The 121,886-nt window shown below is 50.1% G+C and overlaps 13 protein-coding genes and 1 long non-coding RNA gene across 21 annotated transcripts in view; 9 read left to right on the forward strand and 5 right to left on the reverse strand.

Annotated features, from left to right (window-relative positions):
- Positions 1-6: 6 nt before the first annotated feature.
- On the forward strand, positions 7-1,929 carry AOC3 (amine oxidase copper containing 3). Its single transcript, XM_027896004.1, has 4 exons — positions 7-54; positions 146-431; positions 1,178-1,307; positions 1,457-1,929. Exons 1-4 carry the CDS (start codon positions 9-11, stop codon positions 1,757-1,759), a joined length of 765 nt encoding a protein of 254 aa, XP_027751805.1. The 5' UTR covers positions 7-8; the 3' UTR covers positions 1,760-1,929.
- Positions 1,930-4,805: 2,876 nt separating this feature from the next.
- Positions 4,806-7,687, forward strand: G6PC (glucose-6-phosphatase catalytic subunit). The gene is made up of 5 exons (XM_027896071.1): positions 4,806-5,094; positions 5,571-5,680; positions 5,992-6,100; positions 6,347-6,462; positions 6,550-7,687. The coding sequence occupies exons 1-5, from the start codon at positions 4,865-4,867 to the stop codon at positions 7,059-7,061; spliced, it is 1,077 nt and encodes a 358-aa protein (XP_027751872.1). The 5' UTR covers positions 4,806-4,864; the 3' UTR covers positions 7,062-7,687.
- LOC114063654 (alanyl-tRNA editing protein Aarsd1-like) lies at positions 7,641-13,068 on the reverse strand. 2 transcript variants are annotated; one of them, XM_027896066.1, is made up of 14 exons: positions 12,979-13,068; positions 12,783-12,905; positions 12,549-12,708; positions 12,309-12,366; positions 11,802-11,958; positions 11,595-11,711; positions 11,102-11,232; positions 10,866-10,932; positions 10,582-10,673; positions 10,248-10,302; positions 9,592-9,686; positions 9,325-9,456; positions 8,667-8,745; positions 7,641-7,818 (listed from the first exon to the last, which is right to left on the reverse strand). In XM_027896066.1, exons 1-13 carry the CDS (start codon positions 13,015-13,017, stop codon positions 8,730-8,732), a joined length of 1,242 nt encoding a protein of 413 aa, XP_027751867.1. In that variant the 5' UTR covers positions 13,018-13,068; the 3' UTR covers positions 7,641-7,818; positions 8,667-8,729. The 2 variants fall into 2 exon arrangements, with proteins under 2 accessions (XP_027751867.1, XP_027751868.1); XM_027896067.1 differs by lacking the exons at positions 7,641-7,818; positions 8,667-8,745 and having other exon boundaries at positions 9,233-9,456; positions 12,979-13,067.
- Positions 13,069-13,259: 191 nt separating this feature from the next.
- On the reverse strand, positions 13,260-15,347 carry PTGES3L (prostaglandin E synthase 3 like). 2 transcript variants are annotated; one of them, XM_027896073.1, is made up of 7 exons: positions 15,270-15,347; positions 14,838-14,951; positions 14,633-14,699; positions 14,215-14,313; positions 13,754-13,843; positions 13,612-13,665; positions 13,260-13,494 (listed from the first exon to the last, which is right to left on the reverse strand). In XM_027896073.1, the coding sequence occupies exons 1-7, from the start codon at positions 15,275-15,277 to the stop codon at positions 13,486-13,488; spliced, it is 441 nt and encodes a 146-aa protein (XP_027751874.1). In that variant the 5' UTR covers positions 15,278-15,347; the 3' UTR covers positions 13,260-13,485. The 2 variants fall into 2 exon arrangements, with proteins under 2 accessions (XP_027751874.1, XP_027751873.1); XM_027896072.1 differs by having other exon boundaries at positions 13,612-13,684; positions 15,270-15,310.
- Positions 15,348-15,501: 154 nt separating this feature from the next.
- On the forward strand, positions 15,502-18,952 carry RUNDC1 (RUN domain containing 1). Its single transcript, XM_027896065.1, has 5 exons — positions 15,502-15,858; positions 16,475-16,633; positions 16,893-17,091; positions 17,347-17,436; positions 17,970-18,952. Exons 1-5 carry the CDS (start codon positions 15,529-15,531, stop codon positions 18,833-18,835), a joined length of 1,644 nt encoding a protein of 547 aa, XP_027751866.1. The 5' UTR covers positions 15,502-15,528; the 3' UTR covers positions 18,836-18,952.
- Positions 18,953-19,316: 364 nt separating this feature from the next.
- RPL27 (ribosomal protein L27) lies at positions 19,317-21,314 on the forward strand. The gene is made up of 5 exons (XM_027896074.1): positions 19,317-19,374; positions 19,475-19,557; positions 19,681-19,850; positions 20,407-20,517; positions 21,224-21,314. Exons 2-5 carry the CDS (start codon positions 19,477-19,479, stop codon positions 21,270-21,272), a joined length of 411 nt encoding a protein of 136 aa, XP_027751875.1. The 5' UTR covers positions 19,317-19,374; positions 19,475-19,476; the 3' UTR covers positions 21,273-21,314.
- Positions 21,315-21,957: 643 nt separating this feature from the next.
- Positions 21,958-25,203, forward strand: IFI35 (interferon induced protein 35). 3 transcript variants are annotated; one of them, XM_027896069.1, is made up of 10 exons: positions 21,958-22,076; positions 22,162-22,178; positions 22,245-22,299; positions 22,566-22,724; positions 23,060-23,170; positions 23,456-23,600; positions 23,939-24,072; positions 24,245-24,434; positions 24,717-24,823; positions 24,947-25,203. In XM_027896069.1, exons 1-10 carry the CDS (start codon positions 22,062-22,064, stop codon positions 25,139-25,141), a joined length of 1,128 nt encoding a protein of 375 aa, XP_027751870.1. In that variant the 5' UTR covers positions 21,958-22,061; the 3' UTR covers positions 25,142-25,203. The 3 variants fall into 3 exon arrangements, with proteins under 3 accessions (XP_027751870.1, XP_027751869.1, XP_027751871.1); XM_027896070.1 differs by having other exon boundaries at positions 21,969-22,076; positions 22,162-22,181; positions 22,248-22,299; XM_027896068.1 differs by having other exon boundaries at positions 21,968-22,076; positions 22,162-22,299.
- A 4,267-nt stretch (positions 25,204-29,470) lies between these two features.
- On the forward strand, positions 29,471-30,779 carry LOC114063611. The gene is made up of 3 exons (XR_003572586.1): positions 29,471-29,758; positions 30,125-30,333; positions 30,538-30,779. It is a non-coding gene; the product is annotated as an uncharacterized LOC114063611 (long non-coding RNA).
- Positions 30,780-31,313: 534 nt separating this feature from the next.
- On the reverse strand, positions 31,314-39,054 carry VAT1 (vesicle amine transport 1). Its single transcript, XM_027895995.1, has 6 exons — positions 38,719-39,054; positions 37,680-37,887; positions 37,177-37,347; positions 37,000-37,089; positions 35,813-36,054; positions 31,314-35,208 (listed from the first exon to the last, which is right to left on the reverse strand). Exons 1-6 carry the CDS (start codon positions 39,052-39,054, stop codon positions 35,107-35,109), a joined length of 1,149 nt encoding a protein of 382 aa, XP_027751796.1. The 3' UTR covers positions 31,314-35,106.
- A 5,881-nt stretch (positions 39,055-44,935) lies between these two features.
- On the forward strand, positions 44,936-59,656 carry RND2 (Rho family GTPase 2). Its single transcript, XM_027895994.1, has 5 exons — positions 44,936-45,097; positions 45,187-45,274; positions 54,567-54,676; positions 57,683-57,817; positions 58,247-59,656. Exons 1-5 carry the CDS (start codon positions 44,996-44,998, stop codon positions 58,493-58,495), a joined length of 684 nt encoding a protein of 227 aa, XP_027751795.1. The 5' UTR covers positions 44,936-44,995; the 3' UTR covers positions 58,496-59,656.
- An 8,277-nt stretch (positions 59,657-67,933) lies between these two features.
- On the reverse strand, positions 67,934-83,675 carry BRCA1 (BRCA1 DNA repair associated). Of its 2 annotated transcripts, none has more exons than XM_027895993.1 (21): positions 83,580-83,675; positions 83,098-83,151; positions 82,894-82,974; positions 82,339-82,427; positions 81,751-81,896; positions 81,153-81,258; positions 80,801-80,846; positions 80,203-80,345; positions 76,460-79,741; positions 75,707-75,792; positions 74,654-74,832; positions 74,309-74,475; positions 73,498-73,823; positions 72,968-73,055; positions 72,279-72,356; positions 71,739-71,779; positions 71,051-71,134; positions 70,874-70,928; positions 69,881-69,954; positions 69,428-69,488; positions 67,934-68,503 (listed from the first exon to the last, which is right to left on the reverse strand). In XM_027895993.1, the coding sequence occupies exons 1-21, from the start codon at positions 83,657-83,659 to the stop codon at positions 68,400-68,402; spliced, it is 5,370 nt and encodes a 1,789-aa protein (XP_027751794.1). In that variant the 5' UTR covers positions 83,660-83,675; the 3' UTR covers positions 67,934-68,399. The 2 variants fall into 2 exon arrangements, with proteins under 2 accessions (XP_027751794.1, XP_027751793.1); XM_027895992.1 differs by having other exon boundaries at positions 81,153-81,261.
- Positions 83,676-84,182: 507 nt separating this feature from the next.
- On the forward strand, positions 84,183-98,525 carry NBR1 (NBR1 autophagy cargo receptor). 3 transcript variants are annotated; one of them, XM_027896059.1, is made up of 21 exons: positions 84,183-84,380; positions 86,349-86,411; positions 87,491-87,509; positions 87,887-87,909; positions 88,412-88,609; positions 89,141-89,215; positions 90,226-90,443; positions 91,427-91,591; positions 92,073-92,279; positions 92,893-93,052; positions 93,219-93,506; positions 93,783-93,926; positions 94,124-94,199; positions 94,505-94,615; positions 95,379-95,573; positions 95,692-95,826; positions 96,426-96,792; positions 97,104-97,201; positions 97,542-97,620; positions 97,865-97,970; positions 98,221-98,525. In XM_027896059.1, the coding sequence occupies exons 1-21, from the start codon at positions 84,198-84,200 to the stop codon at positions 98,395-98,397; spliced, it is 3,087 nt and encodes a 1,028-aa protein (XP_027751860.1). In that variant the 5' UTR covers positions 84,183-84,197; the 3' UTR covers positions 98,398-98,525. The 3 variants fall into 3 exon arrangements, with proteins under 3 accessions (XP_027751860.1, XP_027751861.1, XP_027751862.1); XM_027896060.1 differs by having other exon boundaries at positions 89,144-89,215; XM_027896061.1 differs by lacking the exon at positions 84,183-84,380 and adding an exon at positions 86,153-86,204.
- Positions 98,526-100,819: 2,294 nt separating this feature from the next.
- On the forward strand, positions 100,820-112,564 carry DHX8 (DEAH-box helicase 8). The gene is made up of 23 exons (XM_027896058.1): positions 100,820-100,946; positions 101,263-101,348; positions 101,905-101,977; positions 102,347-102,432; positions 103,026-103,135; positions 103,234-103,545; positions 103,825-103,969; positions 104,429-104,632; positions 104,778-104,865; positions 105,181-105,278; positions 105,490-105,637; positions 105,745-105,926; positions 106,314-106,508; positions 106,711-106,896; positions 107,334-107,544; positions 107,858-108,039; positions 108,302-108,442; positions 108,701-108,856; positions 108,982-109,119; positions 109,535-109,663; positions 110,301-110,497; positions 110,588-110,767; positions 111,267-112,564. Exons 1-23 carry the CDS (start codon positions 100,835-100,837, stop codon positions 111,484-111,486), a joined length of 3,579 nt encoding a protein of 1,192 aa, XP_027751859.1. The 5' UTR covers positions 100,820-100,834; the 3' UTR covers positions 111,487-112,564.
- Positions 112,565-114,435: 1,871 nt separating this feature from the next.
- Positions 114,436-121,886, reverse strand: part of ETV4 (ETS variant 4) — an 8,488-nt gene continuing 1,037 nt past the window's right edge. Inside the window, exons 4-11 of the mRNA XM_027896063.1 lie at positions 120,032-120,085; positions 118,946-119,066; positions 118,527-118,685; positions 117,950-118,194; positions 116,807-116,875; positions 116,277-116,449; positions 115,388-115,489; positions 114,436-114,782 (exon numbers count right to left, since the gene is read on the reverse strand). Of these exons, the coding sequence (XP_027751864.1) occupies positions 114,561-114,782; positions 115,388-115,489; positions 116,277-116,449; positions 116,807-116,875; positions 117,950-118,194; positions 118,527-118,685; positions 118,946-119,066; positions 120,032-120,085 (1,145 nt within the window). The 3' untranslated portion in view covers positions 114,436-114,560. The remainder of the gene's footprint in view (positions 114,783-115,387; positions 115,490-116,276; positions 116,450-116,806; positions 116,876-117,949; positions 118,195-118,526; positions 118,686-118,945; positions 119,067-120,031; positions 120,086-121,886) is intronic.

Below are 121,886 nucleotides of genomic sequence, written 5' to 3' on the forward strand. Positions count from 1 at the left end.
TGGGAACGATGCACCTCCACCACATGCACTACAAGGTGGACCTCGATGTCGACGGTAGGTCTGGCCACCTTTGCTCGTGGCTGCAGTTCACAGCAGCTCTGCCTGGGGTGTGGAGGTCAAGAGTGTTTTCCCTTCTGCTTCGCAGGTCAGATGAACTTCCTGGAGACTCAGGACATGGAGTACGAGATTATCAAAGATCCCTGGAGCACGCAGAACACCATCGAGCGCCCGTACCTCCGCAGGAAAAGGCTGGAGAGGGAGGACGAGGCAGCATTCCCGCTCAACGCCCCCATGCCCCGCTACCTCTCCTTTGCCAGCCCCAAGCCCAACAAGTGGGGGCACCCACGCAGCTACAGGATCCAGATCATCAGCTTTGCTGGGAAGCACCTGCCCATCAACAGCTCCATGGAGCGGTCTGTCAGCTGGGGCAGGTGGGTGCCAGGGCTGGGGAGCACTTAGCTCCCACTCCCTATTCCCCCACTCACAGCCCTGGTTCCTCCTGCTCCCGGTGTGGGGGAGCTGCCACCTCAGGGTAGGCCTGTGCCAAGCTGCAGGGAAGGGTTAAAACAGAGAACACGCATGGGTTTTGGCTCTGGAATTGCCTTGAAAAGTTGCTCAATAGCATCTGCTCATGGTAGGTCACAGGCAGGAATCTGACCCCAGATCAGACTAATTTAGAGAAGCAACATATGGTTTTTTCTCTTTGAGGGGAACCAAGCTGCAGGACTAATTCCCAAGGGAAGCACTGGCTTCCCCAGGTTGCGATATCTTCCCTTGAGGACAGAATGTGTTTTGGAAAATACTTGGGATAAGCACAGACCAGTCTTGCTGCCAGGATGAACTAACAGAGCTCGTGCTGGGGGAGTCCTTATGGATGAGAAGTAGCTGTGGCTGAAGGGACTGTGTTGGGCACTGAGCAGCAGCATCTGTGCCAGGATCAATTTGTGTTTCTCAGCCATGCTGGGAAAGCCATGGGCAGTAAGGCATTCCCTGAAAGCCCAAAGGTGCTGGGGCTGCTGCCTGTTTCTGCCACATTTATCCCTGCCAGCCCTTTCCCTCCCTGCCCCAGGACAGACCAGGTCCCCTGGCATCCATCAGGGATGCATCCAGCCCCAGTTTGCCATTGCATCCAGCCAGCAATGCCATGGACAAGCCCCTTTGCTCCCTGTGCTGGCAGGTACCAGCTGGCTGTCACCCGGAGGAAGGAGGAGGAGCCCACCAGCACCAGCATCTACAACCAGAATGACCCCTGGACGCCCACTGTCGCCTTCGCCGACTTCATCAACAACGAGACCATCGCCAACAAGGTAAGGTGGGGGTCCTGGGAGGGGAGAGAGGGGCTGAGCCCTGTGGGTGCTATCCTGGCTCCTGCCCTGGACAGAGGCTTCACGTGTCCTGGAGCCAAACTGAGCAGTCCTGCTCAGCCTGATAAATGCCTCTCTGCTCTCCTGCCCAGGACCTGGTTGCCTGGATCTCTGTGGGGTTCCTGCACGTCCCCCACGCTGAAGACGTCCCCAACACGGTGGCAGTGGGGAACAGTGTTGGCTTTTTCCTGAGGCCCTACAACTACTTCAACGAGGACCCCTCGGTGGACTCACCTGACAGTGTCTATTTTAGCAGTGAGCAGGACACCAGGGCATGCGGGGCCAACCCCCTCGCCTGCCTGCCCACGGCTGCTGCCTGTGCCCCCCACCTTCCCCCCTTCCACTTTGGGGGCTTCCTCAACCTCAGCCTGGCACCGCCACCCGGCGGGCTCTGACAGGCCAGGGCCCTCTGCCCCCTCCCCACCCCTGTGGGCAGTGGGAAGGTGCTTGGAGGGGCTCTGTCACCACCCCAGGACCTGCCATCCCCCTGCCCGGCGTGCCATGTGCTCGGGGTCGGTTTTCGAAGGTGCTCAGCTGTCATTTCAGCACTGCAGAGCTGCTAAAGCTGGAACCAAAGCCCCTGAAAAAAAAAACAGCCCCTGGGAGTGATTTTTCTATCTCCGTCCGGTGCCACCCTGTGTTCTGTGCCCACAGCTGCCCCCCCTCCACTCGGACAGGGCTGGGCTGCCCGTGTCTGCCCTTCCCAACAGACAGGCACTGGGGTGGGTAACCAAACCTGAGTAGTTCACAGGTGCTGCTGTGGCTCTTAAGGATGGGGCCAGACCCCGGTATGGCTGATGCTGTGGAGACTGGCGCCCTGTAAGGGGTGGCCCTGGCTCAGCTCTGCAGGGGGCTGGCACAGCGCCCATCCCAGTGCCTGGCATGGCTGTGTGAGGGTGCCCCAGCCCTGCTCCTGGGCCCCAGGGCGCTGGTAGGAGGCTCCTGCTGGGACATATGGGACAAACAAGGAGTTAATGTGTAACAGCTGTTCTGAGCAGCATTAATCAGTGCTGGCCTTGGCTGCTGCCCGACGTGCTCAGCCCCTCGGTGCAAGGACTCTTGCTCCTGCACCCCAGTTGTGGGTGAAGTCCTGGCCTGTGGGATCCTGCAGGCTCCAGAGCCCATCCCCACTGTGCCAGGCTGGGATGGGACACCAAGGAGCTTGGGGAGGGTGATGCCAGTCCTGGCACGTGGCTGCAGGTGCTGAGGTGCCCTGGGGGGCATGGTGGGTGTCTGTCCTCTCTGACCCCTTGGTGTAGTGGCTGGGTCTGCCCAGAACCATGCTGCAAGGGGCTGGAGAAGCCCTAGTGGCAGCTGCTCTTCCCCGTGGGAACCACCTCAGCTCCCTGCAGCACCCAGGGGCATAGTGCAGAGTGAGCACCTGAGACCACGGCTCGGTGGGAGGCTGCAGTGGCCCCTGAGTGCCCTGGGGTGACAGAAGGGACTGTGCCCAGAGGGTCCTCTGAGGGCTTGTGTGTCTGACTGGCCCCCTGCCCGCTGCCTCGTGCCCACGTGTGTGTGTGGTGCTGCCTGGACTCTGCCTGCTGACGCAGTCCCGTGCTGGCAGTGACCCGCTGCTGCCCAGCCTGGACCTTGCAGCCCAGCTGGGAATGTTCTGGACCAAACATTGGCAGTGCATGCAGCACACTGTGTTACAGCACCCCAACCTGCCCCTGCTCCACACAGCGACTTTGGGACCAGGGATTTATCCACAGTGCTGGGCACAGAGCAGTACTGGGAAACCACTGGAAGGATCTTGGCAGCTCTGGCACAGACCTGGCCCGTGCCACGTGCACCTGGCCACTGCACAGAGGGGTGCTGGGCTGTGCCACTCCATCCTCCAGGCTGGGAGGGAGGAGGTAGTTGCTTCTCTCCTGCTTCCTGGTCTCTCCCTGCCGCAGCCCCAGGTTTCCTGCAGTGACTCTCCAAGGGGACTGGAGTGCTAGTCCCCATCCCCCCCAGCACGTTTTGCCCCATTTTCTGCTGTGAAATCTCCCGTGGAGGATTTATTGCTGATGGTTTCAAAATGTCTTTGACGCCGAAGCCAAGTCTGTTGCATTCCTTCACGCTGGCCAAAAAGCCACTCTCAGCTGAGGACCCTGGAACGAGCAGTTAGGGAATATGTTTTGCAAGAGTGACTCCAATGCTTTGCAAACTTCTGTTTTCTTGGGGTGTTGCGTAGGTCAGGAGCTCAGACTGTCCCCTTTGGATGCAGCGAGGCTGGGCTGGGAGGGATGGGGAGGACCAGCCCTGGGCAGGGATGTGCCTGTGGCGGGGCTGACCCCACAGCATTTGCACTGCTGCTCTCAGAGGCCACTCATGCCCCTATCCCAGGGAGGAAGGTTTGCTGTGGCTCCCTGGGCTCTGCGTGGGCAGGGGGGACAGGATGCTGCCTGTAGACCCCACTGTTTGTGGGCAGGACTCTGCTCAGGACATGACTCTCACAGCGGCAAACAGCATATGGCAGTGGTTCAAGGATCTTGACCTGACTGCTCAGGAGGGAGATAAGTGATGCATTTCACTGGCTGCTGATCATTAACACCTTGCTGCCTGCTCCCATCGTGGGCAGCTGCCTGTTCAGCTGTGGCAGGTGATGGTCGAGCACCCTGTGCTGCTGCCACAGGGCTGCATGTTTGTGGATGATAAAGTTGTGGTGCCCACAGTGCTCCCAGTGACAGCAGAGTGTGGCTGGGGTTGAGGGAACAGCCAAGGGCTGGTATCCAGTACCATGGGATGAGTGGCATGTTTGGCTCTGTCCCCTCAGCCGGGGTCTGATGGTGCAGGAGGGATTAACCCAGTGGAGCAGTGCTGGCAGAAGGAATGCCGTCCCTATTTGCAAAGGTTCTTTAGCCCCACAGCAGAGACCAGGAGAACATGGCTGGCAGCCAGGAGCACCCCCAGCCTGGCTGTCTGTGGCTGCAGGGATCTCTAGGAATGGCTTGGAAAGTTTCCCATCATGTGAAGTCCTGGTTAAATTAGCCTGGCAAATGAGGAGGGGGGTAGGCAGCCTGTCCTCTGCTCCACGCACCTACTCCACACTCCTGGGCACCCCTGCCATGCTCTGGTGGGGGTTCACGGGGAGATGGCAGAGAGGTGGGAGCGGTATCAGCCCTGGGCACGGCAGCTCTGCAGGGCTGTCACACAGATAATGGAGCAAAGGCTGCAGTTCAGCTGGAGCAGCTGAACTGTTGTGTTGGGTGGCTGGAGGAGCTGGGGCTGCAAGATTCCCCTGAGTGAGGGGACAGTGTGGGGCAGGGGACAGCGCTGTTGCCGGAGCACCCTGTGCTCCGTGTTCCCTCGGAGCCTGCTTTTCCCTGTGACGTAAGTTGTTCCAAACATGTTTGTGACACCCCCCCCCCCCCGGTGAAGCACCTTTGGCAAAAGTGGTTTTGAGTCCAAAGATCAGTGCTGGGACAGCGACCTGCCCGCAGCAAACAAGACCCTGCAGAGTATAAAACCCCGACGGAGCGCGGGGCAGCCGGAGCCGAGCCGAGGGCAGGATGGAGGCCAACATGAACCTCCTGCATGACCTGGGCATCCAAACGACACACTGGCTGCAGCAGCGCTTCCAGGGCTCCCAGGACTGGTTCCTCTTCATCTCCTACGCTGCTGACCTCAGGAATGCTTTTTTTGTCCTCTTCCCCATCTGGTTCCACTTCAGCGAGGCAGTGGGCATCAGACTCATCTGGGTGGCTGTGATCGGAGACTGGCTCAACCTTGTCTTCAAGTGGTGAGTGGCCCTGAGCCACAGCTCCCTCCGAAGGTGTTGGCACAGCTGGACTAACGTGGGCCACTTGGGTGCTCTCAGCCCCAGTGCTGGAGTAGAACACAGAACAGAGTTCAGCTCCTTCCCAAGCTATGCAGCAACAGCTCCCCCCTTCTCAGAGCCAGGCAGAGAGATGGAGCCTTCTACAAACAGACCCTGCTGATCAGCCAGGGCTGTGGTGCTGAGCAGGGGCTGCACAGAGCCCCCCAGCACAGGAGGTGGCATTGACTTGCACCCAGGAAGTTCTTGCTCTTCCCCTTCGGGGCCGGGGATGGGGACATGGACAAGCAGTGTCAGCTGTCAGAACCAAGTGACCAGCTGTATGCTGTGTCTGTCGGGATGCCCTGGACCACTCGTGGGTCCTTTGCTTCTCCCAGGACAGAGCTGAAGCTGCAGCTGTGCCCGAAACCTGCTCAGACCCCATTCTCCTTTCTTTTCAGGATCCTCTTTGGAGAGAGACCATACTGGTGGGTCCACGACACGGACTATTACAACAACAAGTCCGCCCCAGAGATCCAGCAGTTCCCGCTCACCTGCGAGACTGGCCCTGGTAGGGTCCCCCAGCACCAGCTGGGGCAGCAGGCACTTGCCCAGGGTGACCTGCACATGCAGGGAGGGGGGTGCTGGTCTGGACAGAGCCATGGCTGGCAGCCCACCACTGGCACATGCTCCTGGCCAGCTCTTGAGAGAGGGCCATTACTGCTGTGCTCCCAGGCACACCAGCTCTGCCTGCAGTGGGGGGAGGCAGGGAAGTCCCTGCACAGAGCAGACCTTGACCCTTGGTGCTGGTTCAGCACAAACCCTGCCTGTGCCCAGCTCTGGCCCGCACCAGCTCTGACCCGGGGCTCTCTTTTTGCCCAGGGAGCCCATCTGGCCACGCCATGGGAGCTGCAGGTGTGTACTACGTCATGGTGGTGGCCCTCCTCTCCGCTGCTGGTGGGAAGAAGCAGTCGAGGACATTCGGATACTGGTAAGCTGTGCAGCAGAACAACCTGTGCTGGGCAGAGGCAGCTCCAGCACTGACTGGCACAGCCAAGCCCACTGAGGCACAAGGCTGTGAACAAACAGCCAGGCTGTGGCACCCCAGGTGTGGCCTGCATGAGGATGGGCTTAGCAGAGAGCCAGGCACTGTTTAAGGCATTTAAGGTGTTTAAGGGAGGGCAGTTCCACAAGCAGAGCTGGCCCTGGCACTGACGTGGCCACCTGCCCCTCGCAGGGTGCTGTGGACGGTGCTCTGGACGGGGTTCTGGGCAGTTCAGGTCTGTGTCTGCCTGTCCCGAGTCTTCATTGCCGCTCACTTCCCCCACCAAGTCATCGCAGGGGTTTTCTCAGGTAAGTGCATCAGATCCTCCATACCCTTCCCTGCAGCTCTTCCGTGCTGGACTGCACTGACCAGTCCTCCTGCTTTGTCACTGGCAGGAATGGCTGTGGCCAAGACCTTTCAGCACATCCGCTGCATCTACCACGCCAGCCTGGGTCGGTACACGGGCATCACCCTATTCCTCTTCAGCTTCACCATCGGTTTCTACCTCCTGCTGCGGGTGCTGGGTGTGGACCTGCTCTGGACACTGGAGAAGGCACAGAGGTGGTGCAACCGCCCTGAGTGGGTCCACATCGACACCACCCCCTTTGCCAGCCTCCTCCGCAACCTGGGCATCCTCTTCGGGCTGGGGCTGGCTGTCAACTCCCACATGTACCAGAAGAGCTGCCGGGGCAAGCAGGGCCAGCAGCTGCCCTTCCGCCTGGGCTGCGTCGCCGCCTCCCTCCTCATCCTCCACATCTTTGATGCCTTCAAGCCACCCTCCCACATGCAGCTGCTCTTCTACGCCCTCTCCTTCTGCAAGAGCGCAGCTGTGCCGCTCACTACTGTCAGCCTCATCCCCTACTGCCTCTCCCAACTCCTGTCCACGCAGGACAAGAAGGCTGCCTAGGGCGTCCCTGCAGGTAATTGTGCCCAGGCAAGTGGCCCCGGTCTCAGGGGCACCCACCAGCCCTGCTGCACCCCAGCCACTGTGTGCTCCCTGCTGATTTTGAACCGGGAGTGGACTCTGGAGGCTGGGCTGGTGGTGCTGCCGGGTGGCTCCCACCGCACAGACCCACAATGACAGTCGTGCCCTGGCTGATGGCACAGCGAGCCTTGCACTCCCAGGACTCACCTGCTGCCCCTCCCGCACCCACGGGTGGAGGTTTATCTGCCTGGGACCGAGCAGCAGCGGTGGGGAGACCCTGCACTCCCTCTGCAGCTCATGGGGACACGTCAGCTCCGCACTGCAGGGCTGGGGACGGCACAACCAGGAGCAGGGTGCTCACCCCTGGGTGCCTGGGGTCTGCTGGAGAGGCAGCTCTGTGACAGGAACGGGCAGACACTGTGACATGGAGATAAAGTGCCAGCACGAGGGACCCTTCGGCCCTGGGGTGTTGGGTGTTTGCTGCTGTGATGCAGCGTGGGGTGAGCGTCCACCTGTGTGTGTACACACAGTACACGTATCTATACACACACGGCATGGGGGTGTGGCTGTGCACGGGAGGTGTTTTATTAAAGCTGTAGGTGTGTTTAGCTGGTGAGTTCCAGTGTCCCGCTGGCCTGTGCCGTGGGGATGCAGGATCACTCCTGGGCACAGGGCTGTGGCATGGACTGTGGGTGGTGGAGGAAGGACGTGTCTCCTGAGTGATGAGAAACACCAACACCTGTAAAACACATTTAGATCACCGCGAAGGGCACTGCCTTTTGCCCCGGGTTGCAGTTGGACACCAACAGCACAGTGGGTGGGAAGAAGGGATGAGCTGCTTTTCGTGCTGTTTATTCAAAGTTCCTGGGTGCACCTTGTGGCAGGAACAGGGACAAACTCTTGTCACCTTGCTGCTTACAGAAACAAGCTCAGCTTTTGGGACCGAGTGGCTTGGCTGGGGCTGTGCTGCGGGGTTGGCGTTGGGGTGGACCACGCGCCCCAACGCCTGCCCGGGTGCAGGAAGTGGCTGTGTGGGGTCACAGCTGCTTTGCTGCCGCAGCTCGGCTCTCCCAGCCTCAGCATCCCAGCCCCAGCCTCGGCATCCCAGCCCCAGCCTCAGCATCCCAGCCCCAGCCTCGGCATCCCGGCCCCCCGTGGCGGCCCCGCGCTCCCTCCAGCTCCCAGCCCTGCAGGCTGTACAGCCCAGCAACTCACTCCTTCAGTAAACATCCTCGCTCAGTCTGAGCCTAAAATAGATATGGAGGTGCAGATACTTTCTTCCTGCCAGACTCTGTGTGTGTGCGTGTGCAGAATCTCCCCTGAACAACACCAGTGCCTGCAGCACTGACCCTACACCCAGCTCCAGCTCCAGCGGTGTTCCCTGTGTGCTGACACTGTCCTGTGGCCCCACAGCAGCCACTTGTGGGAACATCATGTGCTGGGCTTCACCATCCCTTTGTTCATGACAGACAAACTTCGTTAGGACGGAGGTTTCTTCTGTTCTATTTCTCTGTTTATTACCAACACCTAAAGTGAACCTGTCACGTCGTTTCTAACAAGAAGGAGAAAAAAAAATTCCCAAACCGCCTGTTGTGCCTCACTGTGGCTCCACAGCGCCCTTTAGTTCCTCCAGCTGAGACTGCAGCAGCTTCAGGGCCTGTCCGGGGTAGAAAGGCGAGCTTAAGGAACACTGGGAGCAGGGCTGCCTGATCCCAAGGGAGTTTGCAGCTGCGCCCAAGAAACTCTCAGTGTTCAAAAAAGGACCAATAATAACTGCATCTCAACAAGGGAAAGGACTGGTACGTGGTGGGGAACAACCTCCTGCCCGTGGACCACCCACTGTCCCTTCTGGATGCTCTCTGTCCCTGCGCAGGCCAAGGCGTCAGGGAGGACCAGTGGCCTCTCGCTGAGTGTTACTGCCAAGCAACTGCTCCTCAGCAACTGGTGCAAAGCAAAAGGTCCCCATGTACTGCCAGCCAGAGGCCCCTCTTGGTTTTAGTAACCTTACAAAGTGGTAAACTAAGGACTACTTTAACCCCTGTAGCCTTTGGCCGGGGAAATGAAAGAGCCCTTGCAGCAAAGCACGGATTGTAGATCCCCTCCCCATTTCCGTGAGCACCAAACCAGCCTGCCCAGAGCATGTGCACACCAGCTTTTGGGTTCAGGTCTTTATTCTCCAGGAGAGAAGTTAGTGGGGTCTGTGCAAAACAGGGAAGGCAGCCCTGCTTTGAGAATTATTTCTTACACTTCAGGGCTTCGATGGCTGATGAATTCCTGGAGCAGAGCTTGCACTTCTCCTCGACGACTCATCTTGGTCGCCTTGCCCTGGAAGCGGTCACGCTTTCCAGCTCCTTTCCCTCCCAGCAGCTCTGCCACCCTGCAGCAACAACACCACAGGCTGCAGCCCAACCTGCTCCAGACAGCAAACGTGGATCCGTGCCCGGATTACGCTGCGAAGATGGTCAGTCTGCGACGTCATGATTAATTTTAAACAAACCACAAAACACCGTACCTGGGACCTAAATTCTCAACTGCTTCAACAGGTCCAGCTAGGAGGAAGAGTCCTGCTTCTTTTTCGTCTCCCACAGTCAGGAATAGCAGGGTTTCCTGTGGACAGAGATGGATGTTGCTGCAGATTAACCAGTGCCTTCCTTTTTCAGGGAAAGGACCGACACTGGCCACAGGACCCAAACAGCACACTGACAATTCAGAAGCTTATGTGTGTTACTGAGACAGAGACTTCTTGAAAAAAGTAAAAGGAAAATGGCTTCTGAACCTTTAGTTCTGTCATATGTTGCTGGGACAACATGGTACTGGGGTATCCCAAATTAAAAGGATACAGTTGACAGTTGGACTAGATGAGTGTTGTAGGTTCCTTCCAACTGAAAGTCTACTCTTTCTATTCTATTCCCATCCTATCTTATCCTATCCAATGAGACTTTGTGCAGCTTTGGGGGTCAGGCTCTTCCCCAGTCCTCTGAATTCTCACTGTTGAGGATTTCCCTGCAGACTGAGGCTGCTGGGGACAGGTAACCTCAGGTAACTGCCAAAAGGAACCAGACCTGCAGCTCATGAAGGCAGCAGGAACAGCAGCCTGGCCAGCCCCTGTCTGTGTACAGCTCAGGTGGAAAACAGGTGGTGTCAGGTCAGTCTTCATCACCAACTCACCTCTGTCCCAATCTCATTAGCGATGATGTTCATAAATTCAGAATCACCCTCTTTCCTGTGTGGATGGGTTAAAAAAAAAAAACAACAAACACTTCAAAAGGAAGAAATGAGATGGATGCACTAATTTCTCAGCTACAAAACCAGAAGTCAGCGACTGAATTACCAACAGATTTCTTTAATTACAGAACTTTCCAGCAGGCTGAGGCAGTTTAATATTTAGTTCACCTCGTTTATACTTTTCCTTGAGAAAACAAGCCTGAATAGGTGTGAGAGAAGCAACTGCCATAATACATGTGAGAGACTGCTGGCCCCTTTTCCCTGAGCTCCCCCATACCTGTGTAACACAAACAGCTGCCTCGGAGCAGGTTTGCTCTTGAAGTCCCGAGCTATCAAAACAGCAATGTCTCTAAGCAGGTTCAGGTTATTCTGAAAGAAAAGCAAAGGAACTCTACTGCAGCTGAAGAAGTCAGTGTGGACACAGTTGTGTTCCTAGAGGTCAGAGCACTTTCCATAATATCCACAAAAACTGAGGCCTACGATTTAATTCCCAATTACCACAACTGAAGCTCAGGTCTACAGGAAGCAGCCACAACCCACTTTTCCTGGGCATTCTCATACCTTCTGGAGCAGTTTCACAGAGCTCTGCAGTTTTCTCACGGCTTCTACATGCTCACCTGGTCCGTTCCTGAAAGAACGGGGAGAGTTTGGATCATTGCTCTGAAGGACAAAGCAAGGATTTCCTAAAGGAGCAAAAGTAGATCATAAACAGCCCCAGGAGCTGTACCCTGAGGTTTATGGGGTATCTGTCAGGAGGGAGAGTAAAGATGAAATAACAGAAGTGGAAAGGTTATTACTTGAGCAGGGAGGTTAGAGCCTTCTCGGTACTGTGACTTTGTTCAACTGATTTCAGCACTCTGTTTCCCACCAAGAAAATCAAGTTGGTTTTGTTCTTTTTCCCTTTTTCCACGCCGAGGAGTTTAATAACCTTAAAAAGAAAATCCCGCTGGTCAGAACAACATTTTGGTTATACACGCAGGTGGCCATTTCCTACCAGACTATGCGTTGTGGTGAATACTGACTCTCTGCCAGTGAAAATAAATTGATTAAAATCAAACATAAGGTCAACATACAAAAAACCCCGAGATGGTGGTACAGCGGAATTTACGCAATTCTCCAGTCACGGGCTGCACTCTGCAGGACATCTGGATGCCTCTGCTGGGAAACTGTGGCTGCCACCACAACCTCCCCCACTGGGACAGTCTGGAGCAGCCTCTGGATCTTTTGGGTCTCCTGCTGTGCTCTGTGTGGAGTGTGGCTCCCAGAGGCAGCTCTGCTGCAACCACCCACCTGCAGGTCACTCAGGTTGGAGACGTGAGTCCCACAGCACATGTTGGAGTCAATGCCTTCGATGTCCACAACGCGCACTGGCCCCACATGGTCGTCGGGCAGCCCCCGGCTCCTCACCTGGCAGAGGAGAACAGTGACAAACAAGGTGACGCCCATGCTCAGTTATTCTGGTCCTGTGAATGCCATCAGTTCTCTCCCACCACTTACTCTTTCAACTTCAGGGTCATCTGCAGCCAGTTCCCTCACTGTCACAGGGACCCTGTCCCGGATTTTCTCATTCACGCTCATCTCCAGGGCCTTGACCTGCTCTGCTGTCATTGAGGGGGTGTCCAGCTCAATGAGGCTTCGCTGACGGCCCAGCTCCCTGCACCCAGGAAGAACATCTGCTGCTGTGGCTCAGACCATCCAGGAGGTCCCTATGGGTAGCACCAGCATCCCACTGCTGGGAATGTGGTGATTGAAACAAAACACACTTCTCTCCTTGTTATGTTCAGAGCACCAGGTGCAAACCAAACACTTGAGGAGGACAAGACAGAGCAAACACTTTGTACAGCTTCTCTCCAGGTCAGTCACCTCTCCCAGGAGCTCTGAACTTGAGTGAAATGCCCAAACTCCTTTTGGTGTAATTGATGTTCAGGCTCTATGCAGCCCAGCGTGGCAGCACATCCCAAACGTAGTAATACTGGGGTCAAAAGGAACCTTTACCCTGCTCACCATGACGTTGTCTTGAATCCAAACATCTGTTCTGCAATGGCAGTGATGAGATGCTGTCCTGGAAGAGACACGCAAGCACCAGCTCTGAGTGTCACTGGTATTTTCAGTCCCACTGTGTATATCCCACTGACATGTCCCAAGTGGCTCCGGGGACAGACTGTGCACGCAGAGCTGCCGGGCATCCCCCTCCCAGGATAACCGGGGTGTTCCCGGGCACCCACCCCCGGTACCGGCACGGACCTGAATGCTGCTGCATGTGGTCGAAGCGGCGCTCCCAGTCCAGCGACAGCAGCACCTCGGCTCCGGGCTCCAGCGCGGCCGGCACGAAGTGCACGGCCTCGGGGCCCCGCCGGGTCACCCGCAGCACCGGCACGTCCCCGATGAGGCCGCGATCGTCCGGCTGCGGACACGAGGAGTCAGCGCCGCCGGTCCCGGCCCCGGCCCTCCCCCGGCCCGGCCCGGCCCAGCCCGTACCTGCCCGCCGCCCTCCGGGAAGAGGATGGTGTCCTCCAGCACCACCTGGAACCCGCGCACCGGCTCCCCGCCGCCCTCGGGCCGCAGCTCCGCCGCCCGGCACGACACCACCCTGGTGGCGAACTGCGACAGACACGGCGGCACCGTAAGGGCCGGGGTCAGGGCGAGGGGCCTGCCCCGCGCCCCGCGCCGGTACCTGCCGGGCCCAGCTGTCCCGCTGGCACCGGAACACCATCGCGACCGCCCGATGGGGACGGACACGGCACGAGTGGCGGCCGCCGCTGCGCCGGGAGCGGGCGGGGCCTGCGGGGTGACGCGCGGGAGCGCGCCCGGTGGCGGAGCGCGCCCGCTGCCGGCGGGGATGGACGGCTCCCGCTTGGGGATGGAAGACTCCCGTTTGGAGATGGAAGACTCCCGTTTGGGGATGGAAGACTCCCGTTTGGGGATGAGCGGCGGCCTGAGGGCACAGCAGACGACTGCGGCAGTACACGTTTATTGCCCAATGCCCCGAGCGGGTAACCGGGCACGGCAGACCGGACCGCTTCTGCCGCCCAGGGGGGTCAGGTGCGCTGCCCGCGGCGGGGCACGAGCAGAGGCAGCTCCGCTCCCTCGGAGAACCCTCCCCGCACTGCCTGTCCATCGGTGTGTGCTACCGGCGCGTCGGGAAGCTCCTGGAGCCGCGGAATCACCGGGGGCCCGGGCTTCAGTCGTCCTGTGGGAGAAGGGGGAAATGCCAGGGACCGGGCCAGGCCAGCCCTGCACTGGGAGAGGGCAGAGCCTGGGCTCTGCTCAGCGGGGTGGTGGGAAGTGGCTGGCAGGTGGTACTTACATCCAGGTCATCCATGGCTGGCGGGGGGCCTTTGTCTGTCACCTTTTCCAGCATCTGGATGGGAAACAAACAGCTGGTTCCCCCCAGTCCCAAGCACGCACCTGATGTGCCCCTGGACCCTGAGGCCAGCAGCCCAGCTCACCTCTGCGTACTGCTCCACCATGGCCCTCTCCACCTCCTCATCGCCTTCCCAGTCTCGCCAGTTGTCAAAGTCCACAGAGAGCCAGGCCGGCTGTGGGCACAGAAAGCATCCCCTGAGCGGGGGAGCAGCACCACAGGGACTCACAGCCCATGGGTTGCTCCTGCACAGGTGAGGGGCCTGGGAAGAGGCGGGAAGTGGGGGTGTCCCTTTGCCTGCAGGCACCGGTCCTGACCCTGCCTGAGCCAAGGAAAAGAGGTGCTGCATCCTTCCTGGATGGCAGAGATTTGTAGACTAACAGTGATTGTCACGTTGGGTTTTTTTGGGAGCTCTGTCTTAGGGTCCCCTGTGGGGCTCTCTGTGTCTGTCCTGGGGACAGATGGGTCCCTGGAAGCCACGAGGTGCTGCACAGGGACAGGACACGTGCTGAAGCTGGTCCTGGCTGCCAGGCACCACACACACACCTTGATGTTCTCCTTGGTGATTCGTGGCCAGGCCACTTTCTCCTTCCACTTCCTCATAAAACACGTGATGGACCGGTCAGAGCGCTTCTCCCGTGAGTCCTGTCAAGAGATCAGGGGTGCCTCACCTCAGTGTCTGTCAGACTCCTCTCTGCAGAGCTAGACAGGGTTTTATAGCTCAGTCCCCCACAGACTGAGTGGGACACAGAACCACGGAGATAAGTTGTTTCTTCAAGCCAGCATCCCAAGCACCAGCCCTGGGCAGCGTCAGGGCTCTCAGGCGTGTGCTCACCTCACTGAAACTCTCAGGAAACAGTCAAGACTCAATGCTAAGCAACACTGCTCAAAACTGCACAGGCTGGCTCTGACTCTGAGCCTTACAGAGGCCGGCAGGGAACAGTTTGTTGGGGGGAAACCTCACCTTGGAGTTGACCCTGGCGTACAGGTTGATCTCGTTGTAGAACTCCACACCGTCTGCATTTTTGCAACTGCCAAAACACCGTAACAGGCTGGCTTAGGAGACTGTTGAGGCCATGCATGCCCTGCTTTCACAGAGCCCTCCCTACCCTCCAAACAACCCCCAGTTCAGGCCATGTCACCAAGTCAGCAGGGCAGCGGCTGCTCACCTGAACACCAGCCGATGGTCCTCGATGACGACCTTCACATCTGTGCTGTCCTCGACACAGAACTCCAGGTACACGTACCGCGGGCGGTCGTACCACAGTGTCTTTGCAGGTTGCCTTGGGGAAGAGCGGACCAGAGGGTGTCACCAGCGGACATCCCGCCGGTGCCCAACAGCGCTCTGCAGGGCCCGCAGGGGGGACGGGGGGGCGAGGAAGGGGTCGCGGACGCGGGCCCTGCCTGGGTCCAGCCCCGGGGATGGCAGCGGGAACCGGGCGGGGTCCGGCGGGGAGGTGTGTGGTGGGCGCCCGGCCGACCCTGTCCCCGCCCCCCCCTGCCGGTCCCGGCGCGGTTCCCCGCTGCCCCGGATCGGAGGGTCCCCCCCGGGCGGACCGGGCGCCGTGCAGGCGCCGCCTGTCCCGTCCGACCGCGCTCACCTCGCCATGGCCGCGCCGACTCCGCCCCGAGCTATTTCGGGCAGGGGGCGCGGCTGCCGGCGGGGCCGGGAGCGGGGGCCGGGCGGGGCGGGAGCAGGGCGGACAATCCCCGGCCCGGTCGCCGCCCGCTGTGGGGGCCCCGCGGGGACCCCCCCCCGGGAACCCCCGGAACGCCGCCGGGCCGCGAGGGGGCGCGCTGGCCCCGCCCATTGCCCCGCCCCGCGCCGGCCGCGCTGTCACCGCGCCGGTACCGGCGGCCATGGAGGCGGAGGGCGGCTCGCTGGGCCCCGGCGAGCGCTGGGCGCCGGTGGGCGCCGTGTCAGCGGAGGAGGAGGAAGAGGAGGAGGAAGAGGAGGACGAGGACGCAGGGGGCGGGTCGCCGCAGTCGGTGCCGCGGCTGCGGGCCGAGCGGCGCCGGCTGCACGGGGCGCTGCTGGCGCTCGCCTCGCACTTCGCTCAGGTGCAGTTCCGCCTGCGGCAGGTGGCCCGGGCCGGCCCGGCCGAGCAGCAGCGCCTGCTCCGCGACCTGGAGGATTTCGCCTTCCGCGGCTGCCCCGCGCCGCTGCCCCACGGGCTGGGCGCCGCCCCGGTGAGTGCCCGCGGCCGGCCGGAGCGGGGCCTTGTTTGGGCACGGAGGGCACCGGCGTCCCGTGGCTCCTGGCCCCGCGCCGCCCGCCCCGGTGTCGGTAGGTGCGCGTGTCCCGGCTGGAGCCCGTTAGCGCTGCCGGGCGGGGGCTCAGCGGCGGCGCTGCCCGCGGTGCTGCGGTTGGCACGGAGATTGGTGCCAGGCTCGCTCGGGGCCCTGCCGACTCGGAGCCAGCTCGCAGGGACGTGCCCTGAAGCCCTGAGTGGTGTGTCACCGCTCCGCTCCCACCTGCGGCACAGGTGACTCAGAGGATCTGCGATATGTGCACGTTATTTACATACACGTTATTTGGCCACTTTCTTCCTGGATCCCGGCCTTGTGGGATGGGGTGTGGGTGCAGGAGGCCTGGAGAAGCACTTTCCTTTCCCTGTCAGACGAGGTGATGTGGCTGGCACCTCTCCTTGGTGCTTAGACACATTTCCTTCTCAGGCTGGTTTGCAGTGCTCGCTAGTGAAGTGCATGGAGCTGCAGGAAACATTCCTCATGTCACGATCCTGTTCTCTGGGACCTGACTATGACAGTAAGTCTTCAATTTGATTTACTGGTAACTTTTTTTCAGGGTGAGCAAGAGAAGCAGGAACAAATTGAGGTCCAGAAGGAGAAGCACAGAGAGCTGATCCTGCAGCTCAAGACACAGCTGGATGACTTGGAGACCTTTGCTTACCAAGAGGGCAGCTATGATTCTTTGCCACAGTCTGTGGTTATGGAAAGGCAACGGGTAAGGCTCACAAAACCTCCTGTATTTCCTAGCCCTGGCAAGCCTTTTACAGACTGTAGATGCTTATCAATCTGTATTTCTTGCTAGCAGCTGAATTAGAGTGTCAGGAGTTTGTTTACACACGTGAACCTGTCCTGTGTCTTTTGCAATTATTTCTGTGCAGCAAAGGCATCCTATTTCCAAGCAAACGTCTGGGAAAGGAGCACCCTGGGCAGCAGTGCCACCTGGTGAAATCATGCTGCTCGTTTGTATTTTGCAGATGATTATAAATGAGCTGATAAAGAAGCTGGACATGGACTTGAGCGAAGATATCGCAACGCTCTCTCCAGAGGAGCTGCGGCAGCGGGTGGATGCTGCCATAGCACAGATTGTAAACCCAGCCAGGGTGAAGGAGCAGCTGGTGGAACAGCTGAAGACCCAGATAAGGGACCTCGAAATGTTCATCAACTTCATTCAGGGTCAGTGATGAGTTTTTGGATGAGCAGACCGAATTGCTGTGTAATTCCCTGGCACAGTCATGAGCAGGGAGGTCACAGTTGTTGGAAACAGCTTCTGGGTCACAGAAAAGTACAAATCTCTCTAAACTGATGGTGAGGAAAAGGATAGAGTGGCAAAAGAGGTCCAGAGAGGTCTAAGGAATGTTGCCCTTAATACTTCGTATACACAGCTGAGATGCACAAATGTGAAATAATGGTGTGAAATCCTTGTTGTAGATGAAGTTGGAAGCTCTGGTAAGACGGAAGATGGACACTGTGACTGCGGGGGCTCCTACAAATCCAGCACCCAGCCTTCTGGGAACAGAGGTGGGCACCACTGGGCTTGGCACTGGCAGCACAATTCCAGCTATCCCTCCCTGGAGTTCTGACAGGCACAAACCAGCCATACTCTGCTTTTTCCTGGCAGCTGGTCTCTCTATTTCCCCAGCTGCACTGCTGAGGGCCTGTGTCCAGTTCTTTTACTCTCCCCCTATGTGATCCTCAGAGTAGTCACTGAACATGTGGCAGAGAGGGTGGGATTGGTACTCAGCAGGGGTCAGGAAGAGAAGGGACTGCTGATAGTGCAAAACGCAGACAGATCGAGCTGACACACTGTAATTCATGCTCTTCAAGCTCTGAACTCTGTAAGCTGGGGGTGGTTCCAGCGTTCTTCAGAGTTTGAGACTTCCCTACTTACCCCATGAACTTACTAGAACTAAGTAGTGTAGCATGAGGCATCTGCTGCTAGTCAGAATGTTGGCCTGATGGAATTTGCAGACATTTACACTCCCTCTGTATGAACAAGCAGCTCTGTTGACTCCCTAATGAGAGTATGTTTTTCTCTTTTCTAACCTGGATAGTGAACCCAGAAGATGCCAAAAGGATGCAAGAAACGGGCCTGCAGCTCATGCGCCGTGTGCTGGCTGTGCTGCAGATCTTTGCTGTCAGCCAGTTTGGCTGTACCACGGGTCAGATCCCCCGCACCTTCTGGCAGAAGGACCAAGACAACAAGGACTTCTCCCCCTTGGTTAAGAAACTGGAGTTGTCGGTGGAGCGGGTGAGGCAGCTCGCCCTGAAACACCAACAGGCAGAGCAGGTTGTCTGCCCCTCTGAGCTGCAGGACGTCCCCCTGGGAGGCAGAGACGAGCTGACTCTGGCTGTGCGCAGGGAGCTGACGGTCGCTCTGCGGGACTTGATGGCTCACGGGCTCTACGCCTCTTCCCCCGGCATGAGCCTGGTGTTGGCCCCCATCGCGTGCCTGATCCCCGCGTTCAGCCCCTCGCCGCGGACCATGCACCCCTGGGAGCTTTTTGTCAAGTATTACAATGCTAAGAACGGACAGGCCTTCGTGGAATCCCCGGCCCGCAAGCTCTCCCAGTCCTTCGCCTTGCCTGTGACAGGAGCGGTGGCCACCACCCCCAAGCAGAGCCTGCTGGCAGCCATCCACACGGTGCTCACGGAGCACGGCCCCTTCAAGCGCAGCGCGGACTCTGAGCTGAAGGCGCTGGTGTGCATGGCACTGAACGAGCAGCGCCTGGTCTCCTGGCTCAACCTCATCTGCAAGTCCGGAGCTCTGGTGCAGTCCCACTACCAGCCCTGGAGCTACATGGCCAACACGGGTTTCGAGAGCGCGCTCACCCTCCTCAGCCGCCTGAGCAACCTGAAGTTCAGTCTCCCGGTTGATCTGGCTGTTCGGCAGCTGAAAAACATCAAAGATGCTTTTTGATGTGTTTTTATTGTAGATCACCCATTTCCCACAAGTAGGCAGCTCTTGGGCTCAAGAAGCCTGGCTTTTGTAAAACCCAAGTTTGTCTCTTTGATACTTGCTTTTAGGGAAATCTTAGAGTGTTATGATGCTGGAACTGTGTGTTGTCCAGGGCTGCCCCCGCAGAGCTGCTGGAGGCTGCGAGCTGAGCAGCAGCAGCTCCTTACCCCAGCCCTGCTGCTCTCAGGGGCAAAACTGCCTTGCCCAGCTGCCAGTGAGCGTTGAGGGCGGGGGGGCAGAGGGCTGGCCACGGGGACCTGCAGCTGAACTCCTGTGTGGTTATTTCTCACCGTCTGTGCTCTCCGGGGTGTATTAAATACCGCTGTAGTGCGAGCGAGGCGAGCCCTCCACCGTGCCGTGTGCTGTGTCCCTTTTACCGTGCCGGGGGATGGGGAGGGCGGAGACACAGCGCGGAACTGACGCGGAATCTCGCCGTGAAAGGCCGGGGCGCGGCCAGCCCTTCCTTTTTCCGGCGCGGGCGCCATCGCGGCGGAGCCTCGGTGAGTTGCGGGGCGGGCGCGGGATCCGCCGCCATCCGCGGGCGCGGCGGGCGGGGCGCGGCGCGGGGCTCGGCCTGACTGCCGGCTGCTGTGTCCGCAGAGATGGGGAAGTTCATGAAGCCCGGGAAGGTGGTGCTGGTGCTGGCCGGCCGCTACTCGGGGCGCAAGGCCGTCATCGTCAAGGTGAGCGCGGGGCTGGCGCGGCGGGGCCGCTCCGGTTGCGGCTCCGCGGGGTCCGTGGGGTCGGCACGGGCGGGGGGGTCGCTCCCCGCGGTGCCACCGACGCCGCGGCCCCGTGTGTTTCAGAACATCGACGATGGCACCTCGGACCGCCCGTACAGCCACGCCTTGGTGGCCGGCATCGACCGCTACCCGCGCAAAGTGACGGCCGCCATGGGCAAGAAGAAGATCGCCAAGAGGTCCAAGATCAAGTCCTTTGTGAAGGTTTACAACTACAACCATCTGATGCCCACCCGGTGAGTGGGTGCCCCCGGCAAGCGCTGCTGCCGGCGGGGTTGGAGGAGTCTCGGCTGCTTCTGGGGATCGCTTTTCTTGTGTGCTCTGGTGAACGCTCGGAGTCACTGAGGCTGTTGGTGTCGTGGCTGTGTAAACGTGAGGCTCGGGCTCTGCAAAAACAGGGAGTTGGAGGTCTGAGGCTGAGGGGGTATACTTCTGGAATGGAGCAGCTGGCTCTTAATTTAACCACATGGACCTTCTCCTTGCTCAGGGAGTGTCAGCAGATGAGCATTTGAAAGAGCTCTGTTTGGGACTGGCAGAGCCATTTCTCCCAGTGCCCTGGAGCTCTCGGAGCAGCTCATTAGACCTGTGCATCTCTCAGGAAGCGGTTGGCTGTTTTCTTTATAGGCTGAACTGGGGATCCTTTAGTGGTTCAGTCATTCCTTAACTGAAGAAGCTTTAAGAGCTCTAGCCCCTTGACCTGGCACTAGTTAGACTGCTCTTGGCTCCCTGCTTGGTTTTCAGCCCTGTGCCAGGTACTGTGTCCCTTTCAAATCATGCTGTTCTTTTGCCCAGGTATTCTGTGGATATTCCCCTGGACAAAACAGTGGTCAATAAGGACGTGTTCAGGGACCCTGCTCTGAAACGCAAAGCGAGACGCGAAGCCAAGGTGAAATTTGAGGAGAGGTGAGTTGGGAGCTCGTCTCTTCAATGGTGTTGGTGCTCATCCCCAGGGCGAGGACTTTGGTGGCTGTGCCACAGCCTGGAGTCCCCAGGTTGGCACCTGTGCCCCAGCTTCCTTGCATGCACGTTTGGTGAGCATGTTCCTTCTCGCTTGTCTGTGTGTGCAGTGTTGTGCCAGTGCAAACAGGGCCTTTCAGGTGCCAATGGGTGCTCTGGCATCCCACTGCCAAGTTCATCTGTCACTGGGCTGAGTGGCCTGGGGTAGTGCTTATGGTTTTCCTAGGAGTGCTTGGGTTACTGATTCCTTTTGGTTTTCTGTTCAGAAGCTCCTTCAGAGGAAGGAGCTGTGTGGCCTCAGACCCAGCGTGTCTCGGGCAGCCCCTGCGCTGTTCTCTGAGGGCAGCTCCCGGTTACTGCCCTCCATGCAAGGTGTCCAGTGGGATGGCCATGTCCTGTGCTCGTGTCCGTGGGGGTGGAAACCACCACAGGATGTGTGTCCTTCATGAAGAATCTGGAAGCTGGCACTTGCTTCCCTTAGAGTTTCAATATTTAAAGCAAGTCTGGTTGCAGCCTAGGCTGGAGAGACCAAGTGATTTATCTCTGAGTAAGCTGGTTGCTGATTCTTGTCTATCTGGGACAGCTCAGGTGCAGGTTTGGTTGTGTTACCTGCTGGTACAGAGCCTTCTCTAACCTTTGTGTTCTCTTCCAGGTACAAAACCGGCAAGAACAAGTGGTTCTTCCAGAAGCTGCGATTCTAGGGGTGTAACAAGGTTGCATCAATAAATGTTTATTAAAAACCATATTGTTATGTTATTTAAAAGATAAAAAAAAAAAGCAGTGGTCTTTGTGGTATGGTTTTGCTTGCTCTGTGTCTCTAAGAGCTGGAAAGCTGTGGCTGTCCAGGTGAGTGTCAGCACCTGAGCCAAGGGTGCAGGTATCATCTCTGGGACTGCCTTGGGGTGCCTCCTGCACTGGGAGGGGGCCAGGGCTGCTCTCCCCTCCTGCGCCTGTAGGCTGATGTCATTCCTGCCACACTGGAAATCTCGTATTCCCAAAACTGTGATGATTCCTGTAAGAGAAAAGGGGTGGAAGAGGGAAGGTGGATGGATGATTCCAAATGTCCACTGAGTGCAGGGTGATTCATGTGGAGACCAACCTGAGGGTGGTGCTGGCTGAGGTCACCTGGGGAGAGCAGGGGGCTGGCTCGGGGTGTTAAACCCGAGAGTGGGGCAGGAAGAGGTGGTGTATGTATATTATCTAGGTATTTATTTCCTGCTCGGTTCTGCGCCGGGACAATCGGATGTTTGGGGGAGGCGAGTTCCGCGGGGCGGGCAGGAGGAAGTTGGGGTTGGTGGACGGGGTTTGGGGCCGTGGCGGGGCGGGGGGGGAGCCCGGGCGGTCCGTGCCTTCCTCCGGCCGGGGCGGGGCGGGGCGGTGCCGCGGAAGCGAAAGCGAAAGGGGAGCCGGTGTGGGGCCCACGGGCAGCGGACACCGGGCAGGGAGGGCTGCCCTGGGCTCCGGTCCGTGCTGCCACCAGCGCCGCGGGGATGGACTCGGAAACGGTGAGGAGGAGCTAAACCGAGGGGACCTGCGGGTTGGGGGTCGGGGGGGGAGGCGGCGCAGAGCGGCTGAGACCCCTCTCTTTAGGACTCCTTCGTCCGGCTGCACGACGGCCCGGAGAGTCCCGAGCGGTCCACGGTGCAACCGGGAGAGGGGATGGATCGGCTGGATCCCGACGGCCCGGAGAGCCCCGAGGAGCTCCGGCGGGAGATCGAGCGGTTCAAGGTGCGTCCGGGACAGAGCGTTGATCGGCTGGATCCCAACTGCCCGGGATCGCCCCAGGATCCGCCCAGCCGGCCCTGGCCATGAGCTCGAGTGTCTTTTCCTGGACTGTGAGCCAGAGGCGGTGGAGAGGGCTAATCCCATGGAGAAGAGAGCCGGTCCTGGGATCCGGGCTCATTCCCAAAGGAGCAGCCTGTGCTGGGACTGGGTGGCCAGTTGGGTGGCACAATGTCTGCAAGGGTCTTACTGTCTGATGGTGCTTCTCACAGGAGCTTTACAGTCTTCTGGAGCAAGAGTGTGTAAAGCTACGAACGGCCAAGGAAGCTGCAGAGCAAAGGACACAGGAGCTGAGGAAAGAGGGAGAAATACTGCATAAAATTATTGAGCATCAAATATCTTTAAACAGAGACGAAGAGAGAGCCCACCAGGTTGGTGTTCAGAGGATGTGTCTTTGGCTTGGAAAGGCGTGGGGGGTGGAGGGGCTGCATCACGCAGCTCACTGCTCTGAGGTCTCTTTGCTCTGGCTCTCGTGGAGGTTTCACAGGAAACAGGCCCATGCTGGGAAGTGAGGCAGGGCCATGGTGGTGAAGGGAGAGCTGTCCTCAAGGGCAAGGAGCCAGGGCAGGGCTGCAGGTGGTCACGAGCAGGAGAATGGTGTGGGTGAAGCTGTGTCCAGGAATAATGCTGTGCTGAGAATGAGAGGTGTGCTGCAGCCCCTCACGTCCTGGTGTTCCCTTGCTGCCCCCTCTTTCCTTCCTTCCAGATGGACATTTTTGTAGCACAGGAGAAGAACACCAGACTGAGGATGGAGAAGCAGGTCCTGGAAAACAAACTGGAAGAACTGAAGAGGCGCTCCCAGGGTGATCTTGTCATGGTAATAGATTGTGTGTGTGCACCCAGGTCTGCTGACAAAAGTGCAACCTGGCTGGAGAGGCTGCAGGCAAATGCAGCTGGGCACTGTGTGATGACTGGCACAGCTCCTGCTTGTGGCTCCTTTTCAGAGCCAGGAGCTCCAGTCATGGCTTTGGGACTCCAGGCACAGCCAGACCCTAGGAGAGGCTCTGCTGAGGCTCTCCAGCTGTTTATTTTGAGCCATGAGCTTGAGACATGCCTGCGCAGGGTCTGGTCTCCTCCAGGTGCTGTCTGTACTTCAACCTAGTTGCAGTCCGACTTGCCAGAGAAGAAAATGGTATTTAAGGGACTTGTAGCAAACAAGGACGACATGAACAAACTGATGCTCACCCCATGGATCCGCTACCCTCTTCCAGGGGGCTCGGCTCTCATCACCTTTGAGACGGCAGAGGGTAAGTGTGAGAAGAGCACTGCCCTGGCCTGGTGTCCTTCTCAATCACTTTGGGGCCTGCACTGTGTCCCCTCCAGGGCTTGGTGCTGCCCCTCCACCTGTGTTGTGTGGGGCTCCTCCCCAAAGCATTGCCTGCACCGTGTCCTGTCCCACAGACCACTGGGAGCAGGCAGTCCCTGCCCTGTGCTGGGGGCTCTCCCTGCTCTGTCCTGTCCCACAGACCACTGGGAGCAGGCAGTCACTGCCCTGTGCTGGGGGCTCTCCCTGCTCTGTCCTGTCCCACAGACCACTGGGAGCAGGCAGTCACTGCCCTGTGCTGGGGGCTCTCCCTGCTTGCAGTGGCCCAGAGGATCATAGAGATGAAAGAGCACATGGTGGAGCTGAGCTGCTGGGAGGAAGTAGAGGACCTTGACCAGTGCAGAATACGAGTGCAGGCAGCACCTGTGGAGATACTGCTGCCATCTGCCCTGGAGGTAGACCCTGAGAGCCTGCTGCATCCCAGCCACAGAGCTGCCCTGGGCACAATGCTACCCCCTGCTCGAGCCTGCCACTACCAGGGCACTGCCACCAGCCCTGCTCAGTGCTGCTCCCCTGAGCTCTGGGGCTGGTCTTGCTCTGGCGCTGAATGGCCTGTGCCACTCACAGATCAGGCTGACTCAGAGCAGCAGGAACATCCTTGTGTCTGACCTGCCCAGCCTGGACATCCCTGAGGAGGCACTGCTGGACAAGCTGGAGCTCTTCTTCAGCAAGAGAAAGAATGGGGGCAGCGAGGTGGAGAGAAGGGAGTTCCTGGACGACTCTGGCCAGGTGGTGCTGACCTTCGCACAGGATGGAGGTGCGTGGGGTGTGCTGGGCTTGGGTGGCTGGCAAGGGTGGAGCAGCCCAGCCTGTTCTGGAGGGAAATGGATAATCTCCTGAGGGCACATGTAGCTGTGTCAGAGGAACAGGGAAGGCACAGTGAGCCTAGGTTGTCCTGCCTCCCCTGAGACTATGCTGGTGTAGGTGAGCTTGACAATGAGTTGGGCAGTGTCAGCCTTGGTGCCTGTGCCAGGGACATAACGTCCCTTGGACCCCATAGGGGGCCTGGGCAGTTCAGGGCTCTCCTCTCTATCTTCAGTGGCAGAGCTGCTAGTTGAGAGAGGACGCATCCAGGTTCCTATTATGGGAGGAAAATATGAAGTCAAAATATCACCATACATGAATGGAGACATCACCGACTTGCAGGTAAAGGCACAAACCCTGAGCAAGCAGCACCTGCCAGCCTGTGCCGAGGCAGCACACGTGGGGGGGCTCCTGAAGCCCCTCTCCCTCTGCCACCACACAGCTCACACCCCTAGCTCTGTCCAGCTCCAGCCCTCCCGCTGCCCCAGGACTGTCCTGCTCTCTGGCATTCCCGATGTGCTGTCTGAGGAGTCCATGAAAGACACCCTGGAGATCCACTTCCAGAAGGCCAGCCGCGGCGGCGGGGAGGTGGATTCCCTCGCCTACGTCCCGGCAGGGCGGACGGGGATGGCCGTGTTAGTGGAGGACACCCAGGGCTAGTCCTGCTCAGCCCGAGACTGTGGAGCTCCGTGTGCCCCCGGGCACGGCGGGAATTAAAGCATCTGGCGAGAGCACCGTGTCTGTCGTGCTGGGATCGGGACGGGATGGGACGGGACGGGAGCTGCGTGCAAGAGCCATCGGGGAGGCTGTGCCCTTCCCGGGACAGGGTCGGCGGCGGGGCCGGGCTGTCCCGCGGGGCCCGGGGAGGTGCCGGCTTGGGCGGGGCGGCCCCGCTTTCGCTTTCGTTTCCCCGCGGCGGCGAGGCCGGAGCGGGGCCGGGGCGGGGGCCGGGTAGGGGCCGCAGAGCCGGGGTGTGACGGGGCGGGCGAGGGCCCGGGGCGGCGAAGCGGGGGAGCCGCCGTGGGGGCTCCCGGGGGGGGGGGTTTCCCGAGGGCGCGGGCGCTGCCCCGCGGGCATGGCGGGCCGCACGGTGCTGGTGCGGGGCCTCCCTGCCGAGCTGCCCCCGGACAGGCTGGCCGACAAGCTGACCATCCACTTCCTGCGCTCCCGCAACGGCGGCGGGGACATCACCGAGGTGCAGGTGCTGCCCGGACCCCCGCCCTGCGGCCTCATCACCTTCGAGGCGCCGGAAGGTAAGGGCCGCGGGACCCTCGGGGGCTCTGTCCTGCTGTCTCCTGTCCTGCCATCCCCAGCCCCTGTCCCCACAGCCCTGCTGCTGCCCCTCAGCTGGGCTGACGCAGGTTCGGGTGGCTTTTCCCACCAGTGGCCCAGAGGATCCTGAAGCTGAAGGACCACGTGCTGGCGATCGGAGGGATGCAGTACCCACTGGAGGTGACCCCGCACACTGAGTTGCTGAGCCCCGATGAGGTACTGAGAGGTCACGTCAGCTCCAGCTGCTTCCAGGCAGGCTCTGTTGCCTGGCAGGCAGCTCGGGAAGGGGGACCTCGCTCTCTCCTTTCAGCTTAATTACACTTAAATCCATTTTTATTCGTATTCAAAAGAGGATTAAAAAATTTAATAATTTCTATGCTAATAGCACGGGCAGGCTGTGCTCTTGGTCATCTGGCATTCGTGCCTGTCAAAGGAAGAATAGTCAGGCTGGAGGAACAGTGCACTTTTCCCCAGTCCATCTGGTGCCACATGGGGGATCTTGTTTGTGTCTTTGCCATGTCATCAGTGTATTGTTCCTCTCTCCTCCTCAGGAAAGCTTAGGGTACAGACATGCTGGTGTCTAGGAGTCAATGGAGTGTTCTCACCTCTTCCTCCATTTTCAAGAGACTATAGCAGTAGCCACATCTCACATTTTCATGTCTGAGTCCCAAAAACAAGGCCATGGGAATTAACCTGGCCTTGCAGACCTTTTTGCAAGCCTGTGGTGCCAGAACTGCTTCAAGGTCTCCAGATGAAGTTCTGCAAAGGGCAGGAGGGCAACTGCATTTCAGATGCAGAAACGACAGTGGATTTCTTGGGTTTGGGCTGTTTGGAGAGCTCCCAGTGGGTAAAAATGCAGCCACATCTCTGTGTGACTTCCCCCTCTCGTCCCTTGGTTGCAGAAAGCTTTTGGCAAGTGCACAAGGTTGAGGAGTTGCTTGGTCTGGGTCTTTCAGTCCCGACTGTGTCAGGCTCCATCTCTTGAAAGCTGGATGCTGAGGGAGAGAGATGGAGGACTGGTCATCTCTTCTGTCATAATAATACAGGGGCCAGGTGCACTTGCCTTCTCTTGTGCCTTGGAGGGAGGGTTATTTCTGGTCCTTGCTCTCTCACTCCCTTGCTATCCACTTGCAGGTCTTCATACGTGCGTGCATGACAATTGACTATGGCAAGCTTCCTACTGGCAAAACCCTCCTGAGGGACTTGCACAAGGGCTACAGCAACGTGCAGTTCAACTTCGATTCTAAAAGCACACACTGCGTAGTCCAGGGCCCGTTCACTGAGCTGCAGGCCTTCAGCAGGGACCTCCTGGGCAGCCTGAACCTCGGGAGCAAAGCCACTGGGGAGATCCTCCTGCCAGGGGCCAGCCACGGGGCCAAAGAGGTGGGGATGCATCAGCAAGTGCCTGACTCCACTGAGCCAGCAGAAGAGACAGCAAAGCTGCCAAATTGGGACCAGGTGCGTGAAACGACAGCTAAAGTCCCATCACCTCGGGGCCCAGTGGATGGGGAAGCTGCTGAACAGGCAGAGGACTTTTCTCTACTGATGGACTTGGACATCTACTTGTACATGCAGAGGTTCTGCGCTGCCCAGTACCAAGCTGTGCTGCGCCAGCATCACGTGGACGTGGTGGATGTCAGCAACGATGGCATCGCCATATTGTACCTCCAGCCATCTGGAGGTCTGCCTGGGGACATGGAGGCCTTGAGAGAGGCCCGCCTGGCCCTGCAGCAGCTCTACCAGCAGCTGGAGGTGAGCCTGCGCAAGGAGAAGATCGCCAAGAGAGGGCTGGGAGTGGACAGCCAGGCACTCAGGGCTCTGACACGCGACCTGCAGAAGCTGTATCCCCAGTTGCTCTGCCACGAGGACACGAAGCAGATTTATCTCATTGGAAACCTCGTGGATGTGTCCCAGGCCAAGCAATACCTTCAGGATTCCATCACCAGGAGAGGTGCTGCACGCACAGTTGACATGCTGAGCAGCCACCAGCCCTCACGCCCCACAGCCTCCAGCACCACAGAGGCTTCGCTACATCTCCCCAAAGTGACTGTGGACTCCTCAGTGACAAGGCTCAACTCAGGCAGGCCAGAGCTGAAAGGTGAGCTCAAGCTAGCTGCCAAGTTCAGTGCCCTGAAAGCTGACAGGTCTCAGGCTGGCCAGGGAATCCTGCTGAATCAGGACTCTCCCCCAGAGGGACAGGTGCAGCTTTCCAGGAAACACTCATCAGATGCTCCTGGTCTGAGTGACCCAACAGCACTGACCCAGAAGAATCAGCCTCCTGTCCCTACAACAGCTGAGGTTCTGGGCTCAGCAGCAGAACCTCAGAAGAACGACCCCACAGAACGGGACCGTGTCGAAGGAGGTGTCAGGCTCCCAGGGCACAAGGTGCTGTCGCCCCTTGGGGGCAAAGAAAACGGCACTTCACAGCATCCTGGGGACTCTAAAGGCTCAGGTCCCATTGGGCACCACTCCCTCGCTGGCATCTCCAGCACCTTTGAGGTGACAAGGACCTCTTCTGCTTTAGGCTCCAAACCCTCTGCATCCAGACCTCAGCTGCGCCGCTCCAACAGCTTCTCCCTGCCCAGGTTAGAGGGAAGCGACAAGTCCCGAGACAGTGGCGGCAGCAGCAGGGTGAGTGAGGAAATGAGCCTGGACTTCCTGCAGTGGTCTTACCTGAGAGACGCCTGCCGTGTCACTATTGACGAGCTGTGCAGGGCGGGAAAGGTGCAGATCTCGGAGCGCCGTGCTGGGGACTGCACGGTGCTGACGCTGCAGGCAGAGGACAGGAGCAGGCTCTTCCAGGCTAAATGGCAGGTGGAAGCTCTCGTGCAGAAGTGCCCTGACCTGGTGTGTCAGCGCCTGAGCTACTCGGACCTTGCTGTGGATGGACCAGATGACAGCGCCCTGAGTGAACTGTGCAGCCTCCTGCGAGGAAAATCCCTCCAGGTTGGACTCCGCAAAGACAAGTACAAGCTGTATCTTGCCTTCCCCAAGGAAATGCTGCCAGGAGTGACTGAGGCCTTCCACATGTTTTCCTCCAAGAGGCTACATGCCCTGAAGTCTTCATCCGTGTCTCCAGGACCAGAGAGTACAGGGCAATCAAGTGTCATCCAGCCAAGTAGAAGCCAGGACACGGTGCTGGATGCAGCCCTTTCCAGCAGCCTGGAGTCCCTCCAGATAGGCCTGCAGCAGCTGAACATCAGCAGTCAAGCAGCCCCCACTGATATACTCAGGGCTTCCCGGGTGCCAGAGACTGAGGAAAAGAGGCCCCCCAGTCCTTGGATGTTCCAGCAGGCAAGGGGGCAAGAGGAGGCCAATGGCCGTGTTGATTCTGGGGCTGGGCAAGGAGGAAGCAGCCTGCTGAACCCTGCTGCAGGGGATAAGCCAAGTCCCACTGGTCTGAGGGAGTCCCAGGAACAGCTGAAGACAAAATTGTCCCTGGGGGAGCCTGACATCACCCGGCTAAAACAGGTTTTGCCAGACAGATTCCAGTTTGCAAGAGACAAAGGCAAGAGCAGAGGAGGCCACCATGAAGTGATGGGACAGCTGCGCTCCCCGGTCCCTGCAGCTGAGGGGGCTCCTCACTCCCTGCCCACATGGCTGTACAGGGCCACGGCTGCTGAGCTGCCACCAGCTGGGGCCCAACAGGCACCTGCAGCAGAGCCCAGGGGCCAGGGAAGGGCACAGCAGGAGGAGCCTGACCTCCCATCCCAGCAGAGAAGAGATTCCAGCCTCGGACAGGAAAGCGGCACGATTCCCCCGGGCCAGTGTGATGCCTGCCAGGGCTCAGGGGTGACCTGCCAGGGCTCCTGCGGCCATGCCTTGTGCAGGACGTGTTTTGCAGCAGACAGTGTGCAGCCAGCATGCTGCAGCTTCTCCTCAGCCGCCCGGAGTCCCAAGATCCGGGGGACATTCAAGATCTCCTCTCTGTCTCAGAGCCTGCCCGGCTACTATCGAGACCTGACGCTTCAAGTTGCTTACAGTATCCCTGATGGCGTGCAGGGGGTAGGTACCCACCCTGGGGCTTCCCCAGCCCGCCACAGCACACTCAGGGGGTCTCTCAGGGTGGTTGAGGTGAGGGCAAGTGCGTGTGTGTGTAGCTGGGGGGAAAGGGCAGCCCCAGGTCCTTACCTCACGTGGAGAGCAGCAGAGGTGTTGACCTGTGCAAGGCAAAACGCTTCACACTAGGTTTGGGAGCAGCTTGTTGCTTTTGAAGAGGAGCAAGTGTGATCTGGTTTTAGTTGACAGTGCCTATCAGCCCCTGGGGACTGTGGCCAGTGGTGTATTTTTCAAGCTGGTGCAAACCTTAGAAGTCCCCTCCGAGGAACAGCACTCCAGCCATTGTTTAAAATGCCTTATTCCTGTTCTAAGGTTGGGGATCCTCGCCCAGGACAGTCTTACAAAGGGGGAGATTTCTGTGCCTTCCTGCCTGACAACAAGGAAGGGCAGAAGACAGCACTGCTGCTGAAGAAAGCATTTGAGCATGGACTGACATTCCAGATCAAGTCCTGCAACGGAGAGGAAAGAGTGACATGGGGCCTTATCCCACACAAAACCTCCTTGAGTGGAGGCAAAGCCAGGTATGGCCCATCTCATCCTAAGCTTCTGGGTATGGCTGTGGGGTTTTTTTAGCAATTAAGAGGAGAACTATGGGCTCCAGCTCAACAAATCCCGGCAGGGGTGGCTCTTCCGTGCTCCCACAGTGGCAGAGTTGGTGCCTCGCTTTGCTTCAGCTTGCAGGGCACATCAGCAGGATTTACAGCCCTTCCCTCTCTGCTCCACAGGAACGGCTACCCTGACGCCCAGTACCTCCGGGAGGTCCGTGCAGTTCTGAAGAAACTGGGCATTGCATGAGACTCCTGTGGCCACAGCCCATGGCTTTGCTTCGCCTTCCCTTCCTGCTGACAAAACTGCAGCTTAATAGAGACAGCTGTTAATCCATGGAGCTCCTGTGTCCCCCGTAGGTAGCCAGAAATCTGCGCATTAGCGGCAGCAGCACCTCCATCCCTGCCCCTAACAGGCCTCAGTGTAAGTGTCTTCCACCTCCTGCAGCCAGTTCAGCTGCTGCCAGAGCCAGGGCCGGAGAGAAGCTGTCATTCATGTCTTCATGCCTCAGCAGACAGCCCCATGCTTCAGCTCCTCTCCAGCCCCTGCTCTGGGACCAGCAGGTGACCTGGTACTCTCTTGGGGAAGAACATTAACAGCTTTCAGCACCTGCAACAGCTGCCTCCCAGGGACAGTCTCCAAAGTGGAGAAACGCAAATAAAAAGGATTTATTCTCACGTTTGGTAGTGGTTGTTCATGGCTTGTCTTGCCCTCAGCCCGGGCTGGCTACAGAGGTACCTCAGACACAAAGGGCAGAGCTCAGCTAAGGGCTTCACAAACAAAAAGCACCATAGCTGCCTTCCAGAACAGCGCCTTAGGAGCAACAATTAACAGTTGTGTTTCAGAGCAGAGGCATCTCGTGCTGGGAGAGTTACAGTTTATCAGCTGAACCTGTCCAGAGGCCAAGCTGAGGGCAGAGGGTTCACGCCAACAGAAACCTGAGCAGTGTCCCATGGACGGTTTTGTTATGCTTTTAATTACCATCTGAAACACATAAGGCATATGGTAACATTTGAGAGAGGAGCATTACACATAATCATGTAAACATCAGGGGCACACTTGCTTTCTGTCCAACTTGGTTACACGCACAAAGCAGAATAGATATTTTTAAACAAAGGTTTTCCACGTGTCTGTAGGATGAGCATCACTCATATCGCGTTATCTGCAAATCAACATGACTCAGACAGTACAGACCACACCGTATGTTGTAAGAGGCTCACTCAGAGTCTAATGTGTTTCACGTCATGCTCATGTACTACTTGCCAGTCACACACTTTGCCATCACGAGGGCTCAGCACACCAGAGACTTCAGGCAACCAGTGGTGTAACACCTATGACAGCAGCTGCCAGTGGGCCAGAATTCTGCACTAGCTGAAGCCCAAGACCCACAGTGCTTCTTACTTGTCCCTGGTCAATCGATTCTAATTTAAGACAGGTGTCTGAAACAAAATGTGCAGCCAAACTCCTTCCCACAGCACCTGGAACGGGCTGTGTCCCTCTTTGCGAGTGGAGGCCGCCTCTGCTCCCTTCCCCTCCTGCATCCAGCACCTTCAGAGAACCCAAACAGTCAAAAATGTGGCAACAGCTGCCTGCTGGAGCCAAGGAGTCGCCCTTTATGCAAGACCAGCAGCACCAGTCTGGGAGAGGCACTCGCACAGGCATCCCATGCTGAGCCCCCTGTGGCAGGCAGGGCTGGGGACCCCTCCTCTGCTCATCGGCTCCTTACTCACACTTCCCACTTGTACTCCTCAGGGCAGAACCTTGGAGTCGGACAATCAGTAAAATAAACATTAAATTGCACTTCTGATAGCTGGAATGGCACACGTGATTAAGCACAGGAATCTCCCAGTTCTTCAGTAGCACAACTTTGCCCTAAACAAGCAACGCTGAGTGGAATGGTTTTTATAGTGGGGTTTGTTTTTGCTTTTTGCTTTGGTCCTTAGTATACAAACCTGCTGGTTAACCTGATTAAGACCTCTGGAGTTGTTTTTACGTAGGTTCTACACTTACTGTCCCATAAAAAGTAAAAAAAAAAGAAAAACAAAAAACAACCAAGAGCACCCACCTAGGGCAGGACACTGAGCAAGGGCAGAGGAGAGCAAGGTTACATTTAATCTTGGTCTTTCTGTAGAAAACACTGTTGCTACCAAGGGACACAAAACAGCCAGTGCTGAACTCTAAGGAACAGTAACTGTTTGGCATTGTTCCTGCCCTGATAAGGGCTTCAGGAATTTGTATGCAGAAGACACGTGAGCAAGATACCCGGAGAGACTTGGGAACAGGGATTGTTCCCAGAGAGCCAAGGCTAGGGCAGCAGATAAAGCCTCACCCCAGGACTGCCAGGAGCCAAACAGCCACCCTGGGGGGGACAAGGGCTCTACAAACAGGTCTTCTGGACTGGGGAGCACAGAACCACCAGGACAGCCCTGGAGAGGCTGGAACACCTGGGAAGAGTACGGCTTATTCATAGAAAGTCCAATGACATCACCAGTGTTCACAAAAGAGAGCCAGCAAGAGTCAAAACAGGATTTTGGCAAATAGACCTGGCCAGAATGGGAAAAGGCCCCAGTGACTTCCTAGTCATGCAGCAGAAGGCACTGAGATGCTGTTTCCTGTGGGTCAGGGGGGTCCGATGGGAGCCTGTGAGGCTCCTGGGCCACACCACCCAACCAAGGCCACCCATGTAAGGCACTGAGCACGTGCTTGACCCAAGAGTAAAGCAGGGGAGAGGATGCTACTGTGAAACACACTGGGATAGTTTTCCTTTTCACCAGTGAGTAGAACCTGAAGATGTGCAGGGTTGTGTGTGCCATTTGAGCACGCTGCTCTGTCACCAAGGTGAGGTCCAGTTTCTCAGAGGAACAGGTCCAGACTTTCCGTTTCAGCAATTTGGACAGTCCTGATGTCAGACCTAGTAAAGCAGCATTAAACACTGTTGGATTTAATCTAAATTAGCATGACAGGGCAGACTGAAAGAAGCAGCAAGATTTTGGGTTCAGACAGATAAGAAGTTGTGCTTGAGAGTTCCATCAGCCCACATTTATGAAGTTCAAGAGATGAACTGACAAGGATCTGTGAGAGGGTTCCAGCACTCCTCTGAGGTGGTAGGGAAGAGGGTGGTTTCAATATTTAAAATAGCCAGGTAAGCTGTGCCTACGCATTTCTAAAGAACATCTGGACTGAGCCCAAGCTCCTGATGGACAGGAGCCCTGCTGGAGGACAGAGCATGCTGAGGAAGAAGCCACACTCCTCCCCTGCACAGGACCCCCAGCCCTGCATGGGCTCTCTCGTGGGCCAGGGGGGCAGCGTGCGGGGCCCTGCCCCCAGCAGGCACCTGCCCTCCTCCTTGGGCCCTGGGCCCTGCCCTGGGGGTTGGTTAAGCAGGACTTCTGGTTGCAAGGTTTTGCTCCTGGAGCCTGAGTTCTTCCATGATGAGCAGCCCTTCTTGGTGCCCTTGGGTTTACCTTTTCAAATCCAAAAGTAAGCCCAAAAGCCCACAGCACCTACAGTCTATGACAAAGCCTCGAAGCAAGTACCAGCAGCACCAGAGTTGACTGGGACTACAAGCAGGGTCCAGCAGGAAGCACCACCCAGGACTCAAGGTGCTCACAGAACTGGGCCTGGCTCTCTGCACAGCTCTATTTTCAAATGCCCAGAAGAAAAGCAGAAGAGAAACAAAGTTCTGCTATAGGAGGAACACCACAGGCAGCTCCTAAACCCTCAGTGCTGGAAGAGAGCCCAAGGGTCCCAAGAGTCAAAGATCCACGAGAAGAAGAGTCAAGCCCTACTGCAGCACCCCAAGCTGGTGCGAGCGTTCCCATCTCGATGAAGTCCAATTCAACACTGCAGCCCTTGGAAACCCAGAGAGGAGGGTGAAGTTTAGCCTTAGCAATACCAACTTGGAGCCCAAGATAACAAAGCGCAGAGCCAACATCAATTGTTCCAGTCGTTTGACACAGTTGAGTCCTTACGGTCTCCAAGAATCAGACACGGTTCAGATCTCTCTGTCCAGTTTGGAAATAGAAAATGGACAAGATCAAGTTACCTAATTGAAACTTTTTTTTCTGCATTCAGACACAGCCCAGCTCAGCCTGTCAGGGTATTTGCTGACTGTAAAGAGAAGTAATTAAGTGTGGAATGCCACAGACTCCAAATTGCCAGGATGGTCGAGGCAAAGATAACATGAGTTGTTACTATCTGACTGTGTTAGTGGCCTACAAAAGCAGAGGGGAAAGAGCAGGGCTAGTGTGAACAGAAGAGAAACCCCTGCTTGAATTAAACTAGGCCAGCTGTGCTTTGGCTGTGGAGGAAACACCCTACATTTGGCCAATTCTCTGCTGAACAGGCTTCACAGAGGTGACACTTCATCAGGGCTCGGTTTCTGCAGAGATACTTGGCAGTTGCTACAGTAGATTGCGCCATGACTTTACAGTGACAGGCTGTGCAGTTGTTAGTCACCAACTGCCTGGAAGCTTCAGCTGCACTGTGAGAAAAAGTAAGGTTAGTTTGGAAATTCAGTAGAGAAACAAGTGATTAGAAAACCGTACAAAATAAACAGCCTTCAAAAGAGAGAGCAAGAGGCATATCTGGCAAAGGGTCAGTCACAAGAGCATGCAAACCTCATCTGAATGATAACCATGATGTTCTTGTACTGGTGAAGATGGAAGCTACTGATCTGTCCATTTTCAGGTCCCAAAGAGATCAGGGAGTTAAACCGTGAATTCATAATCTGCATACATCTCTTTTCTTTAGTTCTCTGCCTTTTTGGATTCTTCCTTCGGTGCTTCAGGAACCAGGATGACTTTTCCAACATTCTTCTTTTCTTGCATCTGCCTCATGGCCTCTGCCACCTGGAAGCAAAAGCAATCTGGTGAGATCCCCACCCACCCTGCACGGTGCATCCATGCCCTTCCTGGGCCCCTCAGTCCACCCAGGCCAGTCTAAGGGATAATCCAGAGGCACCTTTCCCTGCAGTCCAAGCAAGTGCCAGGCAAGGAATCAAAGTTTTCCTTAAGCCTTTCCATAAGACTAGGTATCAGGTACAAATACTGACTGCTGCTCCCTTCCAACACCCTCGTTCTGCTTCACTGCCTGAGCTCTTTTTCACTCTTAGAAGGGCAGCAACGTCCTTCCCATCTGGTCTGCTTAATTACAGGGTGCAGATTCGTGGCAGACTCCAGTCTGATGCACAAAACAGCCCCTTCCTGGTTGCTGCTGCCCATGGAGCACAGCTGAGCACCTGCCCTACTCCACAGGGACACTGTCTGGCATTGCCCAGCTCTGTGCACTGGAGCAGAAGAGCGCAGCCACTTTACTCACCCATAGCATCTTAAAAGGAAAAAGGCACTGAATGTATGCAAATAGATGGGTATTAAACATTTCCAGCAGTTCAGCCCCCGTGAACAAGGTGCTCACTCTGAGTGGCTGCCAGCCTGTGTGTTAGCTCAGACTCACCTGATCAAAGGGCCATACAGAGTCGATTTTAGGCTTGATTTTTCCTTGGCTGTACAGGTTAATCAGCTTGGCTACGACGCTTCTGAGAAGCTCAACTTCTTCATGCATATATCCCAGGTGGTAGCCACACACTGCCTTGTTTTGTTGTAGGAGCTGCAAGGCATTGATGCTGAACTGGTTCCACCAGGTTTTAGCCATAGCCACGAGGTTCCTCTTTTGCCCAGTGAGCAGGTTTGCTACCCCTAAAAAGAAGGCAAGCCACAGATGAGCTGGAAGACAACATGAGAGGCAACAGGCATCCCATGGAACAGCTCAGACAGTGCACAGGGGAACACCAACTCACTGCCCAGTGATGGACAGAGCTGAGAACTGCATCACACGAGGCTCTGCCCAGCCGACCATCAGTGGAAACAGGCACCTGCCTCAGCCTCAAGGTAATCCAGAATCTGGATTATCAGCACTTGTATATACCACAAAAATGTAGAATTCCTTTCTTCATCCCTCCTAAGGCAGCAGCAGCTAGACTGGAGTACTGGCAGAGACAAGAAAGGGTTACAAGTGCCATCCAGGCAGGCTGGCAGGACAGCTCTCCCCTTCTCCTACAGCCCTGCTTCTTCAGGGGAGTCACACACTGCAACGGCTGCAACAACAGGAGCAGCACACTGGTGCAAGTGTCTGGAATACCACTGGGGATTGTGTGAAGGCTTTGTCTGTGGGACAAAATCACAGTGTTCCAGAGCTGGGGAATGGAGAGATAAGTATTCAGTAACCTCAAACCTCATCACCCACACATCCTCTAGAAGAAAAGCAAGGCTGTGCATTAACTCAGCCTAGACAAAGCAGCTGTGCCTGTGTTCCTCCCTGAGGACATTCCAGCTTCCCCTGCAGGCACTGGCTTGTACTCAAAGAGAGATCTTGTCCTGGGAGGGAAGAGCCTTGGAGCCCTGTAACCAGAGCTCTGGGGACAAGACACAAATCTCACTCCCCTCAGTGCCTCACCCAGGGGGAGCATCCTGCAGAACTCCGAAAAATAACAGGACTACAACACGCAGAGCGGTCAGGAACAGCGATGGTCCCTGACAGCACAGGCACGGAGCAACACAAAGCATTCCCGTGCAGATTCCACCCTGCCACCACCTGGTCCCCCCTGCACAAGCCCTGGCAGCGGGCACGGGGCTCACACGTACCGTAAGTGATGACTTTGCCCATCGGCTTCAACAGGTTAAAGGCTTTGGTTGTATCGGATCCTCCAAGCGGGTCCAGGACAATGTCAACACCTAGAGGGAGAACTGGTATCAACTACAAGTTTCTTTGCACTTGAAAGAAATGCAAGACAGTCACAGAAACCCTCCACCACGCAGTACCTTTGGGAGAGATTTTCCGCACCTCCTCTGCATAATCCATCGTTCGGTAGTCAATGGGGTGAGCAACTCCACTCTCCTTGAGTGTATCGTGTTTGGAGGCAGACGCCGTGCCAAAAATGGTGACATTTTCTACAGTCTTGCACAGCTGGATGGCAGCAGTTCCCACGCCACCTGAAAACCGGCAGCGAGAAAGACTCAAGAAGCAGAAAGCCCCAGCAGTCAGAAAAGCCTCTGAATAGGTAAATTATCCCTGTTTGAACTGATCGTGCACTGGCAACAGCCTGCAGAATAAAGGCTCTGCCTGGTGAGGTTGCTGCCTGGGATACACTGGGAGAGACCACCCTTAGCTGCTGGGAAATGGGGTCAGCATGAAGCCTGCATCTCTGCCAGGTGACATTCTCTCAATCCAGCCCCATTACAATCACTTCCTTACCCACTCCACCCGTTTGGAAACTGCATGGTGAGGCCAAGAGTCTCAACACGGGCTGTCAAGAGCCATTTACCTGCAGCCATGTGGATGAGGACACTCTGGTTGGGTCTCAGGTTTCCAAAGTCAAACAGGACCATGTAGGCAGTGATGTAGTTGACAAGAAGAGCAGCTGCTTCCTCAAAGCTCATCCCCTCAGGCATTGGAAAAGTCTGACTGGCCGGCACATTCACCACTTCTTGCCAGAGCCCTGACCGAGCCAGGACCATCACCTTATCGCCAACCTAAATTCAGAGGACAAGCGGGTCTAAAACAAGCTCAAGGCTAACAGAAGCCGTCACAGCCTTGCCCTTGGCATGCCACAGCCAGTGCATGCACGCTGTTCTCTGTGCAGAGGTTTGCAGGGACTGCAGGAGCCCACGGCATGCACTCTGCTCATCGGGAGACTGCAGCACAGCACCTCTCACCACAGCCTGAGGCACACACCACTTTAGGTGTGCAGGCACCTTGACTGCAGGCACCCCAGGCACCCTGACCTGTACCCAGGGTGCTGCCTGCCAGCTGCCCAAACAAACAGACCCCTAACGAGGCAAGAGGGATGAGGTTCATGTCCCGCCCTCCTTGCTCAGTTTGGGAGTCTGAACACTGCTGAACGTTTCTGCTGCCCCTTGTAAGATCATCCTGCCAACAGGCAGACGCCTTGGGGTGACGCTTAATAGCATCAACCCTGGAAAATGCATGTCCAACCCTAGGGAAACCTCCTGGGTCTAAAGAACACGGCCGCTCCCAGCTCCTCCCCGTGGCTCCAGGCCCTTAGCCCGGCCCGTCGGGGGGGCGGTGGCTCTTCCTCCGTCCCGGAGCGAGCGGGACGGGCAGGGCCGTCCGGGGGATTCCTCTCCTTTGTCCGGGGCCTTTTGTCCGCCGCCGGAGCCTCCGCGGGCGGCATCGGACGGGCCCCTGGACCGGGCTGAGCGCTGCTGCCGGAGCCGGCCAGCCCGGCACCGACGGGGAGCCCCGACCGCGGGGCGGCTCCCAGAGCGCCGGTGGAGCGGCCGGGGCTGGGGCAGGGCGGGATGGGAGCCCGGAGCGCGGCGGGGCCGCGGGACCGCCCTCACCTGTCGGTCGCGGACGCCTTCGCCGACGGCGCGGACGGTGCCGGCGCACTCCATGCCGGGGCAGACGGGCGGCGGCGGCAGCCGATCGTACAGGCCCTGCCGCGCCATCAGGTCGGCGAAGTTGAGGCCGCAGGCGCGGACGCTCACGGAGACCTCCCCGGGCCGCGGGCCGGCGCCGCGCCGAGCCTGCACCTTCAGCTTCTCGTAGCCGCCGTAGCCCGTCAGCACCAGCGCCCGGTGCTCGGCCGCCTCCCCGCCGCCCGCCGGCGGATCGGGGCTGGGGGCCTGCTCGGGCTCGGGGGCGGCGGCGGCGGCCGGGGCCGGCTCGGTGGACATGGCGGAGCGGCGGGAGCGGCGGGAGCGGCTCTGCGGGCGGCGGCGGCGGCGGCGGCGGGCGGGGAAGAGCCGGGGCGCGGCCGCGGGGCGGGGCGGGCAGCGCGGAGCGGCGGCGGCGGCGGCGGTGGCGGCGGCGGGCGGGGCTGTCCCGGTCCGCCCCCCCGAGCCTCGCCCCGACCCCCGGCCCGTCCTCCTCTCTGCCTTTTTTTTTTTTTTTTTTGTCCTTTTTGTTATTTCCACTTTTTTTGTTCCGCTAAATGATTCCTTCCGAGCGAACACAGTGCTCGCGTCCCCTTCCTGGGGACAACACCGGAACGGCAGTTTTACCGGAGCATCATCTCCCTGAGTTACTTCTACAATTTATAACTGCCCTGCGGGGCCGCGCTCCGGGCTGGGCTGGCCCCGGGAGTGCTGGCAGCTGGGGTTGCTCAGGAAGCAGAGCACAAAGGCAGGAAAGCAAGACAGGAGGGCAGAGCCTGGGGCAGGCTGCTCATCGTCTGGCTCTGCTGTGTGGCAGATTTATGCGTGTTTGGGTGGCTGCAGTGGGAACAAGGAGGAGACTCATGTCCAGTTGCACGACAGACCACAGTCCAGCTTTACCTTTCGCTGTTGCTCAGCGCTGAGAAATACAGATGCACCTTCCATATGTCTGGGCATCTCTCACATCCCAAATTAGGAGGAAGCGGTCAAAGCACAATTCTCTGTCTTCCACTGCTCTTCCTAGGAGCTTTTCTAGATTCTCTTCTTTTAGTGATTTATTTTCACCGTTGTCAGGGCTCTTGTGATGGATGAAACATGCTGGCCTGGAGGGAGCCCCTACAAACCTCAGAGACGAGGGGATGACCCCCAGAAGAGGTTGAGAGCAGTAGATGAAGGCAGTGGATTTGGGAAGTAAGATTCCTCTTCTGCAAGACTGCTCCTGCTGTGTGCAACTCTGGAGCAGACTGGACAGGGCAGGGACATTTCTGCACAGTGGCAAATCTCTGTTGTTGGGCAGGACGATCTTCCTGCCTTTGTCTCTTTTGTGTTTCTGAGTCAATCCTTCCTTATCAGCTCAGTAGTAACATTTTTCCTTGTAATCTTTGCCCGTTTTCCTCTGTGTCCTGCTGAGGTGGCTTTCTGACTTGAAGGGGCAGGTTTAAGGTCAGTTCTGGCTCGCTGCTGCTCTGGAGTTGTTGTGAGTGAAGCGCTGCTGTTTTGGGGAGCGGGCAGGGAGGTGCTGATATTCTGGAAAGTGGACAGGGAGGTGCTGGTGTGGGGACATGGGCCAGGCTGGCACACTCAGGGCTTGCAGAACTGTGACCCCCAGCACAGCATGGTGGCTGGCCATGGCCAAGGGAGCATTAACCAGAGAAAACTAATTTTCCCAGTGGAATTGATGCTCACTGCTCTAGCCCATTTTCCAGCAAGCTCTCCAAATATGAGCGTTCACTGCACAGGTACTGGGCCCTTCTGAATGGTGCTGACTTGTGATTTGCAGCCAGAGGTGAGCACAGGCCACCGAGGTAATTTTTCTCATTCTTTCTCTGCCAGACACTCAGCTTTCCAGCAGCCCTGCACCTCCCCCTGAGCTGCTGTCCTGCTCTTTCCAGCCTCCTGCTGCCCTCCCTGATCCCCTGAGAGGGGCTGAGGGGGATGTGCCACAACTGGAGCAGTGCCAGCTCCCCTGCCTGGCCCTTTGTTACACCTCCCTTTATTTCTACACAGGGCTCTAGCAGTTCTTCTCCTCTGCTCTCAAGGACATTGGAACAATGAACAGGCAGGAGATACAAAAGCCTGGCAGCGGTTTGCTGGTCAGAAGGCAGCTGCCTGTGTCTGCTCCCAGGGCTCTCTCAGGATAGAATCCCAGAGGCCCAGGCCCACAAAAGCCTCCCCTCGCATGGTAAGGCTGCCTGAGACCCCACTGGGGGCCAGGGTCTTGCTGCCAGACATGATGGGGCTCTGCACATCCCCAGAAAGTGTTGAACTCAATCTTATTTATATCTGGGTTTGTTGGCAACTCAAGAGAAAGATTCCTTCTGCCTCTGTTCTGTATTTTCACTGTGTTATCTGCAGTGTTGGGGAGCACAGAGAGGTAGACACAGACAAGATATCCCAGTTGCATCACACGTACCGGGAAAGCTGTGCCTCCTGGGTGACACTGTGCCTGTATCACGGTAAATTACATTTAGATTTGACAGGTAGAGCAGCAGGTGGAAGAGATCTGACACAACCCCTCAGACACACCAGCCACTCACAGCCACAGTTCCCTGCACTGCCGTTTTGATCACGGAGACAACGGGGATGGTTGTCAAGCGGTAACTGAAGCTCAGGGAATGGTGGCTCGTTCCTCACGCTGGCAGCAGGCTGAAGAAATCCTCCCAGCACAGAGCATTATCCTCACAGCGCACGGGGCTGCAGCTGCTCCAGCCTTTTCCTCTGCACAACGCCGGCAGCAGAGGCTGTGGGTGTGCAGCGTGAGCAAACGGCACAGCTGGCACGGGGCCGCTTTCCAGCTGTGCACGGAGCAGCATCCCACCCCGTCTGCCTCTGGAGGGCAGGCACCTTCTCCACTGTGGTCCTTGGGGAGAGCTTGTGAAATGAGAATGCTCCTCCTTAACTCCAGCCTTCCACCGCAGCATCAATAATTTACCGGCAGTTATAGTCCCCCAAAAATTACAGGCTTAGCACATCCGTGTGCTGTGCACCCGTGAGAAACCTGTTATCTGTCAGTGTGTTTTACCTTGCTGAAAATGCACAGGCTCGCCTCAGTGTGCTCGCTGTGGCTGTCAGGGGTACAGCACACAGGACATGGCCTTGCCTGGCATCAGGAGCCGGTTTTCTCTGCATCACTGACTGGGCCAGATGAGCCCTAAGGAGAGAGAGGGGGGGAAAAAAGGAGCTGCCCACCTCCACAGGGTCCAGATCACTGTCTCGATACAGAGCAATCTGCAGCAGTAATGAAGACATTGTGCCTCCTCAGCCTCTAACACACATGCTTTGACTGCAGTCTTTCCAGCAGAAGCCTTGGCAGCTGAATGGCTCCTTGCTTTAATCCCTGAGATTGCTGAAGGATGCTGCTTTCATCTGATAGCATTTATGGACTGTTATAATGAGCTTTGGTTTGCTGAGATAAATTAAATTGCTCACCCAGAGGTGCAAACTTCATTAATGCCAGCAGTGAGTCAGATCAGCACTATTCTAGCCCAGAATGTAAACAGGCTGGACACATGAAAAGGGATTTGGCTGGGATTTTTTTCCTCTTTCTTTATTTAACCGTCCTAATTGCTGCTGATTTGTATCTTTTTGCTGCATGTGTTCAAACTCTACTGCTCTTCCACCTCTTTATCTTTTAGGGGAAACCATCAAATAACACACCACTTAATGATTTAACTTCGAGTGTTCACAGTTAGTAATACTCTGCAGCCTGGCCGGGAAGGTTTCTGACTCTTTAACATATATGACAAGCCCAAAAGGATGGAATAATACACACATCATAAAAATCCAGGGAAAGGTCACTGCATGATGTGATGAACAGGAGCTTTTTTCTGTGCACCTCTCACCAGGTGTACGTGTGCACCTTGCAGGGACCACACCCGTGCAACAGAGTACAGGTACATGGTTTGCTCAGTTCATTTCACCTGCTCACCAGATCTGAAATTATATCCAGAGCCTTGTAAAGGACCAAGCTTTGGGGCTCTGTGCACGAGAACAAGACGTCACAGGCTCCAGGTGTCAGGCTGCAGGTCCTTTGGTGAGGGTTGGTTTCTCCCAGCACCTTTTCCCAACACAGGTCCTGAAGACGTCTTCCAGTTTCTTTGCAAAGGAAACGACACAAATATAACACAATAAAGTTGATTCATAATAGCAATTAAGACCCCTGAGAATGTGGATCAGCAAGGGGGAATCCAACCACTGGAGAAGTATTTTCAGGAGTAAATGTGTGAGAGCCATCTGTCGCCCCTCCATACGCAGTGACAGCCACAGCATGTCTCTGCAGCCTGCTCAGAAAATTCACACCGTGCTGATGGGTTTTTGAACATGTCCTGCAAGTGTCCTGCCAAAAGGTGCTCTGCACCCAAGGGGACGTGAGGCTCAGCGGTGATGCTGCCCCAGTGGCTCTGAGCAAGGGCAGCAAGTACTGCCCCTCCCTGGGGAAGGCAAACGTAGCTGTTGGGTTTTCAAATGTCTGAGTATTCCCTGCAGAGAGTTTCCTGCTTTCACTGAAGCAGGGGGACAACAATCTGTTGGGAGCAAAAACCTAATTCCTATTGAGAAAAACGGTGAAGTGCTGTCAGAAAGGACATTGGCCAGGGGAAGAGCTCACTCCAGGTGACACCAGTGGCCACCCAGCACTGCTTTATTGACCTGCAGTCACAAGACAATGAATTCTTCTTTCCATTCTTCCACGTAAAAATGGAGCAATATGTACATATATGAGAAGGCAAACCCCCCTCTTCCTCCTCAGGCCTTACAAAACCTGTCACAGCTCAGGCTCCTTTCCTCAGGGAGGGTGGAAGGAAACAAGACAGTCACTCATCATCTTTAAAGCTTTAGGCAAGACTGGGAGGCATGGAGATGCTGCAGCAAAACCCACTGCAAAGCTGCAGAATGAGGAACTGGCTGAGCAGTTTCCCAGACCACAAAATGCAGGAATGAGACCAGGTGAGGACAGGAGTTACTGGGATGCCAGGACTGCCTCATCCCCTCCAATCACCTCATCCACTGGGCTCTCAGGTCCTCTCTGGTATGTGAGGATGAGGAGGGACCTGAATTCCTGTTTGCCCAGCTGAGTGTGCCACAGACATACCTTCAGCCCTGCTTGTGCTTGGCCCCTGTCCTAGGGGTGCATCCTAAGGTGGCCCATGACCAGATGCAGGCAGCTGGCTCACCAAAGTGCTGACTGAGGCTGATGTGTGCGAGGGGGCTTGGCTGGCACAGCCAGCAGAGTCAGAAGGCCAAGCAGCACTTGAAATCACTGGGTACTTGCATGGCACCCCCGCTGCCTTGCACTCTCTCTCTGTTCCTTACTTGCCCCAGTATCACGCACAGCATCAATATTTATGTATGAAAAATGACTGTGATTTCAGCAAAAACAATCTGCCCCCTCAGCCCATTAATAAATCTGGTTTCACTGCCAAAACATTTTAATTTCCACTTCTCCAGACTTGCTTTGTCTTCATTGTCTCTATTTTTACTGCATTTTGTGGCAGGCAGCCTGTCAGTTCCATTCACCATTCCTGTGAACCTCTCTGCAGTGTGGCCAGCAGAACATTAGCAGTAGAGAAGCCTTTCCTTTTCCAATAATTCTAGTAATTAAAATCGCTGCTGTAATTTATAGATGTGCTGTCTGTGCTCAAGGAGGAACGGAAAGCAGAAATCCCTGCCGTTTCTGCAGAGGGCTGTGAGCCGGACCTGGGGTCCTGCAGTCGCTGCAGAGACCAGTCTCCTGCCCCTGCTGATGTCACTTGGTCACGGACAGCGGGGATATGGGATTCCTTAAACGCACGTGGGGCGGGTCAGAACGCCGGGTGACCCCGCTTCTGCCGAATTTCTCAGGGAACAGGTCCCATTCCCTCGGCAGCGCCGGGGCTGGAAGCCCCGGGGAAGACGCATCCCCCGGGCTGTGTCGGGGGTGCTGCGGCCGCCCCGGGTTTGCGGGGAGAGGGCTGGGCAGGCACCGCGGTGAAGCGGGCGGGGCCGTGCCCACTCGCGGCTCCGGACCCGCCACCCCCTCGCCGTCTCCCGTGACCAGCGACAAGCCCCGGCAGCGCCGAGGGGACGCCCCGAGGGGGCGGCGGGGCCGGCGGGGGGGGCGGCTCCCGGGGCCGCGGCCGTGTCGGCGCGGCCCTGCCCAGCGCCGGCTCCGCTCCGCGCCTGGTTGGTGCCGTCGGGTCCGGGGGCGCGGCCAGGCCGGGGCCGACCCGGTAAAGCGGCGGCGCGGGCGGCGCGGCCCCGCACCATGGAGGGGCACCTGGCGCGCTGCAAGATCGTGGTGGTGGGGGACACGCAGTGCGGCAAGACGGCGCTGCTGCACGTCTTCGCCAAGGACTGCTACCCCGAGGTGCGGCGGGCGGCGGGCGGGCGGGCCGGGCTCTCCACCGCGCATCACCTCACCTCACCTCACCTCTGCTCTCCCCTCCGTCCCCCCAGAGCTACGTGCCCACCGTCTTCGAGAACTACACGGCCAGCTTCGAGATCGACAAGCAGCGCACCGAACTCAACATGTGGGACACCTCAGGTGGGCCGGGGGATGCGCGGGTGGGGGAGGGGGAAGGGGGGCGGCAGGGCCGGCCTCGTCCCTCCGACAGGCGGTTTCTCCGTTCACGGTACCCTCCGTGCCGGGGCTGGGACAGGGGCAGCGGCCCCACGTCCTGTGAGCAGCCTACGAGCAGCCTGCGAGCCTCCCGGCCGGTCCCGAGCAGCCCCGGTGCCGCCGCGCCGGGCGAGCGGTCCCTTGTCCCGCAGCCGGCGGGGCTCTGCGGGGCTCTGCGGGGCTGCATCTGCGTGCAGGGAAACAGCGAGCACCGACAGAGCTGGCCCCGGGAGCGAGGGAGGCCGGAGGGGAACGAGGAGGAGGGAAGGTGCTGCTGGAGGAGGGAACCCTCAGCTTGGAGAGCCCTCCCTGGCCAGTCGTTGCTCCCTGCCTCAGAGCTCCTGGGGTTCTCTGGCCTCTCTGTGGCTTGGTCTCTGTGGTTTTGCCTCTTTGTGCCCTCGGTTGTGGATCTCTGTGAAGCTGTGGGCACAGCTGTCCTGGCCCGCCAGGACCTGTTCCAGACTTTGGGCTGTCTGTCTTTCTGTGGAGGCGCGAGCTGCAAGTGAAGTGCTTGATGCAGAGCTAATAAGTGTTGGCATCCTGCAAAGTTCACAAGCACTTTATAATTTACCTTTGGACTCCTTTGTACAGACAGTGCAGCTGAATGCTATGTTCTGCTGGTAAATGTACATCATGGGCTCGCTGATGCTCTTTCACCATATTCACGTGTTTTCTGGGGTATTCATGACAAATGAAGTCCTCTTGGTGTCCAAGAGCAGTAGTAAATTAAAACGTGACCAAGGCCTTTCTTTGCTGTTGTTTATTCAGATTCCTTGCTGTCATTTTGCATCCATCAAATGACAGCTACAGGATCAGCATAGCTCTACCTAGAGCAGTGACTTTACTAAGTCTAGCTCAGACATGTAAAATATGTTTGTTGAGTCTTTTCTGGAGCTTTGTGATCCAGGAGACCTTGCTTTTACAAATGTTAAAAGAATAGGATGTGATAAGAAGTCTTTAAAGCTGTGTATGTGTATCTGATATGTGCTGTGGCATCTGATGCTGTCATGCATTCATTTTTCCTTTTTGCAACAAAAGATGTGTTTGTCTAATGTTTATCTCTACAGCCAAAAGGAAAGGGACTTTGGTTCCTTCTCTCTTCTGCTATGAAAAATGTCAGACCTTTTTAGCAGCTTTGGTGTGGATAGAGTTCGTCAGGTAGTTTTCCAGATAAATTTCCTTCTGTTGCAGCTTTCATTTGAAATACAAATGAGCTAGTTCTTAATAAACAGTCCTGCAAAGCACTACACAGCAATTTTTCCCAGTAATCAAACTAGTACTTTTAGCTGTAGAATCCAAGCTGCTGTTGAGTTTCCACTACTCTTTGGAGCCCCTTGTAAACGGGAGTTTTGGTAAAAGATGTTTTGCACAATGGTGAGTTGAACCAGCAGAGCTGAAGGGGCTGGGAGTAGCTCATTGCCCTCCCCGTGGAGAGTGACAGGCACTAGGGAGTACTTTCCCTTGTCTCTATGCTACTTCCTCTCTCTTCTAAGCCACTTTGCATGCAGGGCCTTATTGTTCATGATAAATTCCATCCCAGCAAGACTGGGAAGGGAGGTGTTGAGAAACTGCTCCCCTCCTCGTGTCAGGATTGCCCTTTCTATTTTAAACACTTGCCATCTCTTAGATAAGTAATTGGAACTGAAACTCCCCCAGTAATCAGCAGAGACCTGGGCAGAGGAGCTGGTTATTGATTTTTACTTTTTTTTGTGAATTCCCCCCACCCTGTACTTCGTTGAGGAAGTGGTTGGAGGCTCTGGAAGCTGCACAGAGTGAGCTGAGCAGGTGGGGCAAGAGCAGTCTGCCTGGAAAAGTCCCTTTATGGTGGCTGAGAGTGGCTGCAGTCTACCTGACCACTCAGCCATCCCATTGGGATGATCTCTGTGCAGCCCAGGATGTTGTCTGCTCCCTGGGGCCTCTCCTCCTGGCTGATGGCAGTGCCTTGGAAAACGCAGCCTTTTGGGCTGAATCAGCCCCTCCTGTTAAATGGCAAACAGAGGCTGTGACGTTGGCTGCTGGCAGGCAGGAACTCTCCTTACAGGAATGTTGCCACGGGGTAGACAGAGGTGATGGAGGACTGAACGGCTCCCAGATTGCATTGAGACATCTGATTTCCTTTAAATGTCTTTTAAATGTTCACTGATTAGCTTTTCTGAGGCTGGAGGGTGACTCTGGAGAGTTCCCAGCACTAAAAATCCTTCATGAGGATGAAACCTGTGCTGCTCAAAGAGGGCAAATGCTGGGCCTCTGCACTGTCTCAAGTGCCTTAGATCTAGGAACACGCTAGGGAGAAAATCCCCTCATCCAGCATCTGTAGGTGCTGGTTGCATTTTACGTTTCTTTCCATTTGTGTCCCAGCTCGGGATAGACTGGGGGAGTAAAACTGCTTCAGGTGCCATTTCACAGAAGGGCAGGGATGTTCCCATCCCTCCTGTCCCCCTGAGAAGCCTGCACTGTTTGCTAAAGCCTCCGTTAACAAGCAGTTTGTGACATCCTTGTGTGATGAGCAGAGCCTGCCGGTGGGATGGGGCAGACACATCTCCGTGGAGTGGCCGTGCCCGGGCACCTCTACTCGTGAGCCTTCTGGGTGACAGGGTGCTTTGCTGCTCTTCAGTCTCCTGTTCTGGCAAGTTCTTTTTGCTCCCTGTTGGCTGAGCACGCTCGGCACAGGAACAACTCTCCTGCACCGCGACGGGATCTTGCGGTGGGGGAAACTCCTGTTCAGCAGGATGCCTGGTGGCTTGGGCGTGCTGTTCCCAGAGGGCTGGGGCGCCTCCCAGACCTGCAGCGCCGGTGCCCTGGACCCATCAGGAAGGGCTTTGTTCCTCGTGGCAGGTGGAGGAGGGCAGATGGGTTGTGATCATTAGCGATGCTCTGGCAGGGAGTGGGCGAGTTTCGTTTCCGTGCGTCGGGGTGTGAGAGAGGGAGCGCGGGTTACCCCTGGGCATGCACCGGGCAGGGAGGTTCTCCTCAGCAATGCGATCCTGTGGGATCAGGGAGGGTCCCTGGGTCTGCCCAGCTCTGGGAAGTCTCACGCCCAGAGCGGAGCCACTGCAGTGCTCAGCAGGTCTCTGGCAGCAAGAGCCTCGGGCAGCAGCTGACCTGCTTCCCAGGGAAGCTCCAGCGCTTGGAGCATTCCTACCGTGACTCTGGCACTGCCAGGGAACCTGCTGCCTACCTTGGACTGACTCAACGCCCTGCCTGTTCTGCAGAGCCCCTTCCCCAGCACTGAGACAAGGGCTCAGGCTCCCCTGACCAATGCCCCTCCAAAGCCACAGTGCTACGGCACCAGTGCTGGCAGGTCTGAGGCTTTGGCCTGTGCCCAGGTGGACTTTTTGTTCTGTTTCCAGCCTTGCAGCCTGGACTCAGCTCTTTGGTTTTGGTTCACCCAAAATGCTGGGTGGCTCTGCCTGCCTACTGTGTCTGTGGCCTCAAAGTGCAGGCAGGCAGAGCAGTGGGGGACCTGAGGTCACTGAGCCGCTCGGTGCATCTTTGGCTGATGCAGATCCCGCCGCAGAGCAGAGCTGCCTGCTGCTGGTAGGAGCATCTTTCCCAGTGCTCGGTGGGAGGCCCAGCCTGGCATTGTGCCTCACACAAGGTCACTGTTGCCATGGAAAGCTGCTGGAGAGGACTTCGTGGGCCATCGGGATGCAGCGCGGCCGAGAGCTCCGGTGTCTGCCACAACCTGCAGCGATTCAAAGATGGGTGCCCGCAGGTTCAGCGGTGCCCCGTGCCCTGCTCCGTGGAGCTGCAGCTCACAGCAGAGGAGCTGTGTGGCTGCCAGCCCTCCACAGCCGCTGTCTCTTCAGCAGATGCGCTTTCAAGACAAGAATAACGCTGTGAATTGCAAATCCCCCTCCGCCTCCCTCTTTGCCTTTGCTCGGCAAACAGTCTGCCTTGGAATGGCCTGTGTGGGAACCCACAGGCTGTGATAACAGATCCTTCTTTAGGGGAACTACTGAGGAATGCTGATGAGATTAGGGAGCTGAAAGGGACTGAGTTTAGCAATGGCATCTCCATGGATGCTGTGGCTGTCTGTGCCTGGATTCCCAGGGTGCAGCTCCAGGATTGCCATGGCTGCTTCTTCTAAAGACTGAGTTCTGTCTCAGAGAGAGTTCAATGCCACTTGCAGAGGGAAAACGTGGAGCTGCCCTTTCCATATCAAAGTAGCTCCTCCCATCCTTCCTGTTGAGACTGGGAGCCTGAAACCAGCATACTTGTCTTGTGCCTCAGCACAAATACATAGTTAAGCCTAAAAATACATGCAGCTGGGTCACATTCTCAGGCAGGTCAGTAACCAGTCAGACAGAAATTTAAAGTGTTGCAGCAGAAATGCTTATCTGGAGTGGGTGAGAAGCCATGGCAGGGCAGGCCAGCGCCCAGGAGGATCATCTTGCTGAGCTGTGCATCGTGTCGGGGTGCTGCAATGCCGTGGGACTCAGGGATGGAGGTTACTTCTGCAGCAAAGGCAGCATGCCCTGTGGCAGCATCTGCCCTTTGTCTACAGGCCCAGCCTTCCCAGTGGGGAGAAACCTTATCTGGCAGCCAAGCAGCCAGGGAGGGATCTAATGCTTGTGCACAGCAAACCTGGATTGTGCAGCATTGCATCGAGATATAATTGAATTCATTCCGCCCTCAGGCTGAGGGACGGTGCTCCCCAAAGGCAGAAAGTGTGCTGGCTGTGCTGCAAGGCAGCTGTTGCCACTCCTAGTCCTTGTTGTACCCCACAGAAAGGGTGACAGGCAGGTTGTGGCAATGCCAGCTGCCCTTGTGACACGGCGAGAGTGCCAGGAAGGGACTTCTGACTCCCATTTGTCTCCCTTGTCAGCTGCTGCAGGCATGACTGGGAAAAGTCTGGTGAGCTGCTTTGCTGCATCCACAGACCCAGCCCTTCCACGCCAGACACTCTGTGATGCTCCCTCTGGAGCCAGCAGGGACTTCTCCAGGGAGCTTTCAGAGCTTCCTCACAGTTGCTGGAGGGAGGTTTCACCTGAGCAAGCTCCTCTGGACCTCTGGGAGCTGCATTTGTGAGACAGGACACAGGACTGGGATGAGGCAGAAGCACCCCTGTGCCTGCCTGAGCTGGAGATTCCTTCACTGGTAAATCCAGCAGAACAGCCTCCTCCTGAGAGGCAGGTTCCCAGTAATAAGATCTGGAGAGAGGCCCAGAAATGCCACCTCAGCCCGTGTAAATATCATTCCCTTCATCCTGATTATGCCCATCCTGAAGGTATGCCAGCTGGGCTCTTTAGTAATTCTCTAATTTTTGTGTGTGCATCGTAAGAATCAGGAGCAGAGGTTAATTGTTCAAGCTGTTGATTCAATCCTACACTTTTTAGATGATTGCTTGTTGCATGTCATGGGGCAGTTTCCTACTTTCCTACACTTCACAGGGGTTTGCAGTGATGTTGCACGAGCAAGAGAAACATCTAAAGTGCAGCCAGGACAGAAGCTTGCAGAAGTTGTGGGATTTATGGCTTGGCCCTGCTTTGGCAGCTTTGTCCTCCTGCCCAGAGCTTGGCTGGACGGTCGGTGGGATCTGTGTGGCAGAGCAGACATCCCCTGTCCCTGCAGAAAGCAGCGTGTGCTGCAGCACTGCTGGCTCTATGGGGAGGGTTTACAGTGAGCCCTCCAAGACAAGTTGGGCTGCTGAGAAATTTAGGTTCTTGGCAGTCAGTGCTCGTCTCCGTTTCAAGCCAGAGCTGGCCGGGCCTGCGAGAGCCCCTTGCAGAGCAGATCGTGGCTCTGGATGATGCACTCTGGCTCTCCTGGTTTGTGATGTCCCACTGTTGGATGGAGGGTGCCCATGTGAGGAGGCACATTATCTCCAGAACAGCTGACAAGGAACAAATGAAGATTAGCACAATGTTGGTATAGATGAGGCAGCATTCAGTCCCCTGCCCAAGAGCAGCGTCTCTGAGCTGCAGTGCCAGGCATTCCAGGGGCTGCCAGCCAAGCAGAAAGAGGAGCTGCTCGTGGCTGTGTACACCTCTGAATTTCAGACAACGCTGTGGATTTTATTTTTAAGCTGTTTTTTTGGCTTGCTCCGATTTTCCCCTCTTTAGTCATGAGCAGATGCACACAGGTCCTGTTTCTTGCAGACCTGGGTGCCAAGTGGGAGAATGACTCAAGCAGTACAGGAAGGCTGAATCTGCAGACACACCAGAGCTGGGCGTGTGTGTTCAGAAGTGCCAGACTGTGGGTCCCTGGAGTATACAAAAGGTGCTCAGAAGAGCTAGAGTTGAGGCTTTTATGTTTCGTTGTTGGTTTTTGTGGTTTTTTTTTATTATTGTTTGTTTGTTTTAAATTGTCGAATGCGATGGAAAAAAGTAATAGAGGCAAAAACTAGAAGACTCATCACCCAAACAGAATTTCCTGATTCAGCAGAGTCATCTCCAGAGCAAGCTGGGGATTGCCTTGGCTGGGAGCAATGCAACTCTCCTGCCCCATAAGGGCAGCACTGGCCAGGGGTCCCTCGCTCTCCTGGGGTGGGCAGAAGCTGCTGCTGCCACAGCTGGGAGTGCTGCTCTGAGCTGAGTGGAGGTGCCAGGGGCGACTCCTGCTCTTTTTGGAGCTGGAGCAGAAAGTTAATGAACGTGAAGCGAATGTTTGATCTCGTTAAGAAGATAAGGTTATTTGCCTCGTGCTTCCCTTCCCTCGGCTCCTCCTGCCAGCATGGGGGTCTTTCCTTTTGTGATCAGAAGGGGTGAGAGTATGATTGCTGGCACCAGGACGGGACAGAGGTGGTCTTGTGGGATAAAGGGGGGCTGCACCGGCGACGTTGGCTGTCTGCCAAGGGGCTGGCTTGCTGCTGGGGAGCAGCAGGTTGCTATGATACAGTTTGCTGTGGCAATGTCTGTGCTGAGCGAGCCAAAACCACCTCTACAAAAGGAGCATTCCTTGGCTGGGAGGGGGGCTAGATTTATCTGAAGTGTTTATGTAAAACAGAGAAGCCCGAAAGGGAGAGGATGTGTGTGGGAACGCTTCCCTCCGGTGCCAGGGCCCCTGTCTGGAGGCAGATGCCCCTGTGTGCACGGGGGAGAGGGGATGGCTCAGATAAAGGACCTGACTCATTCAGGCATGCGGATGAGCGCTGCCTTTCCCATCTCATCCCCTCAGCCCACACCGAGCACATGACTGAGGGCTCCATTCAGAGGGGAGCTCAGCACTCCTGTGCTTGGTGAAAGCAGCACTATGCCCGGCGGGACCGGGTCATCCCGGGGCACGGGAGGGAGCAGCGCATGGCACCGGCTCTGCCAGCTGTGAGCTGCAGCAGCCTGAGCCTCAGGGCCAGGTCAGAGAGCCCTCCGTGCCACCCAGCGCGGCATCCCCGTCCCCAGAGCTGTCCGAGGTGCCGCAGGGATTGGCTTCTTTCCATCAGGGAGCATGACTTTCCCTCTAGGAAGAGGGCTGGGCTCTGCAGAGATCAGGGTCCGTTTCTTCTGTGCTGATCGCAGCCGCTTCCTTCCCGATAACTTTGCAGGGACAGAGACACATCTCTCCATGACCCGAGCAGGGGGTGCAGGTGCTTTTACTCCTGTGGGCTGGCTATAAGATATAGAGATACCTGTGGCCAATTTTGCTAGGAATTCTATTGCAAATTTAATCCAGGGCATCTGCCTCTGGGGGCTGTTCTGGTCAGAGTCCCCGAGCTCTGCTGTTGGTGGCTGCTGTTGGTGCTGTGCTCTGAGCTGGTGGGAAGAGGGGAGAGTGAGTGGCCAGTCTCTGGCACTGGGCAGGGTCTGGGAAGGTTCCACATAACCCTCAGCCTGCCCCGTGTGGGGCAGAGGCAGGAATGGTCATGGCTCTGCTCCCCAGGCTGAGTCTTGCAGAGGGGTCTGGGGTGTTTGCAGCGCTGTGCAAGGGGGGGCTGTTGTACCTCAGCTGGGAGCCCCCCCTGTGCAGGACCAAGGGGCAGAGCTCCTGGGGAGAATCAGCCCATTCTCCTCTCACACGGATTCCCATTGTCCCGGAAACATAAGCCACCATCATCCATAATTCATCAGGTGCTGGACTTCATCAAGGAGCCACCTAACACCCGGGCTGGGTGGGTGCTCCACCCTCCTCTCGGTGTGGGAAAATGCTGGGTCTGGGCATCCTGAGGGGCCGCGACAGGAAGCGCATCCGGCTGCCTCGGCCTCGGGTGGGCGATCCTGCTTTTGGAGGAAGCAGATTCAACAAGGACTCTGGTGTCTCTGCTGACCCTTTCCGTAAATAAACAACTGCTGCTCATTCCTCCCGGGAAGTTTAGGCCAATGTAAAGACAAATATAAAACCTAAACAGTGTTTTGAAGTGGCAAAGTGCAATCAGCCCCATTGAGCAGATTGCTGCAGGACTGTTTGCTGAGGCATCTGCCCTCACCAACAGAATGCACTGCAAATAACATCACTATGGCACAATGACTTCAGTGCCAGAAATTTGCATGGAGGGTGTGTGCATGCGCATGTGGGCGCAGGAGAAGGTGTGCAGGGTTCAGCCTGGGCTCTCTGCCTGCTCACAGAATTCCAGTAGAATGCAGAATCACCCCCTGCCATTTATGGACTGTTCACCAAATCCTGTCACTCCTTCTAGAGTGGAATCTGTCTGGCTTTTCCCAGTACATCCAGAGAAAAAGGCAATTCATTTTTACCTGTCTTAAATTCTCATAATCTGTGTGAGCAAGCTCTCCTGTATAAAGATAGCAGGAGAGGATAAAAAATAGCAGCAGCGTTTCCTGTTCTCTCTCAGCTGCACCTTTCCATTTAGTGGTGCAGCACCAGCATGACAAGTGATGGAATCCAGGAGCAAGTGGTGAGTAAGGTGTGTCCTGAGCAGCTTCCTCAGTGAGCAACATCCCCTGGCAGTGCAGCTCCACACAGACTTGCCAGGTGCTCACTGGGGTGGTGGAGAGGGATGCAAAACTTGCTTTTTCCCCTCTGTCAAGGGCTAAATATGAGAACACAAGGACAACCCGTCTTACTTCCATGCCTAAACGAAGGAACTAAATCCTCTGCAAATCCAACTCTGCTAAACCTTACGATGTCTGGTCACTGGTCAAAAAGTTGGGTTAACATCCTTGATCTTCAGCAGAGCAGTGTCTCTAGTTCTTACTGGAATCAAAGATCTCTGGCTGGCAGAGAGGGAGGGCTGAAGGTCCCAGCCTGGCCTTTGGGGCAAGAAGCAGTCGGTCAGTGGGATGGGACCTGCTCACCCCGCTCCTCCCGCTCCCCTCTGCAGGCTCAGCCTACTATGACAACGTCCGTCCCTTGGCCTACCCCGACTCGGACGCTGTGCTCATCTGCTTCGACATCAGCCGCCCGGAGACCCTGGACAGCGTGCTGAAGAAGGTGAGTGCCCCCTGCCCTCCAGGCCAGTGAGAGGGGATGCTCTGCAGCAGCTTGTGGAGCCACCCCGCTCCCTGAGGCTGTCATCAGGGCTCAAAGCTTTGTGGCCAAGCCTTGGCTGGAGTTTGTGTGCTCAGAGGAGGATGGGCAGCTGCTGCTGCTGCCAGCCACCATCTCCACATGATCTGTGCAGAATGCAAGGTATTTCCATTTGAAAGGAGGCCAGTGAATGGTGAAGCTCATGGTAGCTTACAGCATGTGTGTGGGGTCTGTATTCACACATACAAATGAGGAGACAGGGAGAAATGTAGGGCATTTGTTCTGTTTTTCGTGAAGACCTTGGAAGGTGTTTTGAATCTTGTCACCACCACTGACTGTGGCTTGCCTGCAGCAGCTGAGAAATGGCCCCTGGTGCCTGTTTCCAAGCTCAGCTTTTTGGTTCTCCCTTCAGTTCAGCATCTGCACAGCAAGAAAGACAGCAATCAGTTCTCTGTAGCTTGACAACAAAAATAATGAGCTGTGGCACCGAATTTCAAGCCCGTGAATGAATATGAGGTGGCACAATGCCACTGGCCTGGAGCGCAGGGCCCTGAGCACCACCTGCCCCGACAGAGCTGACCATCTGCGCTCTGCAGGAGCAGCTGAGGCTTTGGAACCTGCAGGTTAGTGACTTCCAGCAAAGCTGCTATTCCAGCTGGTCCCAGAGAGCCCCCCAGGGCTGGGGATCCTCCGTGGAGCACCACTGGCTGGTCTCCAGTGGGTCACTTTGGGGGAGAGGGTCACACATGAGGCTTTCCTCTGAGATGAAGTCAGAACGCTGCTCAGGGGAGAGAGGAGGAATGTTCTGGTGGCTCGCATCCCTTGGTCCTGGCTGTACCCTGCTCCCTTCCATGAAGTTTAGGGAGCTGTGGTTCTACTGTGCAGCAAAGCATCTGGCAGCTGCATCCTGTCCCGGGGGCGAGCCTTGGCTGGTGCCTCATTTGTGACACTCTGGTGCCTCATTTGTGACACTCTTTGGTGTCTCATTTGTGACACTCTTTGAGACGCTGAGGCGTGAAAAGCGCCACAGAGCAGTGGTTCCCGTGGCTGTTCTCTTCAGAGAGCCCCAGGCTGCCAGGGCTGGACTGGCCACGGCCTGAACATGTCACATTGTGCTGGGTGCCCTCTTGGCCCCTCCACATTTTGCCAAGTGCTGTGCTGAATTCAGCAAGTGGCTCTTACTCAGCGGCTGGGAGGCCTGAGAAGAGGGTCTTTGTCCCCTCACCAAGACACTCCTGAGACAAAGACCCTTCTGATAACTCGGTCAATGGCTCAGTGTTGGCTTCCAGAGCAGGTCCTGGGTATGGAGCAGGCTGGGTGGAGGGAGGGTGTTTGATGTGGACTGAAGGAATTCACTGCTCAGCTCGGGAGTCAGCAGAATAATAATAATGCAAGCGAATCACTTATACCTTAATGAGATGCAAACCCCTCAATAATTAGCTGGGGTTGGGAGTTATTTGTGTCTCTCTGCACACTCTTCTTGTTGAGTCCACCCTGCTTGGTGCACAGCCTTCCCTGTGCAGCCTCACAGACACTTTGAGTGCTGTTAGGAAACGTCTTTTTGGTATGGTAACTTAAAATAAACCCTAAATCCCAAGGGATTTCTTAAGTGCCTTGTTTCCTTTGGTGAAGGCTCACAGCCTTATGGAGGTGAGGAAAATTCCTAAGATACCATGAAGTTGAAATGGGTTTTAGCTTGTGATATCAGGCTGTTCAAGCCTCAGGCAAAAATACTAATTCAGCAGAGGAAATCTTTATTATTGCTGCCCTTTTGATGCCTGGGCTGCTGTACAGCATGCACAGCTGAAGGGACAGCCATCTGAGGGAATGCAAACAAGCAGCTCTTCCTTTCATACAGAGAAGGTTTTTGTGGGGTGGTGCCTTTGTTCTGACAAGTCTTGATGGCACAGCAGATCTTGGGCTCCCAGAGCTCTCAGTCACGTGGAAAAAGCGTCCCAGCTCTCTCCAGAGACCAAGGAGCTCTGTGTTACTATAGACAGCGAGGACCTCTGCCAGGTGTGAACAGACCCTCGTAGCTCAAACCCTTCGTGTAAGTTAGGATGCTTGAATTCCAGCTCCTAAAGAACTGCATTCTGCTCCTCCTTGGCCCTTGCTGCTCTCTGGCTGCAGCACCAGAGATCTGTGCAGCTCCTGCTGCCCAGGGGCTGGGGGTGCCTGAGTCCTGGGGAACAAATGTCCCCGTCAAGCAAATACCTGAAGATACCTGAAGCCCATGTCCTAGTAGAAAATAAGAATTTTCCATATTTTGCAGTTGCTCTGGTCTGATATGGGTTGAATGAAACCTGGGTTGTTCTTGGCACTTCCCCACCAGGTTGTGGACACTGGGTTGTGGCTTGGTTTTCTTTCTTCTTCTAATTGTCCAGGGTATATGCTTAACCATCAGTCAGCTCAGCAGGAAACTGCTAATTCCAAGTAACATCTTTAGCCAGGGTAATCTTCTGCTTCCTACTTCAGAACTGCTAGATAAGTAACCAGGGTGTTGACATGCTGATGGGTCTGTACAGGTCACCCCAGGGGGAAGTCACAGGTGATGGATTTATTTACTGCTGCAGACACAGCTGACATCAGGCATTCCTTTTGGGAGCTGTGAAATGAACCATTTGTGTGAAGGACATGGATTTTCGCCCTGGCCTTCTCCTTCCGTTGCTTCAGTTCTTTATTTCTTCAGTTCTGGCTATACCTGCACTCTGAATATCATAATGTCTTGAACATGTGGTTCCCAGTAGTAACCAAAGAGTGTGTGTGCTGTGCAAAGAGCTCCCCACTGGCTGTGTTGACCCTTGAGGTCCCAGATCTATGCATAGATGTGGGACCTCAAGGGTCAACACAGCCAGTTGTCCAAGAGGCACTCTGGCCATTCCCATGATGAGCTAATCAGTGTCTGAACAGCTGTGAACCCTCCCCCACGTGGAAAATCATACACACCAGAGCCTCTCGTTGCCTCTGCAGTGGCAGGGGGAAACGCAGGAGTTCTGTCCCAATGCCAAGATCGTGCTGGTGGGCTGCAAGCTGGACATGAGGACGGACCTCAACACGCTCCGGGAGCTTTCCAAGCAGCGCCTCATCCCCGTGACACACGAGCAGGTGGGTTTGGGCAGGACTGCACACACGGATCAGGGAGGAGAGATGAGGTCTTGGTTTGCAGCTGGTTGGGTCGTGGCTCAGCGCTCTTGTCCCCAGCACCGGCACACCCTGACTTACTCCTGATGCTCTGCCGAGCAGGCTCCTGCTTAGTGGCCGGAAAGTCATTCCTCAGAGAGGGTGGAGATGCCTGATTTGACAGGTTGGAGTGGCCAAAGGGGAGTGTGGGCTTCTGCATCTCCTGGTTCAGTGCAGCTCTTCACCCTGTGATCCTCCTGCTCAGGTTCTGTGCTGGAGCAAAACTTCTGGCGGGGAGGGGGGGGAGGAAGCTGGAGCTGGATGGGCTGAGGGGCCAGGAGAAAGGATGCTCCTTGCAGAGCCCCTGTGTCTTCACCTTGCTTCCCTCTCCCTCCTGCTCTCTCTGGACTGCAGGGCAGTGCACTGGCACGGCAGATTGGGGCAGTGGCCTACGCAGAGTGCTCCTCCAAGGTGTCGGAGAACAGCGTGCGGGACGTGTTCCATGTGACCACGCTGGCCTCGGTCAACAGGGTGCACAAGAACTTGAAGCGCAGCAACTCCAAACGGGGACTGAAGCGGGCGTCACAGATGCCTGGCAGGACAGACTTACTGAGTGACACAGAGATGAGGAAAGACCGAGCCAAGAGCTGCTCCATCATGTGAAAAACAGGCTGTAAATCATGTGTGTGTGTTGTCCATTTTGTACAGGAACTGGCTGAGATGAGGTGCTTGGCTGCAGGAGCCAGCCTGCCTTTCCAAAGCCTTTCTCTCGGTCTCTAGGGCTGAGAAAAGGTCCCAGCTGCAGATGGGGGTGCACGAGTTGCCCTGCACTGTGGAGACTTCTGGGTTGGCTGCTGCTGTGCAGATTGCTTGGGATGAAGGAAGCACTTGGCAGAGGAGTGTTGAGGTGCTGGAAGGTCTGTGACTCGTGAAACAAAGGGGAAGGGAGCGATGCTGTTTGTGTGGCATCTCCCTGTACCCACGGCCTGTAGCCACAGCCCAGGCCCTGTGCCTCTGTGCAGCACACTCAGTGTGGGGAGGGGGCTGCGTGGGTGGGACCTGGGTTGGAGGGAGGAGGGGGGGATTGCCATCCAGAGAAGGTATTCTTCCAGCCTTTTTTTAGAGGAGAAAAGGTGTTTGAGGTGGTGCTGCCCTCAGCAGGTGCCATGGGAGGGGCAGGTCTGGGCCAGAGCTGGGAGGGAAGGCACCCTGGGAAGGAACCTCAACCTGATGAGACACCATGGTACTTGACCTCCTGCAAAGAAAAAAAGATGTCTCTTTACATGGTATTTTAGATATTTGATCTCCATTTGAGATGCACTAGAGCGGATCTGGCTCCAAGGGAGGGGTCTGTCCCAGTAGATGCATCCTGAAAACCACGGTTCCCTTCAGCAAGCAAATGCCTCTTGGGGAGCCTGCGTGTGAGCTGCTGCCACCTGGTCGCTCCCCAGGCTGCTCCCTGCAAGCAGACTGCAATAACTACCCCTGTCCTGCTCTCCACCCGCTTCCAGCTGCAGGTTGTGTTGCATGGTGCTGTGTTTTGTCCGGTGTAGATGAGCAAAATGATTTTCTGTGTGTCTGCGCCCTGTCTCTGCTGCGGCAGTGGGAGGGAAGGTGTTTCCTGCCCTCGTGCCTTGCTGTCCAGCCTCCTCCCAGCACCTCCCATTGCTTCTGCCACTCCCTCCCCTAAATGCCTTTGACGACAGTGTTAGCCTGGGCTTAATGTCACGTGGACACTTTAAGGAAAAGAAGAATCTGCTCTGTTGCCAGATCCAACTGTGTCTGTGGGCTACAGGAAACAAATAAACATCACTGGAAAATGCATAATGCTCGACTCTGTTTATTTATAATAGGCAAACCACGCATCCTCTCAAAATCTCTTACTGCCTGACTTCTCTTTCTGTTCAAATGTCTCTCTCTAGGTCTTGATTTAACGCTTGCAATACCCTGCAGTGAAAAACCCAGAGGACTTAGCTGCATGTATTCATTTTGGAGCTGAAATACCTGCCTTAAATAGCCTCTCCCTCCATCCCCAATCCTTAAACACTGTGGAGCATTTGCAGGTTGTCTGTGCCTGATTGCAGCAGTCTGAGCTGACAGGAGCTGTCTCACTACATCAGCATCTTCTGACTCAATATTTTGGGTCTACTCTTGCACCCAGGCCTTAACACTGCACTGTGTGGTGAAGGCCTTTTGGGGAATTGGAGCTGCTCAGCTACCAGAACAAGAACAACTCCATCAATGACTGGACACTGCTGTGCTGTGTGCAGGTTGTAAGAGCATGAAAATGCCCATCTGCAGTCTCAGGGAAGAGGAACTGAGCAGGGCAGCTTGCCAAGAAGAACCCTCAGCATCACAATCCTTTTTTTTTTTTTTTTTTTCCACTCTGCAGGGTTCCCAGGTCCATTACAGTCAGGGGAATTTTCAATGCCCACTCCCACAAGATGCCCCCCAGCAAGGGAAGTAGGGCATGAAACTCAAAATCTCCTCTCTGAAGAGGCAGCTGCGTTCTCCAGGGTCTTCCTTCTGCTTTCTGTGCCCAGGTGACATCTGGGATTGAATTCTGGGCTAGTGAGTAACCCCATGCCCTTCTCTGCCCCTCCTCAGAGGGCTATAAGGCTGTTCTCTGTGGCCACAATTCAGCAAGCAGCTTAATATTCTGGCACTTGCTTCTCCACTAGATTGCTTGTCTAAAAAAAGAGTGTTTGGATTCCCACAGTAGTTCATTTAACCAGACTTTTCAAAGGAGTCCCTCTCCCTCACTATCCTTCTCTAGAGAGGAATAAACAAGACAAAACAGGAAGCAAAATCAAAAGAATAGAAAAGGCAAAGAAAAACAAAAAAATCTGAAGGGGTAGAGGAGAGCCACAGCCACAGAACAGATGAAATAAATCCATTGTTGGGTCCCTTCTCCTCAAAACCAAGCCAGAACCTGCAGGGAGCAGTGTGGGAGTCTTTTATACATATAAGGGAGTAGATAGAAAAGCAGTCAATGAAAGTGTTGGGATTTTCCCCTTTTATCATGAAAACTGCTCCAAAGAATCTGCTGAAGTTAATGAGAGATAATTTGGGATTAAAAAAAAAAAAAGAAGTCAGCTGCTGGTCTCAGATCCAGCTTAGAGACCCCCTTGGTGGGCTGGGAGTGCTGGACCTGGTGAGAGCTGGCTCTGGCTTAGATGATGTGAATTCCCTGCTCCCTCTCAGCTGCCCAATTGCCTCCTGGCACCCACGGGCTCTCCTCAGCAGATGAGTCAACACAGGAAAGAGAGGAACAAACACAAGCAGATGGAAGTTGGAAGTAGTGGGACTGACACATGAAAGACAAGCGAGGAGGACTCGAGGCCCCTCATTAGTGCCTGCAGAAAAACTGATGAGCAACGCTGCCAGTGCAGGTGTCCTACCAAAAAAAGCGTTCCCTACCCAGGGGGTGGGCTGAGCAGCTCATTGACAGGGACCAGCCAGCCCCTTCAGTCTGGGTCTCAGCAGAAATTGTGCTGCCAGGGCCTGGGGAAGGACTCAGGTGTCCGTACACCAGTGGGCAGTGCCCTGCTAGAGGAGGGAATGTCGTGGGAAAGGGAATTGCAGGGCAGGAGCTCCTGACCCACCACAAGGGTTGATGGATGGTCTGTGTGCCTGTGGCAGCAGCTCTGCAATAATCCTTCCACTAACAACGAGACATAACTAATCAGTGCATGGGAGATGGCAAGAACTATAATAAAACTCTGTTATGATTCCAAGTTGGGCTTTATGTATTTAATGATGGACACCTTCCAAATCAAGACGATGTTACAGTGACAATTACCTGTCAGCAAGCCCATCTGTACTAATTGTTCTGGTATTTAGTGTAATAGCATTGAATGCAATGAAGTTAAATTATTGAAAGGAAATATATAAAGCCTTTATTAATATTTAATAACATCTTTCTGGTGCATTATTTTAGTAAAGTTCCGTGACCTGTAAGATTAACAATCCGAGGACCCAAGGGAAAAGGAAGGAGAATGGGTGATCAAAAAGAAAGAAATCAAAAGCAGCTGAAGAGTTCATTTCTTCTGTTTTAATTTACTGTCAAGCTCCAGAACTGCAGTTGGGCATTAAGTCTTTCCAGGTTGGACCACTGAATCAGGGCCCTGTGGTGTTGGAAGGAGGGGTTACAGCTGCTCGGAGGCAGCACACCTGACATCTGCTTGAATATAAAATGCCTCTGCTTTCTGACAGTGAAGTGAAACTCCCATTATTAAGCACAGGACCAGTTTCACCTGTTAAATGCTCAGAGGAAGATGAGGGTTAGATCTGCTCCAATCCAACCCCCTACGTAAGAAATGACAAAGAACCACTAATTTCAGGTGAAACTGAGCTCCAAATGAACCACATGCCATTTCCATGTGTTTACTCTGACCCCAGATGATTCCTACAACTGTCCATTAATCATCTTATTTCATTGAATCAATCAACCCATTGTAATCAATTGAAATGTATATATATGCAAAATGGCAACTGCTTCTCTCAGCAAGGGCCTTGGGGGACCGTGCCTGTCAGCAGCCCTGCTCTGGAAAGCTTGTTCCATTTATATAAATGAATAAATACAAATGCTGAGGACTTCATGATCTGAATATTAATGCAGGTAATTAAACATGTTTATTCTGGCAGATGACTGCATGCCAGCCCCTGGGGAGGCTCCATGAACAGAAGAACCTCTTCCCTGAGTCTCTTGCTCCTGCCTGTACTGCATGAATATATTCATGGCCCTTGATTTATCCCCACAGAAAGGTGGGCAGGGGAGGCACAAAGGCCATCAGTTAGGGAAGACAGTTGTGTGCAAAGACACAGATGAAATTTCCTTCTTCTTTTTGGCTGGGTTTGTTAATATGGGAGGTGGTGGAACAAGCCCAGCGTGGTGCTTTGAAATTGTAACTGAGCCTGAAGGTTCACAACCTGCTGCCAGACAGTGACAGTGTGGCATGGCCAGGGTAGGGCTGTCAGCAGGAGGTAGAACATCTTCCAGTCCTGTGCAGGACACCTTGGAGAGCCTTTCCAAGTGAAGGATTGCCCAGTTGAAGTCAGCAGGACTACCCACAAGAGGCTTCCTGGGCTGGGCTGTGACGCTGCCACCACAGCCTCAGCCCTGCTCCCTGGGTAAAAGGAGCCACACAGACTTGATCTGCCTTTTTTATAATCCTCTAGAGCTGTGGAGAGTTCAAGAAGAGTCCGTGTTTACCTGTGTCTGCTCTCTCCACATCCAGCCAGGTTCCCAGCTCCTTGGCTCTCATTTCCAGCAGCAGCAAAAATTTTACTCCCTGCAGTCTGGGTGCCAGAGTCCTGTTGGGATTGAGAAGGGGGTCAGTGGTTTTGAGAGAGCTGCGTGATGATCAGCGAAAGAATGAGCCCAGTTTTCTGGGCAGGGCTCTGCCAGCAGGGCTCTGATTAGTATTGCCAGCACACACTCACACACAGGCACAGCTGGTTGCTTGGCTAAGGGTAGAGACAATTCAGTCTCCTTTCCCCCCTTCTCTGCAGCTCTCAAAGGAAAACATGAACTGCAGGGCTCACCACACAAAACCTGACCATATAAAAACTAAAATTTATTATTAATTTAAAAATTAAAAGTAATGTTTCTGTGCTTGACTGTTCTCAAGGAAAGGGCACAGAAGTCTGCAAGATACACTGAACAGTCTAAAGCCTGCACCCTTTATAGGGAACAGCACTGAATTTTCTCCCTGGGAAATAGGGAAAATAGACCAAGGACAGGCTCTAGTTCTATGCCATGACAAATAATCACAATGCCCAGGCAGGAAACAGGTTCCAGAAAAATTCTTTGACGTTTTCCCCCCGCTCACACTCTGTTCCAGTCCCAGTCCATCAGTACTTGATTCATAGTGAGGCTTTGGGCACCAGCTCTTCTTCCTCTATAGAGTATGAACTTTTGATCTGTTTGTCTAATCCTGAACTGGTTTGAGGTGTTTCACTACTGATGATTTTTCTGCAGGAGATTTCTTGAGCAGAAATAGAGCCTCAGGGAATCAAAAAGTCTTCCAAGCCAGGACTGAGAAAGATGTGAGAGTGTAAGGGGAGGGGGAGAAAAGCCTCCACATACCTCCTAAGAAAGTTTCTGGAGAGGTTCTTATGAATAGGGGAATCTGAACAAAGGAATTAAAAGCTCGTGGGAAATGGCTGACCCAGCATCCCTCCAGGAGCATAAATAGCTGTGCTGATTCACTGCATGCCCTTTGCATCAGTCTGCCCTTTGTCAAATCTCGCCTGGTAGAAGCTTGAAAAGGATCTGGGCAGCAGCTCTGGCAGAATCAGGAGAGGCTCAGCCTGAACTTTGGGGTTTTTGCCTGTTGTGCAGCTCTCCACCAAATGGGCTCCCAGAGCCTGGCTCTGGAAGGGCTAAACCAGCCCCCAGCACAGCTCATGTGGTGTGGAGGATTGCACCAACACCAGCCTGAGCTGAAATGGCCTTAATCCAACCTACACAGGGTGTTTGGATGTCACCTTGACATCCAAAAACCCATGTCCAGCCAGATGACTCCAAGGGCTGAGTGCTGCAGGGATGGCAGTGGGCAAGGAGGAAGGGAGAGGCTTTTTGTTCTGCTGTAATTCTGAATTTTACAGTACACATCACTTCCTGAAAGCTGCCTTTTTTTTTTTTTCTTTTTCTTTTTTTTCCAAATTAAATGTTACAGCAGCACTGGATACATGAATAAGACACAGCCTGCAGAACATGCCCTGCCTCATGCCTGTGAAGATAAGTACCTGTTGCCTATCAAATGCCATCATTCCAGCATTCTCAACATTAAAGGCTCAGAGCCTGATAGGCCTGGAATGTCTTGGCTTCCCAGCAGAACAGGGAACTGCTTTGCAAAAGTGCTCTTTGCATCAAAGAAACAAGAATTGAAGCTTTTCAAGTCTTAAGTTGGGGCAGCTTCACTGCTAACCCTCAGCTAACAGCCTGTGAACCAGTTCATGGGCATTTCCTACCAAGAGGGATTATTATAGATTAGGCACAAGTTTTTTATTCCTAACATCAGCAAAATAAACCAGACACCAGACCCAAGATGAACACAATCCTACAAATCACCAACAATAATTATAGGAACACACTGAATATTTCTTTGATTCACCATTAACTCCAGTAATGAGTCACACAAGAGTTCTAATTACATCCATGAATAAGCCACTCTCTTAAAAGTTGTCCTCGGATCTGCAAGGAAACAACTCTGTGTGTAGATCCAGAGGGAGGATTTTAAAGATAAAGTACTTCAGCTAAAAGTACTGATTGCTGCTCCTCAGCAGTATGAGTAGGTCAGATACTGAAATATGGACAATTTCACAGGATTTAAAAGGAACACTGTGTCCCATTTAAGGCACCCACAGAAAAGGCAGCAGATTGTAGTTGCTGGAAAAGACACCTTTGTTGAACAGGTCCCTACCATCCCACGCCACAATCCAGCCTCCTCTCACAGGGAAGGAGCAGTTCCTCTGGCAAACAGACACTGTCCAGGGTTGGAATGCCCTCCCCCTGCACACAGAAATGATCCTGATCCATCCAGCACACACCCCAAATTCTGCCATCCATCCCACGAGCAGGGAGCTGCAACTCCTCTGAGGGATGGAGGCAGGAGAGTTTGAGTCTCAAGAAATTAGAGGTGCACTTTTGCACTGGAAGTCCCTTTCCAAACCATAATGAGCTCCCCTCCCCAAAACCCTAAGCAGGAAAGAGGAGAGACTGCTGCCCTTTTTTTTTTTTCTTCCTACATGTTAAATGGATTTGCCACTTTAATATTCTTTTAAAGCAAGCCTCAAAGCTGGTAGATGCGTTTAAATTCTCTCCACTACAGCACAGAGAGCAAGCCCCTCTCCACCTCCTTTTTGAGCAGAAGCTGCTACTCATAACCTGTCAGGAACGTAGCAGGTGTTCCCCTGCCAACACCATCTCTTCACCTTGTGTACAAATCAGGCTCCAGAGTGGGAAAAGCAGTGTGCTGGCACCCCTCCTGCACCTTCAGGTTGTATTAAAAACTGACATGATGTGGCAGTTGTGTTATAGAAGATCCTCAATTATCCCCCACCCCCTACTGCTTGATCCTTCTTCAGGCTAAACAAACCCAACTGGAATTTCAAGCATGTGGACTCTTCCAACGTGCCATGCAGGTGTTTCCAGCAGCAGCAGCAGCAGCTGTGGCTGCATCTTAAAGAGCTCTGAGCAAGGACCTGGGTCGAGGAGGGGAGAAGAGGAGTGACAATATGGTTTGGTGTCAGGCAGAGCAAGGAGAAAGGCAACAGGGGCACAGCAGAAACATTTTAGATATACAGATGTGCTCCACCGTGGTCCAGGAGACAATTTTGTCCTCTTAAAGGCCAGAAACTCCCCTGGAGAAGCAGTAAAATCCTGTGTTATAAAGTAATATTTTTACTTTGATGCTTAATTACCCCTTCAGTCCACAAGTTTCTCCCCAGTTGGTTCAGTCTGCAGCCTTCCCAACAGCCACAAAGCAAACAGTGATTATCCCTTTGTCCCAACAGCACAACTGCAACCTGAGTGAGCTCTGTGAGTGCAGAGCTCTTGTGCTGCCCAGCAGCATGTCCAGGGCAGGCTGAATTGGGAACAGGCTGCTGGCCTCCACATCATCACAGCCAGGGATGCAAGACAAAGCTATGCCTAATTAACATAGCATGAATTTTAATCAGGAATCAATTTGCCATATATTAGGAAAATAAGCCCTGGACAGCTTCTTCACCCAGATGGGAAAAACCTCCTGTTGACTTACCAAGCAGTTTTAAACACAAATGTGGTACTTACCTGCTGGCAAAGCCTCAGGTAAACTTACAGCAGGCACCAACCTCTCCTTTGTTTCTTCCTTCCCTCCAGTGAGCAGCATCACCAGCAGGAGCTGCTGAGAGGGCAGTTGGTGTCAGAGTGCCACCAAACTCCACGTGCTGCGGCTTTATTACAGAAGCTGGAAGTGCAACTGGAGAACTGGATTCCATGATGGGAGGCCACATCAGCTCCCCTTAAACTGCCTAATTCTCTGGGGGACAATTTCACAATGGCAGAAGCAAAACAGCCTCGGCCTGGCCCCTTTTCCTCCCATCTAACTGGCCAGTCCTTGCCCCCAGCTATCCTTTGAAATGTAGATTATAAAAAACCAACCACCAGCATGGGCTCCAGAGATAAGAGGAGCACCATTCTGAAGGTGAGGCTGTGCTGAACAGCCTCAGGTATGGAATATTGTTACATAAAAGAAAACAGCAAGGTATGGGAGGTGAGCAAATGCTCCCAGCTCTCACATATCAGGCCACCTGCACTTGGCAGCTGCAAGACACTCGATAACACATTTACTTATCAGCTTGAATAGGAATTACAGTTCTGATTCCAGCCCTGAAATTCTCATTTACATTTCTGACCTCCAGTAAGTTTCCACTTCCTTGCCCCTTTCAGGAGGTTGGACTTCAGGTATTTTTTTTCACACCTCCCTCAGTGCAGAGACTGAGGGACTGGTTCACATAGGGAAAGCAAAACAATTAAGTCAAATACTTGCCAAAATAATTTTATTTCCTTTGAGTATTCCAATATTTACAAACATACCTTTGTAACCTTCCAAGACAGCGCCATCTGAGCACTAAACAATTCTCTGAACTTAAGACACTTTTGGTTAACAACCACTGCATGAAGACAGGTTTTCTTTCTGCTCTCAAAAGTACAAAATTAGGTCTGAAGCTGAATTGCTTGGCAACAGAAACAAGCAGCATATTTCATTCCACAAAAAGTAACTTCTTTACGGCCTCATTTTGCACACAGGGACCAATTATAAGCAGATTCTTACTGGGTTTATTATGGGTCACTGGGATACTTAAAGTGCATTCTGTTCATTAACTCTTCACAGTGCCACATACACCTGTCAGAAATCAGAATGACAACACTGGCCTGGGCTCGTGGTTTTAAGGAGGGGTTTCTGTTGGGACTCAGTCACTGGCCTTCTGTATGTGTGAATGTTTCTGGTTAGGGCCAGTTGGCACTTTGATGTACAACAAGAGAGCTGTTTGTGAAGCCTTCAACACCACCAGTCAGCGGTCAGGACTGATCACCATCAGTAATCACCATCAGTAATCACAAATGGTACTCAGGGTTTGTATCTAAACAAAAGTGAAAACATGGGGGTGACTCCAGAGTGCAAGGACATTTTAATTCAAGCCCTGAGCCCAACATCCCTCTTTTAACTGTCTCCAAACTGGCCACAAGTATATAAACAGGAACTGGCTGCAGTGGTAAATAACACATCACCATTTCTCTCATATTCTACATTTTCTAACTTTTAAATGTTAAATTTTATCATTTCAAAATAGTGCTTTATATTAATATAAATCTTTTCCAGAACCGTGGCTAATTCTATCTGCAGATGGTAATGCTGTTTAAGTAATTTTATTATTAACAAAAATCTATTACTTTACTCTGAACAAGAACGGTAGACACACATTGTCTTAAAAAATTCTCAGTCCTTAAAATAATTTCAAACCATCAGCACTGATGGGAATTCCTGAGCAGTGGCCAAAGAACTGCTGTTAACCCTTAGAACAAAAGGTAAGCATCAATCTTCTGGCACTCATAGCAAGCCACACTGTCCAAAACCCACTCCCTGGTCACCATGGCAATGTTGTTCTGCTGCTGCATTGCTGGAAGACAAACACACAGAGGATACCACTGTTAGCAGGGAGTCAAAGCAAATTTAAGGTGAGACAACTGATGCCTTTCAGAGGAAGCTATTTGCTTTCTGTGTAACATTTTAAAAGCCTTGATAAAAACCCAAAAAAAAGTCTAAAAACAGTGTAGGTAATCCTGCTGCTCCAAAGGGAAGAGCTGTGTGGCCACTGGCCAAGCAGGAAAGAGTGAATACCACAGAATAAACATGAAAAGCAAAGAATGCAGTCCTTGTTATCTTTTCATTTCAGGCCTCAGTGACAGAGCTTTGGTTCCTGTCTGCCCAGACATACTAAGGATGTGACAAGCAACGAGCCTCATTAAGACACAAGCAACATAAAATTACTGAAGTACTTTCAGGCTGCTCTTCCCCATTCCAGGATCTTTTTGTTTTCTCATTTTTCCAGTCCCATGGAAACAGCTGGTTCTTTTTTTTTTCTTTTTTACATCATCCTCCTACTTCAGTTTTTTGTTCAAATCCACTGTAAACTAACCAGCTCCCATTCATTCTGGAACTCCCACTATCTCATCTAAAAGTAAGTCAGCCTGGAACACTTGGACTTTTAAAGCCTCATGGTTTCTCTAGAGCATTTTGCTTGAAAGAAAAAAGGCAAAGTTATATCAGTTAAGGCTTTGTGGCAGGACATTGTTTCTGTAAATACACAGAGGACAACTGAGCCAACAGCATTCACCTGCCAGAGCAGGTTTTAAGATTCTATTGCTGATTCTGGAGACAACATCCCTTATGCTTCTTTCAAGACATACCTCCATCTCCAGATGCAGCAGGATTTTAGTCTGATTCCTCTACAAACCTCTCTGATATTTGGCTATTAAAAGGACAGAGGTGACAAGGACACTGAATGTGTACCAGGAAACAGCCCACGACAGAGTCACTTTACCTCTATAATCTGTGTTTTCCTTCCAAGCATCTGGTTGCACAACCACAACAGCAGTAGAGTTCTAGGATTTTAAGATAAAAAAAAAATAAAAATGCTACTGTTATCTGTCTGTCATTAAATGATCCTCATATCTACCTGCAGAGAGCAATAATTGGGCTAACCCTCTTCAGAGCATCACTTCAGAGAGGAATTTAGGAAGCAGTAGAGAGAGAAAGACATTAGCACCTAAGATTCTTCTTTGATTTCTCTGCAGGAATGACATGACTACATTCAGGCTTTTTGTGACACGAGTGAGGCTCAGTGCTGATTTCAAGACAGATTAGTTATCTGGCCCCAGCTCTCAAAACACACCTGCAGGCTTCAGGCTCTGAGAAGCCTGGGCAGGGCAGCAAATCTGTCACCAAAGTTGTCCCTGAGGTAACTGTGGGAGGGTAACACTTCAGCAACACTTACTGATGAATGGGTGAAGAGATGAAGCTGCTTCACCACAGAGGCACCACAAAGCTCCACCATCCACTCCAGGTGCTCTGAAGAGATCAGATGAACAGTTTGTTACTTCAGTGTTTTATATCAGGTTGAAATGGGAATTATTCCCTGAGCCCTCCTGCATTTGTTCCAAGATAAAAGCTGCCATAATGTGGAAGAGATGTTAGCTTTGGTGGAATGTAAGACCTTTCACTTTCAAACCTGCTGGGGAGCATCAACTCCATCTTCCCTCAGCCTCTAGTAAGGTTTACACCAAACAAAACACTGAAAAAGCAAAAGTAGCACGTGCCCAAACTTTACAGTCACAATTTACTTCTTCTGATCATAAGAGACAAGAAATGCAAGACATGAAATGAAAATTAAAAACCAGAAGTTAGAACTGTGATTATTTCTCATTAACTAAAGTAGTCAAAGTACTTAATTTCCACCAATTTGTTGAACTGATGGTGAAGAAGATAAATAATCTCTCAAGAGCCACAACTGACTGTCACTGCAGCAGGTGAAAGCACTGCAGCCTCTGCAGCAATTACTGTAAATGTCAAGAGATGTGAGGATATTTCACCCAGTCAAAAATAAAATCATTGGACAAATCAGAAGACACCTGATAAACAAGCCACAAAAATGGGAAGTCAGGCACAAGTATTTTAAGTGGAAAAAAAAATCTTAGCTTAAATTCTTAAAACACTTAATATAGTTTATTAAACTTCAAAATAACTAAGTAAAGCCATGGTGCACAGCTTTTTCTTTGCATACAAACTGCTGGTTTTGTTGTGTTTCAACTTTTAATACCTGCTCCTACAGATAGAAGGTTACACAGAGGATTGTCATCTGCTAGAAGGATACTTAGGAACCATTTACTAAGACGAAAAGTGCTTAAATACAAGTATTCAAGAGCGTCTACAAATTACACTAATGGTTTTCCTTGCTAAGAATTCATTTAATTCCACTAAAATGACACACCTGTAGTCATATCAGTGAAAGGTCCACAGCAACAGATCTCAAAGCCTTTAAAGATCTGAAAAGAAAGGCAGAAGTTAACAGAGCACCTATGGGGTTTTTAAAGGTCAGTCTTCCAGGGCTTGTTATCAAGTTATTACTATTTTCACTATTTCATCTGCAGCCCTGACATGCTCGTACCTTTCCAGTCCCAGCCTGCCTGGCCCTCTTGGGACCTTGGTGGTTTCGCCCGTTGATGACATCTCCCCTGACTTCAAACTTCTCCTGGAACACAAACACACCCAACAATCAGGAGTCAGGGACTGGGAACACCTTCCTGTCAGTTCTGCACCAGGCCAGGAAGGTGACAGATTTCAGAGCTGGAAAGTTACAAATATGTGCGTGCAGAAAGTGGATTAAAATGAAAAGGCTTTTCGAGAGAAATGCTGGAGAGCAGGAATGAAACCCCTGCACCATCAGGCAGCTTTAAAAGAAACAAATTACAGTCAGACTGTACAGGAGTCTAGAAATAGAAAAAAAGGAGCAGCACATTCCATGACTACAATGAACTTATCAGTAAAGTCTCATTTGATAGAAATTATCACTACACAGCATTTCCTTAGGCAAAGGAAATCTTTTGCTCTATGACATGATTTATCAATATCAGTAGGAATGCTTATATATAAAAAAAATATATGTCTACAACCTGTTAACAAAATAACAGGGACTTGATGTCTTCAGTAACAATGAACACCAAGTATTAGTGTGGCTTTTGGTCAGGTTTCAGACTAGAGTTCAATATATTAAAAGTTTAGACAATATCTGGGATTACTGGCAAGTCCATCAGTGTTTACCCATTGTGACATTTCACTCTAGATAAAAGACCTACCTCATCCAGTATCCTTTCTTCTTTAAGTGACTGAATTACCCCTAAATAAAAAAAAAATAAAAAAAAAAATCAGAGCACAAGTCATTTCATCCAGCAAACAGTTCTTCCACTGCCAGTAGTCTGACTTCATTGCTATATTAAATTGAAGGTATTTGTTCTAAAGGAATGCTATAGTTCAAAGTATGTATGATGCTGAAAGAGCTTTGGAAATTTATTTACCTTTTATAAATAATATTAACTTTACACTAATCGATGCCATGCACCTCAAAGATTTAAATTAAGAGGGGAAAAAAAAAGACTTTTACCAGGGTGGGGAGCAACCCAATGTGGTTATTTGAAAGCAGAAAAGCTATTCAGAGAATTAAAGAATCTTGATGTTGCTGGTTTTTAATTTTAATTTATTTTTAATTATTTTGAAGAAACACTGCAAAACATCAGATTCCAAGACACGAAGAGATCCTTTCTCCTTACTGTAAGAAGTGGAGATGACATTTGTGGTAGAAGGGCAAAGACTTCACTTCTGAAACAAATTATACCTACACTGATAACTAACCACCCATTTCCTTCCTGCAATGCCCAGGAAATACTTCAGTGTCCGTTCACACACCAGCTCCTCATCTGCAGAGAACACAAGAGTAACATCATCTCTTCCAGTTCTTCCATTAGCAAAACAAAACCCAGATCAGGTTATTTGTGCCTAAAAGCAGAAGTTTTCTGCTAAGTGCAGCAGCAAAAATATCAAAACTATAGAAAGATTCCAAAATTCAAGTATCCTGATTTTACTAAACTGAAGGAAACTAGCAGAGACTAATCATATGTACCACTTACGAATGATTATTTAGTTATTTAATGGAGATAAGCAAGGGAAAAGCACGATTTCTTTGGGAAGAAATCTTCATTTCTTTCTTCATTTCCTTTTGGTTGGTTATGAACTACTTTCACATTGATGTGCTGTAAACACCTGAAAATTATGACCAAACAGCTAGAGAAATAAATATCCAATATTCTTGTGTGAATCATTCAAGGAAAAATGCACCCTCACTCTGATTCTGTGAAACACAGTAACAAAGAATCCCAAGCTTGAACAAAAAATTTATGATGAACAATCAACACCTTCTCCTCAAACTTATTACAATTTATTGCTGACCTGTCTGCTTGTTGGTCAGACTAAAGGTAAGATTCTATATGGTCTGTCAATATAGGATTTGGTCACACAGCCCCCAACAAACCTGTTTTCATTATGACATGGGTTGTTCCTTCCGTAATGTGATTAGATAAAGTGCTCTGAGTTCTTCTCACAAACTTCTGGACCACCAACTGAAAAGCAGTTAAGAAAATTAGTAGGTAGCAAAACAGATTTAAACCCAAACAGCCCCCAGTTTGCAGGACCATAACATAAACAGTCCCTTTAAAGTAACAGTTTTATTTTTGTTGGCACACAGAATGGACATTTCCTTAAAAGCCACTCCAACAGCCCCTTGCCCAGGCTGTCTAGAACTCCTCTGGCTTTGGAATAATGTGTTTTTTCCCCCCAGACATCAGCAGTCATTTCAAAAGTCCAAATTCCACTAACCTGCCCGTTACAGGCAGCATCCTTCCCATTTTTAGGAGTGAGGAAGCATGACTTGAGTTGCTGTGTTACTCATCTGCAGCTCCCATGAGCTTAGTTTCTATTATACTTTGAGATCTCTCCTTTGAGGACTGTAGTGGTAATCAGGAATCGTTAATTACTGATCTCAGACATCTGAAATTTACTCACATGTTCGCTGTGATTCAGACCTGATGCCACAATTGACATTTGTTTCCTCTTGGTCACAACTGGACTTGCAGCATTTTCTTTCCCAGCTGCACTGGGCAGAACAGGTGCAGGAAAACATCCACTTCTCTTCAATCTGTGTGCTGGACCAGAGCTTTTATTTGTGTTTTGAGACACAACAGACCCATTTGTGGCTCCTGCAGTTCTAGGGTTAAGAGGCCTTATGGAGGAGGAAGAGTTATTTGGACTCTTGACCACATTTGCAGAGAGATTTGATGAGACAGATGAACTGTTTTGCCTGGTCCCAGATTCCTGCTCCTCTGCATTTTCTGAAGGAAAAGAGAAATAACTCCTTGAGAAAATTTCATCTTCTTGTAGTGATGGTAGAAGGCTGTTGCTCTCTCTACCTTTAAGTTCTGCAGTCACTTCCTTTCCTTATATGTTTATTATTTCATCTTTGCCTCTATCATTACTTTTTCCTTTTTATAGAGAAGACAACCAGAACACCTGTGAAACTTCTAGCAGTGTATGAGGCAAAAGCCATGAATTTAGAAGTGAGACAGAAAAGCTCCTATTAGTGTCAAAATGCTGTCCCACCCCATCCTGATGGGCAGCCACACAGCTGGGCTACCAAACAAGCAGTAACATCTTTTTAAATTGACCAGAGACATACAAATTAAAATCCTTGATTTACAAGATGATGATGTATGTCTTGCTGGTATGTTAAAAAAAAAAAAAAAAAACCAACATGAAAAGAGCAGGGAAAAACCCACCAAAATTCAAAATGTGTTGGCTCCCTCTTCACTTAAGTTACCTGCTTCAAGCTGACACTGCCTGTATTCTTGCACTGCTTCCTGCACAGGTTTTGTCTTTGCACAAGCAGCTTTGTTCTTTAGAACATTGTCACACTCAGGGCCTTTCTCCAGATCTGATCTCTTTAACAAACAGGATTCAGAAGATGGAAGCAACAATTCTGGAGACCTTGAGAGAGGGAAACTGATTTTAACACCTTTTTCACTCTTCTAAGTATCAGTCATGTCTCCACAGCAAAGGTATTGTAATGGCTCAGAAGTATTTATTTCAATATTTTAAAGTTTTTTTAATAGAAGTTTAGAAATAAAAACAAACCAAACCAAACAAACAAACCCAAAACACTGACCTTTCTTTTTCTTGTCCCATTTGTTCCATCCCACATGTTCTTTCACTACTGGCACGTGGCAGCTCGCTATTGACAGGCAAAAATTCACAGGCCTGGCTTCCTTGTTGCTTTAGTGCTGCTTCAAGCACTGCCATTTCTTGCTGAAGCTTTTTCAGGCTATTCTGCATAGCATTCTTTTGCTGCAGAGGAGACACAGGAGTGTCAACATCAGCAAACTCAGGGTTTAACAAATGAAATTGCTTGAAAACTGGGAGCAGCAGAATTGTTTTGAATCACTTCTTGCCACGTGTTCAAAGGGTGACTGTGGTGCTTTTAGCGTTGCAAACACTGCACACCCCCCACCAGCAGAAGCAAAAACCCCCAACCAACCACACACTCATTTTGCCAGTCACATTATTTCAGTTTAGATCTCTCAGTGTTTAATCAGTGAGAAAAAAATATAACTTACGCAAAAATTTAGGTAATTTTGTCCAAACTGCATTAGTTACTTAATTTAAAATTTAATAATGAACATCAAGTATTGAGTCTCTGCACTTCCCACCATTACTAAGAGCCCCAAAGGATTAAAATATTCCATATTATTTTTCCTTATCTTCCCTCTCAAAAATATTACATTAAATGTTTAAAAACACACCACAGGCAGCTCCTCATAAGAACAGCTCAGGGCTTCAAAGGATCCTTTTAAAAACCCAAACACCCTTTCACCCTACATGATAAAGCACTTTCCACAGAACTGAATCTTCCAGTTATAGCCCCAGCACTGGCACCATGTGGAAACTCCTTGTTACTGAATCCATTAAAAAAAAAAACAAAACAACCAAACAGAAAACCACTGCCACACCACAAGCCAGAACTCCCCACCAATCTGCACTGCCATAAATCCATTCAGTCCAGGCACATCCTACAATATCTGTCAATGACGCCACATCAGGAAGCAACGTCCTGCCAGCTGATCACATCTTACACTGATGCAGTAAACAACTCATAAAGCACAACATTAAGTTCACTCTTCTCTGACACAAGCTACTTCTAGCTCTGAGTGCCCAAACTCACCTGTGTGGTGAGGATTTCCCCCTGAGAGAAAGGTTCATATGAATCTTCCACGATGCTCGTTTCACTCTCATACCCAGATGCTTCGCCTTGAAGGAGGTGGAAAAACAAGAAATCTGAGTTAAAGGAAAAAAAAAAACCACCAAAATACAACTAACCCATCAACATTATGTATAATCTCTTACTACACAGATCTTTTAGACAACTACTAACTATAATGCTACAGTGACAAGTTTTGAGAACACTGAAATTGGAAGCACTTTAAGACCCACTTTAAAGGAACATTTCAAAGAATACCATGTCATACACATGGCAAAGGAAACAGGACTCAGTGTGTCAACAGTGATAAAGAGTCCTAAACATTTATGAAAGCCATAAAAATGCCATAATATTTGCCACAAAATTCTACAGCCAATTTCAACAAACATTTCATTGGGGGTGGGGGGGAAGCTTAGGTGGGCTGTATGAAATTTTGCTGACAATGCAAGTATCACATTGCAATAACACTCAAAAATGAGTGTCCCATCAGACAGCCTCTGGTGTCCAGCCTGTTCATTTGTGCTCTGAGCAAAGAAGACTGGGAGAACATAACTTCCAGGAAATAAACCACTGAGGGTTTTTTGTTTGGCTGTTTAGGGCTGATGCATTCCTTCTGAGAGCAAGCACCTCATAAACACAGAAGAAAGTTCCCCCCCAAAAACCAACGTGTTTTAACATTACAAACACAGCTGCAGAGATGAAAATCTTAGTTTGTACCTAGGTTTGCTCCCATGGTTGGGTCTTCCTGGCATTCATCTCTGGAGTTAGTGTTGGTCCTCTTCAGCCTTCCATTACAACTCTCAAGAGTTTCTTTACTCTCATTCACACTGGTCACTTCTTCGGATGCATCAGCTTGTGGCAAAGGTTCCTTCAGCTCTTGTGCTTCACTAACTGATTCTTCAGACATGGACTGGGAAGAAAATAAGTTGACAGAGCATTCTGACTGCTGGCTTGGTGAAACACACACATTGCCTGGAGCAACTTCAGGCACTTTCTGCATAATATTGTCATCATTACTTCTACTGTGAGGCAGCATGTCGGGCCTAGCTGAGGCCTCTATCACAGATGTCACTTGTTTATCGACCTGCAGAGGTGTGCTTGCTGATTTGTCAAATATCAGTGTCTGAAAACAGGGTGGATCTTCCTCCTCGCAGGATTCTTCATCCGAAGACGGCAGTTTCTGTGCTCGCCTTCGGGGCTTCGGAAAACCTCGAGATCTTGGCTTAGAACCAGCATTTCTATTGTGGAGTTCTTCTCCCAGGGCACTGTTGCTTCCTTTCACGAACACTGCAGATTGCTCTCTCCTATCAGTGTCACCAAAGCTGGTGTTCTCTTCACTCTCAGAGCACAGCAAGCCATCGGGAGTGTCAGACGAACCTGTAAAATCACTGTTCCCTCTAAGAGCCTCTGCAACTAAACACTCAGGCATTGCTGTGCTAGCAGTTTGGGTTGCTTGTTCTTCATTCCCCTCTATTTGTTTTCTTTTGCTACTTTTTTTCCCAGTGACCTCATGGCTGAATTCAGCAGGGCTTTGCTGACAACTTGCCGGACAAATGATTGATCCAGATTGAATATGCAGAATTGGTTCTTTGTCGTCAACAACTTTAGTGTTTTCTTTCAGACTGCTTTCTGATATTTCATGGCCTGTGTTTAAACTGGTTTGTTTGGAATCGTGCTCTTCTGTGTTACTCTGCTCACTTTGGCTTCTATTACTTCTGATTGGATTCTGTCTCAACTCACCTGCTATCCCTGTGTCAGTTGACACAGGGTTTTCATTGCCCAGCTTTCCTTTTAGTGATTGGTTTTCGGCCTCAGACCCAGCAGCCCCTGTTCTCACTGGTGTCAGAGTCCCTTCCTTTGCAGCCTGTGACACAGCCTGTCTGTCTTCTGTGCTGATGGCAGAGCAACTCACATGATCAACAGACTCACAGCTCTTAAGCTTCTCTTTCTCACTCAAGCTTTCAGCAGTCGTTCTCTCTTCTTGCAAGTTTTCTGCTTGTAAATCTTTGCTACCCTTATTTCCTCCCTGAGCAGCAAGTGATGGGTTTAAAGTTTCAGAATCAGGGTTTTCTGCTGCACGAGCCTGCCTGGGGGTCTGATAGAGGCTGAAGGACAAGCGTTTCGAGTGCCTGAATATGTTTCTCAGGTACTGAGTGTCTAAGTCACTGTCCTCAGCTTCCTTGGCCATCTCCAGTACAGTTTTAGCCAGGGGCAACTTTTCGGTTCTGAAGTCTCCTGGAACACTCTGTGAATCGTGCCCACGTTCCTGTGGAAAAGCAGTAAGTGATTCAGTCACCTCTTGAGTCTGATGGGAAGCAGTTTGCTCAGCAGGCGCTGCAGGAGGCTGGAGGAGGACGGGGCTACCTGGTATTTCACTGTCTTGAGAACCCGAATGAGGTGCAAAGGAACCACCGTTTGAAGGCTGACATGAAGGTGCAGGACTGAAGAGACTTTTTCCAGTTTCTGCTCTGTCAGATAAACTCTTCAGGCTAACCTGCATTTCATTTGCTCCCAGATCCCCTCCCTTCAGACCGGTGACTGCCTCGAAACTCAACGCACCCCGAGGCTCACGCAGGTCTTTGCATTCAGCAGCCTGAGCTGCCACATTCCTTTGGTCTCCAGAGACAGACCCTCCACGATCACCGTGATTCTTTCTTGGTTCCTTTATTACTCCTTTTCCCGTTTCTTTTGTCATTTCTTCAGAAAGTGCCTGGAGTCTCCTGCTGCGCCTGACCTGGGTGTGCTCCGAGTCAGCTCTCCTGGGCTCTTCGCTGCTGGGATAGCTGTCGATCTGTGGCTCAGCTGGCTCAGGGGAAACAGAGTTTCTGTCCACTACTAACTGCAGAGCACACATGGTCCTGGTGGAATGCCTGCATCTTCTCGCTGCAGAGCTTTTTTTAGTGCTTTTCTGATCACTGACACGCATTTTTGGCTCCCCATCACGGTGCTTGCTCGTCGCCTTCTCAGTAGCTTTTTTCCACGAGGCTCCTCCTCCTGTTAGGTTATTATCAACCCTATTCCGAGAGAGGTGACTCTCATTAACAGCACCACTGCCATCACATCTTTCCTTTTCAGCATCTCCAAGGCACCTGCTAACACTCTGAGGGCCTCCACCTGCCTCTTCTGTGTCTTTTTTCCTGATGAAATCCTCAGGTTGCAGGACGTGGGCAGTCTTCCTTTTTCGGTTGGGTCTGTCCCTGCTGGAATTATTCAAGGACTTATCACCAGCCACATCTTCCTTTTTTGTAGCAGATAAAGTGTCTCTCACAGTAGAAGGGGGGTTTGATTTCCTCTCTCTTCTGTATGTTTTTCCAAATATTTTGTCTTTGATGCTATCTGTTGTTTGGTTTGACCGTCTCTTGTTTCTCTCAGCCACTGCAATTTCCATGGAATCCACCACAGGGTCAGTGTTTTCTGAAATACAGGATTCCTTATCTGAGGAACGTGCATCTCCTTCATCTGAAACATCAGTGGCTCCAGCAGAATCATCCAGGGAATAACTGGAAGATATAATCTCGTTGCTTTTTGAGAACCATTCATTGACCTTCTGAATGCTTCGCTTCAGCCTCTTCCTGGAGACTCGATTCACGGTGCCAGAGGGAAGTGTCTTCTCTGGCTGAAGCAGCTTCTCCTCAGGAAGTTCTTTGTCATGGAAAGAGTCATTCTCAGGTTCAGACACCTCCACAGCTTCCACACTTTCCTTGCTTTTATCCAGCTTGCTCCCTGAACTATCTTTTAAGTCAAACTCTTTGTTTTCACTGTTGGACTGAGTTTGCTCTTCATCCGTTTCTTCTGTGCTCTCCAAAAATGATGTGCCCCTGTTTACTGTGGGGCTGGAATCACCTGTTCTGTCACACTGCTCTGGAGATAGATCTGCAGGAAGAGCATTTAAAGGAGGACTCTGGCACTCAGTCACATCCACTTGGTCAGGTTTGGCACATTCAGCGACGCTCTGAGCGCTTTTCTTGCTTGAGCCTTCCTTCGAGAAATCACTTTCACCTGTTAGATCTATAAGTGTTGTAAATTATTAAGCCCTACTTTACACACACAAAAACCTTGTTTTAAAAGAACTGTTCTTATTTCCCCCCAAACCAGAATATTACACTGCACAAATCTCCCTCTAGAGAAAAGCAGAGATATTACACATGTTCTTCTAACTTCCCACATGAATTACCAGACAGTGCTCTCTGTCTGTACTGTAATACAGGGATAATTACATTTTGATCAAGTTACTTTTTTTCTTTCTGATCCTGTGCACAAAATATTCACATTTTAAGTATCTATTCAACCAGAACAGTCTTGCATTACAGTGTCATGTAGGCATCAGCAGAACTACAGCACACAAGACTGCAACTATATTTATATCTACCTATCTAGATATATTCAATAATGCCAAATATTAACTTGTGGTGCTTCTTTCAAGCTTAAAATACCTCTGTCACCAAAATAATAAAACACACCTGTGACATTTGGTGGTGCTATTTCTTTGGCACACAGCTTGTCAGGCTGTGCACTGCAAGAATTTTCATTCCCCTTCTCAACACTCTCAAGTTCTTCGAGCTTTCCTTGGGGAGAAATCTGAACTGCAGCTTTGTCTTCCAACCTGTTGGGGAAAGAAATCTACTTTTACTACAGAGAAAGCCACAACAGACAGAACAGAAGATTATACTTATTTTTTTTATCTTTTTTTGCTCTCTGAAATAGTTCCTGGGGAAGCCAGGCTGCAGAATTGACACTCACCACAACCAGACCCCTTCAGAGTTTCAGGCCACAACTTTAAGAGACCCCCCTCTCACATTCCTGAATTTAACACTTTCTAAAGCACAGCACCTACTTTTCTATTGAAGGACTAATGTCTATGTAAGCAATAAAACATCTAGAAAACCATTTAAAGCACATAAGATGGCAAAGTGTTGAAATTCAGCCACCCATTCTACCCTATCATTTGTCACTTTTAAGAATTCTATCAGTCCTATGCTAAGGAACTAAAACCTAGGAATGAGAACACTGAACTAATTGTCTTTAGAAGATAATAATTCCTTAATCACCTTCACTTACCCAGTTTTGCTTGCCTGTTTAAAAAACTCTTCAGATGATTCAGAACCTGAAAACAAAAAAATCAGCTGTTACTCTGGTTGGAATGATTCAGGGAAAGGTGACTTGCTAGACTCAGTGTTTATCATCACATGCACACCAAGTTCTTTCTGGAGGTGTAGATGTTTTCAGCTTTTATCGGATGAAATCAACTTCAATCATAAAGTATTTTGATTTATCAGCTTGGAATTACCCGTAATTTCTCCGCTTATTGTCCTCTTAAGGAGAAATTAAGTGTTTACAGACACTTTGAACTTCATTTATTTGCAAGCACTTTACATAAGATCAACCAGCGTGGATCTACAACAGATCTTACCCAGCTCCACATAAACCCCTTTCTGAGGGTCACATTTCTGGGGTTTGTTGCTCAGGCGATTCCTTTTGACCCTGGTATCTGTAAGCTGAGTGTTCACAGCAGTTTCCTGCTGACAGGAGAACAGAAATGAAGTTATTTGAAAAAACCCTCACTTGTAACTACTTAAACCATGGCAGGAAGGGCTGATAGAAATGCTCTGTCATGAGAATTTGTAGCTTCTGTGCAGAAATCCAACACGAGTAATTTGCTATATTGATATCAGCAATGGAATGTGTCAATAGAAACAATTATCATGCATTTGACAGATCAAAACATTAACAGTTTGATCTTACAAGCAGGACAGACAAGTTTGCAAGCCTAGTTTCAGTAAAAGACTGTAATATAGAAATATCATCTATAAGTTCAGGTTCTTTATGCAAACATCTTTTTCAAGCAGGTTAGGAAGCCAAAAATCCAGGGTATTATTCAAGTCAAACATCAATCTGAGAGCAACCCAAAATCTCCTACTTCCTTCATTGATGTATATGCATCTATCTACATTCCAAATAAACTTTTAAACAACCCAGGAAAATGAAATGGGAAAAAAAACCCCAATTACCGAGGTGAGGTTTTCTTGTCCATTTTCTTCAGCACTCTTTCTCCTGTTCCTGAAGCCTTTACTTTGAACGACTGAACTTTCTTTACCCAGGAACTCAGTAGCAGTGGTTTCTGTGGATGTTTTATGAATCTGATGACTCTTTAAAACTGAAAAATGTTCATAGGGGGGCAAAAAAAAAAAATCTTGACCTCACCAACTGATTTTTCCAACCAATTCTGCTTATACAGATAAACTAGCAAGAACAGGATCTAATACTACTGATTTTAGAATGGCTGAGCAGGTTGAAGATAATTTGAAAACAAAGTATTTTCCACAGCACAATATACAAAGCCCCTCCCCAAACAAAAGTCATCTGTCCCCAACCAGAATGTCTTCTCTATCAAAATAGAAACAGTCACATGTCTGACTTGCCAATGCCTTTTACAAAGTACTTATTCAAAGTTTGCATTCACAAAGAATATATCTGAATTTTGATAATTCTTCCCATATTTAGCATTGCACGTTAAATGGGATACCTTATAAACAACGATAAATGTCAAAACTTTATTTAAAAAAAAAAAATTGGGGGCATACGTTCACACCACTTACACTTCACTCCAGTGTCAAGCTCAAAAGCGTGGATAGTTTCCAACAATCCTTCAATGACTTGCTTAAATCTAGAATTTTCTTTCAGGCTCCTGAAATAACATCGGTACTTGAGTTGTTTTAAGACAAACGACTAGAAATACTTCTCTTAGAATATAAGCTGAACAAAAAAAAGGGGTAGAACTCTCAAGTGGAAGATGAGACAATGAGAAATTGTTGCCAGGGAATAATAACCCAGTTCCCCCAACCAACCATTATGAATTAAAACTATCACAAAAATGAACATTTCATGTTTTTCCTCACATAGGTTTGGCAGAGTTGTAATGATTGAACAGTGATACAGCACAAACATCTGTTAACAGAGGTGTGTTCCCCTGCCATCACTGGGAAAAAGCTTACACTGAGATAAGGTTCTGCAGTTACTCCTTTAGACATAGATTATTTAATAACCACCTTTTCTTCTTTATTTCAGTCTTATGCTGAGGCATTTTAAAGACAATTTTGCTCACAGTTCAAACCCCCCATTCTCCAGCCCCCTTACAAAGACAGGTTTCCCACCTCTTGGTAACTTCAGCCTTACACAGAGGACACTGCACCACACCTTTCTTCTTCTTGCTGAGCAGTTTGAACATGCAGAACCTGGGAAAAAAAAATAACAGTAGTCTTGATGGTAACAAAAGGAGGAGATTAGCACTGAAGAAGTATACATGGAAATTAAAAACAGATTGACTAAGCACTGCACTTGCAAGTTTTCAAACCCACCTGCAGAATATGTGATCACATTTCGTTGAAACTGGCTCTTGTACCACATCCAAGCTACAAAAAGAAAAACATAAATAAGTGGATAGAAGTTACAGACACTGTAGGGATCCATATTCTAAGTAAAACCTTTGCTATTTCAGCATTTGTTTGCTGAACTACAGACCTCACTTTTCAGGGACAAGGGGGGAAAAATCCACCCTACTTTACAAACAACATTCTAATCCAATCAGATAATTTTTCCCCCCTCTCTAGATAGAGAACTGGAATATTTAGGTTGTAAGAGAAAACCAAAATATACATTCTGTCTTATACTTTGTCACTTGAGCCTTACAAAACATCAATATACTTGGTCTTCAGCAAGAATCCCTTTGATTTGTTGTAAATCATTGAACTGACAAAACATTTGCAAAGAAAGGGGGGGGGGGAAGATAAAAACCAAAAAAAAACCTCCTTAACCATATTGATATTACTCCCAGGCATACCATATCGGGCACTCCAAGTTCTTCTGCATAGCCGAAAGCACATTTTGTATGTGCCCAACAGTAATCACCGAGGAGTCCATCCTTTACATCCAAAAACAGTCTGGAGAAAAAAAAGAAATAATAATCAGGGTTCACTGCGGCTTTCAGCAGAAACTCCGGGCGCAGAGAGCAGGACAGCGGGGAAAGGGGGCGTTCTAGGCGGGAAAAGGCGATCCCGATCCCACCCCCGTCCCTCAGCGCCGCGTTTCGCGCCCTTTCCGCCGCTCCGCGCGCAGCCAATCAGGCCCGACTGGGCGGGGCCGGAGCTCCCACCGCGCCCTCCTATAGGCTCCTCCCTCCGAGGAGGGGCGTGGCCGGGTAGGCTCGGACGCCTCTGATTGGCTCTGGCGCTTCCGCGTACCGCCCCCCCCGCCGTTTGGGATTGCCAGCGTTGGCGCAGGCGCGGCCCGCGTGTTGTGCCGGGCTCTGTTTATTGTTGTGGTTCCGTGGCGCCCGGCCCCGCCCCCGCCCCGCCCCCTCCGGCCAATCAGGTTGGCGAGCGAGGTGAGCGACAGGCGGGGCGGCCAATAGCGCTGGGCGGAGGGGCGTGGGGGGGGCCCGACAGCCCTTCGGGCCGCCATGTTGGGCTGGTCGGGCCGGCGGCCGGCGCTGCCCCCGGGCCCGCGGGAGCGCCCGATGGAGCCCGCGGTGGAGCCCCCGGTGGAGCCCACCGTGACCCTGCTCGTCTCCTGCCGCGGCCACACCCGCAGCTTCCTCGTGTCGGACCCGGCGCGCACGACGTGGGCCGATGTGGAGGCCATGGTGAGCGCGGCCCGGCCGCGGGAGGTGGGGAAGGGGGGGGGGGGGTTGGAGCCGCCTTAGTGACACGCTGGCCGTGCCAGCGGCTCTCCGAGGGCCCGGCATCTTCTCTCACGCCTTTTAAAGCCTTCCCCCCCCCTTTTCCGAGGTTCTTAGCGCTGGCGGGAGTTCGTGCCGCTGCAATCTCCGGTTGCCTTTTAGCCTTTAACTCCTGCTGTGTGCTTAGAGTGACCTGAAAAACCTGTTTCGGAAAAAAAGATTCTTATGGGTCCTTTTTTTTTTTTTTTTCCCCCTGTGCGAGCAGGTGTCCTTAGTTGTGTTCTTTGCCCATTTCCACGGCTACAGACGCTTGGTTTTGGCCTTGTCCCCTTCTGTAAAGTACACTCCGTTCCTCTTATCTCCCGTTCTTTTACTCATTGAAGTAGTTCCTGTGAAGTCACGCGTGTCTGTCGCTTGCGTGATGTGTTTGTGCTTTCTGGGCCACCGAATCACTAACACGTTTTTTGGCCCCTTGTTTCCAGGAGCTCTGTGTGTGCCAGTTTGGACAGAAGAGTGTCTGACTGGGCCACGTGTGGGTGGGCAGTTGCTTATGAAGGTCTTTATATATTCTTGGTATAGTCCAAAGTTTTTGTTTGGATATATTTTTTTTTTAGGGCTATTTTGGAAAACTTCTGGGTAAGGCTAAAATTGGGTTGTAAACATTCCCTTGGCTGTTATGAAGCTAATGTTGGGGGGTTGGGTTTGAGTTATTATTCACTCTGTAACAACTGCTCTGTTTTTTTAGCTCACTTTTAGAGTTGCACCTTAAGAGAGGTCTTGTCACTATTTTCTTTTCTCTCTTTCAGCTCTTCCCCTAGCTGTCATTTTTCCAGAGTGCACGCAGGAGCCTCTTGCTCTGTGAATTATCTGAGCTCCTTGAAATGTAGCATCTTCACTTGTTGCATTTCAGTCCTCTGGAACAGGCCCTAGTTCAGCCTTAAAAATCCTTAGTGGCAAGTAGAGCCTGCAGGAATGTCTGAGCCAGTCAGAATCCTGCTTGCATCAAGGCTGGAAGCAGATTAGTGTGTAAGCACCCTGTTGCCCTTAATCTTAGGTAGTCTCAGAGCCGGGGTGTGTTTGTTCAAGGTGTGGTGTTGTATTATTATAATGCTTCCCCAACCAACACCGTGGCTTTCCTCTGCTGTGGGAATTGCTGTTTCAAGAGGGTATCAGTTAAAACTCTGCCTTTCCTGTGTTTTAATACTTTATTGGACGTGTTTAAAGAGGGAGAACCCGATGTCTCATTCCAGCCCCTGTCAGCTGAGGGTGTTCTGTTAGCTCTGGGCTGGCAGAAAATGGTCAGGTCTTGCAGAGAGTTTCTGCTGGGAGAGATGCACCTGGTTGCAGGTACCTGGTGCAAAACTGCACAGGAGCTGTGGGTACTTAACTCAGCACGTGGAAACATCTGGTTTGTGGTTCATTTGGTGCTCTTCACTCTGCCCTGTTGATGTAAAAATGCAAAAACAGCTGCTCAGCTTTATTCTCCAAATTCTGAGAGGTTAAAAAAGGCTGGTCACCTGTGTGAGTTGTCTTCTTCCAGGTGCTTTCCAACACAAAAGGGGGTGTTTGGGGATTGTTTGCCTTCACCTTCGCGTTCTGCAGTGTTTACCACCACTGAGTTTATTAACCCCAAGCTTGTCCTCTAAGAATGGGAAGGTTGTTATCATTTGTTTTGGAGTAAACATTAACTAGGGGAGGTGCAACATGAAAGAAACGAGTTTGTTCTTTTCATCAGGGGAAGTTTGTAACGGTTGGAGGGAAGGGCTCAGCTTCAGAGGAATGGATTTTGTAAAACAGCCTTTGTTTCAGCTGAGAAACTGAAGGGAGGGGTGGAAGGGTTCTGATATTACCCCCAATTATTAATCATGTTTAACTGAGGACACCTGTAGCCCTGTCTCATTGTGGGTTTGTGTTCATTTTTTTTCATTGCAGGTTAAAGTTTCATTTGACCTGGACAGCGTTCAGATCAAGTACCTCGATGAGGACAATGATGAGGTAAAATATCTGCCACCACCCCACCCTCCCAACAGGTTAACCAGAAAATGGCTGGTGGGAACCTTTCTGCCTCACAGTAATTTGTAGTGGGTCCTTCAGGAGCATCTGTTATGCAGGTGGGATAGGAGGGGTTTGTCCCTCCAATAAGAAAATAGCTGTGAGTCTGGTGGTTTTATTCTTAATGCAGCATACATATTTTAAAATACCTTTTTAGAAGATGCTGCCTTTCTTTTTCCCACCCCATTGAAACAGCCAGTGGTTCTGTGTGCTCTGTTTCTGTCGAGGAGCTTGATTTTTGTTTTTATGAGAACAAGATAGTTGTAACTATCGGTGTTTGCAGCCATGGTAAAGCCCTGTCTCTTCAATCTACACTCCTTCCCCTGGCAAATGTAGGTCCCTTCTCATTAGCATATGTTTGCTTCAGTGATCTGCTGTACTCAAATCCTCTGCTTGCTTTATGCAATTGCTGTAATCTCCAAGCAGATTACTGACTCAGAAAACAAATTGGTTACTTCTAGTTGTCCTTGTTGAGTAACTTCCTGCTTGGCAGAGCCTCACCCTCTCGTGTTCTTTCTGTTTATCTGGAGGTTCAGTGGAAAATGGAATTCTTGGACACAGAGGACCTTTTGCAAACCCCACAGTTCCACTGCTTGGGTTACAGCTCAACTAAACTGCAGAGAGGGAGTCCCTGTAGTTATTTTTTTTTTTTTCCCCCGTAAGGGGAAATGTCAAGATGCTCCCAGCAACCTTTCAGGGAAAGATTCTCCCCTTATTTTCCAACCTGTATATTATATAAATATACAGATGCATCTGTGCAAGCTCTCTTTGAAATACTGGTCAGACTGACCAAACCTTGTTCAGAACTGTGCAGTACTGGAGGCATTAAACAGCTTCTTGTACTGGTGATTTCTGTGTGCAGAATGGATAAATGAGTATCTGCAGAGATAAGCTTAGAAATGCTTAAATATCTGGAGCGTTGTTTTGGAAAATCCAAATAAAAGTATGTGGAAGTGTGTTAATTTTCAGAGAATTGCAGAAATCTGCCTGTGGCTCTCGCTCACTGTTATTTCTCTTTGCAGGTCTCTGTGAACAGCAAAGGTGAGCTGCTGCTTTATTGAAGGGAAATCAAGAATCAGACCCCAGCCTTTTTTTCTTGTGTTTTTTTGGAGGAGCACTTGGGAATGCTTGCTTTCTGATTTCCGTATTTTATATATCACTGGGCATCAAATTCTTCCCAAAGGAAGGAGGTTTTGATCTGGAGGAACAAATTAGGTGTGGTTAAATTAATGGAATGTTGCAGCTCTTTGCTGTGAGAAGGTGTGCTTGTTGCTGTATATTGAGATTTTTTCTTTCAGTAGCACTACTTTAAGATAATTTACAGAAGGTAATGGTGGTTTAAGACTCCCTAAATACTTTGTGCTAGATTTGTATCTGTTTGAGATAGGGAAAATTCACACTTGTCTCTTTTTCTTTAGAGGAATATGAAGAAGCTCTGAAGGTAAATGCTCTCTTTGACTTTCTTCAACTTGTTCACTCAGACTCTACTGCCAAACATTAAAACTTCTATTAGTGTCAATGCTTAGCTACTTCATAAGCAGTTAATTTTATGTAGACAAAATAAAATTGCACTCCTTTACATTTCAGTTTTACTTTATTAATGTTTTTGGAACTTTTTGCTCATGGTCTGATTTTCAAATCTGATCATTTGAAAATAATCAGAAATTCCTGGACAGAATCTGTTATTTACTGGCACGTGTGAACACTTTATTTTAGGCTGAAAAATTCCTGTAGGATATCTGCATTATTATCCTTTGGCATGTAATAAACCTTTTAATAAGCATATTGGTAACCTTTAAGAAGTAGAATATCAGTTGACTCTACCTTGGCATCTCTCTCAGTTTTGTTTTTATCTGTTAGTTCTCTCCAGTGCTTTATCTTTACAGATTTTGTATGCTGACTGAAAGTGGAACATATGGTGTTTGTGTGTCCTGTTTATTTAGATTGCAGTTAAACAAGGAAATAAACTTCAGATGAATGCCTATGAAAAAACCCCTGCTTGTGCTCTGCAAGGACCTGAAAAAACTGTGACAGAAAAGCTGAGGCTTCTGAAAGATGAGAAGAAACCTCTTTTATGCTATTCCATGCTCTCTCAGGGATTACAGGAAGAATTAAAAAATGACAAGGAGCTGACCATTCAGGTAGGAGCTAGAGCTGCATTATATATTGATTAAAACAATTAGTAAGTGTAATTCACTTTATGGACTTACTGTCCTCTTTACCCACACATCAAAACTGAGTTCAGAGGTTGGTCTCTGTTTTCAGCTGCCTGCACCCCTCTGAAGCTTACTAAATAGTTTGAGTTTTCAAGAGGATAGTTTGATGCTGCCTTTAGGAATAAAAGGGTTTTAGAAATAAATACATGTTGACCATTCTTAAGTATTTTGATAAACAAAGTAATTGGTGTCCTGAAGCCCTAATTGCCATCTAATAACTTCTAGTATACTTGACTACTTTGGATTTGGTGTGTAATTACAGTCAAATGCTGATGGGGCAGAAATCTTTCAGGAGAATACCTTGTGTTGCTTCTCCACTGTTTTCTGAAGAACTTAAAAATTTTTTTAATAGAGGCACTTGAGAGCTATTTCAGTGGTTAACTTGCTGTGTTGAGGATGTTTTTTTCCAGCTTTGCATGCTGTTTGTTTGTTTATTTGTTTGGTTTTTTTCCCCAGCAGAAGTTAAATCAGACCCAAACAGGAAGCACAAGTGAAAATCCTCCAGAATGGTTCACCAGCTACTTGGAAACAGTAAGTGCATTGTCTTGCAAGTATTGGTGTTCTTCAAGAAATGCATAAGAAGTTGTGGGTGGAAGAGATCCTTGTGCTGCCCAACTCTGGACATCTCAACACAGTTGTTGTCAGCCCAGCCTGATCCATGCCCCTTGGGAAAAGTGGATTGTTTGGTTGATGCATTTGATTTGCTTTAAGTGTGGTTTTAAGTTGCTCCCATGATAGAACCCAGACAGCCCTAGGAACTCCAGACCCCTCATGGTGGGATAGCATGGGACAGGAGTAGTGTTGCTGTTGTAAACTCTTGGTTGTGCAGTTTCAGCAGGGCAATAGTTATGGTTTCCTGTGATTGAAAGCAGAGCATTTGATGACCTCGCTTTTCTTGACTGTTCACTTTGAGAAAACACTTTCAGGAAGCCATTGACAATAACCTGCAGTTAAGATGTGGTTGTTAACTTGTTTTGAATAGCTAATAAACGTCACTGAGAAATAGTTTGATACCATCACTAAGAATTCGTTAGCTAAGAGGTCTTGAAACTAAAAGGTTCAATGTACAATAGTGTGTTCATTTATCTTTAAGGGGTTTTTTTTCTAGAGTTTTCTTTCTTCCTTTGCCACCTTTTTATCCAAACTAAAGATAGGAGAAGTTCATAGTTGTGTCTAAAACATCCCTGATAGACAAATCAGAATATAATGGTAGAGACTCCAGAAGGGTTTGGGAGTTGTGATAATTGTTTTGGAGATGAGTTTCCTTCCTTTCATGCAAGGTTATGGAATAAGAACCTTAGTATTGTAAGCACAAGGATGTGATTTTTAACTTGCCTTCATAAAAGCTCTTGGCTGGTATTTTCTAAAATAAAAATCCTCTGGAATGGGATACTTGTTAAATTTCCTGTAGAACGTGCTGGGTGCATGGGAAGTGGATTCTGAACTACTAACTTACGGGCTGTGAGACTCGGTAAACTGCAACCCAGCTTTTCAAGCTGCGTAGGTGGGTCTCACCCATGACTACCTCAATCTCTCCCTAGTTCAGGGAACAAGTGGTTAAGGAGACTGTTGAGAAGCTGGAGCAGAAGCTGTATGAGAAGCTTGCTCATTGCAATCAGCCTCCAGACTTTTCTGAGGGCTCGGCTGCAGCGGCACCTGCCCCTCCGGAGAGCCCGCTGGGGCGCGGCGGTCCCTGGGACTGGTTGATCTCCTGCTGCAACTGCCAGGCCCGGATCATCGGGGTGCGCTACCAGTGCAGGTAACAGTGCCGTGGGAGGGGGAAACCTGTCATGTGGGGTGTGTGGGTGAGCCTGAGGAGCTGGCTTGTGGTCACAGGCTTCTAGATCTCTAACCAGCAGCCTGCTGTACCTGTGAGACACATATCATTATGTATCTCACCAGCATCTGCTGTGGCGACTAGAGTCTGCATAAAAGCAGGATTAATGCTATTTTGAGCAAAGGTGATTGTTAAAGTGAGGGAACTTTATAACACCTGCTCTGTTGGCAATCAGTCTTTACCTTATTTGCACTTAAGATGCAGTAATTGTAAAGGAAATTGTTTTGCTCGCTTAACTCAACAGGAAAGCAAAACTTGGAACCACCAGCCCTGCAGCAGTGCTTTGTTTGGCTCTGAGAGTCAGTGAGACCAAGGCAGATCATGCTTTTTATAATGATCTGGCTTGTCAGTTAATAATATGAAATAGGTATTGATGAATGTTTTAAGTGAGGTTTTTATTCCAATGAGACAACTGCTGTAAAGGTAAGCATTTTGGGACTAGGCAGAAGCAGGGGATGAAATCGTAACAGAGTTTTTCTTTGGATGATTTTTTTTTCCTTGCTGACAGGAGATGAGAGCCTGTGTTTTATCAGTCCTGTTCCTGTAGGACCATCTGCTTTGCATCCCTGAGTACTTGTTGACATAGCGTCTGTGTTTTCATAAGTAGGGTGCTTCCACTGGATTTCAGTAAAATTGTAGCAACAGTTTTAGTCACTTGTGCTAAAGGCAGCATCGATTTTTTTCAATGTGTGCTCAAGAAGGAAGTGGGAACTGTGTTGCAGTTTTGCCCAGAAGGGAGAGAGAATCATCTAGGTTCTCCAGATGGCTCCAAATATCAATATATAAGTTGGACAACCAGGTTGCTGTCATTTGGGTGCTACCTGCAGCAGGTAGCATGACACAGAGTTGTTCCTCTGCAGAAATTCTTTGCCTCCTGGTAACATTCTGTCTCTCCTGCTCTGCAGCCTCTGTCCAGCCTACAATATCTGTGAGGAGTGTGAAGCAGGGACGTATGGACACGACCCAAACCACGTCCTGTTAAAGCTGCGCCGACCCGTCCTCTGCGCCGCTGAGAATTACGGCCCTGCAGAGCTCCCACCCCGCCTTCCTGCCACCCTGGAGCAAGTGAGGTAAAAAAAACCCACCCCCCACCTGCCAGTACCTGACAGGATTGTCCTGAGAGCGAGTGGGAACACCTGTGTTGAGGTTGATGTTCGGGTTTGATTTTAGAGATAACAAGAAACGGTGCTCAGATTTTATTGTGTGTAGCTCAAAATAGCTGCGTGCTTGGAAAAGGGTCGAAGTCACAAATCTTGCAGCGTTTTTAATGATAAAATGTAAAATACAGACTTTTGGGTCATAGATGGGTAGCAAACTTTGAAAGCCTGCTTTTTCTTGGTGCACTCTGTATTTGCCTTTGTTTGCTCTTTCACTGAGGCCGTTCAAACCAGTTCCACAAGCAACTGTGAGGATATTCTTTGGAAACCATTTGGTGTCCAGTCTAGAAGCCCAAGACAGTTCCTGAAGTGTTTCCTTGAGACTAAGACTGCTGACTAAAGCTAAATCCTGGCCAATTCGATGTACTATGAGTGTGTCTTGTTCTCTCTGCAGGCTCCAGAAGCAGATGGACAAAAGATTTCTGAAGGCAGAGAAGCAGAGATTACGAGCAGAAAAGAAACAGCGAAAAGCAGAGGTCCGAGAGCTCAAAAAGCAGCTAAAATTGCACAGGAAAATCCATCTGTGGAACTCTGTCAACGTATTGGAAACGAGCAGCTCACCTACTCTGAAATCTGAGAGTCTCCAACCTAACACCTTCCTGTAAGAGATGTTGTTAACTGAGCATCTGGTGGTTGTGCTGTCTGACCTTTTGTGATGAGACCAGGTTAAAGTGAAGGAAGGTTATGAAGTTGCTCATACAAAATATGATTTGTCATTGGATCCTGTGAGAGTTTTTGATCTGCAGGGTGGATTGTTTTTAATTGGGAGGAAGGAAAAGGAAAAAAGTGATGGTTATTAGCAGAAACTGATTGATTTATGTAGGTTTAGGGGGAAGGGGAGTGCCTAGGATTATATACACATGCATGCACATACAGGGGAAATGAACATTACTGCCAGTTTTTAAAAAGCCTCTATTTTCCTGCTTTATTAAGTGTGTCTTGCATAAAATTGAGTCCATTCTGTGTACTTATGATGTTCAGTGCTCTTTTTTCTTTGTGTGCTCTTAGGCTGAGGTTCATTAAACAGCAGCCATTGCAGGCAATCACTTTGCCTTTCCTATTCCCTTTGGGTTTATGGATGTACCGTGTAAAACTTGTATAGTTTTAGTTTCTTTTAATTCATCTATTTAGGGCATTTAAAAGTCAGATTAACATTAATTGGCAGCTTAACTTCTTCATTTTTGGTGTCTTTTTTGTTGTTTCCTCAATCTCAGGAGTCCTAATCAACCCTTCCAAGCAATTGTCCCAACGCTAAGTGCGGTATTTGTGGATGAGAATTTGCCTGATGGTACTCACTTGCAACCAGGAACAAAGTTTATCAAACACTGGCGAATGAAAAATACTGGCAATGTGGAATGGAGCTCAGACACAAAGGTATCTTGCCTTTGCTATTACTTCTACACACTGAAATAGTTTTGGAAGATAACATTTACATGTGAATTCTCTGTGGGGACCCATTTAGTATCTCCTTGGGCCTATTGATTCACAAACTGGGAAGCTTGTAAAGTTAGTTTTTGGCTTTTTCTGTTGTACATTTCAGCTGAAACTTATGTGGGGAAATCTGACCTTGGCATCTTCTGAGAAAAAAGATGTGTTAGTGCCATCCCTTCCGTCGGGACAAGTGGGAACTGTTTCAGTCGAGTTTGTCGCTCCTAATATAGAAGGAACTTACACTTCTCACTGGAGACTCTCACACAGAGGGGAACAGTTTGGGCCAAGGATCTGGTGCAGTATTGTTGTGGATCCCTCACCAGCTGCTGACTGTCTGGAAAGTGATTGGAAGGATTCTGACTCCTATCAGAAGAGTAACTGTTCCAGCACCAAACAGGCAAGTCACTCACCTGGTATTGAGGAAGTTCTATTTTTAATAGGAAAGAAATGCGAGATATATTGCATTTGTAAGTTCTAAAGTGGTCATTCTTTTTGACAGGCATGAGATTAGTTATTGGTGTGCTGCAGCTGTTTGTCTAGCTCTTTGAACTGAAACACTGCAGAATTTCTCTTTGTTAGAGAATTCCTTTTGGCCTCTAAAATGAGTTATTTTAAATCTCATTCAAGCCTAAGGGGCTTCTGTGACACTGGGGTGTTTTTTTTGGTTTTACAGGATGCTTCCTTAAAAACAGAAGCAGGTGTTCAACTGATGGGTGAAACAACAGAGCAGGCTGAAATATCTCTGCCTTTAAAGATCAAAAATCTGCCCAGCGAGAGAGAATTTTATATCCCATCTGTTGATCTCCTCACTGCACAGGTAAAGTGCTAAAATTCAGATATATAGCAAATCATCTCAGGGTTGATGTTTTGTAGACATCCCTAAGAATAAAGCTTCTGAGCTTTATTAATAAAGCTTCTGAGCTGTTATTTGTACCAGGTGGGATCTGTGCTGCCAGGTACAGGTACAATTCCTTTTTAGGGTTTGCTGATGAGAACTTGTGTTTCTTCACGTAGGATTTGCTGTCCTTTGAGCTGCTGGACATTAACATTGTGCAGGAATTGGAGCGAGTGCCACACAATACCCCTGTTGGTAAGGCTCTTGCGTGCTGTGTTGTGTCTTGAGCACAGACAGCTCTCCTTTGTGTTTTTCAGTATTGGCTTCTTTTCACCTTCATATCCTCAAGACCATAACATTGCAGATGTTGAAGAAGGTGCCACTTTCTTTGCACAACCAGTGGCAGTGTCATGCAAAATTAGTTGTTTATTTCACCGAATTATCTTGCAAAATAACTGAGTTTCTTCAGTCCCTTAAAAAGAGTAACTTCTTAAAATGTTAACCACCTGGAGGCTCCTGCTCCCTTAGTGCCAATTATCTTTGCTCCCTGTGTTTTTCAGACATGACTCCATGCATGTCCCCTTTGCCACATGACAGCCCCTTGCTGGAGAAACCTGGCTTAGGTCAGATAAAGGAGGAGAATGAGGGGAGTGGATTTAAACTAGTTCCTGGTAAGCAGTAGTGCTGGGGAGCTTGGGGGTGAAGGGAGGATATTGTCACTTCTGTGCAGTCAGCAGAGCTGATGTCTGAAAAGAATTTTAACTACTGTCGTTCCTTTCTTTGGAAAAACAAGTGATTGTTTGGCTCATAAACCTGTAGCCTGATGTATGATGAATGTAGAGGTTGGAGCATAATATGTGTAGATTCAGAAATACAGCTCATAGGATCAGAGAATGGTTTGGGTTGGAAGGGACCTTAAGGATCATCCAGTTCTAAACCCCCTCTGCCACAGGCAGGGACACTTTCCACTATCCCAGGTTGCTCCAGCCTGGCCTTGGACACTTCCAGGGATCCAGGGGCAGCCACAGCTTCTCTGGGCAACCTGTGCCAGGGCCTCCCCACCCTCACAGGGAAGAATTTCTGCCTAATATCTAATCTAAATGTACCCTCCTTCAGCTTAAAGCCATTTGCTGTTATTCTATTACTGCATGCCCTTGTAAAAGTCCTTTCAAATGGTTTTCTTAATTTGTCCGGCTGCTAGAATTATTGGTAGAGTTAACAATTTGCCCTCTATAGACTAGGCTATACCCAAAACACTCCAGATGCTTCTCAATCACTTTGACATTCAACTTGAACTGAATTCAAAAATCTTCCAATCTTTAGAAAGAATTAACGTGCAGAGTCAATATTAGCCGTGGTTAGGCTAAAAAAATTCTTCTTACAGTTACGTTGCCTTGTGGTGGTAGTAAAATCTCCTACATTTCCCTTCCCAAGGAGTGGCAGAAGATTGCCTTCCTGGGGACTCTTCCATGGGGAAGCTGAAAGCTGAGCATGCACTGAACCAGGAGGAAGGGGAGGAGGATATGAGTGGCACTCAGTTTGTCTGCGAAACTGTGATTCGATCTCTGACCCTGGATGCTGCACCCGACCACAAACCTCCACAAAAAAAGAATAATAAAATCCTTCAGAGTAAGTACTGGCAGCTGCCTCCTCTGGTTTGACTTGTTTGGAGTCAGACATGGGACACAGATTTGCGAAACTCAGGTGGTGTTGACATTAAATTGTTTTTCCTGATTGCTTTTATTAGGCTCTTTACAAACGTTGCAAGACAGCTTCACTTGCAATATGATAAATGAAGAATCTCCTGTGATAAATACTAATTCCACTTCCAAAAAGGAAGCAAAGATTCACCAGTCGGAGCTAATGGCAGAAAATTACTGTGGTAAGTAAAATAGATTTAAGATGAAGCTGTAATAAGGGCTAAAAAAAAAAAAAAAAAAAGGTGTAAAACCATCTGGCTGTTCTAGGAAATTGATCCTCATTACACAAAGAGAATCATTACATCAGAAAATTGGTGTCAGTGCTCTGGACAAGCACCTAATTGAACAGCTGCTTTTCTAAAAAGTGGGTTTGGAGACACAAAGCTTCCATATATAATAAGTGCTCATATGTTAGGCATGACTGGTGCCTCCATATTCTGTACAGATAGCTTGAAGTCAGTGCTTATAGCTGTTTCTGACCTGTTTCTAATGTATTTTATTTCGGAGCTGAAAACTAGAGGTTTAAGTTCCCTGTATATCTCTTATTCCTGTTTTTATTACAAGCATTAATATCAGCAGTGTATTTGTACAGTGTAAGTGTATCATTTGCTCTTTTTCACACTGCACCCTCCCCCCCAACAGACAAAGCAAATTATACCATTAACAGCATCAGCAAAGATTTACAGTTGTTTCTAAATGCTTGTCTCTTGGAGCAGGGACAGCGCTGTCTCTGTTGTCCACGTGAAATGGATAATGGTAATACCTCACTGGTTTTCCTTAGGGAAGGAAGGGGACCTTCCACTGTCTGCTGAGAACATGAGCCCTTGTAGTGGTGCCGACAATTGTGATGAGGAGGAAGATAAAGATGACGTTCAGAGTCAAGGCTCCTCTGCTTCATCAGAGGATTACATCATCATCCTCCCGGAGTGCTTCGACACGAGCCGCCCTTTGGGCGAGTCCATGTACAGTTCGGCTCTTTCCCAGCCCAGTTTGGAAAAGACGGGAGAACCTGAAACGGGAGCAGAGAGCCCTGAAGTGGGGAGCCAACCACAGCCCCCCAGGGTCAGTGGCATTCTGTCAGCTTCACAAACACTGCCTGCAGCACCACTGCCCCCAGAGACTGTGGACACCTCACCCCAGACACCAAGGTATGCTTTGGGCACGAGAATGAAATGAGGATGCTGATGGTGTTGTAGAGCCTGCAGGGTCTTGTGCTTTTAAGTTCAGTGTCCAAGCAGAAATTGTTGTAACAAAAGTCTTGTCGTACACTGGGGTAAATGTCCTTAAATTCTGGAACTTTTCACGGCACATTTAGTCGCTGACTTAAGTAGTGCAAGACAGAGAGAGAAGGGACCATGTGAAGTTTTTTTTTCCTTTGTCTGTTGACCTTGACTTACCTATGTGTGTACATGTAGAATAAAAACAGTAAATGTAATTTTTTTTTGCCTTATGCTTTCAGGAATCTTGCACCTCTTCAGGATCATACCTTCCAAGAACTAAACATATCAGCTTCAGAGAACATCTCTTCTGCTCCTCATAATCAAATACCAAGAGAAGGTATTGACAGTACTTAATGTCACCTGTTCCTTTTGCCTGGTATTGAATTTCATGTCTTGTTATGCTTGAAGAGGGGAGAAATCTCCTAAGCAATGATTGTAGTTTTTTCTCTGGGTGTCGAACTTTTGCTATATGAATGTTGCAAATAAAGAAAGAATTGGCTTTGTGGATCAGTTAAGACTGCAGTGAGAATCCTGTACACCTACTTTGTGTCTGCATAACTGAACTTAAGAGTATTACTTTTATACTGAGTCCCACTCCTTTCCCTTTATGTGCATGAGCTGCATCTCTCCAGCTTCTCATTAACTGAACCTGTTGACATTCTTGATTCCTTTTCCAGAACCCAGTGGTGAAGACAGTCATGGTGCAGGATCTTCTGAATTTCCCCCTAGTAAACAGAAGCTCTCAGAATTCCCAAGGTAATGAAGCTTTCATACAGGGATGTTCTCTTCTAGGTGAGAATACTTAACTCTTTACAAGAGGTCACTTTATGGAAAGCATAAACCCATAAAAGAATGAGCTTCCTGCATAGCTCAGTTCCCAAACAGCCCTGATTCCTGTGGATCAGAGGCTGTTCTCTCCAGCAGCTGACACATCAGCAGGCAGAGATTTGCATTTCACTGAACCAAACTGACCCTAAAGTGCCCCCTGGCCTCTCCACAGGTACCCTCAAGGCAGCAGCATCGCAGGAGAACTTGTCAAAGGAGCTTTGTCGGTTGCTGCTTCTGCCTACAAAGCGTTATTTGCTGGACCACCCATTGTTGAGCAGGTAGATGTCTTTCCTGTGTGCTATGATAGTCACAGAGTCACAACCTTAAATTTGTAGCGATGCATTATAAAGGTGTCAACATTCTATATAGGGCTTCGTGTAAGAGTAGTAACTCACCTTTGCAAGTGAGCATTGAAAGGGAATATAAATGGCTTAATTATGGCCCAAAGGGTCTCTGTGCCTCAATTCTCTTCCAGTATAATAAATTACCTTTTTTTTTTTAGCTGATCTAACTGTCTTCTGTTTTCAGCAACCTGCAGCTACAGAAGAGCAGACTGCCACTCTGCTGTCCAGTCTCTGTGAGATGGGATTCTGTGACGTGCAGCTCAACCTGCGGCTGCTGAAGAAACACAACAATAACATGATTCAAGTGGTAACTGAGTTACTCCAGATCAGCAACAGTGACTGGTACAGCAATAGATGCTGAACCTGCCTGGTGGAGGGAAGGAATCGTCTTCACTGAGTAAACTCTCATTAAACACTACAGCAGGAGCAGGCTGCTCCTCAGCTGCTTTCTGTTTGGAGGTGTGACTTAAAACTTTGGCTTTTCTTTGAGGTTTTGACTCTTTTTTTCTGTTTTTTTTTCCTCTCACGGAAATGTCACACAACCCTTGTCATGGCATCTCTTGAACTAGACATCAGAATTTCAATTGTAATTTGAACCTCATAGTTAAATGAATAGTCTTTAGGTCTCTAATTTCAGACCAGATCCTTCTATCAGGGAATCCTGTAGAACTAAATTGCACCCAGATGAGAGCTTCCCCTTTTACTGTTTGTAAAATCTTTTTGTTTTGTTTTTTTTTTTTTTAGGCAGCTGGACGTTTTTGTTGACTTTTGACTTAGCTATGGAATAGGAACAAATGTAAAATACTGTTGCAAAATGTAGTCCTGCCGAATTTACAAGAGATGCCCAAAACTAGCAAGTTGTTTCTTCTGATGATTTAGTAATTGGTTTTCCAATGCATGATAGTATTATAACAGACTTAAACCTGACAAATTATTCTAAGAAAAAGAAGTTACTCATAGACAAAAGTCATCTTGAATCTAGTCCAAAAGTGTAACTGCAGTTATACTGATGAATACCAGGGAGGTTGATGTTTGTTGTTCATTACCACCAGCAAGCTTGAACCAGCTCTACTTATGATAGTGCAAAACAGATCTCTAACAGGAAAGTATAACCTACATAAAATATTTTGTTAAAAATGGAGTGTAAGGGTAGGAAAGTCCTTTCTAAGAATCTTTATAAAAATATTAAAAATATGACCATTATCTTTTTTCACTATATTGCAAATGTCTTACTCTGTTAAAGCCACATAGAAAGTTTGAGAATGTGTAGAAATCCAGACCTGAATTGGAGTACAAATTCAGGTAATGTTTAGGAAGGGGAAGAGTGCTTGAGGCAGGCATTGGGTAACTTTTTACTTTAGAGTTTGAAAAATGCATTAACTTAAGCACTTTCAAGTGTACAGTCTCCTCTGATGGTTTGAGCTGCTTCTGTGTTTCCATAGCCACATTTGTAGGATCCAATTTTTTCGTAAGGATTTTGTTTTAGATGCCCATATTTAATCTGGAAATCGAAGAATTCCCTTAGAAACGTGCTGAGAGAGATTTGATTCTGAAGAATCACAAGAAATGAGCACCAGACACTGCTGTGCAGTGGGGTATCCATAGATAATTCCTCAGAGTTCAGTCCCTCTGTAGGTGACAGTGTTGGCTACATCCTTACTTTCAAGTAAACAGTTTTTTCCTTGCTGCAGTAGGAGACCATTGATCCTAAAATATTTTATATTGCCCTTGCTTCAAACTCGAGTGTTCTGTTTTGTCCCAGTGTAGCTGAAGTGGTGTCAGTATTGTGACTGGCCACCTTATCAGTAGGAATTTTTTAAAAGACTTAGTACCCATAGAGAAACCATTAAAATAGTTCAGGAAAGCAAATGTATCATACCACTTTTGTTTTAAACCTATTTTTATAGATCGTGGAAGATACACTCTTAAATGCTTATTTTGAAATACAGTAGAACTATTTTGCAGTGTTTCCCATCTCTGTACGCCAGTACAACTGTGTGCTGTGGACCAGTTAAAGATCCTTCTGTAACTTTCCCCACTTTTAACTTAGATGTGGTGTTTTGAGTATATTTTGACTTAATGCCAACTCTAGAACAAGGAGGAGGAGGAGGAGGAGGAAAGGACAGGGATGCAATGGAGAAACTGGTGACACTTTGAAGTGTAATGTGGTTATTTGCTTGGATCCGTCAGGCCCAGCAGGACCCACGTTCTCTCTGTGTGTACCTTCGTAATTGGAATGTTAATTAACGTGTTCTATGAATTAACAAAACTAAAACACCCGAGGAGGAACATTTCATTGCAGATTGAAATGGCAAGCGTGAGATGCTGTTCCCTTTAGGTTACTTTCTACTTAGGGTTTAGCCGCTGTACGCTCGGGCTCAAGATATATTTCTGTCAGCTTTGTATATTTTGTTAATGGATGCATGGTATAATTTATAATACATTCTATAGAGCAAACGTGGCCTCTACATCTTATTTCGGGTGAGCGCTTTCACGGGTGGCCGTGACTGGGGGAGGGCTTGGCTGGGGTTCCTCGGCGGGGTGGTTCGGCTCGGGGGGCAACCCCGAGGTGGGGAGCAGGAGCCGGGCCCGCGGTGAGACTTCTCAATAGCGCCCCGGCGCCCCGGGGGGGAGCTCCCACCAGCAAAGCCCTCCCGTGCGGGGCCGTGCGGGATGTCCCACGCGGGATGTCCCACCGCGCTGTCCTCGCCATGGCCACGCCCCCCTGACCATGGCCCCGCCCCCCCGGCTCGTTAGGACCGCCCCTTCCCGCGCGTCCCGGAAGCGGCGGGGCCGCCATGGCGGAGGTGGCGGCGGCCGAGGAGCTCGCCAAGCTCGAGTACCTCTCTCTGGTCTCCAAGGTCTGCACCGAGCTCGACAACCACCTGGGCATCAACGACAAGGACCTGGGTAGGTGCGGCGGGCGCGGCTTTTGGGCCCCGTCCGCCGGGCCGGTGTGGCCCTTTGGGCTGTTGTGGTCTCTTCCCGTCGGCCCCGGGCGCGTTTCGCGAAGGGGCTTTTCGGATTTGAGACGGTGAATTTCGCCTCAAGAAAAACCCGTGGGCCTGAGGAAGTGCTTCGGTCTGGGCTCCCGGGGAGGGGGGCTGAGGGACAGCTCCGGTGCTGTAGCAGAGCGGCCTTGGCTGGTCCCAGAGCAGCTTCTGGCCCCGTGCGCAGCCCTTTTACTTATTTGTGTTAATTCACTTAATGCTTTTTTTCCTCCCAGCCGAGTTTGTGATAAGCCTCGCCGAGAAAAATACTACGTTTGACACGTTTAAGGCAATTCTGCTAAAGAATGGTGCTGAGTTCACTGTAAGTGAGGCCTGACCCCTGTGTTTTCCTTGTCCCAGTATATGTTATAGAGATTTTTACTTTAAAGGGGGAGCTATGAGGTCTGATTATGGGTTTTCTTCTTCTGGAAAACTATGTACTAACTAGCTTGTGAGTATTCCTGTCTCATCAAACCCAGTCTCCCCATCCCTTCTTTTTTAAAAAAACTTATGTAACCTTTGAAAAGCATCTTGAATTGCTTATTGTCACATTGAGCATATAAAATATGGAAGAAACAACTTTTGATGAAGGCAGGTGTCATAAGTCTCCTATGATGCTTAGATGCTGTGTTTATCACTTCCTCAGAAGTAACTGCAGTTGAATTAAATAGGTGATTAAAAATGACAAGTAGGTTCCATTTATTATATCATTTTAAGGTGTACATGAAGTCCAGTGACACTTTCTAAAAAAGCAACCTGCATCTTCAGAAGTGAGGTGGTTTTTTTTTTCGTCCTGGTAATAAATCCTCACTTGTACCTTCTGATAATGAAAGAGAGCCTTGCAGTAATTCCTTAAGGTATTTTGTTCTTTTTTTCAGGATTCTCTCATCAGTAACTTGCTGCGTCTCATACAGACCATGCGGCCTCCACCAAAACCATCTACAAGCAAAGGTACGCAGAGCCAGTGGTTCAGTGTTTGGTGAGATTGATGCAGTCACTGTTCCAGTCTTGTGAGGCAAATCTTATTGTTTCAGTGTGCATCCTGCTGCTGTTATTCTGAGTATACTGCTTAAGAGGTTTTGTCTCTCTCATATTCACTCATAATCAGGATTTTATTTGTAGGAAGGTAACATGGTACTCCTTGAATTGAATCTCTGTGAAAACTGTATGAACCTTTGCATTTAGATGAAAATTAAACTTTAAGTTCAATTAAGGTCAAAAGTCAATTGTTCTCGCACTTCTAACTTTTGGGTTTCATTGCTTGTTGGTTTTTTTTTTTTTTGTTTTTTTTCCATTGCTGTTTTAAATCTCAAAAATCAGAGGCGATCGTCAAACCCAAATCAGAGAAAGAAAAGCTGAGGGAATTGTATCCAGCTCTTTGCAGGCCAGACAATCCCAACATCAGGGTAAGGTCATCATTTCAGATTTCTTTTGTCGCTATGCGAAAACTTAGAGGAGTTTTTATTTTGTTGGAGTTTTTTTTTCAGTTACTTCCAATCTTTTCTCGTGTTAATATGAGCGTCTCCTGCTAATGCATGGATAAAAGTGAACTGTGAGAAATGAAATGTGGTGTCACTGCACATTGTTACAAAGAACAGCTGTTACAGCAGTTGCCATGCTGATACTGTTTTGCAGAGTATCTGGAATACCAGACATGCAGTTTGTAACCTGGCATTTCTTACATGAATTCACAGTGGTGATGGGTTACGATCCAGTTAAAAATTTGGGATATTCAGGTGCTGTTGAGGGACAGGTGTTTTGTGTTTCTGTAACGACTTGAGGCGTTAAGATGGAGCTCTGTTTTGTGTAAAAGCAGAATTACCTCAATATCGTGGTGAAATGGAGGAGAGCTTTGTTACTTTTTTTTCTGTATCACACACTGTGTCTGATCTCTCTTTATCTTGCATGCCTTGTAAATAGATACACATACGATTATCCTTAATTCTCTGTGATGGGCTTTTTATCAGCCTTTTCACAGAGCAATTTTCTGTCCTCGCAGACTATGCTGGATGAAGATGATGTGAAAGTGGCTGCTGATGCCCTGAAAGAGCTCGAAGCTCTGATGCCCACTGCAGACAGGCAGGGCAAGCAAAGGGACAGCGACCGCCGGTAGGTGTCTGGTGGGGCTGGGGTAAAAGGGTCTTGCCTGCTGGTTTTTTTTTTTTTTCTGAGGGGGAATTTCACTGCAAAGGTGTTTGTTTTGTTAGGGTGAAGAAAAGGAAGAGGAGCCGAAGTCGTAGCAGGGACAGGAAGCGAAGGCACAGATCTCGCTCCAGGTCTCGTTCCAGAACGTGGGATAAGAAAGGGGGAAGATCCAGGTACCGGTCACGGAGCAGAAGTCGCAGTCCCAGCAGGGACCGGAAGGATCGAGACAAGTACATGGAGAAGAGCCACGAGAAATGGAGAGACAAGCACATCGACCGTCCCCCACCTGAGGAGCCTTCCATCGGAGACATTTACAATGGCAAAGTCACAAGCATAATGCAGTTTGGATGCTTCGTGCAGCTGGAAGGACTAAGGTACCTTCTGATGGTCGTGATAGAGCTGGTGTTACTCTGAGTTCTCTTTTCTGCTGGTAAATTGAAAAGGGCGTGAGGCTACCAGAAGGTATTCTAGACTTCCAGAAAATTAAATTTGACAGTGGAAAGTTACAAAATTCTCATTAGGAAAGACAGTTTGTGAACACACAACACTCAGTTGACGGCAAAATATTGACAGCAAGCCTAGATTCTGAGTGATCTGAAGGACTGTCAGAGTAATAACGTACAATGTCTCAAGTCTTCCTGTTTCACCCCCAGGAAGCGTTGGGAGGGCTTGGTCCACATCTCAGAGCTGCGAAGAGAAGGACGGGTTGCCAACGTTGCTGATGTCGTGAGCAAAGGACAGAGAGTGAAAGTCAAGGTGTTATCCTTTACTGGATCCAAAACCAGCCTGAGCATGAAGGTATGGACATGCCAAAACTTTTAAGATTATGCATGGTTTTGCTATTTTTTTTTTTTTTACTCTTCTTGCTGGAAACTAATAAATAACCATTCAAGTGGGAATTAAAAACCAAGATGCTGTTCTGTATTGAAGTGGCCTTTTAGTTTACTCTAGGTTCCTGTTTTTGATATAATGTTCCTAACAATTTTTTTGGCTTGACGTGATAGCTGAGAGGCAGGGCAAAGCTCAAGCTGTTGCTGTTTGCCTTCTTTTTTTGGTAGGAGAGAAGCATTTCATTTCAAATTAAATCCCTACCGTTGCCAAGGCAGAGTGGAGTGTTCCAGGCCTGGGCTGAAAAAAAATTAAAAGCCTGCAAAACTTTCCTGTGAATGAGGTGTTATTGGCATTATGAAGCACCTCGTAACAGCTAAGGAGAAGTGAAATATAGGTAGAACTGACTGATTAATCAATCTAACGTAGGATGTCGACCAAGACACTGGGGAGGACTTGAATCCCAACCGGAGAAGAAACCTGGTTGGAGAGACCAACGAGGAGACCTCCATGAGGAACCCAGACAGACCCAGCCACCTGTCCCTGGTGAACGCCCCGGAGGTGGAGGACGACAGCCTGGAGCGGAAACGCCTCACCCGCATCTCAGACCCCGAGAAGTGGGAAATCAAACAGGTGGGTGTTGCGTTCGGGGAAAGAGGATGGGATCTTTATTCACTGACACTTAGGCTGTGTTGTGTTGTCAGAGTGCAGGACCTTTCCTTTGTTCCTGTTTTAGAGGGATAGCGTTAGAACTGAGTTGTATTCGTTCTGTTCCCAGATGATTGCAGCGAATGTGCTTTCCAAGGAAGAGTTTCCTGATTTTGATGAGGAGACCGGGATTCTTCCTAAAGTTGATGACGAAGAAGGTAATTTCCCAGTAGTCTTTTTGTTGTAAATTCATTGTGTTTCTGGATGTGTTTTGATTGAAAAAGCGATTAATGATATGAATGACTGTGAAGCATCTCACGATTTGCCATCATCTTTCACATTGGGAACTAGAGTTGCTCTGGCTGTGTTATTAGTGGCATTTTGTTGTGCCCTGTCTGTGAACTTCTATTGCAGACTTTTTTCATTTTTAAAACTCCTAAGTTTTACACAAGCAAGCATTGTTTAAAGAGGCACTTTTATGCACCAGAAAGTTGTTTAACTTTTCTGTAACAATTGTCACTTGTGGATTTTAGATGAGGACCTTGAGATTGAGTTAGTTGAAGAAGAGCCACCGTTCCTTCGAGGTCACACTAAACAGAGCATGGATATGAGTCCCATTAAAATAGTAAAGGTAAGAGATTTCCAGGCTAGAACCAATGTACTTGATTTAATGAAATAAATATTTGGGAATTTAACAATCAGTTTCCCCACCTGCAAGTTACTGAGAGCCTTGAAAAACATTATCACTGAACTGAAGCTGAAGGACAGTGATGACAGAGAGATAATTGAAGTTGAAGCAATTGTAATACTTGAAATCTCAACTTTTTTTTCTTACTTTCCAGAATCCAGATGGCTCCTTATCCCAGGCTGCAATGATGCAGAGTGCTTTGGCTAAAGAGAGGCGAGAACTTAAGCAAGCCCAGAGGGAAGCAGAGATGGATTCCATCCCCATGGGCCTCAACACGCACTGGGTGGATCCTCTCCCTGATGGTACATCTGAGCACAGGGGAGCTGTGCCTTCTTTGTGATAGCTGGGCAAGTCAGGAGAAATGTCTTGATACTTGATGTAACGGTGAAATTGTCTATTTCTGTTCTAGTGGATGGAAGACAAATAGCTGCAAACATGCGAGGTATTGGGATGATGCCAAATGATATCCCAGAGTGGAAGAAACATGCATTTGGTGGCAACAAAGCTTCTTATGGTAAGAAGACTCAGCTTTCCATCATTGAACAGAGGGAGAGTCTCCCAATCTTCAGACTGAAGGAGCAGCTGATACAAGTAAGACCCTTCAGAAGGCATTTCGGTTTGAGCAAGCAGTAACTTAAATATTCTCGGTTTAGCTTGTTGACAGGTGAATAGCCAGCTGATAATTTTAAGTGCAGAACCTTAGTTCACAGTATTCATTTTAAAGTATTATCTCTGTGTATTTTAATAAAGCTCCAGATATTTATTGGTGTAAGTCAGAATTGATACTAGGACTGTATGGGCAAGGGATGAGTCAGCTGAGTGATGGTTAAGCAGATTGCAAGAATACTTGTATGATTTTTGGTCTGGGTCAACTGAAGCAAGAGCTCAATCTAGTCCTAAATAGACAGTGCTGATTTTGTTTGGTCTCTTGGTTTTTAAAAATTTTGACAAGTGCTAATCTATTCTGACCTTTTCTAGGCTGTGCACGACAACCAGATTCTGATTGTTATTGGAGAGACAGGATCTGGGAAAACAACACAGATTACCCAGTACCTGGCTGAGGCAGGGTATACCTCAAGAGGGAAGATTGGATGCACTCAGCCTCGCAGAGTGGCTGCAATGTCTGTTGCCAAGAGGGTGTCAGAGGAATTTGGTTGCTGCCTGGGACAAGAGGTAAATTTCCATGTCGGAGAACAGGCCAAAATAAGCATGAGGAAAAGAGGAAAAATCAGTACTGGAGCTATTTTAGTTGTGTGTCCATGTGTCTGTTCGCTTGCAGGCTGTAAAATGAATTTGTGGAATAACCAAGCTGGGAGTTTATAATGCTAATGGCTTCATTTTGTATCTTCGCTTTCTGTGCAACTCTTCTGTCTAGGTTGGCTACACCATTCGGTTTGAAGATTGCACCAGCCCTGAGACTGTCATCAAATACATGACAGATGGAATGTTACTGAGGGAGTGCTTGATAGATCCGGATCTGACCCAGTATGCCATTATCATGTTGGATGAAGCCCATGAAAGGACCATCCATACAGATGTGCTCTTTGGACTCCTGAAGAAGGTGATGTGGCATTGGATTTTTACTGTTTCAGTGTTCTCTCTCTGGTATGTGTGGGTAGGAGAGCACAGGCAAAGGTTTGTGGTCTGAATCTTTGTAAGATGAGCCCCTGAGTGAAGATGAAGCAATCAGAATGCAGCAGGAACAATGAGAATTGGCCATCCCGGATGTTTGTAATGGTGGATGAGCAGAGGAGAGTCCTTGCTTTGCTTGTCCTTTGCTGCCAAAGGCTTTCTGGTGGTAATGCTGCTAAAAGAGGTTTGAAATGGGATCTCAGGGGTCAGTTTTCTGAAATTCTGGATACTGGAATGAGCCACCCCTCTGCTCAGACATTAAAACACCTGATATTGCAGGTTGTATTTCTCTGACTTCAGTCAAGTCCCATATGCTAATTGTTCCAAAGGCAATAAATGACTTGAGAACCTTTTGTCCCACTACAGACAGTGCAGAAGAGACAGGATATGAAGTTGATAGTGACGTCAGCAACACTGGATGCTGTGAAATTCTCCCAGTATTTCTATGAAGCCCCAATCTTCACAATTCCTGGCAGAACATATCCAGTAGAAATTCTGTACACAAAAGAGCCAGAGACAGATTATTTGGATGCCAGTCTGATTACAGTAATGCAGATCCACTTAACAGAGCCACCAGGTGAGTGGAGAATGGTCTTGGGTTATTGGTGATTCAAGGATCTGTGAGCAAGGTCTTTCTACAAGTCATGGATTGTGTTAGTAACATGAACAAAATGCTGTCAGCACTATCCTCTCTTCTTTGCAAATACAGTAACTAAAGTGTTGAAAAAGTTGGGTGGCTGAAGTTATGTTGCCCCTGGTTAGGAGTTGTTGCCCAGAGGCTGGCAAAAGTTGGAGATCCTCTGCTTTAAGTGGAAAGGGTGAGGAGTGGAAATATGTTAATACTAAACAGATTTGATTCTGTGGGTGTTTTTAATTTATTTCCTGTGTAGGTGACATCTTGGTGTTTCTGACTGGTCAGGAAGAGATTGACACTGCCTGTGAAATCCTCTATGAAAGGATGAAATCTCTAGGACCTGATGTTCCAGAGTTAATTATCCTCCCAGTATATTCAGCTTTACCCAGTGAAATGCAAACCAGGATCTTTGACCCCGCCCCACCAGGAAGCAGAAAGGTAATTTCATGTACATGTGCCTTCATCTTCTGCTGATGCATTTCAATAGTGGGGTGCATTACACTGCTTAAATTATATAGCCTTGGAGAAAAGATAACTTACAGCTTAGAGCATATTTTTGGTTGTCTACATATTATCTAAGCCTTTGAAAATGTGTATAGAAGCATCTGGTGTAGCAAAGCTCTGAGGGATGAAGCTGAGCAGTGTGGTTGGCTTGGCAACCTGCCACAAAACTTGTGCTGACTGAAACTGTGGTTTACAGGTTGTCATTGCCACCAACATTGCGGAGACGTCCTTGACCATTGATGGAATATATTACGTCGTCGATCCTGGCTTTGTGAAGCAGAAAGTTTACAACTCCAAGACTGGAATTGACCAGCTAGTGGTGACACCCATTTCACAGGTAGACATTCTGTGCTTGGCTCTCTCTCTGGGTGTTGTGTATCCTGCCAATGGGACATCCAAGAACAGGGGAGCAAAGTGAGGCGAGGATAAAATCACATTTTTTGATAATTTCCTGAGGCTCCTTGAGGCTGTGCCCAAGGAATACATACTTTCCTGTGTTGCGCTGGAAATCTTTCCATTACTACAAGTAAAACTGGATGATTAATCATTTCATTGTACTTCTTTTCACTTGTGCCAATGCCTTGTTAACCTTTAGGCTCAAGCAAAGCAGCGAGCAGGGAGGGCTGGGAGAACGGGCCCAGGAAAATGCTACAGGTTATACACGGAGCGTGCATATCGAGATGAAATGCTAACCACCAACGTGCCTGAAATCCAGAGAACAAATTTGGCCAGTACAGTACTTTCCCTGAAGGTATGTGAGGCCAGGGTTGGTTAAAAGTTCCGTAGTGCCTCAGTGTTTGATGGCATCTCTGCCAGGAGTTTGGTGTCTTCCTTCTCCGTGTTTTACCTTGGGCTGTCTCCCCTCCCTCTGTTCAGGCCATGGGCATCAACGATTTGCTGTCCTTTGACTTCATGGATGCTCCCCCCATGGAAACTCTCATAACTGCCATGGAGCAGCTCTACACCCTGGGAGCTCTGGATGACGAGGGGCTGCTCACTCGACTTGGGCGCAGGGTAGGCCAAATAAAATACCTTTTAGTACTGTCTGTGCTGCCAGTATTTAGGAGATGACAGAGTGGTTGTATCAGGCCTTGCCTAGCACTGTTATTTTCCTTTTCCTGTTATTCTCTTGCGTTTTGTTGGTAGCTCTTCATTTACCACAGTTACATACCTTCTGCTTTTTAAGGAGCAACTATTATTACTCCTCATTCATGAGGTTACTTTTATTAATGTCTAAAAATTTCCTGTAAGTATTGGGATATTCTTGTGATAGTAAATACAGGCAAATAATTTGCTTCATGCTTCAGGGTTATTCCAGGTCAAGCACACTGCTTTGGAAAGAAAGTGTGCAAGAAAAGGCATTGCTTTCTTTTGCACTGAGAAGACTCAAGACTTTGAGTCTTGAAACATGAAAACGTGTTTCTTGCAGATGGCAGAATTCCCCTTGGAGCCCATGCTGTGTAAGATGTTGATCATGTCCGTCCACCTGGGATGCAGCGAGGAAATGCTGACCATCGTCTCCATGCTGTCTGTGCAGAACGTGTTTTACAGGCCAAAGGTGAGGCACTCTGCCAAGAGGCAGCAGTGGTGCAGTCTGAGTGGGTTTGGAGTGAGCAGAATTGCCAAAAGAAACCTGTAACTTGGTCAGACCATTTGCTCATGCGTTACCTCCCCGATATGCCTTTTGGTTTAAGGGCCTCTAGGCTGTGATGTTGGTAGTTTCTTTGCAGATGGGAAGGTAGAAGTGAGAAGTCTTAACATCGTCTTTTGCATTTTCCAATAAACACATACAGCCTAAACCAAGTCAGTCCCAGCTCTGGAGTTCAGATAAATGAGCCATTTCCTTTGACATGTTCTTTCAGAAATAGGTACTGACATTGAATAAAATGTTTAAATTAAAAAAACAAAAATGTTCATCTTTTGTGGTCAGGTCCTTGTCACCCACGGGAGAGCCTGCACGAGGTCTCTCTTTGACAAGGACAGTTCTAGGCTTTCCTTTCATAAAGGCATGGTTTTGCCTTAGACCAGTCCCAGTGACCTTTAGATTTTCATCACCTGACCCCTCAACATTTTGTGTCATCTGTTGGTAGATTTCGATGTCATGGTATGAGTGACAAGGGCCCCATGTCATTCGTGTTGCACCAGGATTGTCTCTACAGTGCAGATACCTGATCCACGTGTGTTTTATGTGTTAGGACAAACAAGCACTCGCTGATCAAAAGAAAGCCAAGTTCCATCAGACAGAAGGTGACCACCTCACCCTGCTGGCCGTGTACAATTCGTGGAAGAATAATAAGTTTTCAAACCCCTGGTGCTACGAAAACTTCATCCAGGCCCGATCCTTACGCAGGGCGCAGGACATTCGCAAGCAGATGCTGGGCATTATGGACAGGTGAGCGTGTCAAGGAGGACACCTGATGTTGGCAGCTGCTCCCAGACCTGGAGAGCTCTGACTTTCATCTCTCTGGCTCTTGCCTGGCAGGCACAAGCTGGATGTGGTATCCTGTGGGAAGGCAACGGTTCGGGTCCAGAAGGCCATCTGTAGCGGCTTCTTCCGGAACGCAGCAAAGAAGGATCCCCAGGAAGGTTATCGGACACTCATTGACCAGCAGGTCGTCTACATCCACCCGTCCAGTGCTCTCTTCAACAGGCAGCCAGAATGGTAAGGAAGGCAATAGCGTGGAGTTTCCTATTTCTTTTCAGACTCTATAACAGAGGAAGTGTGCAGTGGGCACTGTTTGTGGGGTACAGATCTGAGCAGAGGTTGCTGATTTCTCAGCAGTGAGCAGACTGAGAAAAGTTTTAAGTCTTTGGCTCTTTCTGCTGCTAAACTTAGTGCCTCTGCAGAGATGAGACTGACTTTGGGAGCCAAGGCCAGGCCTGAAATCTGCAGTTCCATGTTTCTGTGTTGTGAAATTGAGTTTAGAACACTGTGAATGTTGAAGAGGGGAAAAGGGGTTTGTTTTAAATGGAATGAAGGAATTCTCTGCTGAAGAGTAGTAGTTGTGAAATAGGGATATCTCTTGTGGGTGGTCCTTTTGGAGCTTATAAGGAGCCTTATGCAGAAGGAGATAAAGGAGCAAGCTCAGAGCTCCAGCTGCTGAGTTGTTGCTTCTTGTTTGGAAAAACTTGATTCCCAGAGTCTCCGTCCCTCCCCACAGGGTGGTGTATCACGAGCTGGTGCTGACCACCAAGGAGTACATGCGGGAGGTGACGACTATCGATCCTCGCTGGCTGGTGGAATTTGCCCCAGCTTTCTTCAAGGTTTCTGACCCCACCAAGCTGAGCAAGCAGAAGAAGCAGCAGCGCCTGGAGCCGTTGTACAACCGCTACGAGGAGCCCAACGCCTGGAGGATATCCCGCGCCTTCAGGCGCCGATGAGTTCCCTCCTGGACTCTGGCTGGTTGTTTTTTGTGGGACTTGTGACTCTGTCATCATTGCCAGCGTCCTGGCAGGAGGACAGGACGTTCCCCTGAAGCTCACCTGTGCCACGAACAGGTAATGAGCCCTGGCAGAGCAGGGAGTGCCCCAGCTGTGGCACACATTGTGCTGCAGCTCCACAGGACGTGTCAGGCCTCTCAGAAGGGGGTCTTGGAGCACTTCACTGGTTATTTGCCACTTTACAGACAAAACCTAAGACTTGGAAGTCTGGGCACTCAGCTGAACAACAGCAAAAAGATAGTGATTAAAAAACTGGCTGTTCACCAACCCGTTTTCTGAGTCACCAGACACCTAGAGGCTGGAATAGTTTGTTTCTTTACTCTGCTAAAAAGAGATTTATTTCTATTTACACTCTTGGACAGTGGCTGCTTTTTGGGAGCTACTTGTTTTCCATTTTTTCCTATTATATGCATTTTCATTGTAACTATTTTTCTTTTAATCAGCCTGTCGGACACTTAGGATCTGTGGCTTTGGGATAAGGCAGGAAAAACCTCTAGAAACGCAGCTAGAACGTCAGTTATGTTTGGACAATGGCATAATTTGGATTGCAAGGCTTATCCTTCATCCCTATCTCCTGGGTGCTGAAGGCTGGTATGTCAGGGAGTAATTAGCACAATCACCTCTGCAGCATGGCTCTGTCTGAGAAGTGGTTACAGATGTTTAGAACTTCCTATACCATGTGCCATGTGTTTTATCTTAACTTAGAATGTTGACATCACAACTGTCGGTTTTTTCAATAGAATGTGCTCTTACAGGTAAAATGTCTGTAAGGAGTTGCATAAGTTTCCTGTTTAAAAAGAATTTGACTGCCCAGCGTGTGCTAAGTCATGCCAAAACTACCTGTAAATTATTTTTGCTTTGCTAACAGATGAAACTTATTTGACTCCATAGCTCCAGAAACTCTTTAATTTTTTTCCCAAAGCTGGGACATTTGCTAAAATTATCGCTGAATCGAGGAGTATGAGGTTGGCTGGTTGTTTTTTACAAAGTAAGTTGGAAGAATGTTTCACATTGAAAAGTAGCTATATTGGAAATCTCTGTCTGTACAAAGGGATGTTGTTAAATGTCCTGAGCTTTCCTCTGATGCTACATCTTCATAAAGTTAAAAAAAAAATCACAAATTGTCAGAGTCAAAGCACAAGTTCTTCCTCAGTCTCTGGCTAATGGAAACCTCCATGGGATTATTTTATATAGGGTTGTGTGGGAGCTGCTGATCTTCCTTCTGGAAGCTCCTGGCCATTTCCAGGACCATCAGGAGAAAATTATGACTTCTCTCTCTTACCTCCACCGTCTTTCCCCTGTCAGCTGCCTCTCAGTCTAGCTAAACACATGTGAGCACATGCTCATTTCCCCTGGAACTTGAACTCCCATCAAGATTCAGAAGTAAACATGCACCCCTGAGCCCTCTGCATCAGCTACCCACAGCTGCAAGCTGGTGCCAAGCCAAGGAGCTGTGCAAAAGCGAGCTCAGGAGGGAAGGGAGGACCAGTCAGGGGCTCAATGAAGTTGCACCGGCCAAAAGATGTAGAGCAATTTATTAATTATAGTATTTTTACACTCATAAATAGTAAAGGCAGCTTATAGCCAAGGGTTCCTCTTCGCCCTCGCTTCTGGGATGCTGGGTGGGCGCAGGGCAGGGCAGGAGGGGCAGGAGCTGCCAGAACACCAAGTCTCTGGAGTGCACAGAACACAGGACAGGCTGCTCTGAGCATCTGGCCCCTCCTCAGGCAGGGAGTGCTGCCTTTCATGGCTCTCTTGCTCGGGGACAAGGCTGGGAGGGTTGGCATTAGCCATGCAGGGGAGAGTCATCGGGGGAGATCAGGCTTTCAGTCAATATGCAGAATTTTCTCCACAGGCTACCATGCTGGTGGGATTTGCAATGCTGAAAAATCATCATGAAGCTGTAGGAAACAAGCTTTTTCTGTGTGGGCACACTGCACTGCTCCTTGTCTAACTAGGAACGTGGTTGGAGCTGCTAATTAAGGACATCTCTTACTAAGGATGTGGTACTCATTATAAATGTTCACTGTTGTGGAAGACCTGTCAGTAACTGCAGAGGGAGCTGCCTTTTCAACATACCAGGATTTCCCTCAAAACATGCAAAGGTTTGTGGAGTTTAAGACTGAATTCCAATATTAAGATCTATGTATGGTTTAGGTTACTTTGGACAGCATTTTTATCACACCTCCACCAGGTTCTTTTCTTGCCTCAGGTGATTTTTCTGACCAAGCCCAGGATGGGCACACTCAAGAGCCTGACAGGTCTTGAAAGATCCTGAGGATGTTTGTTGAAGAAGTTGTTCGGTTTGGAAAACTGGACATGGTTCTGACCTGTGTCAGACCAATGCAATCAGGCACCTCTCTAGTTCCCCTAAATGGTGATGTGTCACGTTCTCTAACCCTGGTCAGTGCTTCCAGCGACCCTGCTCGGAGTGCCTGAATACCAGAGAGCCCTAGAAAGAGCAAGGAGGTGATCAGGCAGGAGCAGGCACATTCACAACACGATCTGTGACCGTCATCCTGCAGCCATCCTGGGAAGGCAAGACTGGCCTTCCAGGGGTGAGTCCCCTGTGGTCAGAGCTGAGGGTTACACAGAGGTTCAGCACATGTACTGGAGGAATAGAGTCAGCAGCAGCCTTGTAGCATTCTCAAACCTGAAAAAAAAGCCCAGTGGGACAGCAATCCCTCCCTCTCCAACGAGAGGGACTGCACCAGGCATGTTTGATCCAGCTGGAGGCACCGGTGCTGCTGCAGCTGTAGCTCCACTGCTTGGAAGATGTGACTGCATGGCTAAGGATAAGTCCCATCCTGACACATAGGAGGGGTGTCTAATCACAGGCACACAAGAGCCCTGTGTGCTGAGAGGTGATAATCCACGTGTGTACCTGAACATCGGTATTTGTAGCTTAGTGCTGGCCTGAAAAAATGCTGATATCACCTGAACGCTTCACCAGCTACCTCCTATACACAGCCACGTCTAGAACCTGTATACCCAGCACCGTGCTGTCACCAGTGCTAGTAGGTGTAGCCCTTGCTGTAAAGCTGTGGAGGGAAACTCCCAAAGTCTGGCAGGTAAGTGGCATTTTCATCCAGGTGCGAGAGGGGCACCGTGTCCTCCTCGCTGATCTGCCGCTCCAGCTCTGCCCTCAGCGCCGGCCGCTGGCTGTCGGGGAAGGCCAGCGAGAACAAGGCCTCGGGCTCACACACAAACTTGTACACGTAGCGCTCCCCAGCCACCTGCAGGGGAGAGAGGAGGGTGAGGTGAATGCTGCAGGCTCACAGGTAGCACCGGGCAACGCTCCTCGATGCCCCAGAAAGGCTCGCAAAAACATCCGAGTTGTAAATGTAATCTCCTCCTGCTTGTCTCCCTCCTGCTCTGATCTCCCCTGGGAGATGGGATGCTGCCAGCTGACTCTTTGCCCAGGTAACAACAGCATCAGCAGTCCCTGAGCAGCCTGTACTGTGATAGTTGCACTCCCACTTATCTCTTGAGTGCCCTGGATCTGGCACAGACCATCCCTACTACGTAGGACAAAGCCTTGGGCAGCCTTTCTCTCACAGAAGCAAGTCTAGACTGATTATATCTCCTTTCAGCTGCATAATTTCCAACTTTCCTGACTGCAGACATACACAGAAAAAGAAATCACGATTCCCCTTTGTTTTATTTCTCATACACTGCCTGCATTCAGCTCCTTCCCAGCTTCCCTGTTTAACGGCAGCGAAGAGAGATTGTGGGGAGAGAAAGCTTGGGGTGCCTGGCTCGCTCAAGGACATTCTGTACCTGTGTCAGACAAGAGGAGCATCACCTAAAGCCACAGTCCCCTCCTGCTTTGCAAACTGACCTTCTGCATGATGCCTTTTTCGTAATAGTAGCGAAGGGATCGGCTCAGCTTGTCGTAGTTCATGGCTGGACGGTTCTTTTGGATCCCCCACAGCCTGGCCACCTGCAGAACAAAGTGTCAAAGTGTGTGAAAACGTCTGTGAACACAACCCAGGAGCAAAAGAACATTCCCCAGCTGGTTCTCTTTTAAGAAATGATAACACACATAAAAGCATTTAAATAATGGACTCGTCAATAATTTAGCAGCTTTACAACAAGAAGAGTAGAACTCAAGCTCAAGCACTCTGGATCACAGAGAACCCACCAAAATAATTCATCTGCACTGAAAGTGCCCATAAAAGTTGATCTATAGCAAGAACAGTGCTCAGTGCAGCTCTAATTGAAACAAGATGTGAAGAGATACTACAGACACATCTCCTGGATACTGTCAGGCTGCACTGTGGTTTTTGGAACATGGCAGCATTAGAAATTATGCCTTGGCAATGTCATTTTGATATGGATTAGGCTTCCAGATTCTTATGAGGACTTCTGCAATCAGCAGGGTTCCAAACTCCAAACCTCGATGTGAACCTCGAGTGTAGAGCAAGGTAAGACAGCACAGGTCACTGCAAGCTTGAGATTCGAGTATCTAGGGAGGTGAAGGCAGTGGGCAATTTGACTCACTGCATAGCTGAGAGTCTAAACTTACACACAAGCAGCCTTCCTTAAACCTGATATTTGTCACCCAAGTGTTTTTGACCTCTTCTAAAAAGCTTGACTTGCTGCAGGGTCTACAGAGTGCCACAGGTAAGCAGAAACTTCACAGGAAAGAGGAAAAGCCACCTGGGAATTTGCAGCCCCAGAAACAGTGGCTGCTTCCCCTCAGCCTGTCACAAGCTCCATGGTTTCACCTCTTCTGGCTCAATCAGTTTGAACTCCATCCCTCTGCCAGTCCAGGCAATGAAGTGGGAATTGGTCGGGTCATCCAGCAGAGCCACAAGGAATTGCCAGAGCTGGAGAGATCCCCGCCTTTGGTATGGAGGTCCTTCCCTGTACCCTCCAGCCTCCTGCTTGATGTCTCCTGCTGAGAACAAACAAGACGTTTCTAAGGACAGCAGTGCAAAAACCATTGGGGAAAATTAAAAAAAAAAAAAAAAAGAAAAAAAAAGGGCACGTTTAATGTTTACCTGGAATGTTTCAGTTCACGTGAAACAGAGTGGCCAATTCACAAGCAAAAGTAGCTCTGATGAATCTCACAATTAAGCTACTCATGCTAGAAGGCCTGTTTGCTGCTAAGAAAGCCCAGGAAATGGAATACTGAAAAGCTCAATATAAACCACAACTAACACACAAGAACACAGTGTAATGAACTATGTGGGCACTGCTCAAGTGGCAAGCAAAGATGCTGGGTAACCCTATCTTACACCCAACTTTCTCCAACCTTCAAATTTCTCTGGAACAACGCAGACATCGTCAGTAAAGGACTTCATCTGCTTGTTGTAGCTGCAACCTGAAAGAGAAAGCAAAACCAGCGGTCACAGCCAGCCAGGATAGTACCAGAAGACAGTTCCATGCAGGGAAAAGATGATGGTCACTGCTTTTCTTACCCAGTGTGTCCTCTGTGTTTGAATGGCTTGGATAGCTCTCAGCGTTTAGGTACATGGAAGCACAGTCAGGAACATCTACAGAACAATTAAAAAAACTCATTTATTTAAAAAACACAGGTGGAAGAAAGCTCTTGCTCTCCAGAGGTGGGCAGGTGAGTGCAGCTGTCTAACCAACATCCTCTTAGGGCCCCTCCTAAAGGGTTAAGGTCAGAAAGATAACTACAACTGCATCTTGTGTTTCCCTCACACTCCTGTGTGCAGCCATGGCTTTCAGCAGATATTTTGCTGATGCCAAGGGAAGAGTACTCCAAGCTGACAGAGTGGGTCTTATTACAATCATAAACTACTCTCACAAAAAAAACCCTCACTCTTCTGGGTTTGCATTTTCTTCCCCTGTCTGCACAGAATTACCCAGTGAAAGTGTAATATCAGCCTCACCACAGTGGTGGTTTTTGTACCCTCACAGGAGCTTTTTATTTATGTATTTATTTCTGCTAAAGGAAACAATTTAAGATGTCCATTAAAATACCAGGAAACCAGAAGGGATCCAAGACAGTTTTTCTGTCCAAGGTCCAACGTATTTGATTCCTTCCTTTCTGCTGCCATTTACAGAATGCTTTCAGTATGATTTCCTCAAAGCTGACCTCACTTCTTTTCTGCAACCTACCAGCTCACATCACACATCCCCCTGAAGACAAACACTACCTATGAAACTGTAAACACCCTTTTCTCCACTTCTGATGGTGTGAGTGGGTTAATCTTTAAGCTAGTTTGAATGGATTTAACATCACCTTCTACCTCCTGTCTTACTAAAGCTTTCAACTATCCACCAGAAGGTCTTTCTCAGAACATGGCATGGAAAGTTCATGTCCCACCTTTACCTTGGATGCAGTGAACAGATGGAACTGTTCACCCAGGAGCTGCTCACTCCCACTGATGCCTGATTTATGCAGTCAGAAAGAGCTCGTTCTGCCCACCTGAGTCATACATGTAGTCCACCTGCTCCTGCTTGACCACCACAGCTGCTGGGTACTGGTGGCTGCTGCCTGCCTGGCTTTCCTGCTCGTATCGTGGGTCGTGGCGCTCCTGTTTGAAGCCCTGAGGAGGGTACTGGAGGCAGGGCTTGGACATCTGGCACTGGTAGGCAATGGGGTCTTCCTGGGCCATGCCTTGGGAGGAGGGGAAAGAATGGCACATCTCCACAGGTGGCTGATAGGCAGAGCTAGAAGAAGGGAGAGGACATGAGATGGCTGCTTCCTTGGTTTCAGCTCTGGTGGAGGGACAGAAACTTCCTCAGCCTCTTGCTGGGGCTGTAAGAGCTCACTCACAGCTGGGGCAAGGAAGGGACCCCAGTGAAGGACGTTTCCAAGCCCATCATTCACAGAATCCAGCAGGGTTAAGGTTCAGGTTGTGGATTTCAAACCCTAGGCAGCAGCAGTGGATCCCATGGAAACAGAGAACTTCCATCTGGATGCTGCAGCCCCTTCCTCCCTGAATCCCCAAGGAGGGCAACCCTTCTTTGCCAGTGGCTGCCTCCTCCTGGCAGTGACTCACCCGTTTTCACTGAGGTATCCACAGCTGGGTGTGGAGTGGGGTGGCCCCACAGGGGTCGGGAAGCTCCTGTCCTGCCTAGGGAACTGTTGGAGTGGTGACTGTGTCAGGATTCCTGGGCTGGGGGACTTGATTCCAACTCGTCTGGGTTGATCGTAGGCACTGGAAGGGTCAAACAGATATTGGAGCGTTACAATTCTCCTGGAAGGACTTCTGGCAGCACCTGGGAACAATTTATCAAAGGCAAACGTGCTGTCCCCTCCAGTGCAGCCACCTGGGCTGACAAACTCCCAGCATAGGAGATAGTAGTAGATACCAAGATTGCACTCAGCACAAAGACAGATGAGCAGCAGCACCACCAGGGAGAAGAAGCATTTTGTTTCAGAACAGCCTCTGTCTCTCCCCCTGTTCAGGTACCTTACCTGGTGTAAAGGCACTGCTCGCTGTGGGGCTGGAAGGGCTGCTCGTGGCTGCAGGACAGAGAAGCTTCCGAGGGGCTCTGCGGCTCCTTCTTGATCCGAGCAGGAGGACTGTGAAAAGCTACTGAGGGGAGGGAAAGGAAAGATCAGGTTGGCACTTTTCTCCTTTATGGAGAGCTGTGATTATCCACCAGTGAAAGGTCAGCGGAGATGCCGCCACTTTGTCCTCGTTCAGGTGGCTCTGATAGAAACAAAATGCCAACGTGCACAGCTGCTCACTGGACTTCCCCGAGCGCTGCCCTTGATTTAGTGAAGTTTGTCATCAAGCCTTAAATTCATCAGCCTTAAAAATGCAAATCTAATGACATGCTCTATGATGATCCACAGCACCTGGAAAAGGATTTAGAGTGGGTATTTCCTAAGCTGTTCAGGGCTGGGACAGACATTTTCTGTTGTGTCCCAAGGTGTAGCTTGCACGTTATTTTTTGAAAACATAAAGGCAAAGTTTTGATTTGCATCATGCAAGGTGGTCTTTCTTTGCCATGCCTGGGAAGAGAAAAGAGTCTTTCTGTGTGTGGGGCACCTACTTCCCTGTCTGTAGCAACCCTTTTCAATGCATGGATCAAACAGGTATATACAATCCATCTAAAAATGCTGATTGGTCAGCTGAGTCTCAGGGGGGGAAAAAAAATAAATTGCTCTCTCCATTGCACTGACCTCCATGGGAATTTCAAGAAGCTGGATGTGTTAGGAGCAGCCAGGGCTTTCCAGACCCTAATGGCTGGAACAGGCTATTACATTACAACTGACTCATGAATTCACTCAGAGTGAAACGTGGGACCATCCTCAGTTCCAGGTCAAAAAGAGGAAGAAATAAGAAATATGACTCAGAGACCAAGCCCAGCTGTGCTGCAAGGCCAAGTCCAGGGAAAGAAGGTAGAAAAGAGCAACCAGTAAAAGTGTTTCATTTCAGTTTTCACGGGGGAAAACTGCCCTGGACAGAGAGGAGGGGTATCAGCACAGGAAAGGCACCAAAATTCGAGTTTGCCCTTGTCCCCTGAGATGTGTGATCTTCCCCATGCTACTTACAGTTTTCTGAATGAAAGTCAGGCACAAACTGCTCATCACTGTCTGGAACCTGAGCTGTCAGGAGAGACAGAGAGAGAGAGGGAGGGAGGGAGAAAGGGAGGGGGCAAAGGATTAGTTTGGGCACTTTGTACAGTATAATTAACAGTATATCAGAAATAAGTCTGTGCAGGAAAGATCTGAGCTTTCTGCTGGTATAACTTTAGTGACTAAGGATAGTTTCCCTTTGGGATTAATGAACAGTGGTGTGTCCTGGGAGAACCTTAACCATAGCACATACTGTGTTAGAATATTTTATTACTTCTAACCATTACTTTTACATCCCTTTTAGTGCAGGGAAAGGAGAGCTTGCAGCAGATTGTTATTTGATAAAGTCTGTCTCTGCTGCTGAAAGAAATGCTGCTGCCAGTATATAACAGACAAACCTACAGTTTCTGTTATTGCAGGGATTACAACAGATTGCACTCCCTCAGCTCTAAAGCAAAGGTGATATAGTCAAAGAAGACATAAGGAATGGAAGCCCACTAATCTCAGTCACTTGAAGCCAACCTAGACAAGACAGGCCAAAAATAAACCTCAGGAAATAACAAACACTGCACTAACAGGCAGTGAATCAGAATGGAACCAGCCAAGCTCTTCACGCTGACCTGTGTGACAACAAACTGCAACTACAAACAATGAAAGGTGGGGAACAGGGGGAGAAAAAAAAAAACACCTAGAAAATTCATTCTATGAATTATCTTCAAAAAATCAAGGTGGAAATAGAAGAAACGACGGGGATCACAGTGTGTGAGCCGAGTTTGGGGCTTGCAGCCTGTGTCCCTGAGGCTCTGTGGCATTGCTGAGGATCTCATTAAGAGAATTACAGGCTGAAAGCAACAGGCCACAGAGGAGATGTGAGATGAAGGGCAAGGCTGAAATGAGAGCACACAGCATCGCTGCTGGGCAGTGATGTTCGCAGGCAGCTCCAGACCTGTATTAGAAGGCTAAAGGGAAAGCTGCCAGAAGAATATTTCAATTTTTGTGTTCATTATCTACTCCTTATAGTTGCAATACAGAGAGAGGTTTTACAACATATTTCATATTTTTGCTTTTTCTTCTGCATTGTTCAGGAAGGCTCTCTTAAGTGATCTATTGCCTCCATCTCATGAACAAATGCTACACACGGAGACACGACCAAGATATTAATAAAAATATTGTCACCATTCAGGAAAATATTTTGACATACAGGTGAATACAGGAAAACCAAAGATAGTTTGCTTCAGAGAGTCACTTTTCATGTTAGAAGTCTAGAAATGGGAGTCGCCATGGGAGAAACCAGTTCTCCTATTTGTGGTCTGAAATCATAAGCTAGAATATTAAAGCACATATTGAATTTCTCAAGGATTTCCCTTGGACTCTGACTACATGCTATGAGGATATGTTTTGAATTTTCTAGAAAATGGATCATCTACAGCACTGGAATTGAGTGAGTTCACCACTCCGTTTAGTTTCATTTAGAATTAATGTGACTCCTTGGAATTTGAAGTTTTCCCTGAAGTTCAAAGGCACAACAATTTAGACACCAATCTGAAAGTTGTGTTAATTCCAGGAAGTTCCCCAAAAAAGTTAAAAAAAAAAAAAAAAAAAAAAAGAAAAAAAAAAGAGAAAAAGAAGCATTTTGTTCCCCAAATTAAAAGAATACTTTCTTGTTTAGGAAAATACCGACGTTCCGGCAAACAACAAAGATAAGTGACAAATTAGCATAAAATCGAACCAGTTGCAAGTAGCCTGAAACGAAAATTGTACCCAGGAAAGAGGGCCAGCAGCCAAGTTCCATTCATAAGCAAATGCCCAGCACAATGGTGTCATTCAGCGT

The sequence above is a fragment of the Empidonax traillii genome, unplaced genomic scaffold (genome assembly GCF_003031625.1).
Source record: "Empidonax traillii isolate 1590-97213 ecotype Southwest subspecies unplaced genomic scaffold, ASM303162v1 scaffold476:size613836, whole genome shotgun sequence".
In the NCBI taxonomy this organism is placed as follows: Eukaryota; Metazoa; Chordata; class Aves; order Passeriformes; family Tyrannidae; genus Empidonax; species Empidonax traillii.

Excerpts from the sequence above, each read along its gene's own strand:
- RUNDC1 (XM_027896065.1), top strand. The coding sequence starts at position 15,529 with ATGGAGGCGGAGGGCGGCTCGCTGGGCCCCGGCGAGCGCTGGGCGCCG. Across the intron at positions 15,859-16,474 it reads ACGGGCTGGGCGCCGCCCCG|GGTGAGCAAGAGAAGCAGGA; the intron begins GTGAGTGCCCGC and ends ACTTTTTTTCAG. Across the intron at positions 17,437-17,969 it reads CCAGCCTTCTGGGAACAGAG|TGAACCCAGAAGATGCCAAA; the intron begins GTGGGCACCACT and ends TAACCTGGATAG.
- RND2 (XM_027895994.1), top strand. The coding sequence starts at position 44,996 with ATGGAGGGGCACCTGGCGCGCTGCAAGATCGTGGTGGTGGGGGACACG. Across the intron at positions 45,098-45,186 it reads CCAAGGACTGCTACCCCGAG|AGCTACGTGCCCACCGTCTT; the intron begins GTGCGGCGGGCG and ends CCGTCCCCCCAG. Across the intron at positions 57,818-58,246 it reads TCCCCGTGACACACGAGCAG|GGCAGTGCACTGGCACGGCA; the intron begins GTGGGTTTGGGC and ends TCTGGACTGCAG.
- AOC3 (XM_027896004.1), top strand. The coding sequence starts at position 9 with ATGCACCTCCACCACATGCACTACAAGGTGGACCTCGATGTCGACG. Across the intron at positions 432-1,177 it reads CGGTCTGTCAGCTGGGGCAG|GTACCAGCTGGCTGTCACCC; the intron begins GTGGGTGCCAGG and ends CTGTGCTGGCAG. Across the intron at positions 1,308-1,456 it reads ACGAGACCATCGCCAACAAG|GACCTGGTTGCCTGGATCTC; the intron begins GTAAGGTGGGGG and ends TCTCCTGCCCAG.
- RPL27 (XM_027896074.1), top strand. The coding sequence starts at position 19,477 with ATGGGGAAGTTCATGAAGCCCGGGAAGGTGGTGCTGGTGCTGGCCGGC. Across the intron at positions 19,851-20,406 it reads AACCATCTGATGCCCACCCG|GTATTCTGTGGATATTCCCC; the intron begins GTGAGTGGGTGC and ends TCTTTTGCCCAG. Across the intron at positions 20,518-21,223 it reads AAGGTGAAATTTGAGGAGAG|GTACAAAACCGGCAAGAACA; the intron begins GTGAGTTGGGAG and ends GTTCTCTTCCAG.
- DHX8 (XM_027896058.1), top strand. The coding sequence starts at position 100,835 with ATGGCGGAGGTGGCGGCGGCCGAGGAGCTCGCCAAGCTCGAGTACCTC. Across the intron at positions 101,349-101,904 it reads AGAATGGTGCTGAGTTCACT|GATTCTCTCATCAGTAACTT; the intron begins GTAAGTGAGGCC and ends TCTTTTTTTCAG. Across the intron at positions 103,136-103,233 it reads CAAAGGGACAGCGACCGCCG|GGTGAAGAAAAGGAAGAGGA; the intron begins GTAGGTGTCTGG and ends TTGTTTTGTTAG.
- IFI35 (XM_027896068.1), top strand. Across the intron at positions 22,725-23,059 it reads ACGAAGAGAGAGCCCACCAG|ATGGACATTTTTGTAGCACA; the intron begins GTTGGTGTTCAG and ends CCTTCCTTCCAG. Across the intron at positions 24,073-24,244 it reads TGCTGCCATCTGCCCTGGAG|ATCAGGCTGACTCAGAGCAG; the intron begins GTAGACCCTGAG and ends TGCCACTCACAG.
- VAT1 (XM_027895995.1), bottom strand. The coding sequence starts at position 39,054 with ATGTCCACCGAGCCGGCCCCGGCCGCCGCCGCCGCCCCCGAGCCCGAG. Across the intron at positions 37,348-37,679 it reads CCTCATCCACATGGCTGCAG|GTGGCGTGGGAACTGCTGCC; the intron begins GTAAATGGCTCT and ends GCCGGTTTTCAG. Across the intron at positions 37,090-37,176 it reads GCGGAAAATCTCTCCCAAAG|GTGTTGACATTGTCCTGGAC; the intron begins GTACTGCGTGGT and ends TTCTCCCTCTAG.
- G6PC (XM_027896071.1), top strand. The coding sequence starts at position 4,865 with ATGGAGGCCAACATGAACCTCCTGCATGACCTGGGCATCCAAACGACA. Across the intron at positions 6,101-6,346 it reads TCGAGGACATTCGGATACTG|GGTGCTGTGGACGGTGCTCT; the intron begins GTAAGCTGTGCA and ends TGCCCCTCGCAG. Across the intron at positions 6,463-6,549 it reads CATCGCAGGGGTTTTCTCAG|GAATGGCTGTGGCCAAGACC; the intron begins GTAAGTGCATCA and ends TGTCACTGGCAG.
- NBR1 (XM_027896059.1), top strand. The coding sequence starts at position 84,198 with ATGTTGGGCTGGTCGGGCCGGCGGCCGGCGCTGCCCCCGGGCCCGCGG. Across the intron at positions 93,507-93,782 it reads ACTGTTCCAGCACCAAACAG|GATGCTTCCTTAAAAACAGA; the intron begins GCAAGTCACTCA and ends TTGGTTTTACAG. Across the intron at positions 94,616-95,378 it reads TGGATTTAAACTAGTTCCTG|GAGTGGCAGAAGATTGCCTT; the intron begins GTAAGCAGTAGT and ends TCCCTTCCCAAG.
- PTGES3L (XM_027896072.1), bottom strand. Across the intron at positions 14,700-14,837 it reads GACCATCGGCTGGTGTTCAG|TTGCAAAAATGCAGACGGTG; the intron begins GTGAGCAGCCGC and ends GTGTTTTGGCAG. Across the intron at positions 13,844-14,214 it reads TCACCAAGGAGAACATCAAG|CCGGCCTGGCTCTCTGTGGA; the intron begins GTGTGTGTGTGG and ends CTGTGCCCACAG.
- LOC114063654 (XM_027896066.1), bottom strand. The coding sequence starts at position 13,017 with ATGGTGTTCCGGTGCCAGCGGGACAGCTGGGCCCGGCAG. Across the intron at positions 11,959-12,308 it reads GGATTCAAGACAACGTCATG|GGAGCTGGGCCGTCAGCGAA; the intron begins GTGAGCAGGGTA and ends TCCTGGGTGCAG. Across the intron at positions 10,674-10,865 it reads CTGTGAAACTGCTCCAGAAG|AATAACCTGAACCTGCTTAG; the intron begins GTATGAGAATGC and ends CTTTTCTTTCAG.
- BRCA1 (XM_027895992.1), bottom strand. The coding sequence starts at position 83,659 with ATGGACTCCTCGGTGATTACTGTTGGGCACATACAAAATGTGCTTTCG. Across the intron at positions 74,833-75,706 it reads GGGAAATCCTCACCACACAG|CAAAAGAATGCTATGCAGAA; the intron begins GTGAGTTTGGGC and ends TCTCCTCTGCAG. Across the intron at positions 70,929-71,050 it reads GGCAGGCTGGGACTGGAAAG|ATCTTTAAAGGCTTTGAGAT; the intron begins GTACGAGCATGT and ends CTTTCTTTTCAG.